General features: G+C 51.3%; 1 protein-coding gene across 8 annotated transcripts; it reads right to left on the minus strand.

The window, feature by feature from the left end:
- Positions 1–807: 807 nt before the first annotated feature.
- Positions 808–107,333, minus strand: TJP1 (tight junction protein 1; the record flags this gene model as incomplete). Of its 8 annotated transcripts, none has more annotated exons than XM_080651619.1 (29): positions 808–2,312; positions 3,642–3,785; positions 4,804–5,021; positions 5,971–6,436; positions 6,790–6,947; positions 8,730–8,957; positions 10,377–10,474; positions 10,568–11,425; positions 12,018–12,251; positions 12,797–13,147; positions 16,216–16,316; positions 16,592–16,802; positions 17,694–17,776; positions 18,791–18,886; positions 18,984–19,168; positions 19,336–19,555; positions 20,458–20,566; positions 22,396–22,546; positions 23,619–23,724; positions 24,567–24,706; positions 26,154–26,301; positions 26,851–27,019; positions 27,598–27,701; positions 29,670–29,946; positions 31,414–31,516; positions 32,382–32,506; positions 41,119–41,175; positions 103,481–103,607; positions 107,161–107,333. In XM_080651619.1, 29 exons carry the CDS (start codon positions 107,331–107,333, stop codon positions 2,218–2,220), a joined length of 5,535 nt encoding a protein of 1,844 aa, XP_080507745.1. In that variant the 3' UTR covers positions 808–2,217. The 8 variants fall into 8 exon arrangements, with proteins under 8 accessions (XP_080507745.1, XP_080507749.1, XP_080507748.1 ...); XM_080651621.1 differs by having other exon boundaries at positions 821–2,312; positions 3,702–3,785; XM_080651620.1 differs by having other exon boundaries at positions 842–2,312; positions 3,681–3,785.
- Between the last annotated feature and the right edge of the window lie 12,090 nt (positions 107,334–119,423).

Below are 119,423 nucleotides of genomic sequence, written 5' to 3' on the forward strand. Positions count from 1 at the left end.
AGCCTGGTGCTGGGGTGGGGGGCACAGCCTGAAGTCCCCTGTCAAGCCCCACGGGGGCTGGGGACGGCGTAGCCTCAGGTCCCTGCTGATTGCTTCTTAAGGCTCCTTATGGGAACTTGGCCTCAGCTGTGGGTGCAGCCATCTTTGTGCCAGAGTGATGGTCAATTAGCATATTCCCTCTTTATTAGATAGGATACATCGCCACAATTAGACTAAGCATTTATTCACGTCCACACACACTGACTCATACATAATTATACATGGAAAAAAAAACAACTATTATGCCTTTAGGGAAAGTGAATCAAAATTGTGAGTCAAGGTACACGGGAGTTGATAATTCTCATCCATCAACGGAACAGAAAGTAATGGAGTAAAATTCATCATTTGGTTTGGAGGAGGAGGGTCACCTTGAACCGGAAGTCCTTGAATCGTTTCTTTAGATAAGAATCAACATGCCTGGCTGGGGCGGCTCAGTCGTTGAGTGTCAACCCACGGACCAGGTCACGGTTGTACTTCTGGTCAGGGCACATGTCCGAGCTGTGGCCTCCATCCCCAGGACGGGGCCTGCAGGAGGCTCCGGGGAACACAGACACACACCCCAGCACACGCACGCGCATGGACGGACGCGTGGGACGGTCTCCGGGTCCCAGGCTTCTCCTCTTGCTCCGTCTCCAGGCCTCAGTGACGGCGCTGCTCATCCCACAGGACCGTCTGGCCACGGGGACACGCGCCGCACCCACCCACCCAGCAGGCCTCCTGCGGGCAGGACTTCAAAACAGGCTCACAAAGCTGCACGAAACCACAAACAGCGGGCCAACACACCAAGCCAGCAGTTTATTTTAAAAGTTTTATTCTGCAGATTTAGAAATTTGAGACTTTTTTTAATAACCGCAAAAGAAATCCAGTCACACCTAATGGTTAACAGAATGTAGTGGTGTATTATCCAAACGGAAGTCGTGCTGATGTGCCGTAATAAATCGTCTATTAGTACAAAAATACACTTTAGGGCACAGCAGTGTATCACAAATTACAGGAGGGGTATTTTGCAAGAGTTTAATCAAACTAGAGAATTCTGAGTAACTGTATCTTTTAAATGCAACACTTAAAAATGTAACAACTCTGTGCATTTCTTTTTCTTTAAAAAAATGACCTTGTGTGTGTCATAAAAATGCTGCTTTATTGCTGCAGAGGTCAAAGTTCAAGGCTCAAGAGGTACAGGAGAGAATACAAAGGTAGCCTTAAGAAACTTGGTTTATGTATAAAAAAAGGGAAAGTTTATAAAAGTGAATGTACAAACCAAGAACAAAAGTGGTGTGCACGCGCTATGTACAAGCATCCTTAAAACATCAGAATTTCCGAATGCATAGCCAGAGAGAAAAAACAAAAATCAAGAAACAAAGCTACCGCTGCCCCGTGCCCCCAAAACCCCCAAATCACACCATCATTCCCTTCTGGGTGACCGTGCTCCTGGAACCACCAGCCACAGTCTGCTCAACCTGCTTCATGATTCAGCGTCCGGATGTGCACAGAAGCCATAGAGACCTAGCCTACACAGAGACGACCTAAGGATTAAGAACAGGAGGTAAGGCATTCCTGCTGGTTAGTGTGTCTGGTGACGTGGTTAATTCGAGATCCAGAGGCCCCGGCACAGGCACGTGCTTTGGTGCCCTTCCCCAAGAAGCATGTTTTCATGGACAGTCAGTCAGCGCCTTCGCTGGACCCCCCGCCCCAAGGCGATCAGTCCGCTGGCTGCCATTTGTTCAGTCCACCACACGGGTTCTATCCCGGGTGCATTTAGGTGTGCGTGTTACCCCATGCATAATAACATAACATGTGTGCGCCAGGCCAGGGCCACCGTCAAGTGGGAAACCGTGTACTTTGAAAAGAACAGAACTCAGATGCACCCCTTTCCTGGCTGGTATTTTAACGGAAATCAGTGTGTGAAGTGAAGCAGTGACCACAGGAAGTACAATCATCATTACGGAGCCAACGTCTGTGAACCCCTCGCCGAGGCCACGTTCTTCCGGCACAGCCCACAACTGGTGGTGTCTTCTGCCCGCGGCGCGGGAGGGCGCTCTCGAAGCATCAGTGCAGACAAAGCGCTTGGCGCTCCCCACGCAGCATCAACTCGGGGACGGGTAATACTTGAGAGAGGGGCTGTTTCGATGGAGGAGTCCAGCCCAGGCTCACGGGACGCAGCCAGGTCCTATTCCGGAATCAGAAGTGGTCGATCAGGACAGACACGCAGTTGGCTCCCACCAGGTAGTTGGGATCTCCAGGAAGACACTTGTTCTGCCAGGTCTTAGGGTCACCTGTGAGGGAAGCAAGCTCACGTCATCTGTAGTCACCAGCCATGACGCTTTGCAACCACAGGCCAACAGACATACATATGTTTACATACAATTTCCTTCTATGTCCTTATCATGCTGCATTTATACCCCAACTAGGCGATGACTTGAGTCAGTGGGGTGATCACACGGTAAGGCAGAGAAATGCTGACCCACTAGCTTATAACCTGAAACTATGATAATTAACACATTGTGGACGGATCACGAGAATTCTCGCTTCATATTACACAGTGTTTTACAAAGCATCATACTTTAAAAAGATATTAGCTTGTAGGAACATGTAATAAGTAACTTCAAAATGCAGTGGGTATTTAATTTTAAAGCATGCCTTTAATATTTATGTAAAACATTTACTTGTTCATTGGAAACTTACCTGGCCACTGGGTAAAGCTAGCAATAAAACTACTTTAATATAATACTGCATAATGTTCACCAGATTTACCAAAAATTCAGAGGCAAGACTATATGTTCTTATTTTTCTAGATCAGGATCAAGTAAAGTGACCTAAACCCCAAATACACCAAGTTCCAACTGGTAACTGACCAGTCGCCCAAGGACGTGAGAAACGTGAAAATACAATGGAAGCTTTGCAATTAGGACCGTAACACAAATCCACTTAAAAGCAGTGTGTGCAGCAGAAGTGACAAAGCCACAGCCAAGTGTGATCCCAGCGGAAGGTCTTCTGTCTTTCTAGTTCCTGTTACACATGCGTTAAGGATTGAAAAACTAAAGAACAGTGACCCAAAATAGAAATCATATAAAAGGAGTCAAATCATTTCAGAAGGTGCAAATGCCTGCATATGTAGGATAGCATCAATTCTCCCACTGCACCTTAAAAAAATTACTTATTTACGTATGTAAATATTTATGTACGTATTTATTTACTTTTTAGAGAGGAATGGGGGAGAGGGAGAGAAAGTGAGAGAGAGAGAGAGAGAGAGAGAGAGACATTGATTTGTTGTTCCACTTAGTCAAGCTTCAGTGGTGGATTCCTGCATGTGCCCTGACCAGGATCCAACCTGCAACCTCGGTGTCACCAGGACGACGCTCCAACCGAGCGGCCCGGCCAGGCCTCCCATCTTGAGAATTCTGACCGGAGACATCATTCCATTGCACGCCCAGAAACAGCCACCCTTTGGCCCATCCTCAGTGGCTAAAAGGCAGACACCGCTCCGCCTTCCCTGTTCCTTCAGTCAATGCAGCACAAAGGTTCGCTAACAGCCCGGAGCTCCCTCAGCCCAAGGTCAATCAACGACAGTCCCAAAGCCCCAAAGGACAGAGGAAGGAGCATACCCGACGAGGAGTCGGATGATTTTAGAGCAAAAGACCAACCGTCAGGAGTCATGGACGCACAGTGTGGCAGGCGCAGCTCCACCGGCTTCAGGAACTTGAGGCCATGGGGCCCACACATCACCAACGGGCTCAGCAGGGTCTCACCTGGAGGTGGGGAGAGGGGAGATGGCTGTCTTCCTCTGCACCCGGTTCTCCTCGCCTTCTAGTAATATTAATGATAAGCTAACGGCTTAGCTCTCTACAGCAGCACTAAGGAAAACGTGACGGAAGCCACACAGGGAGTTCTACATGTTCTAGCAGCGACTTTAACCCAGTGTATCCCCAAATCACGTCGACATGTCATCAATACACTAAACCTTGGAAACCCGTGTGTGTGGCACTTCCCGCACACTTTAACTCCAAGTAGCCACATTTCCAGGGATAATGGCTCCTGGCTCCTGCAGGCGGGCACAGGTTCTTTAGTGTAAGGTACATGCACACGTACTTCTTATACGTGACCTACATCCCGCGTTTTCAATGCCAGGGACTTGGTGTGGGGCTCATGCAGGGCCAGATGCTGGGAAGGGAGGGACAGCAATGTGTGCCCAGCAGGGAAGCGCCACTCAAAGGCTCTAGAGGAGCCATAGCACTGATCCTCACGGCACCCTGACAGATCCGGGAAGACAGGGAGAACGGCAGCACCCCGATTCCTTAAGGAGCCCCCAAACATGGACTGTAACGCCTGACAGGGTACTCCCTCCCTGCTGAGTGTTTGCTAGTGCTGGGCCCGGGGTGGGAGCCAGACCTGTCCCACGAGGCTTATGTTCTCCAAGCAGGTGACAGGCACAGAGCAAAGCCCGGCTAAGTGGGTGTTCCCTCCCCGTCTCTAGAGATGGAAGAGGGCATGACTCCAGGACAAACGTGGAGAAGCTGGCTAAGGCCGCCCAGCAGACAGGAGGAGGGACGCCCAATGGCCGGTCACGCAGGAAGTGAGCACGCCGAGTGGAAGCCCAGCCCCGGGCCTCGCCGCGGGACAACGCTGCGTGCCCGGGACACCAGCCGGGCACTCTCTGATGAAGCAGCAGCTCTGCTCGGCCAGTGGGGCAGGAGAGGGTCTGACAGTCCTCTCACCGGAGCTCCGGCCGCCGAGGTAGGGACACTGAGCAGAGAAAGTCGCCGTTACCTTTCTCCTTGTCGAGGGGCGGGAGGATGCTGTTGTCGCGGCAGACCTTGAAGTAGATCTCCTGCTCCACGCCCTCCGGGATGGCTCCCTGGGGGATGATGATGCTGACGCCCGTCTCGATGGAGCTCAGCACCCCGCCATTGCTGCTGAACACGCCCCGGGCCGTGGCCACCACGGTGTGGCCGTCCTCGTCATTGTCCTCCTCCACTGCCGACGGGCTGAGTTCAGAAACGCGCGTGAGTCCACTCCCGCCCTACGTGGGCTTTGCCCTGTTTCCCTTCCCCGCCACCAGGGAGTGCTCTACTGGACCAGCTAACGTTTTCAGTAGCCGATGTGACTGCCAGGGCTAACTGAGCAGGATCCCCCTGGAGAAATCCACTTCCTTTTTGAAGGCAACTCATCCCACGCGAGCCCTGAGCAGGGCTGGGGATCGAGCCTGCAACCGAGGTGCATGCCCTTGACTGGAATCGAACCCGGGACCCTTCAGTCCACGGGCTGATGCTCTATCCACTGAGCCAGACCAACCAGGGCCACCTTTGTTTCTTTTAACATCACTGCTGAGCGAACAGTGGCCGAGGAACATGGATGCCGCTGTTTCTGGGGTCGCAGGAAGCCATGGCTGGTAAGAGAATGGGCTGGATCTATGCTCCCCGCACCCCAGCTGTGCGACCTTGGCCACACAGTAATGTCACTCGACTCAGTCGCAGATAAAAGGGGGCTAAGGAAAAGGCCGACGGGCCACAGGAGACCATCAGCTTCATTATTTCTTGTGCCTCTTGCATGACAGCGTTCATGGCTACGTTTTGGTCGACAGTGCTCAGGCCCTAGCCGGTGTGGCTCAGTGGATAGAGCATCGGCCTGTGGACTGGAAGGGTCCCAGGTTTGAGTCTGGTCAAGGCCACGTGCCCAGGTTGCAGGCTTGATCCCCAGTGGGGGGCCTGCAGGAGGCAGCCAATCCATGATTCTCTCTCATCATTGATGTTTCTATCTCTCTCTCCCTGTTGCTTCCTCTCTGAAATTAATAGAATTATATTAAAAAACAAACAAAAACAAAAAACAGTACTTAGGTTCAAGTTTGAACTAAAACGATCATGTCAAGTCCCAAATCAGCTAAGCACCGTTGACTCCTGCCTGACAGATGACGAGGCCGGAGGAGGGCGCTCTTACCTCCCGGGAACGGCTCTGGGCCCGGCGCTGAGGCTGTTCACTTGGTACCGGGGCTTCTCCGCGTGGATGGAGAAGGTCTCCACTCCACTGTCAAACTCGGGAGGCTGGGCCTTCACCAGGGTCTTGGGAGAAGTCGGGACTTTTGAAGACACGTCAGGCTTGTGTGCAGTTTCACTCGGCAGAAGGTTGTGGCTGAATTTAGGGCTTTCAAACTTGCGCTCAAACGGCCGCGCGGCGCTGGTGTACGGCTTGGGGGTGAAGCGGTTGTAGGCTGGGGCGGCTGTTTTCTGAGGCTGCTCAGCGCCGTTCACGGGCGTTTTATCTGGGAAACTTTTCTGGGGGTAGAAGGTAGACTGAGCGGGGTCCTCGCGGCTCATCGTTCTGAAAGTGACTGGCTTGTTCTGAGATGGAGGTGGTTCTGGTTTGGACACTAAGGAATTCTGAAAATCCAATGACACCGAATTACCTGGAAAAAAATACACAACTATTTTTAAAACTTTAAAACAATGTATTTTATTGATTTCAGAGAGGAAGGAAGAGGGAGAGAGAGATAGAAGCATCAATGATGAGGGAGAATCATGGATCAGCTGCCTCCTGCAAGCCCCACACTGGGGATCGAGCCCGCAACCCAGGTGTGTACCCTGACCGGGAATCGAGCCGTGACCTCCTGGGTTCATAGGGCGACGCTCAACCACTGAGCCACACCGGCCAGGGCTATGTAATATTTCTTACATGAAAAACGATGTGCTTAGAAGCGAGAATTTAATTTTATGAGAATTACTCTATTACAGTGGTGCTGCCAACTTCTGGATGTCCTACCTTCCCCGTGGGCTCCCTTAGCGTGGGCGTGGAGCGAAGAGCTGGAGCTGGGCTGGGGAGGCTGGGAGTACTGGGCGGGCAGCGGGGGTGGGGGTGGCGTGGGCTGGACTGAGTCATAGCGTCTGTCGCCGAAGGCATCAGCGTCAGCAGACTTGCCCCTGTGAAGAAACGAAGACAATGCCAACACCTGAAAATGGACTCACACAGACAAAACACGTTCTCCTTCTCCAAGCATCGCTAAGCTGTTTTTTATCTAGAAATTTCACAATGTGCTCTTATGAGTATAGTAGCTCCTCTAGCAAAATAGGCAAACAGATCCCACCGTTCACCAGCACAAGGAATGCAGAGACACACAGGCACTGCAGGGAAACACCCAGGCGATGGCAACCAGAGGCAAAGGGAATTCTGGGTACACTTGGACTATCTCACTCCGCTGTTTACAATTTTAAAATGTCTTGCAAATGTTTTAAAAAATATTCACAGGCCACAATCTTCCTTAGGCTCACTTCTAATTTCGTGTCTGAGATCCAAGGCCACTCCGGGGCGCCCAGGAACGGCGCACGCATGGAGCCAGCCCCTCCTTCCGCGAGGACTGGGCAGTGAATGCTTTTGGCTTTGGGCCACAGGTCTCAGGGACAGCTACGCAAACTCCGCCTGCGAGGGCAGAGACACCAGGTACACCAGCGAGCGTGGCCGCTCCCGTGGCCCGAGGGAACCGTCATCGTTCACTTGAAACCTGGCCCTGGATCTCCCGGGTCCATCTTTTGTTAACAGCTGGAGCAGCAGATCCTGCCCCATGCAGCTCACTGGTCAGAGTGCGCGGCGCACGCTTATTTCCTCAGGCTGCCATGGCTCACCTGGGACACAGAAATGCACACACAAGAGACCCTGCAAACAGACCCCTCGCCGGCACGCCGCCACCTACACCTTCCCAGAGCCGGCGGCACTGGCGTTATGTGCACCCACAACACGGACACGTCGAGTGACTCTCACAGACTCCCGTGGGATCGTTAGCTTTGAAACTGTGCCGCTAGCTGGCTTTCCACATTGACACGAGTGTTGGAAGATGGCGTTCGAATCTGCGAGTGCACATAACGCCAAGGACGGGGGAGGCACACCTGATGGAACAGCCTCACGGGGACGCCAGTCTTACCACTTGACGCTCCTTCTCAAGTAGTCATAGCTAGGGTAAGAGCCAAGAAATCTAGGGGAGGGCCAAGCAAGCGCAATGGAAAAACGAAAGAAAATGGTCAATCGAACTCAGCAACTCGCAGCAAAGGGAACTCAAACGTCATTAAAAATGTCCACCAAGGCGCCTCCTTCCGGGCGCCAGCCTTCCCCTCCCCTTCCCCGACCCGGCACGCTACCATTGGCTTCCTCACTCCCACGGCCCTCCCTTCGCCTCCGTAACGTGTTCCCTAAGCCCATTTCCTCCAGGAATTACTTCTTCTACCTCCGTGATTGTACCAGATAAAGGTTCTCTTACAAAAAAAGTTGAGCGTCAACCTAGGAACCAGGAGGTTCGATTCCCAGTCAGGGCACCTGCCCGAGTTGCGGGCTCGATCCCCAGTAGAGGGCGTGCAGGAGGCAGTCGATCCATGATTCTCTCTTCATGATTTCTCTCTCTCTCTCTCTCCCCCTCTCCCTTCCTCTCTGAAACTCTTATGGTCCAGTCATCCTTTCTGACCTTTGATGTTAACACCTCTCCTAATGCAAAAGCTGTCTGCATCTGTTCTGAGAGTTTACGAACCAAGGCAAACGCAGTGCCTCCAGCTGGAAGGCACGCCCGGGCTGACCCGCTGGAGGCTGCTGAGAGCATGTCCCTCACACTCAACCATCGCCTTCAAGATGCACGGAGCTTCCTGATGGCTCCGCTACACAATTGAGCCTTTATGTGGCATCTCACTCTCAAAAGGTAAGTCTCGGGCTAAATGACTTACTTCGCAGCATAACTAGAAAGGCCTGGCGGGTGCTGGGGGTGAGCCGGCTTGGCCGGCTCTGGGAGGTGGCCTGCGGGAATGTGTGCGGAAGGCTTGTTCTCGAAACTCCTCCGGTCGAAGTAGGAGAGCTGTTTCCGGTAGTACTCTTCATCCTCCTCGGGGTCGTAGTGGTTTGACCGGACAATATCTTCCGGGGGCTTCGGCTGAGGCTTTTGCGGTTCTGGGATCCTGACAACGAACAGCAAACGGGACAACCTTGTAGGTGGTGATGTCACCCGGACACTGGGGCCTGGAAGTGGCTGACCGCGACCCTTCGGTGACTGCTGAGCAGCCCCAGTCAACATGGATGTTTTACCTCCCACGTCGTCACACACGAGGCTCAAAAGGCACCGCTTCCGGCCCACGGGTTCAATACCATCTATTAAGCTTGACAATGACCTGGTTAGAGGCCTCACAGCAGTTAAAAGCAGTTATTTGGAGAAAAGGAAATGGAACCAACCCAGTGGAGAACTCTCAGAGTACACAGGCCAATGTCAGCAACAAGCAGTGACTGGGAGAGGCTTAAAGGCTTTAAAAGATGTGTAAAATTTTAATCCAGCACCAAGCAATGGTCCTCAGACAAGGAAACAGCTCTGTAAAGTGCACAGTGCTCGGGGGCACAGGAAGCAGATGGGGAAGAAGGTAAGTTTTTATTTCTTTATTATTTTTTTAAAATATATTTTATGGATTTTTTACAGAGAGGAAGGGAGAGGGAGAGAGAGTTAGAAACATCGATGTGAGAGAAACATCGATCAGCTGCCTCCTGCACACCCCCTACTGGGGATGTGCCCGCAACCAAGGTACATGCCCTTGACTGGAGTCGAACCCGGGACCCTTGAGTCCACAGGCCGACGCTCTATCCACTGAGCCAAACCAGTCAGGGCAGAAGGTAAGTTTTTAGGCAAATTAATGCACCGCGGCTCACACTCTGCTCAGTGCGTTTGGAAACTCGGCATCAAAATGAAAAACTTAAGCAGGGCTAAGCCTCCGTTCTTATTTTTCGTAACACAGCTCATCTGCTAACTATTCTGCTAAGGAGACCCCACATAGTTCATACGTTCGTGAAGAGCACCCAACATTATTAAAGTAGAGGAGAATGTATACGACAGACAGGTCCTCTAGTACAAGCCCAGCTGTGAGCACGTTGAACACAGCCGTCAGGCAGAGGCCGTGTGCAGATCCAGCCTGTCCCGCAGCAGCACCAGGAGGTCCGGTGAGGGCCCGCTGGCCAGGTTTCTCTCGAGGCTGCGCCAGGACCTGAGCTCCCCCGCGCAGCCCCGGGGCCTCCCACTGCACTGCACACTCACTACCGACCGCTATTCTAGCCAATGTGCAGCCACACTGCCGACGTCAGGGCTTTAAACCTCTTACTTCAATCATTGGCTAGAAAAATGCATTTTCAACATGTTTCCTGCTAGAGAGGTATAATGAACATCTTTACTTTCTGTCCGGGGCCACCGTTTTAGTTAGAAAGGGTGCAGTCCACTCAAGGACAGACAGACGGCCTCCCTCCCTCCCTCCCTTTCTCCCTCACACTAAGGCTGGCTCACTGCCCCAGGGGGCCCAGTGCCGGGCCCGCTCCACTCCCACCCCAGCACGTGCACCCACCTGTACAGGGTCTTGTCGTGCTCACTGAACTGACTCTGAAGAGTGGCTTTCGGTCCGACGACGGGAGCCCCTGGTGGTTTAGGCGCTGCCTCTGGAGGCTGCAAAAGCAAGACAGACACGCCCGGAACAGATCACGACAAAGCAGGCTGCAAAGGGGGGTGGGCGGGGGGGAGAGACAGTCCCGTCTTTACCTTGAAGCCGGTGTGGTTCTCATCCTTCTTGTTCTCCAAGGACGCAGACCTCTTGTTCTCAAACATCTTCACCCTGGTGAGCACGGACTGGGGCTTCATGGCTGGGTCCTCCTCCTCGGCGGGAGCTGGGGGTGCAGGCAGGGGCTTGGCGCTGGGCGGCGGCACATCCGGCTTGTGCTGAGAGGCAGGCACGAGAGGAGGGACGAGCGCAGCACCGTGGAGCGGCTCGTAGCGGCCTGCCTTGGAGGGAAAGCCCTGCGCGGGGACTTGCTCGTAGCCCCGTGGGTACTGCTCGTAACACTGCTTGGGCTCAGGGGCCTGGGGGCCCACGGGGGGCGGCGCCTCGGGCCTGTACCTGCCGTGCACCTCATACCCGGGAGCCGGGGGCTCCTCGTGCCGCAGGGTGGAGGTCCTGGGCGGCTGGTCATAGCGGGCTCTGCCTTCATAGGGCAGAGGGGCCGGCTCCTCGAACCGCGGGAAGTAGCCCCGCTCCGAGGGCTCTTCGGGGTGCTGCCGGGGGTCCAGGTCCCGGGGGTGCTGGCTGTCCGAGGGCCGCGGCTGGTAGGGCTGCTTGTCCTCGTAGTAGGCCCAGTGCTCCTCGTAGGCAGGGATGCGCTCCTCACAGCGCAGGCGGTGGTCCACGTGCCGCGAGAACTGGTCTGCGTAGCCCGAGGCGTCGTATCGGTACGTGGGCTGCTCCAGGTCCCTGCTGGCTGGCTTCTCCACGTACGGGGCATGGGGCTCGTAGCTCGGTTTGGGGTCCCTGTCGGGCCTCAGCGCGGGGTGCCCCCCTGCCGGCTGCTTCACCACGTGATTCTGCCGGATCACGTCCTCGGGGTAGGGGTCCTTTCGGTACACCTGCACACAAGAGCCGGGGTGAGTGCACAGGCTTGTCTCTCCTCCTCACCGACTGTAACACAACTACGGCTTCCTGCAGCTCCATAAGCGGGTGCCCCACTGGTTGTGACCAGGGCGGAGAGATTAGTGGAGAAGCCAGTTCCCGCGAGAGCTCAACATGTGCAGTGCAGGGGGCTCTACGTGCCCCCCTGAGCTCTTGAACAAACGCTGCGCTAATTATTCCATTTAGCAGGAAGTTAATCAGCGCCCCGAACCATTCATTCCCCTTGATTGGACACTGAAAATAAAAATCACAAAGAAAATGTGCACACACCATGATTTATAAGACAGAAAAATGTCTAGGAGGGGTCTCCATTATATAGTAAGGAGTTCTGGAAGACACGGAAAACCCCAAAATAAGATTAAAAAAAATATAAAGCAAAAAACCGCAATGACAAGGCCTATTCCGCAATGACCCATGGGCACCGGAAGCCATGCACACCACAGACGGAACGCTGCTGCTGCTGCTGCCGCCGGAAGCGCTCTGGGTGGCCCGGGGAAAAAGCCAAGGGACCGGGAGAGGAGCGAGGCGTGGGCACCACGGCCCGGGTACCTGTGGTGGGTCTACATGCGACGGCAGTGCGGCTCCATGGTCCCTGAGCGGGGAGTGGGCGGCCTCGGCCCTGGGTGCTGGCAAAGAGTCAGCTGGTGGGGAGTGAGAGGCGGGAGGGGTGGGCGCCTCCATTCTGACATGAGTGAACTTGACGCTGTGATTGACAGCAGAGGTGGGTGGTGCTGGGTTTGTTTCGGGCGAAAGGTAAGGGCGTGGAGATGAGGCGTCTGCTTTCTGCGAAGGGTGTGAAATACTTTAATAGGGCTTCTGGTCACTGCTAACCTCCTACCTCCATGGCCGTGGCTGGAAGACATACAACTGCTAACGTGCAAAATAACAAAGCCATGACGCTAGGTCCTATGCTAAAAGGAAACTCAGCATACTGCTATGTGAGACGAGCACACACAGTTAGAATTAAGTCCTTGGTATTCTCAACTCGAAGTTAAAAATTAATCTGGAAAAATGACAGAATGTATATATATTTTAAAATATATATTTCTATTGATCTCAGAGAGGAAGGGAGAGGGAGAGAGAGATAAACATCAATGATGAGAGAGAATCATGGATCGGCTGCCTCCTGCACGCCACCTACTGGGGATAGAGCCCGCAACCTGGGCATGTGCCCTGACTGGGAATCGAACCGTGACCTCCTGGTTCACAGGTTGATGCTCAAACCCTGAGCCACGCCGGCTGGGACAGAATGTATTCTTTAACACAACCACCATCCTCACATCCAACAATGCACCCTATCTGCGCACCGTAGAATGCGTGCCGCTTACCTGTTGAGAGGCTGTTTTAAATCCCGGGGAGTCTATTCTATGGACGGGCTGTGGCTGCGCTTGTGGTGAGTAAGGAGGAAATGTCTGGTTTTCGTGATGCATCCCGGAGGAATCCTCTCTTACGGGCTCAGAGGACCGGGTAATGGCGGACTCCGGGGGGGTCCCCACCTCATCATTAAGAGTCTCATCTAGTTCTTGATCAGTGTAGGCCCCGCCTTCTGTGTCTGTGTCTTCATAGTCAGAAGTGTGTCTACTGTCCGTGCTATACATTGAGTACTCACTACCTGGGGCTGACAGGTAGGACAGGCGATCGTCATGCAAGTCAAGGTCATCACTGGTAGCACCATCCGCCTGGGTCAAATGAAAGTAAATTACAAGTTTTATTCAGTATCCTGTGAGGGAGGCCTTTCGTTCACCAGGGAGGCTGAAAGGGATCGGCTTTGAAGAAATCACACCGAGTTCTCGACACTTCCGCTGTGGACAGGTCAGGAAGCCTGCACACGCGCACATGCAGACACACAGCACCTGGGAGACCCGAGGGCTCGGATGAAGGGAATGTCGCTGGCCAATGAGGACGGAGCTGGCCTCTGGGGCCCAGCCCGGAAGACAAGGAAGGGATGCTGGCACCTCTCGGGTTCCTGAGCCCAGCCAGTCACTAGCGTGTCAGCCCAAAGCAAGGTGGAGGGGGAGGGTGCTGCCACACCACGCTCACAGCAGGCACACGCCGACAGGACAGCACGTGAGGACAGCCATGAAAATAAACTGAGGGGAGGAAGAGCTTAAGCCTCTTTCATTATTTTTTATTATGTCTATTGATCTCAGAGAGGAACGGAGAGGGAGGAATAGAAATGACAGAAAGGAGAATCATGGATCAGCTGCCTCCTGCACGCCCCCTACTGGGGATCGAGCCCACAACTCAGGGCATGTGCCCTGACCGGGAATTGAACCGTGACCTCCTGGTTCATAGGCTGACGCTCAACCACTGGGCCACACTGGCCGGGCAGAGCTTAAGCTCCTATACAACACCAGGGAAAAGCATCAATCACTAAGGACGGGCTGCCCCCTAAACGTTTTCCTGTTATGGCTCAAAGAGGAGCACCCAGCGGATGGCACGGGAGGAACACAGCTGGACTCCCTTTAACAAGTAACCAAGCGTCGAGGGCGCTGTCGTCTGAGAGGATGAGCCGTGCCTGAGGGAAGGCGGTGAGAGCGGCACCGACAGGCTGCCACTGGACAAGACCTCCCCCGGGACTGACTCAACGGAACAGTCCGTAACGGTCTTTCCTGCCTGGACAGGTGCGCAGTTAGCACGAGCGCCGAAGGGTATGGAACCCAGACGTCAGACAATCTTTTGTCCACGCCCAGGACCAACGTGAGGCGGAGCCACCTGAAGGCTCTCCCCGCGGCCGCACGTGCTGAGAAGAGCCGGGCCCTGCATGCCTTCTCGTGGGAAGACGAGGGTGCTGGGCCTCCTGGAGGCTCAGGAAGGAGGAGTCATGTCCCGGCAGGGTCTGCCCCCCCCGAACCTCCGTGGCCTCCTCACTCTCTATGCTGCTGAAGAAGAGCAGTCTCCCTGCCCTCTGCTGTGACCTTGACCCTGCAGGGCTGAGGACTGCACCCCAGCACCGGCCGGGAGAGCGGGAAGGCCTGGGGAAGGGCAGCTGGGACTCACGATCACCTCGCTGCCGCCCCGCTGCCAGGCAGGAAGCGCACAGTGAGCCCGACGCGGGGCCGCGGGGACCCGAGAGGACAGACGCCGGCTCCGCCTCAGGATGACCTTGTCGGTGAGGAGGGGACAAGACTGCGTGGGGCGCGCACAGCTCTGCACCGCAGTCAGCGCCGCAGCGGGCGCAGGGGAGGCCGTGCGAAGGGAGTGCGGTGAGGATCGTCCAGGTAAATGCACTTGGACGGAAAAGGGAAGGGGTGGGATAAATCGAGCTTGATCTAAACTGTAACCACTCTCTGACTTACTGAATGCAGCAATCCATCCTGATAACCAATAGCCTGCTTTCCTCACCTACGAAGTTGGGGGAGTTAGACCTTTACTCTGAAATCCAAGCAAAGACAGGAAACGAAGAGGAAGGACAGAAAAGAAGGGGAGATCTGAGGGTTTAACCCCTCAGGTAGGTAGACAGTGCAGTGCGCTCTGCATTGCCAAGCTAATCTCATCCGAGAACCACCAGTGCGATCAGCCGTCTGGCCGACAGAGGGCGCTAACGGCGTGCTGTGCCAGAGCAGCAGGCAGAGGAGGTGAGTGAGGCGGTGGCTGCCAGCTGGTGGCTGTTCTCCCCCGTCCTGTGGCTCAGGGGTCCCAGCTGCGTGTCAGGTCTTCAGAGTGACAGGGCTCACCGAGAGCCTGGCCCGAGCGGTGCTGAGGGGGAGGGTCCTGACAGGCTCTCCGCATCGGGCAGTGGGAGCAGCAGCACCGCCCCCCACGGGAGCGTGTTAGCCTCTGCACTACGGGCTGGGTGTCCTGGGTGGGGGCCGGGCCCGGAGCATGCAGCATGCACGGCCGAGCATCTGCATCACAGCCAGGAGGGGGAGGGGCCATGCAGGGGCAGACACAACACAGCCCAAGCCAATGGAGAATATGGAGAACAAAATAAAAAAACAGACGTTCACAACCTCCCCTAGCAACCAGAACGGATGATTCAGGTGGCACTCATCTGAAGGTGAAAGACACTGAAATCAAAAAGTTCTCTGAACTGTCCACTTAGAGCAAACGTTAGCTCTCCCAACAGACCTCTCCCGTGAAAGATGGCCACACCAGCAAGAGTGACGGCAGAAACGGGTGCTTTAAAGCCTGCCATTGGGATGTGGATAAATCAGACCTTAAAGCCAAAAAGCAAGTCTCACTTTGAGGGACACTCCCGGGTGTGTTGTGAGAATGTGAACAGGTGCTGAGTGAGGGAAGACAAACCCCTGGGCATGGATTGGGCAGCGCACCTGTCAGTCCAGCAGGCCCTGGAGACGGTGCCCTCCCTGCGGGGCAACGGGTAGCAGGGGGCCCGCCCTGGGCCTCAGACGGACCTCTGTCCTCACAGCGAGTCCTGAATGTCCTGTGCTGAGGGCAGCGTTTGGGGGACGCTCTTGTCACCCACCCGGCTCCCTGCTTTTTCACAGGAGGAAACTGAAGCCAGGTTCAAAGTCATTCCCCAGCGAGACAGGGACAGAGACAGGATCCAGCCCTGCCCCGTTAGTTATCATTTAAGAGGTCTTTTGAGGAAACACCGTTGAAGTGTAAGTCAATAGTTGAGAGAATTCCGGAATATCTTTCCACCAAAAGCAACTCGCATAACCCCCCCACACAAACGGTAAAAACCAGACCCATCGGAAAACAACGGAACTCGAAGGCATCCCCGATTGGCTCCGTCGTTTGGAAAGCAGGCTAGAAGGTGAAACAACAGGAGACGTCTTACCTTTCCCTCCGAGACCCACACCAGCTGGTTCTGCTGCTGCTGGATGGCTTCCTTCAGCGCGCCGTACCAGCCGTCATTCATCGAATTCAAGTTGATTGTGGCTGAAAATAAATGGATGACATCAGTTCACAGCTAGGCCACTGCCCGCGGTCGGAGTCACTGGACCTGCCAGCCCCACACGTCATCGCTGAGCCATTTGAAAGATGGGGCTTGAGGACCCAGACCCTTGCCCCAGGGTCGTCCTCTTTCCCCTCGGCGCCTGCACTGCCCTGGGCACCTTACAGGCCAAGGTGACACAGGTTCTAGTGCGGACGACACGGCGTTTGGCCCACACGCTGCTGCCCACTCGGGCTGAAAGAGGCCTTACGACACTCACTGGTGAAAAGGTGGTGGTTATTTTTTCGCAGTTTGTGAGACCGCTCGTATAACTTCCTGGCACTTTTCCGAGATTCTGGGCACAACCGCATCCTCATCGTTTTCACGCCTTGCTTAGAATCGGGGTTAAGGAAGACCACGATCGGGTACCACTGGGCGTAGTTCAGGCGATCGACTGCATTTGGTGTGACGTCTAATAAAGCATGTTTGTCCTGGAAACACACACAAAAAGGAGTGAGGAACAAGACGGGGAATTGGAATCAGCACAGAAGAAGGCGCCGCCTAGACTCTCCAATCGGGATGGACGTTGCATGTGCTCCGATGTCTCAGGAGCACGTTACCAGGAAACTGTCATTAGAAATTAACTCAATACCATTTCTAGCCCAATCTAACAACAAATGAACAGCTTCAAGCAGCTCACTTTCAAGCTGGCCCCAATACTCGCAAGCTGACGACACTGCCTGTGTTCGGTTAGATTAGCAATTTTCAACCTTTCTTCATCTCATAGCTAAGTAGCTCATGAACTAAGTACTGAATTCTGTGGCACACCGAAAAATACACTGTAATTTTCTGCTGTTGTGACCAAAAAAAAGGTATAATTCTGATTCACTCACTCCGGATGGTTATTGTTGGGCTGGTCATTTATATTTGACAATCTCAGGGGAAAAGATCAGTACCCTGACTAAATAATCAGGAACTGCATGTTTTAAGAATCCTTGCGGCACACCAGCTGAAAATCACAGCGTTAGTGATTACACGTATGACAACTTAAAGCTCCTGACATGGTCTGCAGAGTAGAAGCAGACTCCCTGGCATAAGGATGGCAGTTAAACGAGAGCCGTGCTAGTGCAATGTGAACAGTCCACTGATGTATCTCACTGTTGTTGTGGCAATCAAACACAGTGCAGTACAGTTTGTTCAGAACATCCTCTCTAGATGCACGTAACGCTATTCCCGTCAACGTGACCCTTACCACGCCTTCCACATGGTGCACCGGCAGTAACTGTAGAAAAGCGACTTTGTGCTTTCAGATGAACCAAACTGCATACCACTCAGAACCACCACACGCGCAGCTGAGCATGAAGCAGGCCCTGCGAGCTCACCTGGTCTATTATCTGCTTTATCGTGTGGAGGCGGATGATGCCGGAGCTACGCTGGTCAGTCCCCGCATCTCGAGGCTCGCTTTCTGCTCATGGAGTCAGGACAAGACAAAACGTCAAGTTGCCGCCGGTTAGATAAGAACTCCGCAGCCACCGGCCTTGCAGACACGCCGGGCACTGGGGCCCGGAGCTGGGTGTCCTGTGCCACGGCCTCCATCCACCACGTGCCAGAAGCACCCCCACCTCCCTCGCTCCCATTATGACAACAAAAATGGCTCCGGATGGCCAATGGGGAGGATCTGCCCTGAATGGGAACCATGAGGCTGGGCTGAGGAGAGGCCTCCTTGCCTCAGGTGCGAGGTTTAATGGGGCGCCCCCAAACCTCTGTATGTTGCAATACTGGGACACAGTAGGTTCAAAACGACAAAACTCATACTCCACAACAAACAACACACCAACGTCTCAGAGAGAATCAGGAAGTGGAACGTGAGCGAAAATTAAGATTGTCACTTGCCCAAGAGAAATTGTCACATATGGCAATTCTCTCAGTTTAGCCTGGCCGTTGTGGCTCAGTGGTTGAGTGTCAACCTATGAATCAGGAGGTCATGGTTCGATCCCCAGTCAGGGCACCTGCCCAGGTTGTGGGCTCGATCCCCAGTGGGACGTGCAGGAGACAGTCGATCAGTGATTCTTTCTCATCACTGATGTTTCTCTCTCTCTCTCTCCCTTCCTCTCTGAAATCAGTAAAAATGTATTTTGAAAAAAACAAAAGCAAATTGTTGCTTCTCTTAGGTCAGTGGTCGGCAAACTCATTAGTCAACAGAGCCAAATATCAACAGTACAACGATTGAAATTTCTTTTGAGAGCCAAATTTTTTAAACTTAAACTTCTTCTAACGCCGCTTCTTCAAAATAGACTCGCCCAGGCCGTGGTATTTTGTGGAAGAGCCACACTCAAGGGGCCAAAGAGCCGCATGTGGCTCGCGAGCCGCAGTTTGCCGACCACTGTCTTAGGTGAAGGGACCAGCCCAGCCCTTGGAGGGGCACCGAGTGACGAACACCTCAGCCCCCCCACCCCCCGGCAGTGCGGAGGCGACCTACTTGCAATCTGGTAAACATCCGGTTCCTCTCTCGCCAGCTTCTCTCTGGCCACGTCCGCGATTGGTCCAAAGATGGTGACCGGCCGCAGGAATCCGGCTGCGGAGAAATCCAGGAAGAGCGGCACAGTTTATACCCGTCTTCTGTAAGCACGTGGACACTAAGGGGACAGGCCAGAGTGCGGAGGAGAAACTACCTTCCCGGAGGACCACTCTCTCGTAGGCTGGGAACTTGGTCTGCACCGGCTGGGCCGACAAGTCCTCCCGGCTTTTGCGGAGATTCCTCTTGGAGCTGCGAAGGCCCCGGAACCTCCAGAAGTCAGCGCGGTCCCCGCCCGCCGTCTTAGGAAGCGTGTACTGCACACTGGCCAACTGCTCAGCCCTGCGCGAGAGGAGACACCAGTCACTAAAATCACGGGGGTTGTACCACTGGGTCCATCAGACACGATGAGGACAATGAAGATGAATCTTCACGTTGCCGGCATCCGCCAGGGGACTGACCTCGGTCCTCGTTGCTCACTTGGTAGAGAAGCAGCCGAACAGTCTTACCTGTTCTTATTGGGGATGATGCCTCGCTCCACCTCCTTGTGATTTTTGCCAATTCGAATAGCGAGCCAGGAGCCCAGTTTCCCGTTGTACAAGGTGTCCACGACCCGGAACACCTCTCCTTTGTTAAAACTGAGTCCATACGGAGATTCCTTCTCGTATTCAAAGTGGGTTCTGATATAGAAAGAATCTCCCACATCTGACTCTACGATGCGGCGGTAAACTAAAAAGAATCAAGACAGAAACACCATCAATGGCGAGCGGGAAAAGAAATGAAGCTGATGAAATTCACGATGCTGATAATACTAACAACAAATACAATAGTGTCAACAGACGCTGACCCTGACCGTGACGGGCACTTGGCCACGTACACGTCACCATTCCCTCACGAGATGGAAACACCAGCACCTCCACTTTGCAGGCGAGGTGCGGGGAGGAGGGTGTGGGTGCTCTGGCACTAGTGGGTGGGGGCCAGGGATGCTCCCTAATGCCCTACATGGCACAGAACAGCCCCCACCGCAAAGAAGGCCTGAGCCCACACGTCGGGTGCCGAGGCTGGGAGCCCTGTCCTACATGGACAGAGAGAGCCAGGCATTCCGGGGCGTGGACCCTAACGAACACCAGAGCACTGCCTAGCTCAGTGGTCGGCAAACTCATTAGTCAACAGAGCCAAACATCAACAGCACGATGACTGAAATTTCTTTTGAGAGCCGAAACCGACCTCTGCGCATGGGCCACGAAGTTTCAATCTCACTGTACGTGCGTGCCCGCACACGGTATTTTGTAGAAGAGCCACACTCAAGGGGCCAAAGAGCCGCATGTGGCTCGCGAGCCACGGTTGGCTGACCACTGGCCTAGACAACGTCGGCCCCGAATTCAGAAGCTGCCCTTGGCGCTTCTGCCGCTAACACACAAACGGGATTTTCCTGAGCCTGCCCTGGGCTGGCCGGCATCCTCCCTAAGCTAGAACGCCCTAAGGCTGGTTGGCCCTATCACGGCGCTGTGAGATGAACCCATTCCTTCACCCCCGACTCTGAGCGCCTCAGTTAAAAGGAAATGAGCTCCTCTCTCAGCCCTCCGCTGCCCACAGCCTGCGTCCCGTTCCCGCCTCCCGCCGGCGCTCACCGTCCTTCTTCTGCTGCGCCAGGATGGTCACCTCCTCCCCGCGGGGCAGGTCGAGCAGGAAGAGCACGGCTTCCTCTCGGATGATGTTGGTGAAGTCGACGTTGTTGACCTGTCAAAAGGCCATTCACAAGTCACGCGTGGCCGTACTTAAGGGTCACAAAACACTTATCTACACAGGAAGCAACTACTCTCGCTTTCCTAACTTAGAAAGATCACATCTGTCAGATGGAAACATTTACTTTGGAGAAAGAATTTAAAACAAGCATAAAACCAAGTAAAGTGAGTGAAGGTGTACATTCATTTAAAGAACAGTCATGCCCTGGCCGGTGTGGCTCAGTGGATAGAGCATCAGCCAGCAGAGTAAAGGGTCCCAGGTTCGATTCCGGGCAAGGGCACATGCCTGGGTCACGGGTTCGATCCCCTGTGTGGGGCATGCAAGAGGCAGCCAATCAATGATTCTCTCTCATCATTAATGTTTCCATCTCTCTCCCTCTCCCTTCCTCTCTGAAATCAATAAAAATATATTTATAAAATAAGTAAATTGCAGTCCCCGTGCATCCTGACTTTAAAGACTATTCAGTGCAAAATCGAACCACTTTAGACCAAAGACTACTTCTAATTCTAAATATCTATTATTACTGAAAAATCTCTGGCTTTAAAATTTTAAATTATAAGTTCTGTAAATGTGCAAAGAGCCCTATTTTACTAGACTCTGCAAAAGAAATAAGCAGGAAACGAGATGGAAAAGAAACAACGGATGCGCTGAGGCATCGCTGTGAGAACATCTGTAGGGCTGGTGTACGCTCAGCGGCTGCCAGGCAACAGTTACTTGCATCAGCCGCTCCTAAGGACCCACAGGGCCTCGTCCAGATGTCAGTGTGACTGTGCTTTGGGTGACCAAAAACAGCAGCATGCACTACTGGTACAATCCCAACAGAGAGACACTTGTAAGAGAGAGTTTTAAAAGGGTGTACTCCCTAGCACGGTGGCCAGTAACGTGGGGACATGGTTACTGTCTCTCCCTTTTTAAACACCCACGCTCCCAAGTTCAGAAGAGTCACTGAGGAAGGCAGGAAAGGAGCATCCAAGATCAGAGGACAGAGGGCAGTGCTGCGGAGCCCAAGGGAGGGGTTCACCAAGGGTAACGAGAGCTCCGAGCACAGCGAGGACTTCAAGGAGAGCGCAGGCTGACGACGCCACGTGGCCTGATGGCTTATGAACGTCAGAGGCGCAGTGGGGACGGAGGAAGCCAGACTACTCACCTCCACGGCAGCACAGACTGAAAGGGAAGCCGAGAGAAATGCGACAGAGGAGGGCTGACGAGCAGGGGGGGAAGAGAGGAACATGGCCCACGGGACTGCGGGTCGGAGTGAGTCAGGACATGGGAGGAGGGGGCCTACAGGCAGGGAGCCGCCAGGACCGAGGGGCACTGACGGCCGGAGGGTGAGACTAGAGCACGTGCGAACGCACACTCGGGAGACAGGCCTGCTGATGACAAGGGCGCACCAGCGGGAGCGTGGGTGTTTAAAAAGGGAGAGACAGTAACCATGTCCCCAAGAGCAGCACCCGATGCTGGCCACCGCTGCGTTGTGGCTCACGGCAGAGCCTTGGCGCCTGGCCTGCAGTTGAACTAACAAGGTGCCCGTTACAGGGATCTCGGACTTGCTCTGTCTTGCGGTTCTACGAACACCAAGGATGAAAACGAGACCAGAGCACCACACTTTGTAGCCACACGGCGCAGCCCTCGACCAGAGCAAACGCAGGCACCGGTGACAGGCCCGGCACAGCCGGACCTCATGGATTCCTGGTCTGCATGTTTAGGCGGCTCAAGAGACTGTGGCGAAGGTTATTCTGTGTCGTATGGTGGGTCTGCCATGTTGACGTCTCTCCCCGAGCTCTACGTGCTTCAACCCCACATGCCTGAGTGCGTGGACGTACCCTGAGAATTTGATCGCCCTCTTCCAAGCCTTCTTTGGCCGCAGGGCTATCTTCCAGAACACCAGCGACAAATATTCCAACATCATTGCCACCAGCCAGTCGCAAACCCACGCTATCTCCTTTTCTGAATTTTACCAATTTCATGCTGGGCCTGTTGAAACAAATATCTCGTTTGAAACGGTGAAGAGAGGATTGAGAAGTTACAGCAAACTGCTACCAGGAAACCATATCCAGAATGAAATAAAGGACCATCATGTCTGAAATGTGGCCCACACCACACCAGTGCGGGAGGACAGCCTTCGGTCAGTCTCAGTGCCGCGTCGCATCACGTCACCTCAGAGGCAGCAGGAAACTAACACCATCAGCAAGAAGGCGGGAACCTGGTTATAAAATATACATCTCAATCCCACCCACTGAGGAATATACAGCGATAGAAGGCGTAGGATACAAAAAACTTAGAGACGCTAATCCAGAGCAGGTTCTCAACCAGGGGTGCGTCTGGAACCATTTCTGGTTGGCACACCTGGGGGAGGACTGGGGAACCATTTCTGGTTGGCACACCTGGGGGAGGACTGGGGAACCATTTCTGGTTGGCACACCTGGGGGAGGACTGGGGAACCATTTCTGGTTGGCACACCTGGGGGAGGACTGGGGAACCATTTCTGGTTGGCACACCTGGGGGAGGACTGGGGAACCATTTCTGGTTGGCACACCTGGGGGAGGACTGGGGAACCATTTCTGGTTGGCACACCTGGGGGAGGACTGGGGAACCATTTCTGGTTGGCACACCTGGGGGAGGACTGGGGAAGGAGGGATGTGTACTGTCAGCTAGTGGCCAGTGATGCTACTAAACAGGCCACTAAGAAACAGAGATTTGGCCTGAAGGTCAATAATGCTGAAATGGAGAAACACTGATTAAAAAAAAAAGGCTAGGGCATTACAAAGTTTGTCAAAAATCTGGTGTCTAAATGAGGAACAATTTTTTAATTCATAACCTAAAAACTAGGTGGGAGACAATGACGAGAAAAAAGTACACATCCAGAAAGTTCCTTTGTTGTTCTCTAATCTCTGGTTCTATCATATAAATGATTTTTAAACACAATCACAGCATTAATGGTATGCGGTGTTTGTAAATATACGCCATATGGCCGGAAAGTGACCTCTCATGTTCAATGGCACTTAGTAACGGACAGAGAGGACAGCACAAGTCAAAGCCGCATTACCGAAGGATGCCGTCTTCATGCGTGGAATTGGGCAGGACACCATCAGACGGGCTGACAGGTAAATCCACATCGGGCTGTCCAACCTGAGCATACACAGGCTTTGGTTCTAAAAGAGAGAACATTTAAATGGTGCAGAAATCACTTATTAAAAAATAGAATAATAATGTAAGAAACCAGTCTGCAAAACATGTAAGTTCAGGGAACCTGGTAAGGCACATGTACTACATGTGAAGAGTGTGGGTTGGTAATAAACTCTAACGTCTCTGTACAGGCACGGTGTGGCACGATCGCCAGTGCCTTCCACAGGACCAGCTGGGAGGGCCCGAGACATCCAGGCTAAGGAAGCGCCACCGAAGACGAAGGATGTAGGAGAGCCCACATTTCTGCTATGGCCATCCAAGCAGCCTCCGTCTTCCCTGCGGGAAAGCTGTGTTTACGTTATCCACGTTCCCACAACAAACCAGCAGAGCCGAAGATCTGAGAAAAGGAGCTCCGAGACAGCTGAACCGCAACCTCCAGGCCTTTCAAGCAAGCAGGTCGCAAAACCTTGCAGATTCCTATGTCTGATCGCACCCACAGCTCTACAGGGCACTCTTACTAGTGTTTATGAAAACACTTCCATAAGCAGGTAACTTAAACTTTCTCCTTCAGCCAATCTAATGGTTCTTTTCAGGGAACCGCTGGAGAGCAGCCTTCCTCACTGTGAGTAGCTGTTAACCATGAGGACTTCCTATCCAGAAAAACCATCCATGCATGCCTACTGATCCATGCCAACCCTCCACCATAGAGAAAATGCTGGAAGTTACATACAGACAGATTCAGCGCAGGAAGCAGTAGCTGTAACAGTAACAACACCACCACCACCACCAGCCGCACCTCTGAGTCCCCCGGAACCCCACAGACCTGCAGCCTGAGGGCATGTCCGCCGGCCGCGGGGCCGAGCCTCACCTGGAAGAGCGGCCGCTGCCTTCTCGTTTCTCTCCGCAGCGACCTCATCCGCTGCCTTCGGGGCACGATCGTCCGCGGGCTTCACGGGGGGCGGGACAGTCCCAGGTTTGGACGCTCTCTCCTCCTCTCTGCTCCGGTGACTACACAAGGATCAAACGACAAGTCACGAGAGAGAAGAAGGCTGCGGACGCCATGTGTAAGAACAACTTTAAAGAACGAAGACAGGGCTTCCTCTCACAGCTCTCAAACTGTTATAAAAAGCCAGCAGCTGCCCGGCCGGCGTGGCTCCGTGGTTGAGCGCGGACCTATAAACCAGGAGGTCATGGTTCGATTCCCAGTCAGGGCACGTGCCCGGGTTGCGGGCTCCATCCCCAGTAGGGGGCGTGCAGGAGGCAGCCGATGAAAATACTGTATTATGATTATAGTACAATTATTACGTAATACAATTATTATGATTTCAATAACATTTCAGATGGGACTCACATAATTCCATTACATTTTCCCTAATATGTGAAAAATCAATGCTCTCTTTAGTGCCTTTCTGTTATGTACCGAGAGATGGAGGCGTTATTCAATAACACACGCAGACCTAGAGCTGTGCTGTTTAACGCATCCTAGACCTCCCGTTAAAACTGTGTTTTCACACAGGCCCCGAGGGAGCTGTGAAACAAGACTGACGAAAACACAGAGCGAACCGAGCAGCGAACAACAAGTCCGAGGAAAATCAGTGTGACCCTCCTCTCTACCCATGTATTGTTTTTAGCTTAAACACACAACTGTTGTAACGTCCTAGACCAGGGATTGGCTAACTTTTTCTGCTGTGGGCCACGCAGCCTCTGTTGCATCCTCTTAACTCTGTCATTGCAGAATGGGTGGTAATAAAGCTTTATTTGTAACACCGAGCAGCAGGCTGGCTTTGGTCGCAGGCTGCACTTTGGAACCCGTGTTCTGTACAACAGTCTCATGGAGGACCCCTACTACGGTTACCTTCCCTGAGCAGTGGATTACGGAAGCTTGCCGGCCTCCGCAAAGTGCAGCTGTGGGCCAACTGTCTTTATAAATAAAGTTTTATTGGAACACAGCCAGGCATATTCATTTACATATTATCTGCGGTTCCTTCAGTGATACAAAGACAACTGAGTAGTGACAATCACATGCCTAATATATTTTACTATTTGGCCCTTTAAGGAGAAGTTTGACCTCTGATTTTCTAGATAAGAAATACCTAAATTGATTAAGAAAAACAGACAATCTTGAATAGTCAAAAGAAAACCTACCTTCTGGATTTATCTGTAGGTAATGCTAGAAACACAGACCTCGCCCACATAACCATTCTATTTTGGACAAGAGTGTGATTACCGCCTGGCTGGTGGGGCTCAGTGGTTGAGTGGTGAGTTATGAACCAGGTCACAGTTCAATTCCACGTCAGGGCACAGGCCCGGGCTGCAGGCTTGATCCCCAGTAGGGGGCATGCAGGAGGCAGCCGACCCACGATTCTCTCTCAACACTCATGTTTCTCGCTCTCTCTCTCTCTCCCCCTTCCTCTCTGAAGTCAATAAAAATATATATATTTAAAAAACTGATTACCTGCCACTGCTGGGCTGCTGTGGCGAATGTCTGGAATGGTCAGAAGGCTCTGACCGCTGGTCAGGAGATCGCGACCGGCTGTGGCGGGGAGCCCTGTCATGTGACCGACCAGAATGATCCGATGCCAGCGAGTGAATTTCTGAAATGTCTGTTAAATAAAAGGGGGCCATTTAATTTCCCATGAAATGAGCTCGGTGAAATATAAGAAACTCCAATGATAATGGAGATAAGCACTAAACCTAATTTCACGTAAAATGGTTGCTTTAAGCAGTGACTTCAGCGGCCACTGATGAGCATGGTGTGCTGTCCACAGGAAAACATATATAGAGTGACAGCATGCATGGGCCTGGAAGGCATCACGCTAAGTGGAAGTCAGACAAGGACAAATACTGCATGGCCTCACTTGCATGTGGACGCTTAAAAACAAAAACAGCCAACCCCACCGTCACTGTGGCAATCACTTCAGCATGCATGCAAATCAAATCATCAGCGTAGACCTTAAGCTTACACACTGATGCATGTTAATTACTTCTCTGTGAAACGGGGGAATAAAATGAACCATGCATCTACATCTGTAATTCTTAGATTCTGAAGGTGGCTGGCTTGTAGGAAATTATTTCGCTCCAACACGTCGAGTGTCCCTAGCACTTTAAGAACCGGGTCACGCAAAGGGAGCCCGGATAAGGTCCGCCCTCACCGTCCCTCTCCGAGGCGTTGGCAGAGTGGATGCTGTCCGAGAGGTCGGGCACGTTCAGCAGCGTGGCCCGCTCGTCTCTCTGCACCACCATCTTCAGCTTGCCCTTAGACCTCTCTATCAGCGTCTTCGCATCCGTCAGGGACATGTTTTCCGTCACGGTTCCATTGATCTGCAACAGAAAAGCAGCTGTGGGTGGGAAGCAAATGGCACAGACACCAACAGGAACTCACGGCCACTAGGAACAGGAATAGCTACACTGCTCCCTGGCTCGCTGTACAACCCAAAACATTCTTCACCCTTCGCTGTATGACCAAGCCCTCCTCCTTCCCGGAATAATAAAACCTTTACTACACGGTTACTCTGACAGAAAACCCAAACTAGCATGCCCTGGCCCCTCTCCCAACGCAGCCACTTCCTATTACTTACACAGCAAAAGAACAGAACAAACATCTCAATAATGTCCAAAGCAGTTGTCAGAACCACTTGTGGTATAGAAAGGAACATAGCTTCCTACACTGTGGCTCTCTAGTGAGCGATATAAACTCAGAGCGATGCATTCTCTCAGGATGACTCTGCCTAACGAAGGGCATCGGTGTGGACATACAAAAAAGACAGTGGCAAAGTAGCCAGCCCCCCAAACCCTGACCTTCAATTCTTTTGGGAAAATTGCTTCAAACGTGGGCAGAAGCCATGTGGTCCCACCAGAACTCGCTTTCTGTTTCCGTTCACTAAAACGTAAGAGTGTACCTTTAAGACAACATCGCCTTCTTGAATATTGCCATCTCTCGCTGCCAAGCTATCTTGTGAAATTTCCTTCACAAATATATGGCTGGCCAGTCGGAGACCATATTCTGAAATAACATATTGAAATGTCTTTAGTGTAAAATCCTAAACACTTAAAGTTTAAAAGTATCAGACTTTTATTTTTTATTTATTTATTTATTTATTTTTATATATTTTATTGATTCTTTACAGAGAGGAAGGGAGAGGGATAGAGAGCTAGAAACATCGATGAGAGAGAAACATCGATCAGCTGCCTCCTACACACCCCCCACTGGGGACGTCCCCGCAACCAAGGTACATGCCCTTGACCGGAATCGAACCTGGGACCTTTCAGTCCACAGGCCGACACTCCATCCACTGAGCCAAACCGGTTTCGGCAAAAGTATCAGACTTTTAGAAGTATCACTGCATAAGGAGTTTTAAAATAGCCCGGCTGGTGTGGCTCAGTGGTTGAGCGTCGACCAAGAACCAGAGGTCACAGTTCAATTCCCGGTCAGGGCACACGCCCTGGCTGTCCCAGTGGGGGGTGTGCAGGAGCGGCTGATCAATGATTTTCTCTCATCGTTGATGTTTCTCTCTCTCTTTCTCTCTCTCCCTTCCTCTCTGAAATCAATAAAAATGTATGTATTTTTTAAAGTTTTAAAACAGAATCAGTACCGAGAACTTACTCTTGGCCCCTCTGTAAGACAGCGTTTCCTTTCATCCTCGGGGAGCCCGCACTCGGTGTGCAAGCAGAGGCAAGTGCGCGGTGCAGACTCAAGATGGCACGCACACCGCACTCCCACTTTCCTGAAGGAGGCCACGCCCCGAGGAGAAGACCGGTTCTCTCTGGCCATGGGGCATGGCACCCTAGCCTCCCAAGCTCGAGTGAATACAATTCCAAGAAGCAGGGCGGGTGAGGTGGAGAACTCTGGAAAGGGACAATTCCAGGGATGGCCTGCCCTACCACGCCCGTTCTGCTTTTGTTTTCCCAGGTTTCTAGAGCAGAAGTCTTTCTATCTGATCCCAGGTGCCTGTGCCCTGGAGAGCCATGCCCCGGGCCTTCATGAGCACACACTCCTGGGTGTCAGTGCAGACAAAGGCTGACAGCTGGCCAGGTGGGTATGGGCCGTCCTGTCCTTTCACACCAACCAAGGAGCCAGGAGTGAGGCAACAGTAACTGCCTCCGTGGGCGACCTCCGTGGGCGAGGAGTCGGTCAGAGTTGAGGAAACCTCCAGCCGAGGCCAGAGGTCTGCAAAGCTGTACATTTCGTCTTTCACCACAACAGTGACTACAACACCGGCCCACAGAAGAAGGGCTGCTGCTAGTGCTCCTAGCGGGAGGAAAGGGCTCTCAGGGCCGCTGCGTTAAAGGAAGAAGAAGGAAGATGGGAAAGAGAACTTTTTAATAGGAGGTGAGTTAACAGAACTGCTCCTCCAACTTCCACAAGCCACACGGTCACAGTCTGACTGAAGGCGAACATGCGGAGTGCCCACAGCAGGCACACACTCGGGGGGAAAAGGAGAAGGACTCGAGGGCAGCGGTCGCCAGCCTTTCGGACCTCACGGGCCGCCAGGGTCCACGGACGACCTGCTGGCGGCCGCCGGGCTAGGGGAGCTAGGCCACCCACGTGTGGTTCACAAACGGTGGCTGTGCCACAGAGAAGTACAGTGGCTGTGCCACAGAGAAGTACGGTGGCTGTGCCACAGAGAAGTACGGGAAAACCGTCCTTACTCAAACTTTAAAAGTAACAAATGACCAGAACAGAGACGACTCCAAAATATTCCTTATACTAACTGATTCATTTACCGGAAGGGCGTGCAGGAGGCAGCTGACCAATGATTCTCTCTCTCCCCCGCCCTTCCTCTCTGACATCAATGAAAACGTGTTTAAAAAGAAGAGCAAACAGGTAATGTCTGAAGCTGTCCCAGCAGCAGCAGGACACAAGAACGGAGAGACCAGGGAACAATAGCAAAGACAGGAAGAGACGCACGTTCCCTTTGTTAAAATCCGTGTGAAATGCTTCCGTGGAAACGACAACCGAGTAGATGGATACCTTCGTTTTTCCGGGACTTGACCAACGTGACTTTGGTGGGTCTGGCAGGCTGGCTGGAGGCCACCGAGCGCCTGTCGGATCGCGGGGACAGACTCCGCTCCCGGCTCGCGCTCCTGTCCCGGGCCCAGCTCTTCTCACTCCGCCTGCTGACCGTGCCCCCACGGCCGCCTCTGTGATCATGCACGTCCTCGTCGTAACTATCCTCCTCGTTCTCGGACACGGGCTCCGGGTCGGGACGGCTCACCGGAATCTGAACTTTCTTCTTCCTGCGAATGGTCTACAGAGAAAAGACTGGAAAGTGAGTGACTGCTTTCAAGCACAGGAGGCTTCTGCTCCTGAGAGAGGAAAATTACACTATTCCGGTGCCACGTTAATTAAGTTCATTATGAATCAGGGAGATATAAGGAACAATTATAACACATTACCAAGGAAAACATTCCCACAATGGCTGGGTTTTCTGCTCTCCTGATAAAGAGATCTGCTTAAGAACCAAATTTGGGAGAGTGGGCCTCAGAAAGCCCTTGCTTTAATTCAGAAAGACCTTCTGGGTGCAATAATCACAAGCCTAAAGGAAAACTAATAATTATTGGTGGTTTAAATAAATAAATGGTGCACTCTACTCCAATAACAAAAATATACTATAGGCCCGGCCGGCGTGGCTCAGTGCTTGAGCACCAACCTATGAACCAGGAGGTCACGGTTCGATTGGCTTTCAGGCTTGATCCCCAGTAGGGAGCGTGCAGGAGGCAGTCGATCAATGATTCTCTCTCATCACTGATGTTCTTTCCCTCTCTCCCTCTCCCTCTCTCTCTGAGATCAATAAAAATGTATTTTAAAAATATGACTGTAGCTGTTACCAAACTATAGGCAACTTGCAAGCCCAACTTGACTCCTTAGGAACTTCAGAACCGTCAGTATCGAGGCCCATGACGGTCCTGCTGGACCTCCGGGAGAGAAACTTACTCCCCTCCACACTAACGTTCCGCTCAGTGTCAGAGCTCAGACTCGGCTCCACATCACCAGCACTCTGCCTGCAGTGTCTCTCTCCCCAGGATGTGATTTCTGGTCTCTGTGTGAGTTACTTCTCCAGGTTCTCTTCCCTCAATGACTCTGGTCACTGGTCCAACTTCCCGGGTCCACTTATTTCCTTCGCTCCCTGGCGGTCAAGGTCTATAGGCACTACTTCCTGGTCAAGTGGCCTGAGGCCTGGCCTGCCCTTGGCCTTCTCACCTGGTACTCACCTGGTCTCATCCGAGGGCTGTAGCATCTTGGGTACCACACCCTGTCTTTTACTTCTGACCCCTTTTCCATACCTATCTTACTTGCGATTCTCCTTCATCCTCTCCTATTCTCTCAGTCCATCCGTTCTCCCACGTTTGCATGAGAGATCATGTGCGATATGTAAATGACTTCCTCTGGACCCTCAATCATCTGCCATGACAACTCCAGTCCTGAATTATCTTCCCCTCAGCTGGCTGCAGGTCCACGCTTTGCTGATGAGGGCCTCTACAACTCACTTTACTGGACAGAAATATTTTGTTTGTTCGGCAATGCTTCCGTCCGCCTCTTCCCTTCCTATGGAACTGCTAACACATCGATAGAGATCAGTGCCACTTCACCTCCCCTACTTCTCAATATTTCCCAGATTTCATTTTCTTAAAGAGGAAGGACACAGTCAAACACCAAAAATGCTATCGACAATAAAGCTGGTATCTTTACTCGATTAAAGGTAAAAGAGACTCACAATTTTTGCATTCTTCCCACTTTTCCTTAGTTGCTGAACAGCAAAAGCATGTTCAACATTATCCATCGAAACTCCATTAACCATGGCAACACGGTCATTTTCCCTAAGAAGAAAGCCACCAAAATAGCACGTTAAGAAAAACATACGGATAAGCTTGTGAAGGTATCTTCAAGATGAGCATTTCTGAAAATACTGTAACCATGGACTGGGTCATCTCTTTGTCTTCCGATCAGTGATGAAATGTCAAACTATTTACTTTCAGATCTCTCACCCACACGCTTATTGGCACGTACCCACAGATCATTCATTTTTTTAAATCCCATTAACACATGGCCCAGCCGGTGTGGCTCGGTTGTTTAGCATCGACCTCTGAACCAGAAGGTCACAGTTCCATTCCCAGTCATTCCCAGTCAGGGCACATGCCCGGGGTGCGGGCTCCATCCCCAGTGTGGGGTGTGCAGGAGGCAGCTGATCCATGATTCTCTCCTCATGGATGTTTCTATCTCTCTCTCCCTCTTTCTTCCTCTCTGAAATCAATACAAATATATTAAAAAACAAAAACAAAACAAAGCCATTAACACTTGTTTCCTAAAGGACTGAGCAGGTACCACAACACACAGAGTAACTCCGCTGGTACAAGTACAGGGCATAAATGATTCCATTTATATAGCTGGGGAAAGTTATCCTACCTTTCAAAAAATAAACACTCCTTCTCTTTTGATTTTCTTTTAATCCTTCTGATTACACTCTTACTTTTTTGCTAGTGTATCTTCGGCCTCTTTCTCTTGATGATCTTACGGAACAAACCAGCAAGGCTAGGTTCTACCTAAAGCTGAGTAAACGCTGTTTGTCCCACTATTTTCACAGTGACCTTCTGTTTGAGGTTCACACACTTACTTTCCATTCAGGATCGAGTAAGGAAAACCATACATTCACTCAGAGAACGGCTTCCCAGGGGACACACTTACTGTAGCTGCCCTTCAGCGGGCCCTCCCTTCAGCACATCCGAAATGACGATCGAGGTCTCCCCGCTCTGAAAGTGGGGGTTATCTCTCCCACCAGAGATGGCAATTCCAAATCCAAATCCCGGAGCCTAGGGTAATGATCACAGTGAAATGTCACTAATTCAGAAGAACAGCTGTTCATCATGCCGCACTCCACAAACTGAAAACACTGAAATGCAAAAATGACAACAGTATTTCCTCTGTGGTCCCCACCCCCTCGCCCGGATGGTTACTCACCGAATGATCTACCCTGGAATGGGCATGCACGCTCTAACGCATTAAACGGCATAAGAGAACAGTAAAAACTGCCAATTACTGGAATGTTCTTTAAGAGCTAAGATAATCTCAAAGAAATCCACACCATCGCTTTTCTGAAGAGGAACTGAAATAAGCGGAGTGGTGTGAGGAAAGCTCAGTTCTCCGAGGGGTCCGGAATCATAAGCCGGAGCAGCGTCTCCCCGCACGTTTCCACAGCCCTCTGCATGCAAACCACGAGACCATGTCCACCAGGGTCTGGGTGTACGCCACGACCTTCGCTCCCACCCCACAGCCTACTCAAGTGGCAAAAAAGAAAAAACCCTTAAAAAAAGAATAAACCACCTGCAACTCCATGCCCATAGGCCCGAGAAAAACGAAAGCCTCTACCTGCACGAAGACTTACACCCACGTGTTCCTAACAGCAGCATTGACTGAGCCACGGCAGAGAAACCACCCAAATGCCCACCAGCTGGAGAACCGACAAAAATGTGGCACACGCTTACAATGGAGTCTTATCTGCTCTAACAAAGAAATGAAGTACTGGCATATGCTATGAAATAGATGAACCACCTTGAAAACATCATGCCGAGTGAAGAAGCCAATCATAAAAGACCATCTATGGTATAATTCAATTCACGGGAAATGTTCAGAAAAGACAAATCTACAGACAGAGAGCAGAATGAGACTACCCCACTGTCTTACACCACACACACCAATTAACTGAAAAGGGATTAAAGACTTGAAACCACAGAGCGCACAGAACAACACATCGGTGCTAAGCTACCTGGGAGGAAAGCCACAGGTGTGTGACACACCCAGGACCTGAGAACCCAAATAACAACAGGCATTCGCTGGGAAGAATGGCAAAACAACGTGGGAACGGCAGCTGACACGGGAGGGACTGCCTACTCCAAGCGCAGGAGGGAGCAGGACCTGCCACGGAGCCTGAAGCCCGGAGCTGGGTCACCCGGAGCTGGGTCACCCTGGGCCCTGCACACTGGGCGCCAGGCCCTCGGCCCAGCGCTCCACACAGGAGGGCTGCTGGCAGGGACCGGCCTCGAGCAGGACGGGAACAGCAGAGAGAAAGCGGAGAACGGCCAGGCCAACGTGTCCAAAGGGCGCAGAGATAAAATGTAAGTGTCAGCCCTGGCTGGTGTGGCTCAATGGATAGAGCGTCAGCCTGCGGACCGAAAGGTCCCGGGTTCGATGCCAGCCAAGAGCACATGCCTGGGTTGCGGGCTTGATCCCCAGTAGGGGGCGTGCAAGAGGCAGCCAATCAATGATTCTCTCTCATCATTGATGTTTCTATCTCTCTCCCTCTTCCTTCCTCTCTAAAATCAATAAAAACTATATATATAAAAAAAGTATGACAAGACTGTTGCTTAAAAATAAAAAAAAGATGTGTCAGAAAGCAGCAGGTATGTTCTATAGCACATGCATCACACACACACACACACACACACACACACACACACACACGTGCGAGGAAACTAAGCCAATTTCTAAAACCTCAAAGAAGCCCTGACTAGTTTGGCTCAGTGGATAGAGCGTTGGCCTGCGGACTGAAGGGTCCCAGGTTCGATTCCGGTCAGGGGCATGTACCTTGGTTGCGGGCACATCCCCAGTAGGAGGTGTGCAGGAGGCAGCTGATCGATGTTTCTAGCTCTCTCTCCCTCTCTCTTCCTCTCTGTAAAAAATCAATAAAATATATTTTAAAAAAATAAATAAAACCTCAAAGAAACTAATTTCGAATAAAAATAAGCAAACGGAGTGTCAGGATGGAATCCCTTACAACATTACGATGAAGGTAAGGAGCAGCAGAGTAACGTCCCTACAGGACACGAAAGCATGAGCTGAGCTGACAGAATTCAAGAGCTACCTGGGAGCTTTAAAAAGAGCTCGTAACTTACACAGAAAAGAAACTTGGATCATCATCACAGTTGGCGAGCACCGTGATATGCCGACGAGAACATAGTGACTCCGGAGAAGCAGCGAGCCGAGTTCAGAGCCAGTAAAACCGACCTCCAGGTGAGCCAGGGCACCGGGAAGCCGGCGAACGTGCAGGGGACGGGGGTGCTGTCCCCACGCCCGGCCTCGGACGCTAACCGAGGTGACATCCTGGCATCAACGCGACAAGAGACCCCGAGAGCATTGGCGACAGCGCTGACGTCCACGGACTGGTGGTGATAAGGTTCCACGCGGACGAGGGGAAGAACTGCGTTAGCAGCCGCTGCAGGAGACATGGGAAAGCCCTTTCTTACAGGGGACGAGGGACAGCACGTGTGAAACGTGTTAATCCTGTTCTCAGTCGTCAACACCGACAGCGGTAGAACTATTATTTCTCCGAGGCAATCGCAGGCTCGGGGCTGGACTCACTGAAAGACTACGGCAGAATTCTCAATAGAAATGCAAAATATTCTATTTTCTCATATCTCTTTACCACACCAATTTTTAGGTGTGTCAGAAGGTAGTTGGTTTTTACATGAGAAAATGTCCAAGATAATGTTTATTATTTGGGGGGGGGGGAGGGTTAAAGCAGTATAATATGATCTCACTTATGTGCATGTGCACACACATTTATGTTGTAGCTTTTGAATGGAAGAAAAGCATCCAAGAATTTTCCTCTCACCATAGTTCGTCTTTTTGAGACCATTAGCAGCCATGAGCAGCAATAGCTTTTGTGTTCACACCTTTGCCTGGTAGGGAAACTAAATTTATATAAACGAAAGACATGTAACCACTGAGTGCTGAAAATGTGGCTAGTCTTACCAGAGATGGGCTGAAATTGTAAAATGTGCACTGGTTTTGTGAGACTCTATGGAAAAACAAAAGTAAAGTACATCCATTTTTAAATATTGCTCACATGTTGAAAATGGTATTATTTTGGATATACTGAGCTAAATAAATAAGATCTCCTATAAAATTAATTTCACCTGCGTCTTACACTCTTTAATAAGAAGGCTAGAAAATCTTAAGTTATATACGTCTTCGCATTATGTGGCTGTTGGACAAGGCTGCTCTATGGACTTCCTGAGAGCGACTTTGTTGACGAGGGTGGTCTCCTAGGAAATTAACTTTTATTGGGCTTTTAACTAAGTGCCGAGCACTACGGGGACGTAAAACCGACGAACACTTCCTCCCTTAAGGAAATCAGGATGCGGGGAGACAGGGTCGCCAACTACCTGAGGCCACATTCACGGTCACTCAGGGCCGGTGGCCGAGCAGAGCCCCCGAGGCCAGGGCTGTGACAGTGCGTGGCACAGCGCGGAGCACCAACCCCCTCAGCCTTGCAGCGAGCGAACAGGATGCCTTAAAGAGGACGGGCTGGCTGCAGGCCGGCGAGCGCCTGGGAGGTGGGCCCCGGAGCACCTGATACTCTCAGGTGAGGAACGTCTCCCGTGGGAATGCCACAGAAGCACATCGTACGCTATTCTTGATAGCTAACAGCAGGCACTACTGTGTTTCATCTACAGAGTCTTTATTCCTCTAAAAGACAGTTACCTCCGCCTTCCATGTAACTGCCCATCAGAGGTCAAAGAACATGGTTTGTCCTTCCTTGGCCACACATGGCTGGAGCCAAAATGACACAGCCTCCAACCACCTCCCTCACTTACCGCTCTTCTCATCCCTCCAGCAACGTTTCTCAGAAATGGAAGCCGGAGGCCGTGGCCCTGCGTTTTAACCGGGAGCATTTAGGAAGAGGCAGACGAAGCGACTCAGAATCTCACAGGGGGATGGCCCAGTGGACTTCTCTTCACAAGAAGAAAACGGAAGTCACCGCTCTACGCCAGTGGTCAGACACCTCGGCCTGCTGGCCAGATCTGGGAAGCTGCCCAGTTTTGTAAGTGAAGTTTTACTGGAACCCGGCCACACCCCCTTGTCCATCTACTGTTTATGGCTGCTTTTGCAATGCCAGCGCAGAGCTGAGAAGTCGGGAGAGATTTACGGCCTGCAAAGCCTAAAACGTCACCTGGCTCTTGACGGGAAAAGCTAGGCGACAATATTCTAGCAGAGCCAGATTTTATTCCGGACCAACTCACAACAGCCAGGGACGGTGCGACCTGAACGGCCCCTTCTGCGGCGGCGGAGAGCGAGTCGAGGGGACCATGGCTGGTGTAAGTCAGCTCGCACTGACAGGGCTACTGGCAAGATCCTTCAGAACACAACTCCCGCCGGAGGGGGCTGAGGACTCCCATTCGGTCGGGGACTCGCTCTGAGGAGGCCTAGCCCCAGCGGCAGCAGCTCTGTGAGCGGCATCCCCATCTCATCGCCACGTGACTTCCGGGGACAGCTTTCTGGGCTGGTCCCCTTCTCCTGGCAGAAGGACACGGAAGCACGGAAGAGGCGGCTACCGAAGAGAAGGACCCTCGCCGTCCGGCCAGGCGCTCTCAGACGTGCCAGGATCGTGCCCACTGTGCGGAGTAGGCACTGAGCACATTCAGAAAATCCGTTTCTGATTTCCCAACGTTCAGGAGCTTTTCCTGCACCACCTCAGCGAGTGACCTGTAGCAAACACAGTGTTTCCCCACACGTGCATTCCTACCGAAACGAGGCACCACAGTAGGAAGGAGAAACATAATTTAGCTAATGGGTCTTATCTCATTCTGTTTATTTAAAAACTAAAAGGTACTAGGGAAAAACAGATGGAATGTGATAATGCCAAAGTACACCGATGGTCTCAAAAGAAGGATCTAGCTTCTACACCGTAAGAAGTTATTAAGAGAACAATTCAAACCCAACATCAGCCGAAAAAAGGAAATACAAAAATAAGAGCAGAAATCAATCAAGTAAAAAACAATGAAAACAAACACTGGTATTTTGAAAAGATCAATCAAAATTGCTAAACCTCTAGCCAGCCAGACCAAGAAATAAAAGACACAAATTGCGATATCAAAAATAAGAACGGGGCCTCATTACAGATCCTATAGCAATAAGAGACCACTGTTAACAATTTGAGGTTCACAAATTAGGTGAAAGGGACAAATACTCTGAAAGATGCAGATTACCAAAGCTACGAAAAAGAAGAGCTAACGAAGAAGAGATACAGGGCAGTCCTGCATCGCATCCAAACACGGGATTCGGATTAGAAGCCCTCCCAGGAGGAAGACTCCAGGACCAGGCGGCTGCGTCCCAGATGAATCCCACCCAACAGGGAAGGAAGAAGTAACATCAACTGCACAGGAATTGCTCCGAGGCGCGTAGCTTCTCCCGACACCAAAACCAGGTAAGAACAACACACACACAAGTGCTGACCAGTATTTTATGAACACAGAAACTCATACCTTCAAAAAATATGAGCAAATCAATCCAATATAGAAAATGGATGCTATATCGCCATCAAGTGAAATGTACCGTGGGAATGCAAGACTGCTCAACATTCAAAAGGCAAGAAATAGACCACACCAACAGACTAAGAAGAAAACAGTGTTTTTAAAGCTATGACAGTCAGGGCAGAAGTAACTGCAGGAAGACAGACCCTTGGATCAATAGAAGAGACCAAGGAAAGACCGCACGCCAATGGGCACTGACTTCTGACAAAGACAGGAAGAAATTCAACTTGTATCCTGAATACAGAAAGAACTCTCAAAACTCAGTAACAACTTTTGTGCACCAAGGGACACACTCAACAGAATGGAAAGACAACCCATAGAATAGGAAAAAATATTTGCAAGTCATATATCTGGATAAGGGGTTAATATCTAAAATAGGTAAAGAATTCCTACAACTCAACAATTAAAAAACAAATAAGCCAATTAAAAAATGGGCAAAGGACTTGAACAGATGGTAAATTTTATGTTTGGTGTATTTTCCCGCAATTATAAGAAAACACTCAATAATAAGAAAACAAATAACCCAATTAAAAATGGGCAAGAGAGCCCTAACCGGTTTGGCTCAGTGGATAGAGCATCGGCCTGCGGACTGAAGGGTCCCAGGTTCGATTCCGGTCAAGGACATGTACCTGGGTTGCGGGCACATCCCCAGTAGGGGGTGTGCAGGAGGCAGCTGATCAATGTCTCTCTCTCATCGATGTTTCTAACTCTCTATCCCTCTCTCTTCCTCTCTGTAAAAAATCAATAAAATATGTTAAAAAAAAATGGGCAAGAGATGTGAACACATTTTACCAAAGTAGATATATGGATGACAAGTTAGCACATAAGCAGATACTCAACATCATTGGTCTTAAGAGAACTAGAAACTAAAACCACAACCACATACCACTACACACCTATCTGTGTGGCTAAAATTAAGAAAACAAAAAAACCCGTCCTAACAGGTTTGGCTCAGTGGATAGAGCGTCGGCCTGCGGACTGAAGGGTCCCGGGTTCGATTCCGGTCAAGGGCGTGTACCTTGGTTGCGGGCACATCCCCAGTAGGAGGTGTGCAGGAGGCAGCTGATGGATGTTTCTCTCTCATCAATGTTTCTAACTCTCTATCCCTCTCCCTTCCTCTCTGTAAAATATCAATAAAATATATTTAATAAAATAAAAAAACACAAACAGCCCTGATGACATCGCGTGCTGGTGAAGATACACAGCAACTGGAGCTCGTGCATTCTGGCAGCGAGGATGCTAAATGGTGCGGACAGTTAGGCAGCGTCTTATCAGATAGACATTCATTTACCATAAGACACACAGCAATTCCATTCCTAAGTATTTACCCAAGAGAAATGACAAGTTAGGTTCATACAAAAACCTGTATACTAGAGCAGACTGATTCATAATCACCCCAAACCGAAAACAGGCCCAATGCATCAAAACCGGAGAGTGAGTGAGTAAATCTCTCCACCTTCACATGCGGGGATATGACCGGGCAGTAAGAAGAAACTAACAACGAAAGAAAATAAAACGAAGAATTACTGATACAGGGAATCTCAAATCCGTCAGAAGAAACCAGCCTCAAAGGCTGCATGTACACAGTGTGAGCTCGCTGCCACGGCGTTCTGGAAGAGGTAGACATTTCTGTGTGAGAACAGGACGCACCAGCGGTTGCTATGTGCTGGGCGAGGGGCGGAGCTGACGATAAAGGGGCTGCTCTGTGTTTTACGGTAGGGGTGGTTACACGACTACGTGTATTTGCCAAATGCGGGACTGTTTAAGCTGTACAGTTGAATTTTACTGTATGTCAGTCACACCAATGAAAACAATAAAGGCATTCAGAAAATAAATGTAATGCGATAAAATAGTACCAGCTAATTAAATAATTTTAAGGTATGAAGTTATTTTATATGTTTAATCTGGGTGAACTATTTTACCTATCAGTACATTTCAAACAAACAGAAGCCATACTTTAGCCTTATAAATTAACAGTTAACGTTAGTATTATTTAGTGATTTCTTTTATCATCCTTTAGGGAGGCATAAGAAAAATCCACTACATCTTACCGGAAATGGCTGTTTTTAATAATTAATTCACCCGTTATCTATCATGTGCAGATCAAACATCCTGAGATAACCAGGGCTGAGTTCAGAACATGCTTTCCCGCCCACTTTCCCAGTGAGGACACGGCTGCTGAGTGCCAAGTATGCTCTCTAATCTCCTCCTGTTCGCTCTCTACAGGGCAGGGTGACAGTCACTCTCCTCAGGGGGGTCATGGGAGAGACTTACTTCATGTCCAGCATAAATAGGTGCCATTAGCCCAATTTAAACCTGTGGACCCGGGCCGGGTAGCTCAGGAGGTTAGAGCATCGTCCCAATACACCAAGGCTGCAGGTTTGATCCCCGGTCAGTGCGCATACAAGAAGCAACCGATGCATGCATAAGTAAGTGCAACAACAAATCAACGTTTCTCTCTCTCTCTCTCTCTCTCTCTCTCTCTCTCTCTCTCTCTCTCTCGTGTCAATAAGTTAAAAAAAACACCACCTGTGGAGACCACAACTTTGGAAGGGAAGGGACCGCTTGCCCATTTCTAAAGGGGAAGAGGCAGCGTAGGATGCACGTGCAGGGCAGACAAGCTCTTACTCTTACTCTGACCCCGCTTCCCGCTGCTTGCTCTGGGCCCATCTGCAACCGCTTAAGCGATGGCTTGGGGTCTACGTGTTTCAAATCCACAAGCATCCTTTAAGGTTTTACTGCCCACACGACCTGGTTCATGTAAAACCCCAAGCCTACAACACATGCATCCGTCCTCGGCAATGTTGCAGCAGTTCACCATGTATACAGGGCACAGCGTCTTTTATCTGATCCCTCCAAACTGACCAAGTCAGTGATTTCTTCCGTCAGGAGTGAAACGGCAAACATACAAATGCCCACGGAGAGGATGTTTGGAAAGCAGCCGGGGTCGGTGCTGACCTTGGTGGAGCGTTTACTGCGATTCTAATCTTAAACAGGGCACAGGAAAGCGTGCCCCTTTCTTCGGGCTTCCTGACATCTGCTCTCCCCCATTGTGTCCCGCAGCTGCCGATATCCTGAGCTGCACACGGAGGCTCACGGCAGCAGAAACTCACCCTGTGAAGCGTCACCGTGTGCTGTTCCCAGATCGCCGCTTCCTCCATGGCTGTGCTCTGGGGAGAAAAGAAAAACGAGGCATTTGTCTTTAAGAAAACGTCTTCCACAAAGGGAGCGAGAACACCCAGCGAACCGGTTAGCACGTTGGAAGTCATACTGTTAATACCAGCAACTCCGAAAAGAGCTGCATGACGACGGGAGGTTTTTCTGCTTGCTTTTGTTGGAAGGGACAGGAAACCACTCACAGGCACTTCCTGTGTTCTTAACTTAATTTGGACAGAGGCCGGTCTCCGTTCCTTTTCTTGCCAGATCCAGCTCACGCTGCAACTTTCTACTTAACATGAGGCAGGGAAGAATCAAAGCTGGGACGGACTGTTGTAATGTATCTACTGACACATGCGACAGTCTGAAGCATTCCGTAGGCTACGCGAAGAGGAGGAGGAGTCAGACACCTCCGGCCTCCAGGGTGACCAGGACTCAGGCTGCGGGAGATGAGATGGGACATCTGACAGGTTGCTCCCTGCTTGCTTTACTGCACCGTGAACACTCCGCCCGCCTAGTTAAGATTTTGCAACAGATGTGTCTTCTGGGCTTTGTTTCCACGGAAAAAAAGCGGCTTTTCTGGGCTGCCACCGCGCACACACACCCACACCCACCCACACAATGAAGGAAAGCTCCACGAACACCTCCCCAAGAACCATCATAAAACCAGGCGAGGCACGCGCCCAGGAAGGCACTACTCAAACCACTGCGCACGGAGGGCCATCTACTACAAAGGACGCTTACGAGGGAGGGGAATGCGTCACCATCCACCGGAGAGCACTGAGAATTCAAAATAAATGTCCTATAAACTGGGCTAATGGCTCTTGGAAGCTTAAAGTGATTCCGTCTTTTACTGCGACCACTTTAGAGACTAGGGTTCCTGAATAGAATACATCGGTAAATAAACCTTGGTGGTTTTTCTGTCAATCCTCACCCGAGCATATTTTCCCATTCATTTTTAGAGAGTGGAAGGGAAAGGGAAAGAGAGAAACATCAATGTGAGAGACACATCCATCGGTTGCCTCCTGCACAGGCTGGGAATGGGAGACTGCAAATGAGGTGTGAGCCCTCGATCAGAATCGAACCCGGGGCCCTTCAATCCTCAGGCCGACGCTCTACCCACTGAGCCACACCAGCGAGGGCTATAAATGAGTTTTTTTCAAGCCTCTGCAGAGTTAACCGAGGGGGTGGGAGGGAGAATGCTGAGCATGGCATTCTCAGAGTGTCACTCCTTACCTCTGCTGTGCCTGCCTGTGTCACATGTGAGTCTGTTTCCATTTGCTGCACCGCTGTCATCAACATCACTACCACCACTAACACCACTAACACCACTAACACTAACATCGCTACCACCGCTACCACCACTAACATCACAGCAGATGCCCATCGAGCGGAGAGGCCCAGCGAGGTGCCCGGGGCCCATTTCTCCTTCCCCACAGCAACGTGGATGGAAGCCTGACGCTGCTTTAGAAAATGAATCCGTAGGAAGCCTGCTTCCCTAAGTTCACAGCAGCTCGATTCGCCTTCCTGCCGGATGAATGAGGCAGAGAAAGGCTCTCTGTTCGCTCCCACAGATAAAACTGCCAGCCTTCCCAGCGTTTTGTTTCAATCTTCCCATCGAGTGCAGCCAAACCTCCCTTTAATGAGACCTCTGCTGGAAACAAATCTATTTTGTGGTTTTAACGAAAACTGACCAGGATTTAATGTACTAAAAGAAAATTCCTCCGCCAATGTGAAGCAATGATGGTATCAGTAATTCTGCTAAGCATTAAAAATTCTACTCAAGCCCTAACCGGTGTGGCTCAGTGGATAGAGCGTCGGCCTGCGGACTCAAGGGTCCCAGGTTCGATTCCGGTCAAGGGCATATGTCCAGGTTGTGGGCTCAGTCCCCAGTAGGGGCCGTGCAGGAGGCAGCTGAGCAATGATTCTCCTCATCATTGATGTTTCTCTTCTCTCCCCCTCTCCCTTCCTCTCTGAAATCAGTAAAAATGTATTTTTTAAAGAGAGTTCCACTAAAATATACATGATCAAGACAGTGCAGTAATTTCCAGGCTGCCTCACCCTAGCTGATGTACAGAAATGAGAAGTGCCTGGGTAGCTCGAGCTCGGCTCCTGCCGGCCCCTCCTCTCCCAGTGGCATGGCGTCCCTGCCTCCTCATCCCTTCCCCATCGTGCCAACTGACAGGGACCTGGTAAGAGCAAACGCCGGGACAAGGTCTCTGGTACGAAAGGGTTTACCGTCCTCCGTGTGGCTGTGATGACCACAGTTTTCCATCTTGTGAGAGAAGGTTAATCCAATGGGAAATGCATTCACTGTTTCCTCTACGAAGCAGCTTATCCACTGTCAGCCTCGTCTGTTTAAACAGGAGGAGGAGGAGAGGCTGCAGGACAGACACAATGCTGACATCGCTCATCTTCCGGTGAAGGGATTATGGGATTATTTGAGTTTTCACCTTTCCTTCCTCCATTCCCAAAGTCTCTGAAACCACATTTACCAAATCCCATTTGAAACTTCAAATATCTGTTTTTCACTTAGCTTTGAGGAAAACCAAATAATATTTAAGAAGATTATTTTGTTTCATTGTTAACTATGAAAGGTATTTATTTTACTGTTACTAAGGGATTTATATCAAGAAGCATTCGGTAAGAGAAACTGAAGTTATTTTATTTGTGTAAGATAAGGGGGGAAATAAAAATACTAAAACAATTCTCAGCATTCCAATCCAAGTATGTTTCTTCTCTGGAGGGATTAGAAAAGTACACCTCTCAACTAGCTCAATGGCTTCCCTGAGAAGGGTGATAATATAACTAGAGGCCCGGTGCACAACATTTGTGCACAGGTGGGGTCCATAGGCCTGGCCAGCAATCAGGGCCGACTGGGGCCTGCCGGCCAGGGGGAGGGACCGCGGGAGATTGGCTGGCCGTGGGAGGGACCAGGGAAGGTTGGCCGGCCATGGGAGGTTGGCTGTGGGAGCACAATGACCACCAGGGGGCAGCTCCTGCACTGAGCATCTGCCCCCTGGTGGTCAGTGCGCGTCATAGCGACCGGGTGTTCCGGTCCCTTAGGCTTTTATATACATAGATACCGCGCTTCTCCAGGAAAGCCAAGCGGAGCCTTGTCAGCATGACTTACCAGACGGGAGGCCTCTGCACAAAGCAACAGTGAAACAGCAGAAAGGGTAGGTAGCTGTTAGCTCTTGAGCAGCAAGCACACTAAACCAATTTAATCCAAAATATGTGAGTTATGCCTTGCAATCCTATCACATAAAACAGAGAGAGAGGGAGAAAGAGAGAGAGAGTTGCACTCCCAGTTCAGTCAGTGAACCCTGTCACCTCTTCTCTCCAGCCCCTGGGCTCCTTCAGTGGCAAAAGCAGCACCATTCCCCCCGGGCTGCTGTGTGACCAGGCAGACCCCACAGAGTTCCCAATGCACCGAGGGGAGCAGATCGATGAAGACACAGACTTGGGGTGTGCAAATGAGGTACAACAGAACGAAAGCCTGGCTGCCAGGCCCCTGGTTCCCCAGCGCAGAATTCTTTCCACTCCGCTACGGTGAAAAACAACCCTATCACCTGCGGAGGGGCAGGGGGCCAGGGGGGCAGGGGCCTGCAGTGAGTCGTTCAGACTCCGAAGGCTCACATCCTGTGAAACGTCGGCACTGGGAACGCACCAGCACTCCTCGTGAGCGCTCCATAAGGCAGGAGCGGGCGGGCGGGCTTCCTCTGGAGACCGTGTGAGCAGCAAGTGGCCCAGGGGCAGGAATGGAGGGGGAGGCGGGAGGAGCCCTCCGGCCCGCCTTCACTAGGAGCCCTCTGGCCGTGCTCCACCCGGCCCACCTGTTACCTGGTCAAACACACGATCTCTAAAACCCAACATCCTGATTGCAAACGGGCTTGTCATTTTTCTTATTTAAAAAAAAAAGCCCGGCGGCGTGGCTCAGGGGTTGAGTGTCGGCCTGTAACCCAGGAGGTCACGGTTTGATTCCCGGTCAGGACCCATGCCCAGGTTTCGGGCTCCATCCCCAGCGTGGGGCTGCAGGAGGCAGCTGACCAGTGCTTCTCTCTCATCGCTGATGTTTCTATCTCTCTCTCCCTCTCCCTTCCTTTCTGAAATCAATAAAAATAGATTTAAATAAAAATAAAGCAGAAAGCAGCATTGTGTAACCTGGACAAAGACCTTCTGATTATCTAGTCTCATTCCCAAAGCATTTGGGTTTGTGGGAAACCATGGACAAGGTGCTGCTCCTACTGCACGATCCCAGCACTGTCACTCCTCGGGAACCGAAACAATGCTGTTAAACAGCAAACGAACTGGAGCAGAAACAGCGAGGTCAGAGCCCAAATCTGCTGTTACCGAGAGGGGTGACCTTAGCTGTCCTCCCAAAGTTAGGGGACTGGAGGAGATTTGCTCACGTAAAAAGTCCTCCCTGGCCCCCAATGCCATGAGACTGTAATTCCAGTTCCAAACAGACTGCAAGTTCAGATTCGATGCCGCACTCCGGCAGGGACACGGCATTGCGCGGCTGCTGGCTCTGAACTCTCCGCACACCCCTAAGTCAGCATCGCCGACTAGAATGGCAATTTCTGAAGAAGCAAAAAGCTGCATTTCAGAATCCACCAAGAGTTTGTTTGGGTTCTTTGTTCTGCTCCAGCTGGCAAAGACACCGCTCAGATCACCACCTCTGAAGGGCTTCCGGCCAAAACTGCAGATCCCGAGTCTAGGCAGGTTCACGTCCTCCGGGGTGACAATAAAGCAAAGGGGAAAAGGCCGGAGGACAGAACTGAAGACACAGGCGGACCTGTCCCTGGAAGACGGCCAAGTGCAAAGTAATAAATACAGCAAGTGCTCTCCAGATAAAGAAATATCCCTCCCTAACAGTCTACGCACACGGGCACAGGCAGCCAGTTAAATGTCACCACCCTGTGGCTACTTAGTAAGAGGTTCATTCACTCATTCGACAAACACTGACCAATATACTCAGTGCTGTGCAGGCAAATGAGGCCCCTCCTCCTCCCTAGGGCTCCAGGGGAAGGCTGGCCACACCACATAAACGGTGTAAACGAGAGGTGACCACGGAGGATGGCGAGGACCCTGCCTGCTATGAGACAGACCGGGTCCCCGAGAAAGCACTTGGGCTCGAGCTAGAAGGATGGCCAGGAAAAGGGGGAGTTGTTTCGGGGGCAGAAACGGCATGTCAGCAAGGCTTCTGATGCTGTGATGAAGCTGCACGTGAAGCCGGCTTTGATATGGCCGGAAAGTACAATGTGTGGAGTGAAGAGAGAAGCTGCACGCACCATCGCAACAGGTCTCTAATGCCACCATCGTAAGCTCAAGGGGAAACACGAGGGCGCTTTAGGCAATCGAAGGGGAAGGGCAGTGGAACTCTTCCTGAAGGCTGCGTGTGGGAGGTGGATCTGAGGGAGGGAGACCAATCAGAAAGCTAAGGGGGAGGAGTCAAGGATGACAGGTTTCTGTGTTAGGTGACAGAGTGAAAAAGCAGGAGGAGTATTGTAAGTACTAGTTTAAAACCCTCAATTTAAGGTTCTGTGGACGATCGGCACAGAGATAGGGACAGTGGGCAGTTCGTGTGAAGGTCAAGACTGAGATGTGGAGGAGATAAGGGCTCAGGAGTAATCAGCGAAGTAGTATTAAACCCGAGAGAAGAGATCCAGTTACCTAGGACCAAGATGACCTGGGGACCACAAATGTTTTAGAAGAAAAGAGGAAGAACTGAACCACCTGAGGAGAAGCCAGGGAGGGTACAGGCAAAGCCAACAGCCAGAAGTCAGTGGTACAAGCTGTCGTAAGTCTCTAGGGGGAGTAAGGGGAGCTAAGGCAGAGCGCTAGCCCCCTTTCTGGTTCAGGGCAAGGTTCCAGAGGAAAGGAACTGGACAGGTGCGGGGTGACGGAGGGGTGGGGGTGACAGAGGGGTGGGGGTGACAGAGGAGTGGGGGTGACAGAGGAGTGGGGGTGACGGAGGGGTGGGGGTGATGGAGGATGGGGGTGACGGAGGGGTGGGGGTGACGGAGGGTGGGGGTGACGGAGGGGTGGGGGTGATGGAGGGTGGGGGTGACGGAGGGGTGGGGGTGACGGGGGGTGGGGGTGACGGAGGGTGGGGGTGACGGAGGGGTGGGGGTGATGGAGGGTGGGGGTGACGGAGGGGTGGGGGTGACGGGGGGTGGGGGTGATGGAGGATGGGGGTGACGGAGGGTGGGGGTGACGGAGGGTGGGGGTGACGGAGGGGTGGGGGTGATGGAGGGTGGGGGTGACGGAGGGGTGGGGGTGACGGGGGGTGGGGGTGATGGAGGGTGGGGGTGACGGAGGGTGGGGGTGACGGAGGGGTGGGGGTGACGGAGGGTGGGGGTGACGGAGGGGTGGGGGTGACGGAGGGGTGGGGGTGACGGGGGGTGGGGGTGACGGAGGGTGGGGGTGACGGAGGGTGGGGGTGGGAGACTTTCCAGGTAGAGAAAACAGCTCATGCCAGAGCCCTAGGGCAGGAGCACGCTCTCTCACTCGCTCCCACAGCATGTGAGAGTGGTACGTGCCAGACACTGTCACACAATCAGCATGACCTTTGATCTCATGGGGCACACAGTCTAGTGGGAGAACTAGAGGACCAAAACAATTCCACGATTAGAAAGTAATCACAGGCGTCTATACACACAAAGAAAGGAAAGCAGTGCCACGAGTGGACTCCAGAGGAACCTGGCAGGGTTCGCACACCCGGAGGACCGAGGGGGCCGGCAGTTTGAGATCAGCGAGCACGAAGGAGAAAGATGCAGGTGAGGCCAGCGGTGGAGGCAGGGCCAGGCGATCCCGTGGGAGCCTAGTGACCATCGGGTGGAGTGTGGTCTTGCACTCCTGGAGGCAGTAAGAAGCCTTCGAGTTGTAGAACGAACGTGTGCCCTGGAGCACGGGGCGGGGGGGGGGGGGGGGCGCTACTAAAGAAACTGAGATTTTGAAAAGATCCTTTTAGAAAAACAGATTGTAAGGGGGGGGCATGATACTGCTCAGGAGGCTATCACAGCACAGGAACAGAGATTATAACAGATGACAGTGTATGTATGTGTGCTGGGGAAGGAGTGTAAATGTAAAAAGTACAGATGGAACAGTGGGAAGAGACGAGGTCTCAGGAGTAAAAACTGAGCAGAATGTGCTGTCACTCAGCCACCCGCCGGACACCTCCCAGCTGAGCCAGGGGCACTGGTTTGGGAAGTCCGTCATCTCCATCCCCAAATCCATCCGACTAAAGCCTGCATCTCTTCTTCCATGTGAGCGCAATTTTTAAAAAGGATCTCGGGAGCTCAAGGGTCATTTTTTGGGACTCCTAACCTTCAGGCTGACATTTGTCCAGTATCAAAAATATAAACACACACACACATTAAGTGTCGATACAAGTGCACGCACAGACATGATTCCTACGTGCCTCTTCTCTGGCACAAGATGGGCTTCACTCAGACGTTTCAAACTGACCTCGGGGCTTCCGGTGTGCGGCCCTGTGCTGAGGGAGCCCACAGTCACCCTGGGCGGATGCTGGTATTACAGCCGCCGCATTTCACCGATAAGCAATCAGCTCCTTCCTTAGTGGCAGACCCAGGACTCAGAGTCCAGAGCCCGGAGCCATAAAGCCATAAAGACTTAGGGTGACTGTACCCGAGTCCTCTCTGCAAGATCACGCCTGCTGACAGGTCGCCCTCTGGAAACGCCTCCCTGGCTGGCCTTTCTCGGGCCACATTCAAATTAAGAACTTCCGGTCATGAAAACACCATTAAGATGTTACTACCAGGTTGAAAACTGTATCTACAGTACATAAATCTAGTTTTGAACCCCCAAAAATGAGACAAATCAAGAAAAGATAATCCTAAATAAAAGTGGACAAAAGACTTGATCAGGCCATAAACATAAAAAGGTGTTCATTGTCTGGCCGGTGTGGCTCAGTGGTTGAGCACTGACCTATGAGCCAGGAGGTCACGGTTCAATTCCAGGTCAGGGCACACGCCTGGGTTGTGGGCTCCATCCCCAGTGGGGCCGTGCAGGAGGCAGATCTACGATTCTCCCTCATCAATGATGTTTCTCTCTCTCTCACTCTAGCTTCCTTTCTGAAATAAATTTTTCTTAAGTTGCTCATCTAGTCAGACAAACGTCGATGAAAACTACACTGAGATGACACTAAAGACCCACTGGAAGGGCTCACCTTAAAGGACCTGGCACCAAGCGTGCTGGACACGCAGAGCACAGAAACTCCCAGCCACGGAGAAGCAGAGTGTGAGTGGTACAACCGCTTTGGAAAAGACGTCACCTCCTAAAACTGAAGACACTGAATAATCCAGTGGCAGTGCCTACGTGCATAAATATGTGCAATGTTCACCAAGAGACACAGTCACGTGTTCATGGAAGCATGATTCTTAGCAGCCAAAATCAGGAGATAACCAGATGTCCATCAATCATGGTCTAGTCACACAACAGAATCCTGGACAGCTGTCTGTCAATCGTGGTCTAGTCACACAACAGAATCCTGGACAGCTGTCTGTCAATCGTGGTCTAGTCATACAATAGAATCCTGGACAGATGTCTGTCAGTCATGGTCTAGTGACTAGTCACACAACAGAATCCTGGACAGCTCTCTGTCGATCATGGTCTAGTCATACAACAGAATCCTGGACAGCTGTCTGTCAGTCATGGTGCAGTCATACAATAGAATCCTGGACAGATGTCCATCAATCATGGTCTAGTCACACAACAGAATCCTGGACAGCTGTCTGTCAATCGTGGTCTAGTCACACAACAGAATCCTGGACAGCTGTCTGTCAATCATGGTCTAGTCACACAACAGAATCCTGGACAGCTGTCTGTCAGTCATGGTGCAGTCATACAATAGAATCCTGGACAGATGTCCATCAATCATGGTCTAGTCACACAACAGAATCCTGGACAGCTGTCTGTCAATCGTGGTCTAGTCACACAACAGAATCCTGGACAGCTGTCTGTCAATCATGGTCTAGTCACACAACAGAATCCTGGACAGCTGTCTGTCAATCGTGGTCTAGTCACACAACAGAATCCTGGACAGCCGTCTGTCAATCATAGTCTAGTCATACAATAGAATCCTGGACAGATGTCCATCAATCATGGTCTAGTCATACAACAGAATCCTGGACAGCTGTCTGTCAGTCATTGTGTAGTCATACAACAGAATCCTGGACAGCTGTCTGTCAGTCATGGTGTAGTCACACAACAGAATCCTGGACAGCTGTCAGTCAGTCATGGTGTAGTCACACAACAGAGTCCTGGACAGCTGTCTGTCAGTCATGGTCTAGTCATACAACAGAATCCTGGACAGCTGTCTGTCAGTCATGGTGTAGTCATACAACAGAATCCTAGACAGCTGTCTGTCAGTCATTGTGTAGTCATACAACAGAATCCTGGACAGCTGTCTGTCAGTCACGGTGTAGTCATACAACAGAATCCTGGACTGCAGTGAAGATGAATGGATGCATCTGCAACCACACCTGAATCGTAAAGCGAGGTGAGCACAGTGGCTGCCTTGGGGGAGGAAGGTGTGAACAGGAAGGCCACCACATATGGAGCTTGTGGTCGGGACAGTGCGACCTTACATTTCATAGGGTGACGTCACAGGAAGAGGCAAGCAGTGGGTGGGGCGTCTGAGCAACTGGCACTAGTCCAGTCTCTGATCTGGATGGTTTCCGTGGGGTTACTATATAGTAATTTTTACTCGGGTAATGCATTTCCAAGTGGAGAGAGAAGAGAACGCCATCAGCTGGCAGCACCTACGTGGGTGAGTTACACAAACATGTGGGTTCACCACCTGCGTTAAGAAACTGGAAGAGCTGGCCTGGTTGGGCAACAGCCACTTCCCTCAGCCCAGCCGCGCTCTCTGACCCCACACTCTCTCCCGGCCTCATGACTCATGAGACTCACCCAACGCCATCCCAGGCGGCTCCAGACACTCCGCCAGAGCGAGAACCTCTAGCATCTGCACGTAGGAATCATAAAGCGTACACGCAGGGGTGCGATTAGCCACCTGAGCCGTCACCCATCAACAGAAACAGGACCTACCAGCGGTAAGAGGACGTGAAATGTGCACACAAAACACTCAGCTTAGCGCTTGTCACCGAGTCGGTGTTCAGTACTACGGGCCGGCCTTTCTCAGCGACACACACCCTCAAATTCACAACCAGAAGGCAAATCTCCTTGCCATGGCCCTGCCTGCTGACTGCAGAGGCACCGCAGCCTCCAAACGGAGCTGGGATATGTCTGTTTGTTTCACTCTTCCAACACTTATCACTGGGAAAGACAAAATCCACCAGGAAGTAAATCTTCCAGTGCCTCTAGGTGCCACGTGGGCAAATCCCCTACAAGCATGCTCTGAAAAGTAACTTGTTTTTAGTTGTTTCTGTCCAAAACACGTATTTTGCCTGATTCTGGCTTTTACTGGTCTGATCAGTCAAATAAATGGATATCTATAAAAATGTACTTTAAGATGATGGATTTTAAGACCGTAGCCATAAAATGCCCTCGAAACTAAAACTAGCTTCTTTTTATTTTTTCAATATATTTTTATTGATTTCAGAGAGGGAGAAGGAGAGAGAGAGAGAGAGAGAGAGAAACATCAATGATGCGCCAGAGTCATTGATCAGCTGCCTCCTCCACACCTCACACTGGAAATCGAGTCCACAACCGGCATGTGTCCTGATGGGGAATCGATCCGTGACCTCCTGGTGCAGAGGTGGAAGCGCAACTGAGCCACCTCGGCTGGGCTGACCCTGGCTTTGAAGGTGAACACCGAAAGCAGCTGGCTCTCGCTCCCGTGGTGTGGCACTCCGGTGACTAGTAAGCACACTCACCTACCTCTTGCCCCTGACGGAGGTATACACTATTTTTCTCCAAGAAACCGCCCAAGTCTAATTCAAAGCCCTTTTCCCAGCCAATGTGGCAGCGAGCCCTCACACAATGGGTTGCTAGGAGTGTCATACGTGAATACAATGAAAACTAATGAACTACCGGTACCCACAACATCCATCATCTGACACAATGCTGAGCAGCAGCAGCCACACACAACAGACTGCGCCAAGTTCACAGGCAAAACTGCAGTGTGCATGGCACCCACGATTAAGTGGTGAAATTATAAAGGAAAGCCACAAAATGGGCCCCCCAGAAAGCACGCTAGGGACTCTAGCGGTCACCATCACGCACAGCATCTCACTTGTCGCTATCTGCCCGCACCATGAAAACACTGCCTGCGTGCCGACAATGCTCTGCGCACGGCTGTCTCCCATCTGAAACGGTGCCTGGGAGGGACATGCCAGGTTCGCAGTATCTGTTCAAAACAATCCACTGTTACGTATTTCACAGCGCGTCCGACCCTTAATAAGCAGTACAGCCAGCAGCATACGGTGCGTTTTCCACAGCAGTACATACAGTCAAGGAGTCATAAGTAAGTAAATTCGAATTACTTTCTAGTTCTTAACCTTTTCCCCTAGGGAAATACTTTTACTAAATGCATGAATGTATCCAGATTTAATTAAAGCTTTTAAAAAAAATAAACAAAGAATGCAAAAAATCAACTGTTTCAGCAAGCCTGGGGTTTAGATATAATTCCATCACTTTCCCCCACCAAAAAAGTACACCAGAATGCTGTGTTATTATAAGATGACCACAATTGTGCTCACACTTACTTTTTCATGAGTCAGCAATGTGTATTCTTTGGATTTTAAAAATGAGTTATGCATTTCACAACCGATGATTACAGTATACAGTTGGAAACCATAAGCTTCTAAAGAACAGGGATCCCAAACCAAGTGTGCTCAGCTAACGTTTGGTGACCTAAGCAAAAAAGTCAGTCATTACGGACGCCCTCCTAGGTTTGATAACCACGTCCTACGTTAAGAGAGCTAACCATAAGTTAAGGGCCATCTGAGATTCAGTAGCTAACTCTACACGCACAATGGTCAGGGCCTTGTTCTTCAATCGCAAATGGTGTTTTAGGGTATAAATTCTGGCAACATTGGTTTTCTGGTTTTGGGGGGTGTTTTTTTCTCACCTGAGAATATTTTTTACTTTTTCCCATGGGTTTTTAGAGAGAGGGAGGGAGGGAGGGAGGGGGGAGGGGGGAGGGAGGGAAGGAGGGAGGGAGGGACATGGATGTGAGAGAGACACATGGGTTGGTTGCTTCCCACACAGGGCCTGGGGGACCAAAACCTGCAACCCAGTAGTTGCCCTTGACCGGGAATCGGGAGACCCTCAGGGCCAAAGCTCTATCCACTGAGCAACCGGCCGGGCGGTTTTCAGATGCCTTCAAGCAGTGCCTCTGTGGTCTAGCTCAGTGGTCGGCAAACTCATTAGTCAACAGAGCCAAATATCAACAGGACAACGACTGAAATTTCTTTTGAGCCAAATTTTTTAAACTTAAACTTCTTCTAACACCACTTCTTCAAAATAGACTCACCCAGGCCGTGGTATTTTGTGGAAGAGCCACACTCAAGGGGCCAAAGAGCCGCAGGTGGCTCGCGAGCCGCAGTTTGCCGACCACGGGTCTGGCTGATCAGAGCCAGTCACTGTCATCCATTCCTCGGGTGTAAAACGAAATTCCCTGCGCATGTGCTCGGCACACACGCTCACGATTAAGAATGTACTGCTTGAGGAGGAGTGGAAATAAAGCACCTGGCTCCCCCATAAAGGAGGAACCTGAAGCCACCCTTCTCTGCAATGAATAAATCAGGAGGCACTCAGGTCGGAGACAGCGCAAGGCCTATTTTTACTGCTACCTTACCCTCAAAATCCCGCTCTGAAACGCACACGCCAATTTTAAATTCCATTTAAAACTCTCCCTCAAAGATTGTCTTTCAAACTCAGAGATGCAAAGCAAGTTCCAGTCAAGTATTTCAGAAATACCCTCTTAGACAGCAACTATCTTTTCACCTTATTTAACATTTGATTTTAAAGAATAACTCTAGTAATAAAAAATAGCTTTGCTCGACCCACTAACTTGTCTTCAGCCACTGCCATGTGCACCAGCACCCCCACTGAGGGGTGACCGAGAGCCGGGCATGGGTGGCAGGCACTACCCTTGAACTTACAGCCAGGTTCATGGTCTTTCAGTAGAAAAGGAGTTTTTATCACGGTAGGATCACACCCAAAACTGAATTACATTTCCAAGTTTTTCACCAAAATGATTCTTTGTAAAGCCACCTTCCTCAGCAGCACAGTGATCTGACTGTCTTATTTACACTCCGTTTTATTCTTAGAACTGTGGTGAGTTTACATTTGGTCTCTAAATAGACAAAAGATGAAAGAGCAAGTAAAAGTCGGAGCCAGCACATTGTTTCCAGGACTGAAAAAGCGGAGTGAAACTTCTGTCACCCCCTGCTCCAAAGCCAACAGGAAACCGCGCTCTGTCCGTGGCATTACCGCCCTCAGCCTCCCGGGTCTCAGCCTCAGTATTTGCGGGGGCGAGGGCTGACCCCTTATCACCTGCTGATAGCCATCATTGGTCAGCAGGAGCCTTTCTTGAATATGAAACAAGTCTGCAAGCCCCTAACATGAAAACATCAGCGAGAGAGAGAGAGAGAGAGAGAGAGAGAGAGAGAGAGAGAGAGACCGACCTAAAAGTGCAGGATAATTTGTGCTACTACACCACCTGGGAGAAAGGGCAGTATGATTTGAAAAGTAGCTAACAGGGCCCTAGCCAATGTGGCTCAGTGGACAGAGCGCAGGCCTGCAGACTGAAGGGTCCCGCGTTCAATTCCCGTCAAGAGCATGTACCTCGGTCACAGGCTCCTCCCCAGCCCAGGGCCTTGGTCAGGGCGTGTTTCTCTGACATCGATGTTTCTCTCTTTCTCTCTCTCTCTCTCTCCCACTCTCTCTGAAAATCAATGGGAAAATATCCTCGGGTGAGGATTTTAAGGAAAAAGGTAGCTAGCAGACCTGTCCTAAAACAAACCTAAGAGTTGCAGCTGGAGGCAGGATTACCCGCTAAGCACATAAATTAAAGTTCGACCAGGAATGTCTAAAATGCCAAACACGCTAACATAAAAAATTAAAAGCCTTTTGCCTTAAATACTATCAAAATATTTCTAGTGAGTAATGATTACTGTATAAACTGAACAGGGCCAGGAAAATTTACTACACAACCAAGTGAATCCTCAGAAAGGACAGTGCCTTTTTCGTTCACCTTTAAAGCAATCTGAAACAAATACGCATTGATCAGTGAGTATCAACATTAGAACTGCATTGTGACCGCCATTCCGGACATAATTCCTGTCTGAAAAGGCTAATTTTCAATTGGTTTGGTTCACTAACTTGGCTAACTTCTACAGTTCTTAACTTTCAAGTGTTCGTCTATTAAGAAAAGTCCACTGTGCCTCACTTGATACAAGGAACTGATTCCTGAGAAGTGGTGTACATAATTTTCATACCAAACCACACTACACTTTTAGAGATAACCTGGGGAAAAGGTGCTGTCCCTGTGACATAATGAAAATGTGCAAGCGGGAAGATCTAGCAAGCATATAGATAACAGCACAATTTTAAGTGTTATAACTTCTCCACAAAGTGACAGCTTGAAAATGCAGAAGCCACTGCAACTTCCGTGACTCAACCAATGGAAATGATTCTAATAATTATTCATACCGTTTCCTTGCATGATTAACAATGCTTTGGTGAGACCGAGAGCCACCCTCCAATTCCTCATTTCAACATCTGAGTCAGATACACTAGCAATTGTGTTCACAAATCCAGGGGTGTATCACACATATCAAAACCTTTTCCTTTATTACTTCTAAAGTCAATATTAGTACAGAGAAGCCATTTGTAACTCAGGTATGTATTTTTTACAAGTATCCTACACTTTCTTCTAGTGTTCTATGATTTGCTTTATTTGCTCTTTTACAAAAACAAACAAACAAAAAAAAAAGCACTTTTTTTATTCGCCTATGGACTGAGGAAGAAAACTCAGACTTACATGAAAAGAAAAAAAAAATTAACCAACAGTCCCAGCACTATTTACTGAATAATCCATCCTCTCTCCAATAATCTACAATGTTATTTTAATCATATATTCTAATTTTCCCTCTTGCTGCCAATTTACCAATGATTATTATATGTATTCCTGGGTACAACCTTTTTGGAGAAAAAATTACTGGTATTTATCAGAAATTTAAGTGCACATACCCTTTGACCCAAAAATTACCTTTTTAAAAATTTGACATATGGTAATACTACGTAAGTACATAAATATATAAAAATATAACGCTGCTTACTACAATAGCAAAATCCTGGGAACAAGTTAAGCCAGTGGTTGGCAAACTCATTAGCCAACAGAGCCAAATATCAACAGTACAACAATTGAAATTTCTTTTGAGAGCCAAATTTTTTAAGCTTAAACTTCTTCTAACGCCACTTCTTCCAAATAGACTCGCCCAGGCCGTGGTATTTTGTGGAAGAGCCACACTCAAGGGGCCAAAGAGCCGCAGGTGGCTCGAGAGCCGCAGTTTGCCGACCACTGAGTTAGGCAATGATGATCCATAGCAGGTTTCCGGGACGGAAAACCATTCAACCATTACAAAGAACATCCAATCAAAGGTATTAGAGTTCTACAAACTATTATGCTAAAAATAAAAAAGCAAGCTGCCAAATTAATGTCTTCATTTCCTTTTTAAACTGGGGGGGGGGGGGGGGACAAGAGTATGATATGAGAGATTGAGTACAGAGCCTACCTTCTAGTAAGCGCTTTAATCCCCTTAAAGAAATAAATGTGACTTGAAAACAGATGGCTGAGTATTATTTCACTTCAGAATACAGCATTTAATAAAGTAAGTTTTCAGCCCTAGTCCGCCTGCAGAACAAAGGGTCCTGGGTTCGATTCCGGTCAAGGGCACCCAGGCGGGGCCCTGGTCAGGGCATGTGCAGGAGGCAACCAATCAATGTGTTTCTCTCACATGGCTATTTCTCTCCAGTCTTTCCCTCTCTCTCTAAAAAATCAATGGAAAAATACTCTTGGGTGAGGATTAAAAAAAAACAAAAAAAACCCACAAACAAACAAAAATAAGCTGTCAACTCACATTCTACTCTCAAGAATGTAAGAATGCACACTCCCTGCAATGCAGTATGTCACCTGTGATGCTTTTCATTACGGCCTAAAATCTCAATGCCGAAATTTGGGGGGAAAAGTGTGACGCCTTCTGAACCATCTTCCTGGGCGACCCGCGGGAAGCTTCACTTCTCCCCAGCCTCCAGAAAACCTCTGAAGAGTGTGCTGTCTTGGCTGTCCAGCGGGAGAGATCACACTCGGGGAACAAAGTGACATTCTCCGTAATCTGGAAGCAAAGCCTTCCTCCCCGGAAAGCAAGCCCCATCAGCGGTACATACTGTGTGTTTATTTTAAAATCAAAGCAAAAAAAATTCCCTTTTTTTTTTTTTTAAGTCATTGGATCAAGTTTTTTATCTTTAGGTTGTTCTTCATCGCTATCAAGTCAAAAAAACCCGATTAAAGTCTTTTTTTTTTCCTTTTTTTTGATTAAAGTCTTCTTAAAAAAAGAATACTACATTTCTTAAAAGAATTTACTCAGGACTAAAGGTAACCACTCTCCAGGCCTTATTATGTACCTGGCTCCCAGATACTCTGAATAAACATGTCAAATAGAAAAAAAACAAAAAGAAAAAAAAAACACAAATACCCAAAACCACAAACTGCTCAAGAACTCCCAAACTGTGTCAAGTGGTGAATTTATCTTCTAAGGGGGAGACTTTTTACTCTTCACACCTCTGTATTCCTGAAGAACAAGTAACTTCTTTCCGATGGGAGAGAGCACAATGTACAAAAGGAGAGGATTTCTCACTGATTCTTCGAAACAAGGTCTCGAGGCACCCAGAAAACAGCAGACTTCAAAACGCAGGGAAAAAACCAATGGGAGAGATAACCATTCCTTTTTTTTTTTCCTTTCCTTTTTTTTTTGCTGAGACCCACAGATCTTTGTTTTCACTTTTAAGAGTTTCATCTCATTGTCCACTCGGTAGGAGGGTATTTGGTGTTAACTTTTTTGAAAGTTTTAAATTCAAACGAAACTATTAAAAAGTGGTTTTTTTAAAAAAAATTTTCAATGTTGCCTTCGATAAATAATACAGGATGGGAAGAATAAAAAAAAAGAAAAGAAAAAAAAGACTGCCTACTACACATCTGAGTGTTTTACAGCCTCAATGCCTTATCGCCGGGGCGCGCATTCCACCGCCAGTGACATCAGATCGAAACTGCACGGTTTCGCCGGGACCGAACCACCCATCCCTCCAAACGCACGGCTACCGGGCTCGCTGGCGGGGGACCCCCCCCCCTCCTTCCCCCGTCAACCCCGACCTCCGTCCCACCGCAGGAGGCCCGCACCCCCCGCTCCCGACGCCCAGTTCCCCGGCGCGGGACCTGTTGCGCGTCCCCGCCCCGCCCGCCGTGAGCCGGAGCCTGGCACCGACGCCCGCGGCGATGCACCTGCCCGACGGCGGCCCCGCGCGCCCGCCGCCGCCCCCGCCCGGTGTGCCCGCCGTCGCCCCCGGGCCGCCGCCTGCGGGGAGGAGAAAGGCGGGGCGCGGGCCCGACACCGGCGGCGGCCGCACTCGCGCTCGGGACGGACCCCAGCGGCCCTGGGAGGCGCTCGCTCACCTTGGCGGCCGCGGCCCTGGCCGACATCTTGTCTCCCTCCGGCGCCGCGCGAGGCTCCCCGGACCTGAAACTCCGCGCCACCGGCCCGCCGGCTCCTCACGCCACAGTCCAGATAAACATCTCCCGGGAGCGAGCGGGGCTGAGGGCGGGGGTGGGGGGGAGGCCCGAGAGGCCCGGCCCACGGGGAGGGGACTCAACTCGGACAAAAGTCCGGGGAACGCCCGCCCGTCCGGCCCGCCCCGCCCGGGTCCTCTCCACGGGGCGCGCCCGGCCGGCGCCTCCCTCCCTCCGAGTGTGGCCGCCCGCGCGGCCTCCCCAAGCTCGGGCTGCCCGGCCACGTCCGCCTCGCCCGCTCGTCCCTCCGCAGCCTCCGGGGACCTCCTTGCCGTCCCCGCTGCCCGCCCGAAAGGTTCCTCGGAAACCGGCTTCGGCGCAACTTCGCTGGAACAACGCGCGGGGAAGACACCGCGGCGTCGGCGAGCTGAGCCGGCGCCGGCAACTGCGGGCGGCCACGCAAACCAGCCGGCGCGGCGCGGCCCACTGAGCATGCTCAGCTGGGCGGGGGCGGGGCCACGCTGGGAGGGGAGGCAGGGGCGCGTTTGGGGGCGTGGTTAGATGGGGCGGGGCGTGGTGGGCGGGGCCGTAGTTGTGGGCGGGGCCGGCGCCCCCGGCCCGCTTCCTGCTGCAGGCCGCCCCCCCCGTCGCGGAAGGAAAAGGCCAGTTTCCGAAGTAACTTGGAGGCCTGGTTTCCGCTGGCGCGAGAGTCTTCCTGTTTGTTTTTTACGGAGGGTCCGGCGGAAATCGCCCCCCAAGCAGCAAGCCCCTGAGCCCAATCCTTTTTTTTTTTTTAAACTTCTAAAGATACTTATGCATTTTGTCCTAAAACAGCCACAGCCCCTGCACCTCCTACCTGCGCATCCTTCCTTAAACCTGGGAAATAACGGTGCTCACAGCTGCACCACGTGTGCGGGGCCTGCTGCTCCATGGGAGGCAACATGCCTGTGGTGTGCGGTGGTTTTGTTTTTTTGTGTGTGTATGTGTTTTTCTTTCTGTAAAGTGCATCCTGGCTCTCATCTCTGATGAGCTCCTAACCAGGTCAAAATAATTACACTGATTCTTGACAACCCGACTGACCTAAGTAAAACCGGTAATGAGGTCACACGGGCATTCCGGGCAAGCAGGCTGGTTCACTCCCATTAGGCCCTCGAGGTAGAGAGCCCAAGTCTTTTTCTCCCAAGTGCAACGAGCCAGATCTTAAAAATACATGTTGCCATCAAAAAATGCTGGCATTCTTGCCCGGCTGGTGTGGCTCAGGGGTTGAGCGTTAACCTACGAACCAGGAGGTCACGGTTGGACTCCCAGTTAGGGCACATGCCCCTCACCCCACCCCCCGGGGGCTGCAGGATGGATCCCCAGGGTGGGTGTGCAGGAGGCAGCCGATCTATGATTCTTTGTCATCATGGATGTTTCTCTCTCTATCCCTCTCCCTTCCTCTCTGAAATCAATAAAAAAAAATATATTTTTTAATATATTTTATTGATTTTTTTTACAGAGAGGAAGGGAGAGGGATAGAGAGTTAGAAACATCGATCAGCTGCCTCCTGCACACCTCCAACTGATGTGCCCGCAACCAAGGTACGTGCCCTTGACCGGAATCGAACCTGGGACCCTTGAGTCCGCAGGCCGACGCTCTATCTATCCACAGAGCCAAACCAGTCAGGGCAAAATATATATATATTATTTTAAATGATGAAATTCTTAAGTCGGGAGTGGAGAGGGGTCTGGCTGCCTTGCAATTCTAAACCCAGTTCTTCCAGCTCAGTCTGTGCAAAGACATGCAGTCTACCATCCGGTTTACTGGGCCATTACTCAAACTGCCCACCGCGCTGGCTGGCGGCCTTGATAAACACCAAGGAACCGGCAAGAAGCGTTATCCTACACTGTCTCTCTCTTTTTTTTAAAATATATTTTATTGATTTTTTTACAGAGAGGAAGGGAGAGGGAGAGAGAGTTAGAAACATCGATGAGAAACATCGATCAGCTGCCTCCTGCACACTCCCTACTGGGGATGTGCCCGCAACCAAGGTACATGCCCTTGACCGGAATCGAACCTGGGACCCTTGAGTCCGCAGGCCAAACCGGCGAGGGCTATCCTACACTCTCTAAAATGCAAAGCTCCTCACACATGCCAGGAATCCTTAGTAACCTTCAATGATAACATCCTTCCGGTACCCATGATACAGCCACGAAAGGTACACGAGAGCTGGATACAAGCATAAACACCAAGTTCTATAGGATGGCTCTCTCTTTCGAATTCAGCAGTACGAAAAGATCACACTTCTCTTAACCAGTAAGTATCTGTAGGTCATACATCGACGATTAAGATTTTCAATATAAAGTACCATCTAGTCTGCAATCCGAAGCTACCTGAACCAGGAAAAATGGCATGCTTCAAAGCAAAGCCTTATCACCCTCTATGCCCCCTTGCCTAGAAATGGTTAAAGACACTTTTTTAAAAAGTCATGTGTGTGTTTTTCTTTGTTTTTATTTTTTTTAAAATATGTTTTATTGATTTTTTTACAGGGAGGAAGGGAGAGGGATAGAGAGTTAGAAACATCGATGAGAGAGAAACATCGATCAGCTGCCTTCTGCACACTCCCCTCCTGGGGATGGGCCCGCAACCAAGGTACATGCCCTTGACCGGAATCGAACCCGGGACCCTTCAGTCCGCAGGCCGAAGCTCTATCCACGGAGCCAAACCGGTTACGGCTATTTTTTCTTTGTTTTTAGGCAAAGTGTTATTTCTTCTTATAAGAACTGTAATTAACATGTCCTTATGAGCAAACGCTATTTCTTATGAAGGTGGGAGACATTTTATTTTAAAAGGTAGTTGGTGGGAGACTGGGAATCGAACCGTGACCTCCTGGTTCACAGGTCGACACTCAACCACTGAGACACCCCGGCTGGGCTCCTTGTTTTTTTCACTTGTCACTTTCCATCCAGTCTCCTGTGTATCATTTAAGTGCTGGACGACAACCATTTGCCAAAGATCTAATACATCAGATTACAGTTTTAGTATATTTTACTTTTGCCATGGTTTAATAAATAATAAAATGAGGCCAAAAAAAAATTCCACTTTGAGAATACTATGATTTAAAAATTGCATTAATAAAAATACTTCCGCCCTAACTGGTGTGGCTCAGTGGATAGAGCGTCGGCCTGCAGACCGAAGGGTCCCAGGTTCGATTCCGATCAAGGGCATGTACCTTGGTTGCGGGCACATCCCCAGTAGGGGGGTGTGCAGGAGGCAGCTGATGGATGTTTCTCTCTCATCGATGTTTCTCACTCTCTATCCCTCTCCCTTCTTCCTCTCTGTAAAAAAATCAATATATGTATATTTAAAAACACTTCCTTTAATTATAGTGTCCTTTTTAAATTGTTCCATGGTATTTATATCTAAATTAAACTGACGGATGTATATTTCATGTATCACCTTTGCTCCAAAAACGCAGAGGAAGTTTGTATCCTTTGTAAAAATAATGGTAGCCCTAGCCGCTGGTTTGGCTCAGTGGGTACAGCGTTGGCCTGCAGACTGAAGGGTCGCGGGTTCGATCCCAGTCAAGGGCACGTAGTACCTCGGAGGCAGGCTGGATCCCCGGCCCCAGCGAGGGCCCATTGGGGAAGCAACCAATCTATGTGTCTCTCTCACATCGATGTTTCTTTCTCCGTGTCTCTCCCCTTCCCTTCCACGCTCTCTAAAAATCAATGGAAAAATATCCTCGGGTGAGGATTAATAAAAAATAATAATAATGATAAGACACTGTTGTCAAACACTAAAAAGACAGCCCCCTCGCTATGGTTTATTTTTTGGGGGAGATGCTTTCACTAAGAAGTGGAAAGCAGAATTCTGTCGCCCCTTTAGCAACGAAGCGTTTACCCACGAAACACCAAAACAACGTGGACATCCTACCACAAGCTGAAGGCTGAGGTAGGAGAGTGGTTAGCGCTCCTGCAGACGTCTGGTTGGGAAGAAAGACAGGCACGTTTGAGATTCTCACCCAAAGTAACGCTTCCCCCAAGAATCCCTTTCGGTTCCGCAGTTTTATCTCATTTCTGATCTTCTCATGCACGCTGAACAGGAAGCGAAACAACCACAGCACTTACAAAGACAACTTCCTGTGGGATTTTTGGTGTCTGCGGCTCCGAATGAAGAAAGAAAAAAAAAAAACCACAGTGCATGCAAAATCTTTGTGAGTCTTAGCATGAGCCACGTAGCAAAACAGCCGTGACCCCAAGGAGGAACCATGGGCACACGCACCTGTTACAGGTTTATGTTTTCTATGTATATATTTCCATTACAAAAAGAAAATATATCCTTAGAAAGAAATATTTATGTTATTTCAGGACCGAGCTAGGAGTGTGTGTATGAAATGCAAAGGGAAAGTATCAGAACACTGTGATAGAACAGGAGGGGCTTGATCAGGTCCCAGGAGAGATTCTACAACATACAAAATACTACAGGTAGGAGAACGTTATCAAAGCATTGTAAAAATAATAATAATACTCCTGATGCCGTAACTCAGTGTGGGGGGGGGGAGTTAAAAATTCTATAAATTGATTCAGAGTTCTCCTCTGCCGATGAAGTCATTATAACATTAAATAAAGAAGATCTTTTTAGGTACAAATACACAGAGAGTATACTTCCAGATCAACTTCTGTGTATTTATTTACACATATATATGGAGAGAGAGAGAGAGATGGATTCCTTAAAAGAAGCTGGATGGTCCAGTCCCTCTGAGTGTAATGTTTGCGTTTTATTTTTACAGTGTTTGTGATAAAGCATCCTATCTGATAAAAGAGTAATATGCAGCCGAAAGCGGTTTGGCTCAGTGGATAGAGCATCCGCCAGCGGACTGAAGGGTCGCGGGTTCAATTCCAGTCAAGGGCATGTACCTTGGTTGCGGGCACATCCCCAGTGGGAGGTGTGCAGGAGGCAGCTGATGGATGTTTCTCTCTCATCGATGTTTCTAACTCTCTATCCCTCTCCTTTCCTCTCTGTAAAAAATCAATAAAATATATATTTTTTAAAAAAGAGATGCATCTTATTTAAAAAAATAAATAAAAATAAATAAATAAATAAATGTTCTCTTTGGATGACAAAGGGTGGACACCGATGGTGAAAGCATCGAAAACAGCAGGAGGGGTGTGGCTCATGCCCGGGTGCAGGCTCCATCCGCAGTGTGGGGCGTGCAGGAGGCAGCCGATCCGTGATTCTCTCTCCTCATCGTTGATGTTTCTCTCTCTCTCCCTCTCCCTTCCTCTCTCCAATCAATAATTTTTTTTTTTTTAAGAAGAGCATGATGCCCTAACTGGTTTGGCTCTCGATAGAGCATCGGCCTGCGGACTCAAGGTCCCAGGTTCGGTTCCGGTCAAGGGCATGTACCTTGGTTGCGGGCACATCCCCAGTGGGAGGTGTGCAGGAGGCAGCTGATGGAGGTTTCTCTCTCGTGGATGTTTCTAACTCTATCCCTCTCCCTTCCTCTCTGTAAAAAATCAATAAAATATATATATATTTTTTTAAGAAGAGCATGAGTTGGATAATCTGGGAAAGATCTTCTGGTGCGAAAGTTGTCTCAAGCGCAAAACAGAAGTGGGGTCCCACGGGGGGCTGGTGGGTCTGTGTGAGGGGGGACGCCGAGGCAGACTGATCCTAAGGCCCTTGCTAGCCATCACGTTCAGGGCTCTGAAGAGTCCCAAGCCGAAGCTCTTGTTCACCCCTGACACTCTGAGGCCAGCGTGGGATGTGGTTCTCTGTGGATCCTACCCATTGTGGAAAGATAACATGTTATCACGCTCCATACTCTGTCTCTGGGACAAGCGCTAATTTTAAACGTGATTAATACTTCCACTGGCGAGCGCGTATTCCATGGAAATGAAAAGCTGTATGAAAGCTGGGCGCGTTATAAAAACAACAACACACACACACACACACACACACACACACAAACCCAGCTGAGCTTCAACGTGTGTGTGTGTGAGAGAGAGAGAGAGAGAGAGAGAGCGAGGGTTGTGTTTTGAAAGGGTGTGGTTTCCTGACTCTCGGGGTTGAGTGAAAACATTCTTGAGCCAAATTCATTTCTCTGATATCTCCAAGGCAGGAAGAAACGGGCGCCTAAAATAGCATAAAACCCTTCTTGCACATATAATCAATGCAAGTCAACTAAGACGTGTGGGCAACACCCCACAGTTCTCGTCTTAATTCCTTTCTTAGAGATAGTCCAGGCAGTTGGACTGGAACATTCAGCAACGCAGCATACTTTTGACTCATTCATTCATTTTTTCCCTGTTCAACGCATATTTGTATTATCTCTTCCTACGACGTGCCCGTCTTTTAGATTTTTTTTCTCAGGTTTTTTTCCTTTTTTAATCCTCACCCGAGGGCATGCTTTGGTTGATTTTAGAGAGAGAGGGAGGGAGAGGAAGAGAGGGAGGCACACCCATCTTCTCTCCCCTCCCCCCACCCCCAATCCCTAACCCCTGGCCACCACAAATCCACTCTCCACCTCTATAATTATATTACTTCACGAATATGACATAACTGGAATCACACCTTCTTTGAACTGGCTTTTTCAACTCAGCACAATTTCTTGGAGGTTTATACACGTTGTTGCATGTATCACAGATTCCTTCCTTTTTAAAAAAAAAAAAATGTATTTATTGATTTCAGAGAGGAAGAAAGAGGGAGAGGGAGAGAGAGAAAAACACCCATGATGAGAGAGAATCATGGATCGGCTGCCTCCTGCATGCCCCTTACTGGGGATCCAGCCCACAACCTGGACGTGTGCCCTGACCGGGAACTGAACCGTGACCTCCCGGTTCAGAGGTTGACGCTCCACCGCTGAGCCACGTTCCTTCCTTTTTATTGCTCAGTAGTATTCCACTGTGTGGATGTTCTGAAGTCACCATTCCCCACTGGAAGACACCTGAGTAGGTTCCAGCTGTTGGCTCTCAGGACTAAACCTTCTATGCATATTTGTTTGTTTGTTTCTATATATCTATATACTAGAGGCCCATTGCACGAAGATCCGTGCAAGAATAGGCCTTCCTTGCCCTGGCTTTGCTCCGGGCCACCCGGGAGCCTGCAGTCCTCGCTCCCGGCCAGAGCGCCGCTTCTGTAGCTCCCTCCGCCCCCCTGCCCTCCCCCTCATAGCAGGCATCCCGCCCAGCCGCTCCGTGCCTGCCTATGCAAATTCACTCGCCATCTTTGGTGGGTTAATTTGCATACTCACTCCTGATTGGCTGGTGGGTTTAGGCGGAGGTACTGTCAATTTGCATATTTCTCTTGTATTCGTGTCGATTTTATTGCTTTTTACAGAGAGGAAGGAAGAGGGATAAAGAGTTAGAAACAGCCCTGACCGGTTTGGCTCAGTGGATAGAGCATCAGCCTGCGGACTGAAGGGTCCCGGGTTCAATTCCGGTCAAGGGCATGTACCTTGGTTGCAGGCACATCCCCAGTAGGAGGTGTGTAGGAGGCAGCTGATCGATGTTTCTCTCTCATCAATGTTTCTAGCTCTCTATCCCTCTCCCTTCCTCTCTGTAAAATATCAATAAAATATATTAAAAAAAAAAAAAAAGAGTTAGAAACATCGATCAGCTGCCTCCTGCACACCCCCCCCCCCCCACTGGGGATGTGCCCGCAACCAAGGTACATGCCCCCGACCGGCCAGAATCGAACCCGGGACCTCTTCGTCCGCAGGCCAATGCTCCATCCTCTGAGCCACACCCGCCAGGGCCTTCTGTGAATATTTGCGTGCGAATCCTTGCATGCAAAGAGCTCCTCACTTCTCTGGGATACGTGCCTGAGAATCCAAATGCTCAGTCCTGTCGTAAATCCATTTTTAGTTTCCAAAGGAACTGCCAAGCTCTTTTCCGGACTGGCCATGCCATCCTACACTCCTACCAGCGACGCACGCGGGGTCCAGTTTCTCCACGCCCCGGTCGGCGCCGGCTGTGGCCGCCGTGTCTCGTCTTAGCCGTCCTGACAGGTGTGTGAGGGTATCTCCTGGCTTGATTTCGCATCTCTCTAATGGCTAGGGATGTGAAACAGCTTTTCACATGCTTATTCGCCACCTGCACAGCCCTTTCCACGTCAATGTCTTTTGTCTGTTTTTTAAATATATTTTTATTGATGTCAGGGAGGAAGGGAGAGGGAGAGAGAGAGATAGAAACAGCAATGATGAGAGAAAGTCATGGATCGGCTGCCTCCTGCACGCCCCCTACTGGGGATCGAGCCCGCAACCCGGGCCTGTGTCCTGACGGGGAATCGAACCCTGACCTCCTGGTTCATGGGTAGATGCTCAACCACCGAGCCACGCTAGCTGGGCAAGACTTTTTTTTTTTAAATATAATTTTATTGATCTCAGAGGAAGGGAGAGGGAGAGAGAGAAAGAAACATCCATGATGAGAGAGAATCATGGATCGGCTGCCTCCTGCATGCCTCCCCACTGGGGATCAAGCCCGCAAACCAGGCACGTGCCCTTGACTGGGACTCAAACCCGGGACCCTTCAGTTCACAGGCCGACACTCTATCCACTGAGCCAAACTGGCCAGGGCTTTTTTTTTTTTTTTTTTTTTTTACTACTGAGTCTTGAGAATTCTTTATATAGCCTAGATCAGTGGTTGGCAAACTCATTAGTCAACAGAGCCAAATATCAACAGTACGATTGAAATTTCTTTTGAGAGCCAAATTTTTTAAACTTAAACTTCTTCTAACGCCACTTCTTCAAAACAGACTCGCCCAGGCCATGGTATTTTGTGGAAGAGCCACACTCAAGGGGCCAAAGAGCCGCATGTGGCTCGCGAGCTGCAGTTTGCCGACCACTGGCCTAGATACAAGGACTGGTTGAATATGTGGTGTGCAAATATTTTCTTCCCAATGTATAGCTGGTTTTTTTCATCCTTTCACAGGATTTTTCCAGGAAAAGCTTGTTAATTTTTGTCATACTTTTTAAAAACTGACTTCAGCCGAAACCGGTTTGGCTCAGTGGATAGAGCGTCGGCCTGTGGACTGAGGGGTCCCGGGTTTGATTCCGGTCAGGGGCACGTACCTTGGTTGCGGGCGCGTCCCCGGTGGGAGGTGTGCAGGAGGCAGCTGATCGATGTTTCTGGCTCTCTATCCCTCTCCTCTCTCTTCCTCTCTGTAAAAAATTAATAAAATATATTTAAAAAAAAAATAAAAACTGACTTCAAAGCAAGGAAGGAAGAAGGAGAGAGAGAGATAGAAACATCAATGATGAGAGAGAATCATGGATCGGCTGCCTCCTGCACGCCCCCTCCTGGGGATCCAGCCCGAAACGTGGGCATGTGCCCTCCCTGGGAATCGACCCGTGACCTCCTAGTTCAAACTTTTTAAACAGGGGGCCAGTTCACTGTCCCTCAGACTGTTGGAGGGTCGGACTATAGTTTTAAAAAAAACTATGAACAAATTCCTATGCGCACTGCGGGCCCGGGACGAGTCGGCTGCTAAGCAGGACAGGCAGCGGCACCCGGCAGGCCGGATACATGTCCTCGGCGGGCCGAATGTGGCCCGCGGGCCGTAGTTTGAGGATACCTGTACCTAGTTTATAGGTTAATGCTCAACCACTGAGCCACTCCAGCCGGGCGAACATCTGGACTGTAACTTTTTGAGAGTTCTTGACCATCGGCCTGCAGACCAAAGGGTCCCGGGGTTGGATTCCGGTCAAGGGCATGGACCTTGGTTGCAGACACATCCCCAGTAGGAGGTGTGCAGGAGGCAGCTGATCAACGTTTCTCTCTTATCGATGTTTCTAGCTCTCTATCCCTCTCCCTTCCTCTCTGTAAAAAATCAAATATATTTTTTAAAAAATCAATGGGAAATTATCCTCCGGTGAGGATTAAAAACAAAGAAAACAAAAACTGGAGATGTTACGGGTCCTGCTCCCTCTGGCTGTAAAGCCGAGAGACGTATCAGTACTTGACAGCTTATCCGCGACAGAACGCCCCTCGGTCAGACTCCCGGTCAGACTCCGGCGCGCAGAGCAAGCTGGAATTAGCCACAAAGTAAAATTACAGCAGCATCCAGGGACGTGCACACGTTTCAGATTCTGCTGATCCGGGAGCTCCAATTACAGGGTAACTAAGGGTTGTTGCAAAGTAGACAACGCGGAGGGTGGGTCTCCTTTTTAATGAGTAGCTAAGAACCATGTTCCATCGGCAGGCCCTTTGTACACAAGCATCCATTATTTTCCCTGGGATCTATATTTGGGCTGAAACGTCCCCCTCTCCTCTCCCGTCCTGCCCTTCTGCTGCTTGGTCAGCTTTCTGGCTTGAACGAGCCAGACTCGACCTCCCCCCGGTGCAGACGACATCGGAAGCGCCGGGCTCAGCGCCTGACGGCCACGTTTAGGGTCCGGCCTTCCAGGCACGTGGGGTGGGGTCGGGCTTGTACCCCTTCTGGTCAAACTTAGGCAGGCACATTCCCCCTTTGTGGGCTGCCCTTCTTCTTCTTCTTTCTTCTTCTCCTTTCTCCTTCTTCTTCTTCTTCTTCTTCTTCTTCAACATTTTTATTGGGCCCTGGGCCTGTGTGGCTCAGTGGATAGAGCGTCGGCCTGCGGACTGAAGGGTCCCAGGTTCGATTCTCAGTCAGGGCACATGCCCGGGTTGTGGGCTCAGTCCCAGTAGGGGGCGTGCAGAAGGCAGCCGATCCATGATTCTCTCTCATGGTTGATGTTTCTAGCTCTCTCTCTCCCTCTCCCTTCCTCTCTGAAATCAATTTTAAAAAGTATATTTTAAAAACATATGTAAATAAATAAATGTTTTTATTGGGGATCAAGCCCACAACCAAGGAATCAAACTGGTGACCTCCTGGTTCATAGGTCGACGTTCAACCAGTGAGCCATGCGGGCCAGGCTCTTTGTAGCTTTTTGATACTTACATATATTATTATTTTTTAAAATATATTTTATTGATTTTTTACAGACAGGAAGGGAGAGGGATAGAGAGTTAGAAACATCGATGAGAGAGAAACATCGATCAGCTGCCTCCTGCACACCCCCTACTGGGGATGTGCCCGCAACCAAGGTCCATGCCCTTGACCGGAATCGAACTCGGGACCCTTCAGTACGCAGGCCGATGCTCTATCCACTGAGCCAACCCGGTCAGGGCCTTATATATTATTTTTTGTTTCTATATTGTCTTTTTTTAAAAAAAATATAAGTTTTTATTGATTTCAGAGAAGGGAAGGGAGAGGAAGAGAGAGAAGCATCAATGATGAGACAGAATCATCCATCGGCTGCCTCCTGCACGCCCCCTACTGGGGATCGGGCCGCAACTCGGTAATCAAACCAGTGACCTCCTGGTTCATAGGTCGACGACACTCAACCAGTAAGCCACTTCAGCTGCACACAACATTTTTATTTATTTTTTATTTTTTTAAAATATATTTTATTGATTTTTTACAGAGAGGAAGGGAGAGGGATAGAGAGTGAGAAACATCGATGAGAGAGAAACATCCATCAGCTGCCTCCTGCACACCCCTTACTGGGGATGTGCCCGCAACCAAGGTACATGCCCTTGACCGGAATCGAACCTGGGACCCTTCAGTCCGCAGACCGACGCTCTATCCACTGAGCCACACCAGTTAGGGCAACATTTTTAATTGTTATAAGTATTTATAAAGGTTAGATAAAGAGAAATACACCCTTTAGAGGGGCTCTATTTCCTCTCTCACACACACACACCAGCTTCATATTGAACACAATGGCTGTGCCATAAAAGCTGAATCAGAGGAACCGATCCCCCGTGGTGACTTACCCACGAAGCGAAACGAAAATAAACACCAGTACCTCTAAAAAGAAAAAAAATAATAAGACACCTCCAAGTTCTATAAAATGTACTTTTACAAGGGGAGCGAAGGCGCTTGCCTTCAGGAACATGAAAGCGATTTCCGTAGATCCACACCCAAATCTGCGGGAAGAATGGTCTCCTGTGAGAGCAACTTACACCATATTATCCCGAGTTACAGGATAAGGTGGCCCTAGCCGGTGTGGCTCAGTGGATAGAGTTGTTAACCTGCAGACTGAAGGGTCCCGGGTTCAACTCCGGTCAAGGGCACATGCCCGGGTTGCGGGCTCGATCCCCAGGGTAGGGCGTGCAGGAGGCAGCCGATGAATGATTCTCTCTCATCATGGATGTTTCTATCTCTCTCCCTCTCCCTTCCTCTCTGAGCTCAATAAAGATATATTTTTTAAAAACACACACACACACACACACACACACACAGAAATGCCACGGTGTGTTTCTCACAAGAGAGACCCGCCACACGTGGGAGCAGCAACATGCACCTGCATGTCTAGCAGATGGTCGCCGGGCGCGCACCACGCCGTGGCTGGGCGCTCATGAATCATGTATGAGGAACCTGATCTGTCCCGGGCTCCCACTCGGCTTATAACACGTGGAAAAACGGCAGGACTGTTGGGCGGCGCTGCTCGCTTAGAAGAGATTACAGTTTGCCAAACTCTAAATCCATGTACAAAATGTCATGTGTTGGCCCTGGCCTGTGTGGCTCAGTGGAGAGCGCGTCGGCCTGCGGATCGATGGGTCCCGGGCTCAATTCTGGTCCAGGGCATGTACTTGCATTGCAGGCTCAGGTCCCGATAGGGGCTCGTGCAGGAGGCAGCCCATCGATGTGTCTCTCTCCCTTCGATATTTCTCTCTGTCTCTCCCTCTCTCTTCCATTCTCCCTAAACATGAATGGAAAAATATCCTCGGGCGAGGATTAAAAAAAATAAATTTTTTTTATTTTTATTTTTTTTTTTTTTTTAAATATATTTTATTGATATTTCGCAGAGAGGAAGGGAGAGGGACAGAAAGCTAGAAACATCGATGAGAGAGAAACATCGATCAGCTGCCTCCTGCACACCTCCCACTGGGGATGTGCCCACAACCAAGGTACATGCCCCTGACCGGAATCGAACCCGGGACCCTTCAGTCCGCAGGCTGACGCTCTATCCACTGAGCCAAACCGGTTTCGGCGATTTTTTTTAATATAATGTTCTTTATATGTAGAAAATATATGCCCAGACTGGTGTGGCTCAGTGATTGAGAGTGGACCTATGAACCAGGAGGTCAGGGTTCGATTCCCGGTCAGGACACATGCTTGATCCCCAGGTAGGAGGCGTGCAGGAGGCAGCCGGTCAAATGTCTCTCTCTCTCTCTCTCTCTCTCTCTCTCTCTCTCTCTCTCTCTCTCGCATCGCTGTTTCTCTCTCTGTCCCTCCCCCTCCCTTCCACTCTCCCTAAAAATCCACGGGGCAGATAGCCTCCTGTGAGAACAACAGCAACAGCAAGCGAATGGGTGCATTTCACATTGAATGTGAACTCTTAACTTCAGCGACTTTTGCAAGCGGCTTCCCTGTTCATCACGATTCATTTCCTGGTGACTTCGAAGGACCCAGATGGTAAGTGTCCACCGTCTGTCTGCAACGACACCGTGTCTCCAACCGTTATCTTTTCCATCTTTTCTCTTCTCGGAGGCGTTTGAAGCTCGAAACACACGTCGACGTTGGAGAGTCCAGGGGGAAACAGAACCAGAGGTGAACGGACTCACCCAGAGTCTCGGTGAGAAAGACGAGACTGGAAACCAGCATCCTTTGGCTTCCCTGGTCCGTTACTTTTTAAAAAATTGATTTGAGAGAGAGAGAGCAAAGAAGGGAGGGAGGGAGAGAGAGAGAGCAAAGAAGGGAGGGAGGGAGAGAGAGAGAGCAAAGAAGGGAGGGAGAGAGGGAGGGAGAGAGGGAGGGAACAAAGAAGGGAGGGAGGGAGGGAGGGAGAGAGAGCAAGGAAGGAAGGGAGGGAGGGAGAGAGAGAAAAAAACATCGATGTGCTGTTCCACTCATGGATGCGTTCATTGGTTGATTCTTGTACGTGCCCTGACTCGAGACAGAACCTGCAACCTTGGCATATTGGGACGATGCTCTAACCCACTGAGGTACCGGGCCAGGGTGCCACATTATAATTTCTTTAAATATATTTGTATTGATTTCAGAGAGAGGAAGGGAGAAGGAGAGAGATAGCAACATCCATGATGAGAGAGAATCATCGATCCACTGCCTCCTGCACACCCCCACCTGGGGATCGAGCCCCCAACCCGGGCATGTGCCCTGACCGGGAATCGAACTGTGACCTCGTGGTTCTGAGGTCAATGTCTAACCACGGAGCCACGCCGGCTGCCCCCCGCCCCCCATTTCGGATCAGGGAGATATGCAAGCTGCTTTCTCCCCTGCAAATCCTTTGTACTTGACATCCTTTTTCCTTTGCCTTAGGGCAGTGGTCGGCAAACTCATTAGTCAACAGAGCGGCAAACCGCGGCTCGCGAGCCGCATGTGGCTCCTGAGCTGCAGTTTGCCGACCACTGCCTTAGTGGGTCCCAAGCGTCAACTTTTATGTGCTTTTTATTATTCCTTTCAATGTTTTCTTTGTAAACACTTCTATGTTGTTTGTACATCTCTTTTCTAGAATAAAAGATATATATGTACATATATATATATACATTTCTTTTTAGAATAAAAGATATATATACATATATATACATACATATATACATATACACACACACACACACACATATATATTATCATAAGTCAATAGTAAGCTAAATCTAGAAGGCTTAATTTAAGCCAGGTCACAGTTCGATTCCCAGTCAGGGCACATGCCAGGTTGTGGGCTCGATCCCCAGGTGGGGGTGTGCAGGAGGCAGCCGATCCACGATTCTCTCTCCTCATGGATGTTTCTCTCTCTCCCTTCCTCTCTGACATCAATAAAAAAGACATAGAATAAAATAAATAAAAGGAGCTTTCTGCCCACGATTGGTCCGCAGACAGCAATCAACGTCCAAGTCCCAACTGCAAAGGCACGCTCCCTCCCTTGGCAACTGGAAGAGAGGAAATACAGAACTGCCAGAGACCTGGATGTCAATGTAGCTTTAAGCTTTCTTTTTCTTTTCCTTTCGGTGACCAGACGCCTTCTCCCTTTCAAAAATAGCAGCGTATGAATTCTCTGCTAGAGCTTCCCGTGGAGACTTGCATGAAGGTCTGGCATGATGTACCCCCCATGTCCCTGAGTCCTGCCCCCCCCTCCCCACACACACACACACACTCCTGCTCCTGACGACACCCACCTAAACACCAACACACTTCCCCTCACAGCTTCAGCACGGGCTGACGTCACGAACTATATTGAGAGCTCGCCTTCCACCTTTCGAGAAATAGAAAGGTTGCTGTGATATGGGTGTGTTTTATTGATGAAGGAAAAGCGTCCACTGTGTCTAAACCAGTGGTTCCCAACGTGGGGCACACGCCCCCAGGGGGGCAGTTTGATGTTGAAGGGGGGCGATTCGAGAAGGCGTTATTCACAGTGAATGTTTTGCATGTCTTACGGTTCGAGGGGCCTCGTAGACAGTCTATAAATATAGACGGCAACGTATTTATGCATCTCCGTTCTCGATGGTATGTTTTGAAACTTTATTTGCTATTTTTTTCATATCCCTTCATATTATTATTTGTGGGTTTTTTTTAAAACAATTCCTTAGTGGTTTCTTCCTCAGGACGTCCACTGTTCTTGCATCCTTGTTTTTCTCTCTCATGGATGCCATGTTCTTGGGAAGCTTGTTTAGACCAAGTTCATGGCCTTTGAGGCTTCCTCCATGTGAATAGGAGTTCACTTTTTGAATAATAAGAATTCTATGTCACCGGGGAGGGCGGGGGAGGGGGGGTGTGTGTCAGGATTTTAGCGATGCTTAGGTGGGGCGTGGCCAAAAAAAGGTTGGGAGCCACTGGTCTAAACACATCATTTCTGTATTTTTTTAAAATATATTTTATTGATTTTTTACAGAGAGGAAGGGAGAGGGATAGAGAGTTAGAAACATCGATGAGAGAGAAACATCCATCAGCTGCCTCCTGCACACCCCCTGCTGGGGATATGCCCACAACCAAGGTACATGCCCTTAACCGGAATCGAACCCGGGACCCTTGAGTCCGCGGGCCGATGCTCTATCCACTGAGCCACACCGGTGAGGGCCATTTCTGTATATTTTTTTAAATATGTTTTATTGATTTTTTACAGAGAGGAAGGGAGAGGGAGAGAGAGTTAGAAACATCGATGAGAGAGAAACATCCATCAGCTGCCTCCTGCACACCTCCTACTAGGGATGTGCCCACAACCAAGGTCCATGCCCTTGACCGGAATCGAACCTGGGACCCTTGAGTCCGCAGGCCGACGCTCTATCCACTGAGCCACACTGGTGAGGGCCATTTCTGTATATTTTTAAAATTGATTTCAGAGAAGAAGGGGGAGAGAGAGAAGGAGAGAGAGACACACATCAATGACGAGAGAGAATCAGGGATCGGCTGCCTCCTGCATGCCGCCTACCGGGGGGTCAAGCCCGCAACCCAGGCCTGTGCCCTGACCCAGAATCAAACCGTGACCTCCTGGTTCCTAGGTCGATGCTTGACCTCGGAGCCAGCTGGCCGGGCCGTGTCTGTACTTGAACGTGGCTCGGGGGGGGTGGGGGGGTGGAGGATGCAGGGTGCACACTCCACTCTGGTTCGCAAACAAACGGACGGCATTCTTCGTCTTATTATGTGCACTCCCCACGCAGTGTGTCCGCGGAATGTGTGTGGGAGCTTCAGCCACCGCAGGACAAAGCCATCCCGAGGTTGGCACATTTTATTCACGGGCAAAAAAAAAACACCAAAATAAAAATAGCCAACACAAACAGCCGCTTTCATGGAACTCAAATGTCAGGTCGGAAAACAGGACACGGGAATGTGCGGAGAGGCCTGTACGGGGCCTGATCTGTTGAAAAAGAGAATTCGCCTTTCGCGAGAACAAGCGAGGGGTGAGGGGGGTTTAATAAAAATAGGGAAGGGCCCTAGCCGGTGTGGCTCAGTGGATAGAGCGTCGGCCTGCGGACTGAAGGGTCCCGGGTTCGATTCCGGTCAAGGGCATGTACCTTGGTGGCGGGCACATCCCCAGTGGGAGGTGTGCAGGAGGCAGCTGATGGATGTTTCTCTCTCATCGATGTTTCTAACTCTCTATCTCTCTCCCTTCCTCTCTGTAAAAAATCAATAAAATATATTTTTTAAAAAATAGGGAAGCCTTGCCATAGCTGATTTTGCTCAGTGGTTAGAGCACTGGCCCAAAAGGTTGCCGGTTCGATTCCCGGTCGAGGGCACGTACCTGGGTCGCAGGTTTGATTCCCGGCCCAGGTCAGGGCACGTGTGGGAGGCAGCCAATTGATGTGTCTCTCTCACATTGATGTCTCTCTTTCTCTCTGTCTCTCTTCCACTCTCTCTAAAAATCACTGGAAGAAAAAAACATCCTGGGGTGAGGGTTAACAAAAAAAAAACAACAACAAACACCCAGTTTGGAATCGGAGAAGCAATACTAGACAGATCAGTGGATCGCGATGAAGGGTTCAAAATGCTTACGGGAATGTAACGTCCCATAAAGGCATACGGTACAGGCGTGTGATGTTACCATAAAGGCAGCGTGCGAAGGGAAGAGGTCACTGCTCACAGCGTGTTCAATGCCGCCAGGGAAGGCAGCCAGCTGGGAAAAGACAAAGCCGGACTCCTCTCCTTCCTCATACCCACCTCAACTTCAAAGTCTCTACATGTCAGAGGATCCAAGTTTCTAAATGAAAAAACCAAGTCCTAAGAGGAAGCCTGGGAGAAGAGTGGATATGGGCGGGGGGGGGGGGGCGGGGATCTCAAAGATGGGAAGGACAGTCACTTTCTCTGCAGGACATGACACTCAACATCAAACCATTCGTCGGGGAAATATTCGCAACCGGGACACGACTAACTTCCTTCCTTTAGAACGTGCTCGTACGAACCGATAAAAAATAAACCAGCAGCCCGTCCGGTGCGGCTCCGTGGTTGAGCATCAACCCCTGAACCAGGAGGTCAGGGCACAGGCCCGGGGTGCAGGCTCGATCCCCAGTAAGGGGCGTGCAGGAGGCAGCCGATCCATGATTCTCTCTCATCATGGATGTTTCTATCTCCCTCTCCCTTCTTCTTCTCTGAGATCAATAAAATAATAATAATAATAATAATAATAATAATAATAAACCAACAGAATGGGGAAAGCACACAGGAAATTCCCAGGAAGAGAAATACAAACCTCAAAACAAAAACCCTAAGAAGAGGTTCAACTTCACACGTCCTTCAAGAAGTAACAGCAAAGCCACGGCGCCCTGGCCGGGGTGGCTCAGCGGACAGAGCGTCGGCCTGCGGACGGAAGGGTCCGGGGTTCAATTCCCGGTCAAGGGCACATGCCCGGGTTGTGGGCTCGATCCCCAGTAAGGGGTGTGCAGGAGGCAGCCCATCCATGATTCCCTCTCATCAATGAAGTTTCTCTCTCTCCCTCCCTTCCTGTCTGAAAACAATCAACATATTCTTTAAAAAATTAGATGCACTTCATACAAATTTTTAAAACACACACACACACATGCACCATGATGATGCTGTTTGATTTCCCCATCCCCATGCAAATCGCTGGACAGGGCCTGGGGTGACGGCGCGAGAGGCTGGGGAGGGGCCCCTGTGTAAGATGTCACGTTTCTGGGGGATTTGGCAGCGTTTATCCGACGTCAGAAAGCACGCGTCTCCGCATTCTCTGGCCCCACAAAGAATGTACCCTGTAAATATACTCCCAGGGCCCAGGCCTCCGCTCGGAGGTCAAGGTCGCTGAAGGAGGGGCAGGGCCACTCAGGATAGAATCAGGTTCAACCCGCCTCCCACGGACCCTGCTCGGGCCACGCCCCCAGGGCCCCCCTCGATGCCACACCAGCTGGGCACTGGACAGACATCACACCGTTATTAAGCTCCCTGCATGGCCCTGTGGACATGGATGGCTCCTCACTAGGCTGGAGCATCCTTTTATTCAAATCTTTTATTTTTATTTTTTAAATATATGTTATTGATTGTTTACAGAGAGGAAGGGAGAGGCATAGAGAGTGAGAAACATCGATGAGAGAGAAACATCCATCAGCTGCCTCCTGCACACCTCCTACTGGGGATGTGCCCGCAACCAAGGTACATGTCCTCGACTGGAATCGAACCCGGGACCCCTCAGTCCGCAGAGAGACGCTCCATCCACCGAGCCAAACCAGCCAGGGCAGGCGAGAGATCTTTTTAAAAAAATGTATGTTTTTATTGATTTTAGAGAGAGGGGAAGGGAGAAGGAGAGATAGAAACATCGATGAGAGAAAAACATCCATCAGCTGCCTCCTGCACACCTCCTACTGGGGATGTGCCCGCAACCAAGGTACATGCCCTTGACCGGAATCGAACCTGGGACCTTTCAGTCCGCAGGCCGACGCTCTATCCACTGAGCCACACCGGTGAGGGCCAAATCTCTCTTTTTTTTTTTTTTAATTTTTATTGATTCCAGAGAGGAAGGGAGAGGGAGAGAGAGAGAAACATCCATGATGCGAGAGAATCATGGACCGGCTGCCTCCTGCACACCCCACACTGGGGATCGAGCCCGCAACCCCGGCATGTGCCCTTGACCACAAGCTGGCCAGGAGTGCTTTCCCCATTCTGTTGGTTTATTATTATTATTATTATTATTGGAACCCGGGAGCCTTGGGTCTGCAGGCCGACGCTCTATCCACTGAGCCACACCGGCCAGGGCCGGGCTATGTTTACAGAAAGCGTGCGGGAGGGTGTTCGTACCCCCACAGGTGTAGCGGGCTGGCTGAGACGGGGCGGGGTGGGGGGGGGAAGCGGCTCGTTGGGAGACGGGCCTGTCAGTCCCCTGTCCCCGGGAACAGCCGGGCTGGGTGTCGCGGGCCCCCAGGGCGGCCTCTGGAACGGGCGCACGCGGAACATGCTTCTGCGGAAGAGGCCTTTCCCTGGCCACCGCCGCCGCCGCCGAGCGGTGACCCGAGCGGAGAGCCGAGCCCTGTGGGCTTCACATGACGCGTCTTATCAGGTCCCGTCAGGGACGCCCTGTCCCTCGCAGGGCTGGGAGCGAGAGGCAGAGATGCTGCTGCTGCCGAGACGCCTGGGGAGGGTGGGGGGGAGGGGAGAAAGGAGGAGGGGAGAGAGAGAGAGAGAGAGAGAGAGAGAGAGAGAGAGAACAATCTTTATTTTTCCCAAGGGAAGGGGGAGAGAGAGTGAGAGAATGAGAGAGAGAAAGAGAGAGAGAGAGAGAGAGAGAGAGCAATCTTTATTTTTCCCAAGGGAGGAGGAAGAGAGAAAAAGAGAGGGGGAGAGAGAGAGAGAGAACAATCTTTTTTTCCCCCAAGGGAGTTGGGGGGGAGAGAGAGACAGAGAGAGAGAATGAGACAGAGAGAGAGAATGAGAGAGAGAGAGAGAGAGAGAGACAGAGACAGAGACAGAGACAGAGAATAATCTTTTTTTCCCCCAAGGGAGAGGGGGAGAGAGAGCGCGAGAGGGAGAGAGAAACATCAATGTGCGAGAGACCCCTCGACTGGCTGCCTCCTGCCTGCAGCCAGGCCCGGGAATCGAGCCTGCAACCCAGGTACATGCCCTCAGACCGGAATTGAACCCGGAACCCGTCCACCCTCGGGCCGAGGCTCTCTCCACTGAGCCCAACGAGCCAGGGCAAGAGAACCATCTAGAATGGAGGGCCAGAGCAGCGGGAAGGCTGAGGAAAGGACGGGCAGTGCCTACGACGATGCACGTCTAGCCCTGGCCGGTGTGGCTCAGTGGATGGAGCGTCGGCCTGCGGACTGAAGGGTCCTGGGTTCGATTCCGGTCAAGGGCATGTACCTTGGTTGCGGGCACATCCCCAGTGGGAGGTGTGCAGGAGGCAGCGGATCGATGTTTCTCTCTCATCGATGTTTCTGACTCTCTGTCCCTCTCCCTTCCTCTCTGTAAAAAACCAATAAAATATATATTTAAAAAAAAAAAAAAAAGATGCACGTCTACTGACCGATGCCTGCAGACAATGGGAGGAAGCCAAGGCCATGTGCGCCTGATAACCCGCCCGAGGTCACGGGGATGGGCCTCCCGGCTTCCCTCCCCCGCGCTGGGCCGCTGGGCCACCCCTGCCAGGCGGGCTGGGACGCAGGGCGGAGGCGAGCCCCAGGGCTCGGGGCTCTGAATGCCCACAGTGTCCCCGCCGGACAGAGGGGAGCCAAGGTCCTCCTCTTGGGAGGCACGGAGCACGGAGCACGCGCTGAGGGCTGGTGACCACGGCCCGGCCGCCCGGCGCTCCCGGCCCGCTCGTGGGCGGCTCCCCGCAGGCACAGCGCGAAGAAAGTGTGCAAAACAGGAAGTGAGGTCAGCGCGAGAGCCCTCCGGTGCGGCGGGAGGAGGAACGGCAACGTGAGGGTACAGTCTGTCATGTGTTCACTGGTTTCGGAAAGGCAGGGAGAGGCAGAGATAGAAATATCAATGATGAGCCCTAACCGGTGTGGCTCAGTGGATAGAGCGCCGGCCTATGAACCAGGAGGTCACGGTCCGATTCCCGGTCAGGGCACAGGCCCGGGATGCGGGCTCGATCCTCAGTAGGGTGTGTGCAGGAGGCAGCCGATCCATGATTCTCTCTCATCATGGATGTTTCCATCTCTCTCTCCTACTCTTTCTTCCTCTCTGACATCAATGAAGATATATATGGATCTATATATTTTAATAGATTTTTATTGATTTCGGAGAGGAAGGGAGAGGAAGAGAGATAGAAACATCCATGATAAGAGGGAATCATGGATTGGCTGCCTCCTGGGAATCAAGGCCGCAACCCGGGCACGTGCCCTTGACCGGAATCAAACCTGGGACCCCTCAGTCCGCAGGCCGATGCTCTATCCACTGAGCCAAACCAGCTAGGGCAAGATTATATATATATATATATATATATTTTTTTTTTTTTTAATATATTTTATTGATATTTCACAGAGAGGAAGGGAGAGGGATAGAGAGTTAGAAACATCGATGAGAGAGAAACATTGATCAGCTGCCTCCTGCACACCCGCCATTGGGGATGTGAACCGCAACCAAGGTACATGCCCTTGACCGGAATCGAACCCAGGACCTTTCAGTCTGCAGGCCGACGCTCTATCCACCGAGCCAAACCGGTTTCGGCAAGATACATTTTTTAAAAAAAAATTAAAAACACCAGGATGACAGAGAATGATTATCAGCTGCCTCTGGCACGCCCCCTACTGGGGATGGAGCCTGCAACCCGGGCCTGTGCCCTTGACTGGGAATCGAACCGTGACCTCCTGGTTCATGGTTTGGCGCTCACCCCACTGAGCCACGCCGGCCGGGCCCTGCTGTTTATTTCTCCTACGAACTCTAGAACGCTCCCGGGCGAGGCTGGAGAGATAATCACACTGTGAGCACAAATGTGGAATGGCTTGGACCAGGCGTCCTCAAACTACGGCCCACGGGCCACATGCGGCCCGCCGAGGACATGTATCCGACCCTCCGGGTGCCGCTGCCTGTCCTGCTTAGCAGCCGACGCGTCCCGGGCCCGCAGTGCGCATAGGAATTTGTTCATAGTTTTTTGGTTTTTTTTTAAACGATAGTCCGGCCCTCCAACGGTCTGAGGGACAGTGAACTGGCCCCCCGTTTAAAAAGTTTGAGGACCCCTGGCTTGGACTGTCCCTCACTTATACAACAGCCTCTCGTGTGCCTTCGGTTCTCCGGATCGAAGTCTTTTTCTTGGAGATGTAAGTCCTACTGCATTCCAATCCGAGAGGACTCGGAAGGGCCTTGAAGTGCAAATTCAAATGCAAAATATAAAACAGAGATGAAAGCACAGGCTGGAACAGAAAGTAAAAAAAAAAAAAAAACCAAAAAACAACAAACAGAGCCCAATTCCAAGAGACCTGAACAAAAACATACTTTCAGACACCAGAGAGCGCGGGGACTTGGCGGTGAGGAGGTCAGGGTCTCCTCCGGCCTGCCTCGCCCTGAACAAGCCGAGGGGGACCCCAGTCAGAACCACAAAAGGGATTTGTGAGGTTCAAAGCTGCATTTGAAAGTGGCCTCGCAGGGTGAGTGGCATTGCACAGAACAGCACCCACACGGGGTGGGGCGGCCCCCTGACAGCTCGGGGAATGCGAGCAGCTCTGAGCTTTCTTTCTTTTTTGAAAAAAATTTTTTTTATTGATGTCAGAGAGGAAGGGAGAGGGAGGAGAGAGAGAGAGAAATATCCACGGTGAGAGAGAATCATCCATCGGCTGCCTCCTGCACGCCCGCCACTGGGAATGAGCCCGCCACCCGGGCCTGTGCCCTTGACCGGGAATCGAACCGTGACCTCCTGGTTCCTAGGTCGACGCTCAACCACGGAGCCACGCCGGCCTGGCTCCCATCTGGTGGATTTCCTTTCGGCCAGGGTGTGAAGCCTACTCCTTGCCTAGACCAGGCTTTGTGGCTTTCAGGATCTCACAGGGGATGGGCCAAAGGGATGTTTCTCTCTAGGTCCCAGTAAATCTAGAGATCTTTCTGGTGTCAACAGATCTCCAGATTACCTTATGTTTTGCTGAGAATTCGAGGTACCGCGCCAAGTACCGCATCAGACGTCGCTCTGGACCATAGGCTCAAAGAATCTAAATTAAAATCAAACGAAGGAGCCCCGGCCGAAGTTGCTCAGTGGTTAGAGCGCCCACCTATGACCCAGGAGGTCAGGGCACACGCCCGGGGTTGCGGGCTCGATCCCCAGTCGGGGGTGTGCAGGAGGCAGCCAATCCGTGATTCTCTCTCTCATCATGGATGTTTCTCTCTCTCTCTCCCACCCTCTTTCTCCCTCCCCCTTCCTCTCTGACATCCATAGAAATATATATATATATATTTTAATATATATTTTATTGATTTTTTTACAAGGAGAAGAAAGGGAGAGGAATAGAGTTAGAAACATTGATGGGAGAGAAACATCAATCAGCTGCCTCTTGCACACCTCCTACTGGGGATGTGCCCGCAACCAAGGTACATGCCCTTGACCGGAATCGAACCTGGGACCCTTCAGTCCCAGGCCGACGCTCTATCCACTGAGCCAAACCAGTCAGGGCTATATATATTTTTAATATATTTTATTGATATTTCACAGAGAGGAAGGGAGAGGGATAGAGAGTTAGAAACGTCGATGAGAGAGAAACATCAATCAGCTGCCTCTTGCACACCTCCCACTGGGGACATGCCCGCAACCAAGGTACATGCCCTTGAACGGAATCGAACCCGGGACCTTTCAGTCCGCAGGCCGACGCTCTATCCACTGAGCCAAACCGGTTTCGGCATAGAAATATATTTTAAAAAGAAAAGAAGTCGCCGACTGGGTGAGTAAGGCCTGCAGGGCGGGACAGCAGAGAGCATGGCAGGGAGGGGGCCGCAGACCCCGCAAAGCCCCCACTGGGCGCTGTCGGAATGAATCAGGCCCTCGGCTCATGGGAACCTGGTCCCCGCAGCGGTGGGGGGAGGAGAGCCAGCCTCACCCACAGCGCATCTCGGTCACGGGACTCGATGGGGACTGGTGTGGTCAACCGTGAGACAAGCCTGCGGCAGACAGCCGTCCGAGACAATGCCCCGGTTGGAACGCGGAATGCGCCCTGTTAGGAACGAGGAGAAACCTCAGCAAATCTCAGCAAATCGCTGCCCCGGTCCGTCCTGAGCTGATAAACCAGCAACACAATAAACTAGACTCTGCAGGGGTCCTCAGACTTTTTAAACAGGGGGCCAGTTCCCTGTCCCTCAGACCGCTGGAGGGCCGGACTATAGTTTAAAAAAAAAAAACTATGAACAAATTCCTAGGCGCACTGCGGGCCTGGGACGCCTCGGCTGCTAAGCAGGACAGGCAGCAGCACCCGGCGGGCCGGATCCATGTCCTCGGCGGGCCGCATGTGGCCCGCGGGCCGTAGTTTGAGGACACCTGAAGGACTGCTGGTCCCTTGGAATCCGTGATCATGAAATTTTCTAAATCGAGGGGAAACTAGCAAAATCATCGTGCCAAACGATTTTAGGATGTAACATTTTTCACTTGTTTGCAAACTTGATGCCCCGCTTTTGAGACAAAAAAAGGGGCTGATTTCTTATTACATCAGGAAAGGCTTTATTTATTCATTATTTTTTTAAAATATATTTTATTGATATTTCACAGAGAGGAAGGGAGAGGGACAGAGAGCTAGAAACATCGACGAGAGAGAAACATCGATCAGCTGCCTCCTCCACACCTCTCACTGGGGATGTGCCCGCAACCAAGGTACATGCCCTTGACCAGAATCGAACCCGGGACCTTTCAATCTGCAGGCCGACGCTCTGTCCACTGAGCCAAACCGGTTAGGGCACTTTATTTATTTTTTACATATATTTTTATTGGTTTCAGAGAAGAAGGGAGAGGGAGAGAGAGAGAGAGAGAGAAAAAAAAATCACTGATGCGAGAGAATCATGGATCGGCCGCCTCCTGCACCGCCCGCCCCACACCGGGGATGAAGCCGGCAACCCGGGCGTGTGCCCTGATCGGGAATGGAGCCCTGACCTCCTGACTCATAGGTTGATGCTCAACCACGGAGCCACCCTGTCCGGGCTCGGGCCAGGGGGCGGGGGGGGGGGGGGCCCTTTTGACCCTCCCATTCCTAGGACATCTAGAAGGAAGGAGGACAAGGATGCCTACAGCGCTCTGATTCCTTCAATTGGTTGTTTGAAAGCACTGGTCTCGTTCACGTAAAAATGAAAAATGCGCCCCCACTTGTGTGTCAGGACTACGGCGCTTGACAGAAAGGAATGCCTAACACATACCCTTTCCTGCTCACGGAGAGACCTCTGCCGGGCCGTGGGCAGCGCGGGGGCGGGGGGGGGGGGGGGGCCTGGAGATCTGTCTGTTTCCTCCGGCTGCTGGCAAAGAGATAGAATTCGGAATCTAATAAAGAGAGAGATTTCTCCCAAGCTCTAGGCTGGCCTTGGGACTTAGAGCAAGCCTGGGGCCCCGTCCTGTGGGGGACCGGGGCGGGGGGGTGGGGGCGCGGTTTGCGGGGAGGATGCACAGAAAGGACCCGGTGACGGTCGGGTACAGAATGCTCAGGGAATTCACGGAATGCAAAAGGTTCTTTTTTCCACTGATGTTTTTATTAAGTTTTAATATTCTTTTATTGATGTCAGAGAGGAAGGGAGGCGGGGGAGAGAGCGAGACATCCATGATGAGACAGAATCACGGATCGGCTGCCTCCTGCACGCCCCCACCTGGGGATGGAGCCCGCAACCCGGGCGTGTGCCCTTGACCGGGAAATCGAATCCGGGACCCTTCAGTCTGCAGGCGGACGCTCTATCCACTGAGCCAGACCAGCTAGGGCCCCATTGATTTTTAGAGAGAGTGGAAGGGAGGAAGGGGGAGAGAGAGAGGGTTGTGGGTTCCTTTCCGGTCAAGGGCACATATCTCGCTTACGGGCTCGATCCCAGCCCGAGTTGGGGGCGCATATAGGAGGCAACCCATTGGTGTGTCTCTCTTACATAGGTGTTTCTCTCTCTCTCTCTCTCCTCCTTCCTCCCGTGCACTCTCTAAAAATCAATGGAAAAATATCCTTGGGTGATGATTTAAAAAAATATTTTGCGGTGAAAAAAAATCTCAGAAAGGTCCAATACATAAACCTTGAGTTTGCCAGACACCAAGCACTGAGCTGAATCTACAGGAATAAAGGGACTGTGTAAGCACACTCTGCTGTAGCCTCTTCGCAAATACGCATTATATGCAAATATGCAAATATGCATTATATGCAAATGTGCATCATATGCAAATACACCTTCTATGCAAATACGCATTGTATGCAAATACGCGTTATATGCAAAATCGAGGCCCGATGCATGAAATTCGTGTGTGTGGGGGGGGGGGTACCCCTCAGCCCAACCTGCACCCTCTCCAATCTGGGACCCCTCGGGGGATGTCCGACTGCCAGTTTAGGCCCGATCCACAGGACATGCCCCCCACAATCCGGGACCACTGGCTCCTAACTACTCACCTGCCTGCCTGCCTGATCGCACCTAACTGCCCCCCACCACACCAGCCTGGTCGCCCCCAACTGCCCCCCCCCACCGGCCTAGTCGCCCCTTAGTGCCCCCCCCGCTGGCCTGGTCGCCCCTCACTGCCCCCCCCCGCCAGCTTGGTTGCCCCCAACTGCCCCTCCTGCAGGCCTGGTAGCCCCATGCAGCCTGCTGCTCGATCGTCTGGTCGCCCCTCACTAACACCCCTGCCAGCCTGGTCGCCCCACACCTATTCGGTCGTTTCGGATGCGACGGTTGCTTAGTCTTTTATATACTGTATATAGATACGTGGCATATGTAAATGTGGTATATGCAAATGTATATTATATGCAAATACATGCTATATGCAAATATACATCACATGCAAATATGTGTTATATGCAAATACTATGGCCACTTCCTATAAGGGACTTGAGCATCATTCATGGACTGTGGTACCCACAGGGGCTTGGAACCAGCCCCCCACCCCGCCCCCCGTCTCCGCGGATACCGAGGAACCGCTGTCCTTCACCACGACTTCAGGCTGCGGGGCGGCACCTATTGCTCAGGGTCGGAGACAACAGGGAAAGAAGGCGCGAGAAGAGCAGAGGAAAGGGCTTTCCCAGGACAGTTCAACAGGCACGGATCCCGCCGGGTAATTGCCGGCGTGAAAACCCCTTATCATCTGTAATCCAGGCTGGGCCGCTCCCTGAGCCAACGGAGCCCAGCTGGGGGAGACGCCAACTTCAGCTCCTCTGGGCGCGACTGAAGGGAAACGTCAGAGCGTCGGGACACCAGCTGATGTCCACGGTGAAGGTTTCAGGAAGGTTCTCTGGCAAGTCCCTGCGAGACTCGGAGCGAATCGAGCCACGGTCACCGTGCCTCAGTACATTTTTTAAAAGCTATATTTGTATTGATATCAGAGAGGAAGAGAGAGGGAGGGAGAGAGAGAAACATCCATGATGAGAGAGAATCATGGATTGGCTGCCTCCTGCACGCCCTACACTGGGGATGGAGCCCACAACCCGGGCATGTGCCCTGACCAGGTATGGAACCGCGCCCCCAACTGCCCCCCACCCCCCGCTGGCCATCTCGCCCCCAACTGCCCCCACCGCTGGCCTGCTCGCCTCAAACTGCCACCCCTGCTGGCCTGATCGCCCCCAACTGGCCCCCCATCAGCCTGCTCACCCCCAACTGCCCCTGCCTGCCAGCCTGATGGCCCCCAACTGCCCCCAGGCTGGCCTGCTCGTCCCCAACTGTCCCCCCCTGCTGGCCTGATCGCCCCCAACTGCCCCCCCTTCTGGCCTGCTCGCCCCCAACTGCCCCCCCTGCCAGCCTGCTTGCCCCCAACTGCCCCCTCTGCTGGCCTGCGCTCCCCTAACCGCCTCTGCCTCAGCCTCGCCACCATGGCTTTGTCCGGAAGGAGGTCTGGAAGGTCTCCTGGTCTAATTAGCATATTACCCTTCTATTAGTATAGATATCTTGCTACTAGCCTCTTGACTAGGACAAACTTTTGGGAAGACAATTTAACAACATATGTAACTGCGATCTTAAATCTATCCAGGGCCGTGACCCAGTAATTCCACCGGTGGGAGCTTAGCCTAAGGAAACAGTCACACATCATAAATACTGCCCGTGCACAGAGATGCTCGTCACAGTGGGGGAAATGCAGTCAATCTGAACACGCGTTCAAGAACCATTCAAGAGCCCTAACCGGTGTGGCTCAGTGGATAGAGCATCGGCCTGAGGATTGAAAGGTCCCAGGTTCGATTCCGGTCAAGGGCATGTACCTTGGTTGCAGGCACATCCCCAGTGGGAGGTGTGCAGGAGGCAGCTGATGGATGTTTCTCTCCCATCGATGTTTCTAACTCTCTCTCCCTCTCCCTTCCTCTCTGTAAAAAATCAATAAAATATATTTAAAAAAAAAAAAAAAAGAACGGTTCAAGAAACTGCGGTCTTTTCAATTGAGACTTAGACACAATGTGTCATAGGGTTCAAGTTTTTTTTTTTAAATCTATTTTATTGATATTTCACAGAGAGGAAGGGAGAGGGATAGAGAGCTAGAAACATCGATGAGAGAGAGACATCGATCAGCTGCCTCCTGCAGGCCCCCCATTGGGGATGTGCCCGCAACCAAGGTACATGCCCCTGACCGGAATCGAACCTGGGACCCTTCAGTCCGCAGGCCGACACTCTATCCACTGAGCTAAACCAGTTAGGGCGGGTTCAAGTTTTTATATCAGCCTGTCAAAGGGAAAACATCAAGATACTAATGGCATAATCAACGAGGAATGTCACTTTCTTTTTCCCATGTAGATTCATGTGTAAAATCTTAAAGATATTTCATTGAAACAGTTATTAAGACACTAAATATACCCACTGTCTATGTATGGTTTATATACACCATTGTCTTTGTATGGCTCGAGCCCTGATCAGAGCACATGGAAGAATCAAGCAGCCCCGGATGGTTTGGCTCAGTGGATAGAGCGTCAGCCTGAGGAGGACTGAAGGGTCCCAGGTTCGATTCCGGTCAAGGGCACATGCCTGGGTTGCGGGCTTGAGCCCCAGTAGGGGTTGTGCAGGAGGCAGATGATCAATGATTCTCTCTCACCATTGATGTTTCTATCTTTCCCTTCCTCTCTGAAATCAATAAAGATATATTTTTAAAAAAAGAATCAACCATTGAATCCTATATAATAAAGAGGTGATATGCAAATTGACCCTCACGCCCTCACGCAAGATGGCCGCCCCCATGTGGTCAATGATGGCCACCATAAGATGGCCGGCAGGGGAGGGCAGTTGGGGGCGATCAGGCTGGCAGGGGAGTGGTTAGGGGTGATCAGGCTGGCAGGCAGGTGAGCAGTTGGGAGCCAGCAGTCCCGGATTGCAAGAGGCCCACAGGGATTGGGGCCTAAACCGGCAGTCGGACATCCCCCGAGGGGTCCCAGATTGGAGAGGGTGCAGGCTGGGCTGAGGGACACCACCCCCAGTGCATGAATTTCGTGCACCGGGCCTTTAGCACATAAATAAATGGAAGGATACACCCAGCTGGTGCAGCTCAGGGGTTAAGCATCAACCTTCCAACCTGTGAACCAAGAGGTCACAGCTCGATTCCCGGTCAGAGCACATGCCCGTGTTGCAGGCTCGATCCCCAGTGGGAGGCGTGCAGGAGGCAGGGGATCCATGATTCTCTCTCACCATGGATGTTTCTCTCTGTCTCCCTCATCCTTCCTCTCCGTCAGAGCCATTTCTACAGCGATCCAGATTCGTGCTCTACAAAAGGCTGGAGTGTCCGCACGGAAACCAGAAAACACTAAAAAGGCGACGTGCTGTATGTTTATTTGTCCTCGGGGAGAAAAAAAAAAAAAATCCCTCCCGGGAGACCACGCCTCATCTGGAAGAACCATTTGAACTTACCCTCACCTCCCCAGATCGGAGTCGATATTCAACACCCGCTTTCCTCGAGGAACAACGGGAGGGGGGGGACCCAGCGCCTTTCCTCCTCGGACGCGGGGTGAAGCCGCAGAAACCCGAGAAGGAAGAACGGCGGGGCGTGTTCTCGGTGCACGCTCCCTCGCCCGGTAACATCAAAGCCTGCTCACGGTTGGAAAGCCCTGGCGTGCAAACACTGACCTGACACGGCTGACCCCACCCATGTTCATGGCTATGATAGCCGAGTCTTTGCCAAAGTGCCTGGCCTATCGCTGGGAGGTCCTAACCACAGCCCCGTGTGTGTGTGTGTGTGTGTGTGTGTGTGTGTGTGTGTGTGTGTGTTAGTTTTGCTGTGTGGTGTGTTTTTTTTAAATATATCTTTATTGATTTCAGAGAGGAAGGGAGAGGGATAGAGAGCTAGAAACATCGATGAGAGAGAAACATCCATCAGCTGCCTCCTGCACACCCCCCACTGGGGATGTGCCCGCAACCAAGGTCCATGCCCTTGACCAGAATCGAACCCGGGACCCTTCAGTCTGCAGGCTGACGCTCTATCCACTGAGCCACACCGGCCAGGGCAGTTTTGTTTTGTTTTAAAGTATATGTTTTTTATTGATGTCAGAGAGGAAGGGAGAGAGAGAGAGAGAGAGAGAGAGAGAGAGAGAGAGAGAGAAACATCCATGATGAGAGAGTATCATGGATCGCCTGCCTCCTGTACACCCGCTACCGGGGATGGAGCCCACCACCCGGGCATGTGTCCTGACCGGGAATCGAACCCCGACCTCCTGGTTCCTAGGTGGATGCTCAACCGCGGAGCCACGCCGGCCGGGCCACAGCCCTGTTTTTGAACACTTTCATTCCTCCCTTAACCTTCCCATTTGTAAAATATTTTCTGATATCATATTTACATGCTCTTTGTAGAAAGAAACATTTTATCTGTTTCTTGTTGTTGTTGTTAATCCTCACCAGAGGATATTTTTCCACTGATTTTTTTAAAGAGAGAGTAGAAGGGAGGGGGCAGGGGAAGAGACGGAGAGAGAGAAACATCGATGTGAGAGAGACACATTGCTTGGCTATCTCCCTACCTGCCCCCACCCCCACCGGGGCCAGGGATGGAACCTGCAACCGAGGTGCACGCCCTTGACGGGAATCAAACCTGTGACCTTTCAGTCCCCAGGCCGACGCTCTATCCACTGAGCCAAACCGGTTAGAGCAGTGGTCGGCAAACTCATTCGTCTGCAGAGCCAAATATCCACAGGACAACGATGGACATTTCTTTGGAGAGCCCAATTTTTTAAACTTCAACTTCTTCCGACGCCACTTCTTCCACATAGACTCGCCCAGGCCGTGGTGGTATTTTGTGGAAGAGCCACACTCCAGGGGCCCAAGAGCCGCATGTGGCTCGCGAGCCGCGGTTTGCCGACCACGGGGCGAGGGTGAGAGAGGGGGGCCTTTAAAGATGACAGTAAAGCCGAAACCGGTGTGGCTCAGTGGATAGAGCGTCGGCCTGCGGACTGAAGGGTCCCGGGTTCGATTCCGGTCAAGGGCATGTGCCTTGGTTGTGGGCATATCCCCAGTGGGCGGTGTACAGGAGGCAGCTGATCGATGTTTCTCTCTCGTCGATGTTTCTAGCTCTCTATCCCTCTCCCTTCCTCTCTGTAAAAAATCAATAAAATATATTTTAAAAAAATAAAAATAAAATAAAGATGACAGTAAAGATGCTAGCTGGTGACCTGGGAAGTGGAGGGAGGAGGGGAAGAAGAGAGGAACTCAGGAGGTCTCACTCCACTAACAAATAAAAAAAATAAAAAAAGGATTTCACTTCAAAGCGCCGAGTGCATCACCTCTCCCGCCACGCCACCCTTAGCGGGAGACTCTTCTCCGTGTGTAGGAGCCAAAAAATTTCTGGCGAAAGACAGAGATAAGCTGTCCCGCAGGGCCCCCCGCCCCCCCGCCCCCCCCCCCGCTTGCGAGGAAAAATAGAGAACAGATGAGAAAACAATCTTCAAAGTCCTTCTCAGACCGACGTCTCCACACCCAGGCCTGCTTCCCATACTCTCCAGGCCTTAGGGGCCCCGGGGAGAGGGGGCCGGCCCCGGTCACACAAGGCAATGCACTTCATATGGGTGCGGAAAGGGCGCGCAAGAGGGCGATCGGAGAGTGTACATCGTTTTTAAAACGTAGAAAATATTTCAGCCCGGCTGGCGCGGCTCCCTGGTTGAGCGTTGACCTCTGATCCAGGAGGATACATTTATTTTTATTTATTTATGTTTTTTGTATTGATTTCAGAGAGGAAGGGAGAGGGGGAGAGAGAGAGAGAGAGAGAAACATCCATGATGAGAGAGAGAGAATCATGGATCGGCTCCCTCCTGCACGCCCCACACTGGGGATCCAGCCCGCAACCTGGACCTGTGCCCTTTGACCGGGAATCGAACGGAGACCTCCTGGTTCATGGATCAACACTCAGCTACTGAGCCACACCAGCCACGCTGCATTTCCCTCTTGACATCCATGTTGGTATGTTCTTTATGTCAGTGAGAGCCCTGGCTGGAGAAGATAGATCATTTATTAGCTGATGGAGGGGGGGGGCAGTCAGGTCATCAGTAATAAAAAGGACAAATCAAAGCAAATCAAGCAAAGCAAATCAATCCAATCAAATCAAGCAAAGCAACCTATCAATCAGATCTAATCAGTTCAGTCAAATCAAGTAAAATCAACCCTACAAACCAATCAAATCAATCAAATCAAATTTCAGAGAGGAAGGGAGAGGGATAGAGAGATAGAAACATCAAGGATGAGAGAGAATCATGGATCGGCTGCCTCCTGCACGTCCACTACTGGGGATCGAGCCCGCAACCCAGGCATGTGCCCTTGACCAGAATCGAACCCGGGACCTTTCAGTCCAAAGGCTGACGCTCTATCCACTGAGCAACACCAGCTAGGGCAAAAAATCCTATCTAATGAAAGAGTAATATGCAGATTGACCATCACTCCAACACACAAGATGGCTGCCCCCATGTGGTCAAAGATCCTGCCCCCATGTGGACACAAGATGGCCACCACAAGATGGCCAGCAGGGGAGGGCAGTTAGGGGGGTCCAGGCTGGCAGAGGACAGAAGTTGGGGGCGACCGGGCCTGCAGGGAAGGGCAGTTGTGGGGGGACCCAGGCCTGCAGGAGAGAGCAGTTGGGAGGGACCAGGCCTGCAGGGGAGGGCAGTTAGGGGTGACCAGGCCTGCAGGGGAGGGCAGTTAGGGGCAATCAGGCTGGCAGGGGAGCAGTTAGGCATCAATCAGGCTGGCAGGGGAGTGGTTAGGGGGTGATCAGGCTGGCAGGCAGAAGCGGTTAGGGGCAATCAGAAAGGCAGGCAGGTGAGCAGTTAGGAGCCAGCAGTCCTGGATTGTGAGAGGGATGTCTGATTGCCCATTTAGGCCCTACCTGGATCAGGCCTAAACAGGCAACCGGACATCCCTCGAGGGGTCCCAGATTGGAGAGGGTGCAGGCTGGGCTGAGGGACACCCTCCCACCCGTGCACGAATTTCGTGCACCGGGCCTCTAGTATCTTAATAACAGCATAAACCTTCTACATACCTCATTTTACGAACATTAATGTCCAAACAGATTCAAAGGTGATACTGAAATTTTCCAGCCTTTAAAATATATCTAGGTAGACTTACTCCTGAAGCAATGAAGTGTTGACCAGGGACAAACACAAAATTAACAAAGAAGCAGGAAAGAAAGAATACAGGTCGCAGGCTCGATCCCCAGTAGGGGGCGTGCAGGAGGCAGCCGATCCATGATTCTCTCTCATCATGGATGTTTCTCTCGCTCCCGCTCCCTCTCCCTTCTTCTCTGAAATCAATAAAGATACATTTAAAATAAAATAAAATAAAATAAAATAAAATAAAATAAAATAAAATAAAATAAAAACAAGAAAGAAGCATGCCAGTGAGACCATGAGATGCAACCTGGCTCCCCCCTGCCCCGCAGCCCTCGAACCCCAGGCCCTGTGCGCCGGGCTCTCTCGCAGTCGGGAGTTATCTGAGGAATGTAGCCTGGGTGCAGGCCTCCCCTCCCCGCCCCCCCAGGGCGGCCCTGGCTCCTCGTTGAAGCTGAAATTCCATCCCCCAGTTCCTCTGAGCTCCCTCCCCTGGAATGCAGAGGCAGACACCTCCCCGCTCACCCCAGCCGCCAAGGGCAGCCCTCATCCCTTGGGGGACATGGCTGGCTGGGGTGGCCCGGCGCCAGCGGCTCCCTGGAGCACCTCGTGCAACCTGCTCCGGCCACAGCGCAGCGCGTCATCCAAGAGCTGTCACGGCCGCCACGCACCCCGTGAGCCGGTCCGGATGTCTCATCGCTTGTCTAAAGCGTGATGCCTAGGCGTGGCTGCGGGCCCCACGGGCACCGGTTCCTGCGGGCTGAGGGGATGGGGCCCACTCCCGCCCAGGGTGTGCCCCGCAGGCCCTCCTCATTCCAGGGCTGAGCCCTGCTCTCCCTTGGGCCTCTTCCGACTGGGAACAGAGTTGGCCCCACTGCGGGAACAGCAAGAAGGGCTGGGCCCCAGCCGGTATGGCTCAGCGGATAGAGTGTCGGCCTGTGGACTGAAGGGTCCCGGGTTCGATTCCCGTCAAGGGCATGCACCTCGGTTGCGGGTCCGGGTCCAGGTCGGGGCGTGTGTGGGAGGCAACCAATCGATGTGTCTCTCTCCCATCGATGTTTCTTTTTTTTCTTTAATATCCTCAGGTGAGGTTTTTTTTAAAAAATATATTTATTGATTTCAGAGAGGAAGGGAGAAGGAGAGAGAGATTGAAACATCCATGATGAGAGAGAATCATTGATTAGCTGCCTCCTGCACGCCCCCCACTGGGGATTGAGCCAGCAACCCAGGCATGTGCCCTTGGCTGGAATCGAACCCGTGACCCTTGAGTCTGCAGGCTGACGCTCTATCCACTCAGCCAAGCCGGCTAGGGCCGATGTTTCTCTCTTCCTCTCTCTCCTCATCCCTCCCTCCCTCCCTCTTCCCTCACTTCCATTCTCTCTAGAAATCAACAGAAAAAATATCCTCAGGTGAGAATTTTTTTTATATATATTTTTTATTGATTTTTTACAAAGAGGAAGGGAGAGGGATAGAGAGTTAGAAACATCGATGGGAGAGAAACATCAATCAGCTGCCTCCTGCACACTCCCCACTGGGGATGTGCCCGCAACCAAGGTCCATGCCCTTGACCAGAATCGAACCCGGGACCCTTCCGTCCGCAGGCCGACGCTCTATCCACGGAGCCACACCGGTGAGGGCGAGAATTTTTTTTTTTTAAATGGCATTTAAAAACAAAAGATGCCCATCGATCGGCTGCTGTGGTCATGATAATTCCAAGCTCTAAGCATGGCACGTTATTACCAAGAGCCCAGGAGAGCATGCCTACACACACACACACACACACACACACACACACACACACACACTTCTCCTTGGGGGCGATGTCATGGACTTGGAAGTAGCTGTCACGCGGAGCCAGCAGGCTTCCGGACTCCGTGTGCAGGACAGCTTCCTACACGTTCACCTCTAACTCTTCTGACAGGCGGCCCTGCCCTTTTTTTTTTTTTTTTTTTATCACTTTATTGAGGTCGGTTCCCCAGGCCATAAAACTGACACGTGGAAAGGGTAGAGTTCAGTGGTTTCTGTGAGGGACAGGCAGACCTTAAACAGGCTGGGAAAGAAGGTCCAACCGTAAAGCAGCGTTCTCTGTTCTCCCCACATCTTTCTCCCCCCCACCCCCAACCCCCGCCTCCTCTGCTGTGTTTTCTTGGGGACCCCATCAAAGCCAGGGCCGCCCTCAGCGCCTCATCGGCACCTCCTGGTGGCCGGGAGGGGGCCATACACCAGCACAGACGACTTAACCTCACCAGGCCATGACCCCAAAACTCTCCCCGGGAAACAAGCTCTAGGAATAGAATACATGATCTTTTTAAAAAATATATATTTTATTGATTTTTTACAGAGAGGAAGGGAGAGGGAGAGAGAGTCAGAAACATCAATGATGAAAGGGAATCATGGATCAGCTGCCTCCTACTGGGGATCGAGCCTGCAACCCGGGCATGTGCCCTTGATCAGAATTGAACCCGGAACCCTTCAGTCCGCAGGCCAATGCTCTATCCACTGAGCCAAACTGGTTAGGGCTTAATATATTTTATTGATTTTTTTACAGAGAGGAAGGGAGAGGGAGAGAGAGTTAGAAACATCGATGAGAGAGAAACATCGATCAGCTGCCTCCTGCACACCTCCCACTGGGGATGTGCCCACAACCAAGGTACATGCCCTTGACCGGAATCCAACCTGGGACCCTTCAGTCCGCAGACCGACGCTCTATCCACTGAGCCAAACCAGTCAGGGCAATAAAATATTTTTTTTTTAAATAAAAATAAAAACCACTTCACCGCCCTGGCCGGTGTTGCTCAGTGGATAGAGCGTCGGCCTGCGGACTGAAGGGTCCCGGGTTCGATTCCGGTCAAGGGCATGTACCTTGGTTTCGGGCACATCCCCAGTAGGAGGTGTGCAGGAGGCAGCTGATCGATGTTTCTCATCGATGTTTCTAACTCTCTATCCCTCTCCCTTCCTCTCTGTAAAATATCATTAAAATATATTAAAAAAGAGGGGAGAAATTGTGTACATAGGTTAATATCTAACCTTAAAACTTTTTTTTTAAAAAAAAAGAAAACCAGTTGGCCACCGACATCCATGACTGACAAGCCCTGACTTCCCCAGGGAAGGGACACGTACGGACTTCCTTTTCTGTTAGGTTTGGAGAGTGCCAACGTCTGTCCGTGCTCTTGGCCACGAACGTCTCCCAGCTCCGCCGTGAGTTACGTAAGCGCTATTTTTAAGATCCAGGATGGAAAGCAAAACAATGCAAGGTGAAGCCGCCCAACCCACGTCTTCCTGAACATCTGCGATGAAACGAGGGACGTGATGATTCACGGGGCCTGGACTCCGTGGTATGGAGGCTGCTCCTCTGTGACCAAGCAGGGAGGGCCGGGCTGTCCATGGGGGATCTTTCTAGCTCTTTCCACCACTAAGCCCCACGCTTCCCCCTCCCGCCAGCCGAGAGTCAGCCCCGCCTCGGGCGACGCCAGGTTCAAACCCTAACCCGGACATCCTCCGACCGTCCGCCCAGAAAACGGGAGGAGCGAGACGGCCCTCGGAGCTTTGTCCTGACTCCTCAGAGAGAGATCTGAAAGGTATATGAGTCACAGAAACTGGAAAAAGATCGCCGGCCTTCAAGGCATGTACCTAATGAGAGGCCACAACTCCCATATCTGGGGCATCTAACCTGGTTTCCAACGTCAACTACAAAACGTTTACTGGAGGCAAAAGGTCATTAGCTCTGTTTGTCGGAAGCGGTGCGTGAAGAATTGATGGGCGGGTGTGGCTCAGTGGTGGAGCATCAACCTGTGAATCAGGAGGTCATGGTTCGAGTCCCGGTCAGGGCACATGCCCGGGTTGCGGGCTCCTTCCCCAGTGTGGGGCGTGCAGGAGGCAGCTGATCCACGATTCTCTCTCATCATGGATGTTTCTATCTCTCTCTCCCCTTCCATTCCCCTCTCTCTCTAAGAATAAATAAAAAAATATACATGTTTTGTTTTTTTTTAAAAAGAGTTCATGGGTTTGAAGGAAATAAATAAAGCTTGCAAAGATCTGCGTTTGGCCGTGGCTTTACAGAAATGTTCAACGCAGACTGTCCAGCCTCAGAGGGAGGGCGGGGGAGGGCGGGCGGGTGGGAAGAAAGCGATTAACCAATGAACGTGTAGGCACAGATGCATAACCCCTGGACACAGACAATAGGGGGTGAAGGCCTGGGGTGGGGGGCAGGGGCGGGCTAGAAGGGGTTCATGGGGGGAAAAATGTGAACTATGTAGTATTTTCAACAATAAAGATTTTTTTAAAAAATAGCCCTCGCCCTAGCCGGTTTGGCTCAGTGGATAGAGCGTCGGCCTGCGGACTGAAAGGTCCCAGGTTCGATTCCGGTCAAGGGCACGTACCTTGGTTGCGGGCACATCCCCAGTAGGAGGTGTGCAGGAGGCAGCTGATCGATGTTTCTCTCTCATCGATGTTTCTAACTCTCTCTCCCTCTCCCTTCCTCTCTGTAAAAAATCAATAAAACATATTTTAAAAAAAATAGCCCTCACTCGTTTGGCTCAGTGGATAGAGCATTGGCCTGAGGACTGAAGGGTCCCAGGTTCGATTCCGGTCAAGGGCATGTACCTGGGTTGCGGGCACATCCCCAGTGGGAGGTGTGCAGGAGGCAGCTGATGGATGTTTCTCCCTCATCAATGTTTCTAACTCTCTATCCCTCCCCCTTCCTCTCTGTAAAAAAATCAATAAAATATAAAACATAAATAAATAAAAACAAATAAACAAACAATCCACTATTGATGGACATCACAGTTAATAAAAATAAAAATGTTCAACAATTCAAGTATCCAAAAGAGCCGCCATCTCCGTGTAGGTTAAGATAAACCAGGAAGTGGCCCTGACCGGTGTGGCTCAGTGGATAGAGCGTCGGCCTGCGGACTCAAGGGTCCCGGGTTCGATTCCGGTCAAGGGCATGGACCTTGGTTGCGGGCACATCCCCAGTGGGGGGCGTGCAGGAGGCAGCTGATGGATGTTTCTCTCTCAGCGATGTTTCTGACTCTCTGTCCCTCTCCCTTCCTCTCTGTAGAAAAATCAATAATATATATATATATTTTTAAAAAAAGATAAACCAGGAAGTGAAGCGTGGGAAGGCAGCCAGGTGATACCCACGCCACGCCACGAGGGAAACTGAGACGTCCCCCTCCTGGGAATTTTCTGGAGAAATGACGTCACAGTGAAGGTACCCGACCGCCCTTCTTCCTCATTCCACGGGTGTCTCTCGCATTTGCTCACGGGAACCCCGTGTGCTCTCTGGCACACACCCCGGCAGCCCTGGGGACCGCCCAGGCGGCGTCACCCTGGCATTCACCTCCCCAGGGCGTTCACAAGGCCTCCACGCACCATTTCTCTCCTCTTCCTTCAACAGGGAACTTCCTCTCAAGGGTCTCCTGAAGTTCATTCGATGTTTTTTTTTGTTTGTTTGTTTTTTAATATATTTTTATTGATTTTTTACAGAGAGGAAGGGAGAGGGATAGATAGTCAGAAACATCGATGAGAGAGAAACATCGATCAGCTGCCTCCTGCACACCTCCTACTGGGGATGTGCCCGCAACCAAGGTACATGCCCTTGACCGGAATCGAACCTGGGACCCTTCAGTCCGCAGGCCGACGCTCTATCCACTGAGCCAAACCGGTTTTGGCAGTTCATTCGATGTTAATGGCTTTCGGCCCTAGCTGGTGTGGCTCCGTGGATAGAGCGCTGGCCTGCGGACTGAAGATCAGTCCCGGGTTCGATTCCGGTCAGGGGCACATGCCTGGGTTGGGGGCTCGATCCCCAGTGTGGGACGTGCAGGAGGCAGCCGATCCATGATGCTCTCTCATCATGGATGTTTCTCTCTCCCTCTCCCTCCCTCTCCAAAATCAATAAAAATATTTTTTATTTTTTATTTTTTGTAATATATTTTACTGATTTTTTACAGAGAGGAAGGGAGAGGGATAGAGAGTTAGAAACATCGATGAGAGAGAAACATCCATCAGCTGCCACCTGCACACCCCCTACTGGGGATGTGCCCACAACCCAGGTACATGCCCTTGACCGGAATCGAACCTGGGACCCTTCAGTCCCCAGGCCGACGCTCCATCCACTGAGCCAAACCGGTTTCGGCCAATAAAAATATTTTAATAAATAAATAAATAAAGGCTTTCTATTTGACTTCTGAACTTGTTATTAGCAATGACTCTCTCTGTGTTTTTTTCTTCCTCATTTTAAAAAAATATATATATTTACATTGATTTCAGAGAGGAAGGGAAAGGGAGAGAGAGAAACATCCTTGATGAGAGAGAATCATGAATGGGCTGCCTCCTGCACGCCCCCTACTGGGGATGGAGTCCTGACATGTGCCCTGACAGTGACCTTCTAGTCCAGCCGTGGGCAAACTACGGCCCGCGGGCCGGATCCGGCTGTTCTATCCGGTTCTCTTGCTCTCCCCTCCGCTCCTTTACTTTGAATTTATATTAGTTCACACAAACACTCCATCCATGCTCTTGTTCCGGCCCTCCGGTCCAGTTTAAGAACCCATGGTGGCCCTCGAGTCAAAAAGTTTGCCCACCCCTGTCTAGTTCATAGGTCAACGCTCAACCACTGAGCCACACCGGCTGGGCCGTAAATCGTGTTTAAATCAGCACAGGGTGGCTGGAAATTCCACTCTGCCTGAAATAGCATCTCTCCAAAGATCAACTGCTTCCAGCCATTCAAACAACCCAAATCATTTCAAATTAGAAAGGACTTTCCATTTTCATTTGCACATGAAAATCCAGGAATCAATTTAGATAGCGATTCGACGGGTGAGAAGCAGCAAGAATGAAGTTTTCTAACCCAGAAGGACCCGGCGGAACACCTCGCCAGGCTGTCGGCGTCAGGGGCTGGGACGTCCTGCCCCCGTGTGGCCGCTGACCTGCTCCATAGCCTGACACCTGCCTTGGGCCCAGAGAGAAGATTTCAGGGGTCCTCAAACTACGGCCCGCGGGCCACATGCGGCCCGCCGGGTGCCGCTGCCTGTCCTGCTTAGCAGCCGACGCATCCCAGGCCCACAGTGCACATAGGAATTTGTTCATAGTTTGTTTGTTTTAAACTATAGTCCGGCCCTCCAGCAGTCTGAGGGACAGTGAACTGGCCCCCTGTTTAAAAAGTTTGAAGACCCCTGGTTAGGTCTAAAATCACCATGTCAGCCCGGACAGCGTGGCACCGTGGTTGAGCGTCAACCTAGGAACCAGGAGGTCACAGTTCGATTCCTGGTCAGGGCACATGCCCGGGTTGCAGGCTTGACCCCAGTGTGGGTCGTGCAGGAGGCAGCCGATCCATGATTCTCTCTCATCATGGATGTTTCGCTCTCTCTCTCCCTCTCTCTCCCTCTCTGAAATCATTAACAATCTATTTAAAAAAAAAAAAAAAAAAAAAAAAGATGTGGGCTTCCCTAAAACAGAAAATGTTCTGCAGCTTCCATTTCTCATTCGAATGCTCAGACGTCGCAGGAACACCGAACGAGTCACAACGCTTTCGTTTGCACCAACAGGGACACGTGCGCATCAGTCCCAAAGACCTCAACAATCCAGGCCCTCCATATACTGGAACGTCCCTGCACACAGACGCCGACATACCACCTCATTTATTGCATTTCCCGGAGACTGTTCATCTGTTCAATAACAACGTGGAACTCAAACCATTCGGTTCAATGAGTGCAAAGTCATGGAACAATATAAGGTCCTCTCTGAAAAGCCACAGCCGACCCACTCTGTTTATTTACTTATCTTACACATATTCTTATTGATCTCAGAGAAGAAGGGAGAGGGGCGGAGAGAGAGAGAGAGAAACATCCATGATGAGAAAGAACCATTGATCGGCTGCCTCCTGCACACCCCCCCTCCCCACACTGGGGATCGAGCCTGCAACCCAACCCGGGCATGTACCCTGACCAGGAATCGGAACATGATCTCCTGGTTCAGAGGTCGATGCTCAACCACTGAGCCACGCTGGCTGGGCCAGCCGGGCCGCTTTAGCTACAAAATAATTCTCTCCCTAAATGTACTCATTCAGCACACAGGGAAGAAATTCTATCTTTGTATTTCTATATTTGCAGCCGCCTCTGGCCGGCGTGCCCGTCCCTCTGCCCTTGGCCAATGTCACCAACTACCTCCAAAAGTCCCTCCCCACCCCCACGCCGCCCCAGCTCATCACCATGAGCACGGCACCCCGGGGGGCATTCCGCTGTCGTGGGCCCTGTTCACAGACTGGGGGGGGGGGGGAGGGGGAGGCCGTAACTGTCATAGAAATGTGATAGAACTGTCAGACCCGTGACATCAGCTCGGTAGATTTGGAAGCGGTCATGGCTCTCCTTGTTCTGTGACTGCATGAAAAATTACATTATTCCTCCCCTGGAGAGTAAAAAAGGAAAGGAAAAGACACAGCCGGCGTGGCTCAGTGGCTGAGCGTCGACCTATGAACTAGGAGGTCACGTGCGGATTCCTGGTCGGGTCACATGCCCGGGTTGCGGGCTCCATCCCCATGGGGGGCGGGGAGGCGGGTGCAGGAGGCAGCTAATCCATGATCATCTCTCATCATTGATGTTCTATCTCTCTCTCCCTCTCCCTTCCTCTCTGAAATCAATAAAAATATATTTTATTTTTTTAAATATATTTCTTTATTGATTTCAGCGAGGAAGGGAGAGGGAGAGGGAGATAGAAACATCAATGATGAGAGAGAATCATGGATCGGCTGCCTCCTGCACGCCCCCGACTGGGGATCAAGCCCGCAACCTGGACGTGTGCCCCTGGCCAGAATTGAACCCGGGGACCCTTCAGTCCACAGGCCAACGCTCTATCCACTGAGCCAAACTGGCTAGGGCAATAAAAACATATATATTTTTTAAATCTTTTAAAAGAATGAAACCTCACAGCAAAGAAAGTTCTAGTAGTCTCTTTATGGCCCTGAGCTCTCTTATGGACTAGGACAGTGGTCGGCAAACTCATTAGTCAACAGAGCCAAATATCAACAATACAACGATTGAAATTTCTTTGGAGAGCCAAATTTTTTAAACTTAAACTTCTTCTAACGCCACTTCTTCAAAATAGACTCGCCCAGGCCGTGGTATTTTATGGAAGAGCCACACTCAAGGAGCCAAAGAGCCGCCGCATGTGGCTCGCGAGCCGCAGTTTGCCGACCACGGGACTAGGACAATACAATTCTTAGGGAAAAAAAAATGCATGAATTTATCACATATCCGCTTGAAAACCTGTCGCTTAGCTTGGAAAAAAATAAGACCCTTCACGTCAATCACTTAGAATGGAAAACACCATCATTAAGCACACTGAGATCTGTCCTAATAATATTAGAATAACTATCTTCTAAGTCAAAAAACATGACTCGGCAAAAAAAAATGCAAAACCATGACTCAGCAAGAAATCAAATGCATGACAGCAAACAGTCAAAACCATGAATAAGGTGTTTGAGGTTTATCAAATAGTTAGGTCTCTACTTACATTAATATGTGGATTTGTCATTTACTTTTTTTTAAAATATATTTTATTGATATTTTACAGAGAGGAAGGGAGAGGGATAGAGAGTTAGAAACATCGATGAGAGAGAAACATCCATCAGCTGCCTCCTGCACACCTCCCACTGGGGATGTGCCCGCAACCCAGGTACATGTCCTTGACCGGAATCGAACCTGGGACCCTTCAGTCCGCAGGCTGACGCTCTATCCACTGAGCCAAACCGGTTTTGGCGGATTTGTCATTTTCTGAGATATGTATATTACATTGCATTACATTACATTAAATTACATTACATTACATTATATTATATTATATTTTTGCATTATATTATACACTAGAGGCCTGGTGCACGAATTCATGCACCAGTGGGGTTCCTGGGCCTGGCCTGCGGGATCTGGCCGAAACCAGCTCTCCGACATCCCCCAAAGGGTCCCAGATTGCGAGAGGGCGCAGGCCAGGCCTAGGGACCCCACTGGTGCAGATCGGGGCCGGGGAGGGACATGGGAGGTTGGCCAGCCAGGAAGGAACCGCGGGAGGGCTCCAGGGCGTATCCGGCCCGCCTTGTTCAGTCCCTATCGGCCAGACCCCAGCAGCAAGCTCACCTACCGGTCAGAGAATCTACCCCCTGGTGGTCAGTGCACATCATAGAAAGCGGTTGAGCGGCCTTAACCTATCATTCGCATATTACGCTTTGATCAGTTGAACGGCAGACCGGACAACCGGACACTTAGCATATTGGGCTTTTATTACATAGGATTACATTACACTACATTACACATTGACTCTGCCCAACTTAATGCCATTTCTGTCGTATTCAAGAAGCATTCCTTTATCGCGGTATTTGAATCAGAACCCATCATCATGAACCATGTATTATACATGGAACCCTGTGGCTACCAGTTAAGAAAGCATGCTGGTTGGTAACGTGCTTACACCAACATAAGCCTGTTGCAGTTTCATGAAAAAAAATTTAAAAAAAAAAAAAAAAGAAATGAAAATTGCTCATGTCCTCTGAAAGGTGAGAAAAGCACGGAACCATCTACTCACAGTGAGTTCGCAGAAATCCACACTGTCGAGGCTTTTGCTTCTGTGCAGTCTCCCTTTGATTCGTCTCAGGGAAGGCTTTCCTTGGCTGTTACTAGAAGTAGCACCATTCTCAGAAGATGGCGTTACCCTGCAAGAAAGGGGAACGTTGTTTGTTTTGTTGGTTTTTTTTTTTTTAATTTTTTAAAGGCATATTGTCAGAAATGATGTTTCTATGGATTTCAGAGAGAGGACAGGAGAGGGAGAGAGAGAGAGAGCAACACAGATGAGAGGGAAACATCCATCGGCTGCCTCCTGCGTGCCCCCTACTGGGCCACACGCTGCAAAAAAAACCTGGCAACGTGACTCAGCAAAAATCAATACCATGACTCAGCAGAGAATCAATACTTGACTTTTTGCTGAGCCACGCTTTACATTTTTTGCCGAGTTGAGCTTTCAGTTAGATTAGCCCAATAGATCTGGTTGATTGAATCAGTGGATGGGATCAGCTATATTGGATTGGTTTGCTTAAATCCATTTATTCGCTAAGCCAGCTTGTATCGGGCTGATTAAATTAGTATATGTGATGTTAGCTAGATTGGACTAGCATGCTTACATTAGGTTGATTTTATATATACTAGAGACCTGGTGCACAGATTTGTGCATCATTGGGGTCCGTTGGCCTGGCCTGCGGGGATCGAGCCAAAACCAGCTCTCCGACATCCCCCGAGGGGGTCCCGGATTGTGAGAAGGCAGTTCTCTTGTGATGCACCCCGGAATTAGGCTCTCTTCTCTCTGGTCCGAGGTGCGTCACCCGAGAACCACAGCTGCCACGTCATAGCAGCTCGGCAGCTCCTGCGTTGAGCGTCTGCCCCCTGGTGGTCAGTGTGCGTCATAGCCACCGGTCAGACGGTCGCTTAGGCCTTTATGTATAGATATATACACATATATAAAGAATTGGGCAAAAATAATCCAGATGGTAAAAAAAAAAAAAAGTTAGCTATACAAGAACAAAAGGAAGACTTAATAAACCTTCCACAACTGATTTCTTTTTTAATATCAGCAACGGACAGTGATGACCACCTCAAGAGAATGAAGCATCCTTCCCTCAATGGAGGGGGATTCCAAACAAGGGCGTGAGCACAGGAGCCTGGAGATACGGATAAATATACAACGCAGTTGACGTCACACTAATCCGGACGCTTTCTGAAGAATGCTTCAGCAGAATCCAGTAAAATGCTAATTTTCCTTTATAAGTATAAGGCTTCAGAAACCTTAAGGGCTCACTTAATAGGTTAATATTAAAATGGCCTTGAGTCGCTATACTTATGATGATGTGTTCAACTGCCTATAATTTGCTCATTAAAGAAACCAAGCTACAACTTGGATACTATAGCCATTTCCTTTTATTTTCTTTCTTTTTTAAAAAATACTAGAGGCCTGGTGCACGAATCCGTGCATGGGTGGGGTCCAGCCAGCCCACCCCAATCGGGACAATTGGGCTGGGTTGGCCGGGGGGAGGGGCCGCGGGCTGTTGGCCGGCCGCCCCACCCCCTGGTTGAACTCCCGGTCAAGGGCACAATTTGCATATTAGCCTTTTATTATATAGGATACTTTCATAGAGGAGAGGGAGAGAAAGATAGAAACATCAATGACGAGAGAGAGTCATGGATCGGCTGCCTCCTGCACGCCCTGGGGATCGAGCCCCCCAACCCAGGCATGTGCCCTTGACTGGATTCCAACCTGGGACCCTTCAGTCTGCAGGCCGACGCCCTATCCACTGAGCCAAACCAGCCAGGGCATGTGCATCCCATCCCAGGAGTAGGCCACTGCTGGGAAAACAACATTCTGTAAGACACTTGCCAGGCATTCTGTACCTGTTTTCAGCTCTCGGCTTCTAGACCGTCATGTCCCTGCTCAACTGTGTTTTTAACCCTAACGAACGGGCTTAAAACCGGATGTGTGACCCTGGGTAAGTGCTGGCTCATTTGTAAAACTGGAGGAATACAGCGCCCCCTAGGGGCTGTAGGTTAAATGAGAGGATGCTTGCAAAGCGCTTACAGAGACCCGCAGGGAAGCAGTTCAATGTCTGGAAGCTCTCACTAGTTTCAGAATCTGATTACTGGATGACTACTTGAATGAATGAATGGCTACTCGAATGAATGAATGAATGAATTCATGGCTTACAATCATTACGGAATCAACTATGCCCGGCTGATCAGGGCACGTGCCCTGGGTGTGGGCTTGATCCCCAGGAGGGGGCGTGCAGGAGGCAGCCAGATCCATGATTCTCTCTCATCAATCGATGTTTCTGTCCCCCTCGCCCTCTCCCTTCCTCTCTCTCTCTTTTTTTTAATATATATATTTTTATTGATTTTTTACAGAGAAGACGAGAGAGGGATAGAAAGAGTTAGAAACATCGATGAGCGAGAAACATCCATCAGCTGCCTCCTGCACGCCCCCTACTGGGGATGTGCCCGCAACCCAGGTACATGCCCTTGACCGGAATCGAACCTGGGACCCTTCAGTCCGCAGGCCAACGCTCTATCCACTGAGCCACACCAGTTAGGGCTCCCTTCCTCTCTCTTAAAAAAAAAAATCAATAAAAACATATTTAAAAAAATAATAACCCGGAGGAATATATTTACAAGCATGAAGAGAATGAGATGGCACCCCGTTTCCCCCCACCCCCACCCCCACCCCCAAGATCGGTACAAACACTCCTAAAAACACTCGTTGCAATAATCAGGACTCATGACAACAATAAAATCATTATGAAAACATACTTCACATAAAAGAGACAAGAGTAACTATTGTTTGGGCTTCACACCCGCTGAACAGCAGGCAGTTGAATTGGCCTTGGGGGTCTGTCCAGGGTTGAAGGGGGGACCCTCCTCCCCACACGTCCTAACCCCAGGGGCAGGAGCATGTGACCTTGCAGGTGTACCGAACTTCAGGAGCTCGGGATGAGGTTATCCTGGTTTACAGAGGTGGCCCTCGGCCCAATCACAAGTGTCCTTATAAGAGACAGAACCAGGAGGTCCGGGTTCCAGTCCCGGTCAGGGCACATGCCCAGGGTTGCGGGCTCCATCCCCAGTAGGGGGCGTGCAGGAGGCGGCCGATCCATGATGCTCTCTCATCCTTGGTGTTTCTATGCCGCCCTCTCCCTCTCCCTTCCTCTCTGACATCGATACACATACATGTTTTCAAAATGCAATGCCATCCGAGAGAAAACCCAAATGTGGGCACCAGACCTGGCCACCTCCCAGGCATGGTGCTTTCAGGGCATCTTTTCGGGGTCCCCGCGATCGCCGTGTCCAGGTCGGAGGAACGAGGGGGGGGCGCGCATGCAGAGTCCCCGATCGTGCAACTCCAACCCAGCCACCTGTCCCCGGGCTGTGGGAGCGGCTGGTCCTCTCCTCCGCCCTCCCGGCAGCCGGCGATAGAGAAATCACGGAGAGCGCATGCGGGGAGCGGACAGGGTCCGCGGTGCCCCAGCCAGCCTGGGGCGGGACAGGGTGCCCGGGGCGGGGAGGAGGGGGCCTCCCTCTCTCTCTCTAGGTGTCGCCAGGCACCGCCAGGGTCGCGGCGGCGGATGCTGGAGAGAGAGCGCCCGGCCCCCGGGGGCCGAGGCGGCTGCAGCGCCCCGCGCCCCCTCGCGCGCTAGGGTCCCCGCGCCACCCCCGCGCGCGCCCCGCGCTCACCACAGCCGCCTCTTGAGCGGCAGGAGGCTGCCGCGGTTGGAGGGGGTGACGCCGATGGCCATCTGCAGCACCGTCAGGTATTTCTGGTACTTCATCTTGTCCCCGCCGCGCTCGCGGGCCGGGCCCCGCCGCCGCCGCCGGCGCCGCAGACACAGCCCCTCCAGGCGCCGCATAGGTCAGCCCGGGCCCTGCGCCGCCGCCGCCGCCGCCGCCGCCGCCGCCGCCGCCGCCGCCGCCGCCGCGCCCCGCGCCCCGCGCCCGCCGCCGCGGCCCTGCGTGGCCGAGGCGCCCGCGCCCGCCGCCGCCGTCGTCGTCGCCGTCGTCGCCGTGCGTGCGGGGCGCTCCCGCCGTCGCCGTGCGTGGCCGTGGGCCCACCCCCACTCCCCCCGCACCGCCCCCTCCGCCGCCCTCGCGGGGCGCACCTGGCGCACCCGGCGCGCTTGCGAGGCGCCAGCCCCGCCCCTCGGGCCTCAGTTTCCCCACCGCCTCCAGCCCTTTGTCCCCCGAGAGACCCCACGACAGGCTTCCCGAGCGAGAAGGGGTGGCTTTACCCTCCTCATGGCCATGCGAAGGCTTCCCACCGTCATGTATGTTTTCAGCCCAGAGTGGCTGGAGATGTTATGTGTATTTAAATTGCATCGACATACATATATATGTATGTGTATACACTGTATATGTATATGCTAGAGGCCCGGTGCACGAAATTTGTACACTGGTTTTGGGGGGGGGGGGCCCTCAGCCTGGCCTGGACCTTCTTGCAATCCAGGACCCCTCGGGGGATGTCTGACTGCTGGTTCAGGCCCGATCCCACAGGCAGCTGGACGTCCCTCTCGCAATCCGGGACCGCTGGCTCCTAACCGCCTCTGCCTGCCTTTCTGATCACCCCTAACCGCTCGCCTGCCTGCCTGATCGCCCCTAACCGCCTCTGCCTCGGCCCCCACCACGGCTTCCTCCGGAAGGTCGCCTGGAAGGAGGTCCAAAAGGTCGTTCCGCTGTTGGGTCTAATTAGCATATGACGTTTTCAGTATTATAGATGTATATATAATGTGTGTATATGTATGCACACATACACACATATATGTATGTACACATGTACACTTAATTATACACATGCATACACACGTGTATACACATCTATACACACCTATACACACATATATACATCAATGTATACACACACACGTACTAGTACATGCAGTCCTGACTGGCACGGTAGCTTGGGACAGTGACCATGAACCAAACCAAACTATCTTGTTAATCAACGGGGAAAGCTAGGATAGTTTTGGGCTCTTTAAGAAATGTACCCACATATTCCACACTCTCTTCATTGATGGTTATCAATGTCAAGGGAAATGAAAAATAAATAAATAAAACTAATCACTGAATACACTGTGGTTTAACAGGTTACAAACATTGAGAATTTCCAGTGTCTTATTTCTTTTTTATTTTTTTTTTTTTTAATATATCATTATTGATTTCAGAGAGGAAGGGAGAGGGGAAGAGAGATAGAAACATCAATAATGAGAGAGAATCATGGACCGGCTACCTCCTGCACATCCCCTACTGGGGATCAAGCCTGCAATCCAGGCATGTGCCCTTGACTGGAATCGAACCCGGGACCCTTCAGTCCGCAGGCCGACACTCTATCCACTGAGCCAAACTAGCTAGAGCTCTTTTTAAAAAAATATATATTTTATTGATTTTTTTTACAGAGAGGAAGGGAGAGGGAGAGAGAGTCAGAAACATCGATGAGAGAGAAACATCGATCAGCTGCCTCCTGCACACCCACTACTGGGGATGTGCCCGCAACCAAGGTACATGCCCTTGACCGGAATGGAACCCGGGACCCTTCAGTCCGCAGGCCGATGCTCTATCCACTGAGCCACACCGGTCAGGGCAAGTGTCATTTCTTTGTCAAGCATGTCAAACTCGCAGCCGGCGGGCCTCATGCTTCATTTATTCCTAGTCAAGGGCACATGCCCGGGTTGTGAGCTTGATCCCCAGTAGGGGGCGTGCAGGAGGCAGCCGATTAAAGTTTCTCTTTCCTCATGGATGTCTCTCTCTCTCTCTCTCCCTCTCCTTTCCGCTCTGAAATCAATAAAAGCCTTAAAAACAAAACACAGGGAGCATGAATGGCTGAACCATCCTTTCTTCCTGTGGCTGGTCCTTCTGTAAGCAGGGGCCTCAGACCCCACATTTCGGCCGACGTTTTTACTAGTCGGGGAGGGTGGCTATAAAAAGATAAGACTAAGGAAGAGCTATGACCAATAAAAAGAATGAGGACTTAATCACAGCCTTCTCCACCCACAACAAGGAGCCGCCAACAGCCTTAATCAGTCTGATATGATTAAGACAACAAACCCCCAATTTTCCCGACAACAGTGTTTTGGTGGCGCCAGTATTTTGGACTCTTGCCTCCAAGGAGCCAGCATCCTAATGGTCCGAAAGTTTTAAACGGTGAGTGTGTTTGCTTTCTGTATTCGAATGCATTGGAGGAGCCCTCACCGGTGTGGCTCAGTGGATAGAGCGTCGGCCTGCAGACTCAAGGGTCCCAGGTTCGATTCCGGTCAAGGGCATGTACCTTGGTTGCGGGCACATCCCCAGTAAAGGGCGTGCAGGAGGCAGCTGATCGATGTTTCTAACTCTCTCCCTCTCCCTTCCTCTCTGTAAAAAAATCAATAACATATATTTTTTTAAAAAAATACATTGGAGGATACATGAAGGGGGCAATGTGTTTATCCCACCAGGCAGTAAAGAACTTTAAAAAACATTCATGGCTGTGCCGTGTTTTTTAAAACATTAGAAGAAGTGAGACAGTTGCTTTGAATTTAGGAAGAATAGCACCTATATAATTAGCGACTTCCCTCTTCTATTGGGGTTGTAACTTGTTTAGATTTTTCCAGCTTAGGCTATATATAGGGGTGGGGTGGGGCGATGTGTATAAGTAAGAATTAAAAAATAATAATAATGTAGACTATTCATGAATCGAAAATAGTCCTTGCCCTGACCGGTTTGGCTCAGTGGATAGAGCATCGACCCATGGACTGAAGGGTCCCGGTTCGATTCTGGTCAAGGGCATGCGCCTGGGTTGCAGGCTCGATCCCTGGCCCTGGTCAGGGTGCGTGCGGTAGGCAACCCATCGATGTGTCTCTCTCTCTCACATCTATGTTTCTCTCCCTCTCTCTGTCTCTCCCCCTCCCTTCCACTCTCTGTAAAAATCAATGGGAAAATGTCCTCGGATGAGGATGAACACACACACACACACACACACACACACACACACACAAAATAGTCCTTTGCATACCTTTAGTCAGAAGAAAGTTCCAGATATTTATCTACATTCACCGCTTGTCTTTAGTACAAAAAAACAGCATGAGAAGATCTTTGAGAGGGCTTGGATCAAATGGGTCCTGGTGGAACAACAAAAAAAGGAAGAAAAACAAAATTTCCCTAACTTCACATAAAAGAGGAGAGAAGATCGTTGGCAGTACAGAAGTCTTTTCAAAATTGATTCTGGCCCCGGCCAGTGTGGGCCAGTGGTTAGAGCGTGGCCTGTATCCCAAAGGGTCTCCGGTTCGATTTCCCAGTCAAGGGCACATACCTGGGTTTCAGGTTTGATTCCCCAGCCCCTGTTGGGGCGTGTGCATGAGGCAACCAGTTGATGTGTCTTTCTCACATCGATATTTCTCTCTCTCTCTCCCTCCTTTCCTCCCTCCCTTCCACCCTTTTCTAAAAATCAATGTGTGGGGGGCAGGGGGGCGCTAACCGGTGTGGCTCAGTGGATAGAGCGTCGGCCTGCGGACTGAAGGCTCCCAGGTTCGATTCCGGTCAAGGGCATGTACCTGGGTTGCGGGCACATCCCCAGTAGGGGGTGTGCAGGAGGCAGCTGATCGATGTTTCTCTCTCATCAATGTTTCTAACTCTCGATCCCTCGCCCTTCCTCTCTGTAAAAAAAAAATCAATAAAATATATTTTTTAAAAATAAAATAAAATAAATAAAAATCAATGGGAGGGAAAATATCCCCGGGTGAGGAGTGACAAGAAATTATTCTTTTTTTAAAAAAAAAAACAACTTGAGAGGTTTCTTTATTTTTTTTCCAGCAAAACAGAATAACATATAAGTTTATTTTTCTTACAAATAAAGTGACATGTTTTTCTTAAAAGAACACCATATTTTAACTAGGTAACACCTATTTTGTCAGAATGTAATTTGCTACTAACCCAACTTAAAAAAATCTTCATAGTTGAAAGTATTCCATATATTCCCCCTTTCCCCCCATGGACCCCTTCTAACCCGCCCCCACCACCTAATTTTTTTTAATAAGAGGAATATTCATCAATAAGCATTAACTCAGCAAAGTACAGAGACTTTAAGGAATGGCATCTCAACCAGCCGGCGTGGCTCAGGGGTGGAGCATTGACCTATGAACCAAGAGGTCATGGTTCAATTCCCCGATCAGGGCACATGCCCAGGTTGGGGGCCTGACCACCAATGTGGGGCACACAGGAGGCAGCCAAACAGTGAATGACTCTCTCCCATCATCAATGCCTCTCTCCCTCCCTTCCTCCCCCCTCTCTCCCCTCCTCTCTGAAATCAATAAAAAATATATATATATATATATATTTTAATAAAACAGATGGCATCTCTTCCTAGTGAGTCAAATCTCAGAAATGCAAAAGACTCTCTCATCAACCATGGTCTTAGGCAGGCGTCCTCAAACTACAGCCCGCAGGCCACATGCGGCCCGCCGAGGACATGGATCCGGCCCACCGGGTGCCGCTGCCTGTCCTGCTTAGCAGCCGACGCGTCCCGGGCCCGCAGTGCGCATGGGAATTTGTTCATAGTTTTTTTTTTTTAAACTATAGTCCGGCCCTCCAATGGTCTGAGGGACAGTGAACTGGCCCCCTGTTTAAAAAGTTTGAGGACCCCTGGTTAGGTATGGAAACTCAGAGATTGATAGGCTGCCTTCTTTCTCTCTCTTTTTTTTAAATATATTTTATTGCTTTTTTACAGAGAGGAAGGGAGAGGGACAGAGAGTCAGAAACATCGATGAGAGAGACACATCCACCAGCCGCCTCCTGCACACCTCCTACTGGGGATGTGCCTGCAACCCAGGTACATGCCCTTGACCGGAATCGAACCCGGGACCCTTCAGTCCGCAGGCCGACGCTCTATCCACTGAGCCACACCGGTCAGGGCAGCATTTACAACTCTAACGGCACACGCTCTTCCAACTCGAGAGGAAGCACCGTGTGACTCCCATTTCATCACAGGCACGGTGGACACGTAACACCCACACGGGTTACATGCCACCACCACTGTGTCCGATAACGGCATCCTCATTCGCCTCGTTTTCGCCAGGAGGGCGGTTCCTGCCAGGATCGATCGTGCTTGTCGGTGACCGGCTTCGTTCGGCGGCGGGCGCGCGCCGTGCCGATCGCTGTCCTTCGGACATTTCCTGCCGCCGCCGCCGTCTTCTTTCACGCTGTGCCCATCGCTGTTCTTCGGACATTTTCTGCCGATGACGCCGGACTCTTTCGACGGCAGAGGCGCGCTGTGCCAGTCGCTGTTCTTCGGACATGTTCTGCCAACGCCGCCGGCTCCGTTCGGCCTCACAGATGCGCCGTGCCCGTCGTTGGTCTTCAGACAGTTTCTGTCGATACCGCCGGCTCCTTTCGGTGGCAGCGGCGCGCTGTGCCAGTCGCTGTTCTTCGGACATATTCCGCCGACGCCACCGGCTCCTTTCGGCCTCAGTGGCGCGCTGCGCCCGGCGTTCCTCTTCGGACATATTCTGTAGACGACGGCGCTTTCTCTCGGCGGCAGCGGCACGCTGTGCCAATCGTTCCTCTTCGGACATTTTCTGTAGACGACGGCGCTTTCTCTCGGCGGCCGCGGCACTCTGTGCCCATCGCTGTTCTTCGGACATGTTCTGCCGACGCCGCCGGCTCCTTTCGGCTTCGGAGGCGCGCTGTGCCGATCGCTGTTCTTCGGACATGTTCTGTCGCCGCCGCCGGCTCCTTTCGGTGGCAGAGGTGCGCTGTGCCAATCGTTGGTCTTCAGACGTGTTCCGTCCACGCCGCTTTCTTTCGGCATTGCCGTCAGCGATGAGTCCGACAGGAGCCCCCGTGGTGCTGTGGCTGTTCTGTGCCCCACGGCGACGAACGGAGGCGTAGAGGGTGATGGGCACTGGAGCGGAGGCCGGCTGCTGGCTCCCAGCAGCTGGAGTGGCGTTATCCACCGAGTTATAATCTTCAGCTACAGAATCCTCAATGACATCCCTGATCTCCTGCCACGGCGCCAGCTCCCCCTCCTCACATTCCATCAACAGGTCGGTGTCCGCCATGCTCCAGGTGTCCGCCATGCTCCAGGTGGTCTGACCGGGAGAAGGAGATGGAGAAGGCGCCGTCGCCTTCAAGGGACCTTATGTTGAAATGGTAAACACCCTTCCGCCAGGCCCAGTGAGAGTTGCCAAAGAGCAATGAGGTGCTGTTGGCACGAGCCTGATAATCTCTACGGTAAAGAGCCAGGGTGTAACAACGTCACGACCGAAGCTCTGACCGGACCGGAAGTCAGTGCTGGGTTGCCGTGGTAACCCAGCGGCTGCCGGCTTCCCCTGCAGGCGCAGTGCCCCAGCACAGACTGCTAAAGAGGGCTGCCAATCAGAGGCCTGAACAGAGAAGCAGGGACTGATCCTCTGTGGCAGCTTTTGACCAGCGCTTGCCTCTCTCTTTCTCTCCCAGTCTGGCCGGCAGCCCTGCCTCCATTTCTCTCCAGGACTCCACCCGGGCTGCTTGCTGATCAGCCCCGCCTTTCTGATCAGGCCCCTGTTGATAGGCCCAGAGACACTGACTGGCATAGAAACTGACCAATCAGAACCACGTCTGGGTGAAGCGTGAGGAACCAATGGCCACCTAGGAGGCGGAGCTTTTGACGCTGACTGGCATAGAAACTGGCCAATCAGAACCAAAGCTGGGGGCTTAGAGGTGTTTCTGTCCAGGGAGAGCATTGGATCCCCAGGCCGGCTCCAGCAATGGCCTTCGCAAATCTACCGAGAGTGCTCATCGGTGACAGCCTGGCTGCCGGAGGAGCCTGCAAGATGGAGGGCTGCAGGTGGTGGAGATGCAGAACCTGAGCAAAGAGGAGCTGACAGCCGAGATGCAGGATGGCCAAGGCCTTATCGTCCGCTCGGATGTCATCAACGCAGCAGAGAAGCTCCAGGTGGCGGGCAGGGCCGGCACCGGCGTGGACAACGTGGATCTGGAGGCCGCCGCAAGGAAGGGCATCCCGGTCATGAACACTCCACCAACTTCGTGCCGCGGAACAGTCTTCTGACCTTGGGGCTCCCCAGGACCAGCCTTGGGGGCTTTGTGATCACACCTGGGGGATGATCAGGTGTCTGGCCGGGCAGATTCCCCCAGGCCACGGCTTCGATGAAGGATGGGCACGTGGGACCGAAAGAAGGTCACGGGAACCGCGTTGAATGGAAAGTTCACCTGGGAATTCGTGGCCTGGGGAGGATGGGGAGAGAGGTGGCCATCCGGAAGCAGTCCTTTGGGATGGAGACTGTAGGGTACGACCCCGCCGTCTCACCAGAGGTCTCGGCCTCCTTTGGCGCTCAGCAGCTGCCCCTGGAGGAGATCAGGCCCCTCTGTGACTTCATCGTTGTGGACACCCCTCTCCTGCCCTCCACGACAGGCCTGCTGAAGGACAGCACCTTCGCCCTGTGCAAGAAGGGCGTGTGCGGTGACCTGCGCCCGCGGAGGGATCGTGGACGAGGGCGCCCTGCTCCCGGCCCTGCAGTCGGGGCAGTGCGCGGGCACAGCGCTGGATGTGTTCACGGAAGAGCCGCCTCGGGACCGCGCCTTGGTGGGCCACGAGAATGTCATCAGCTGCCCCACCTGGGCGCCAGCACCAAGGAGGCCCCGAGCTGCTGCGGGGAGGAGATCGCTGTCCAGTTCGTGGACATGGTGAAGGGGAGAGTCCTCGCCGGGGTCGTGAATGCCCAGGCCCTTACCAGCGCCTTCTCTCCGCACACCAAACCTTGGATGGGTCTGGCAGAAGCTCTGGAGCAGGGGTCCTCAAACTATGGCCCGCGGGCCACATGCGGCCCGCCGAGGACATTTATCTGGCCAGCCGGGTGCCGCTGCCTGTCCTGCTTAGCAGCCAACTCGTCCCGGCCCGCAGTGCGCATAGGAATTTGTTCATAGTTGTTTTTTTTTAAACTATAGTCCGGCCCTCCAACGGTCTGAGGGACAGTGAGCTGGCCCCGTTTAAAAAGTTTGAGGACCCCTGCTCTGGAGACTCTGATGCGAGCCTGGGCAGGGTCCCCCAGAGGGACCATCCAGGTGGTAACGCAGGACTTATCCCTGAAGAATGCTGCGAACTGCCTGAGCCCCACAGTCATGGTCGGCCTCCTCAAAGACGCTTCTAATCATGCGGATGTGAACGTGGTGAACGCCAGGCTGGTGGTGAAGGAGGCCGGCCTCAGTGTAACCACCTCCCATAACCCCACTGTGCCAGGAGAGCAAGGATGCGGGGAAGGCCTCCTGAGCGTGGCCCTGGCAGGTGCCCCCTACCTGGCTGTGGGCTTTGTCCAGGGCACCACACCTGTGCTGCAGGCACTCCATGGAGCTGCCTTCAGACCAGAAGTGCCTCTCCGCAGGGGTCTGCCCCTGCTCCTCTTCCGGGCTCAGCCCTCCAACCCTGCCATGCTGCCTACCATGATTGGGCTCCTGGCAGAGGCAGGCGTGTAGCTGCTGTCCTACCAGACCTCGGGGGTGTCCGATGGGGAGACCTGGCATGTCGTGGGCATCTCCTCCCTGCTGCCCAGCCTGGACGCCCGGAATCAGCATGTGACCGAGGCCTTTCAGTTTCATTTCTGACCTTGGGGCTCACCAGGACCAGCCTTGAGGGCTTTGTGATCAACATTGACAGGTCGCATTCCTGGGGCTGACACCACTTATGTGGTCTGACCCCTGTAAGAAACAGCCCCCCACACCCAAAAAAAATAACCAAATCTGGGTCAATTTTAAGGAGCCAATGGCTGCCTAGGAGGCGGAGCTTTTGATGCTGACTGACATAGAAACTAACCAATCAGAACCAAATTGGCCAGCAGAGGCGGGCAGTTGGGGGTGAGATCAGGCTGGCAGGGGAGAGCCATTGGGGTAAAAATCAGGTCAGCAGGGGAGGGCAGTTGAGGGCAAGATCAGGCCGGCAGGGGAGGGTAGTTGGGGGCAACAGTTGGGGGTGAGATCAGGCCAGCAGGGGAGGGTAGTTGGGGGCGAGATCAGGCCAGCAGGGGAGGGCAGTTAGGGGCGATCAGGCAGGCAGGCAGAGGCAGTTAGGGGCAATCAGGCAGGCAGGCAGAGGGGTTAGGGGCAATCAGGCAGGTGAGTGGTTAGGAGCCAGCGGTCCCAGATTGCGAGAGGGATGTCAGACGGCCAGTTTAGGCCCGATCCCACACTAGTAACCAAATAATCCTGTTCATTTACTTCCTAAACCTCCACACAACTTTCCCACAAGAAATGATTCTGAAACTAGATGGTGGTGGTGGTTATATAACAACACGTGTGGGCTAAATGCCTCTGACTTCTATACTTTCAGAGAGCGAAAATGGTCAATGCTGTTGTACGCATTTACCACAATTTCATTAGCTCCCACTGCTTCTCGGCTTTTTGGCTAAGATCAAGTGCAAAAAAAAAAATGAGCTTCTCTCCCCTCCCTCCCCCGTCAAATCCCATACTTCATCTCAATATGCCTGCAAAATCTGCTTTGCAAGGAACCGGCGCTCTGAGATTTAAAGGGAAAACGGATAAATCCGGGTTGCATTTGCAGAAGGGCCCATGGTTTCCCGCACAACGTTTGCTACCTTCTGGGCAAGCTGGAGTTGGGCCAGAGTCACCAACCAAGGAGGGATGGGCCCTTGCCTGGGCAGACTTGCTTGTAGGGTGTCTGCACGTTTGATTGGTCTGGGTTCCCTGCTGAGCCAATTGCAGACAAAGCCGGTGGGGGTGGGGGGGGGTTGGTTGGTGCAGGTTCAAGGAGTGGCTGGGTTCACAGTGTCCGGCAGAGTCAGCTGATCAGGAAGCCGCCTGACACAAGAGGCCCTTTATGCTTTGATGCTGGGGCCCTGCTGGCCGCCCCGAGGCACAATCCCCCATTCATTTGTTCCCTTTGGATGTTTGTGCTTTGCGGGGGAGGGGGGCCTTTGAGATTCGTGTTGCTGCAAATGACAGCAGATAGGGGTGGCTGCATATTAGAGGAGGGTTTTCTTGCTTATTTTTATTTATCAATTATTATTATATTTTAAAATATATTTTATTGATTTTTTTACAGAGAGGAAGGGAGAGGGATAGAGAGTTAGAAACATGAATGAGAGAGAAACATCGATCAGCTGCCTCCAGCACATCCCTGATGTGCCTACAACTCAGGTACATGCCCTTGACGGGAATCGAACCCGGGACCTTTCAGTCTGCAGGCCGACGCTCTATCCACTGAGCCAAACCAGTTAGGGCCAATTATTATTTTTTAAAATATTTTTATTGATTTCAGAGCAGAAGGGAGAGGGAGAGAGATAGAAACAACAATGATGAGAGAGAATTATTGACTGGCTGCCTCCTGCTTGAGCCCTGACCAGACTCCTGGCCAGGGAGGAGCCTATAACCGAGGTACATGCCCTCGACCGGAATCGAACCCGGGACCCTGCGGTCCGCAGGCCGACGCTCTATCCACTGAGCCATGCCAGCTCGGGCTTCTTTGGCAATATTTTGTACTGGACACTAAAGAGGATCATTTACCCGGAGCTGTTAGTGTCACAAACTCGGCAAACAATCTAAGCCTTTTTAGAAGACGTTTTCATCCCACAGGCAGAGCAAGACTAAGCGCAGGACGAACGTTACTCTGTGACCTGTGGTCTGTACACACGATGGACTGTTCTACAGCCTTGAAAAAGGGAGGAGCTGTGGCTGGTGAGCTCAGTCGTTAGAGCGTTGGCCTGAGGACCAAAAGGTTGTGGGTTCCATTCCCGGTCAAGGGTACGTACCTGGGTTGCAGGTTCCCCAGCCCCAGTAGGGGCAACTGGGAGAGGCAGCCAATTCCTCTCTCTCTCTCTCTCCTTCCTCCCTTTCTTTCACTCTCCCTAGAAATCAATGTTTAGAGAGAGTGGACGGAATGGAGGGAGGGGGGAGAGGAGAGGCAGGAGAGAGAGAGAGAGAGGAACATCAATGTGAGAGAGACACATTGATCAGGTTTGCTGTCCGCACTTGCGCCGGGGCCGGGGTTCGAACCTGCCACCCAGGTACATGCCCTTGAACGGGAATCAAACCTGCAAACCCCTCGGTCCAGGGGGCCGGCGCTCTAACTGTTGAGCCGCCCGGCCAGGGCTGAGCTCTACTTCTGAACCGAGGAGAGAGGGTCCCAGCGTTCACAGAGACTGAGCATCCACTCGGCGGAGGTCAGGTTCGCCTGCGGAGGCTCATGTCCAAAGGGCTGCGCCTCTGGAGGCTCCTGGCGCAGGCAGTGCGTTGCCGTGGCGACAGTGACGGTTAGCACTTTGTATAGATGCGAGTGTTACACCCTGGAGTCTCTTCTTGTAAATGAATAAACCTGGATGTCGAGATTTTTATGGCTCAGAGCCAGACGGAAGCCATCGACAGGGATGACCATGTTCAGCATTTATGTGTGATGTGCACAGGCGTGGATACCGGAAACAGAACACTTTCACCACAAGTTTGTTTTTTTTTGTTTACAAAACACAAATGGACCCCTTTTATCCGGGGAAATGCATCCATCATCAATAAACTGGCAGAAACGTGTCTGTTGGGAGTTTCCACCCATTGCTTTGTTTTCTACCTGAGGGCCAATCCCCCTTTCCTCCCCCTGACCCCCCGTTATTGAGGGGAACCCAACGACCGTGTCTCATGATCGAATGGGGGCGATGACACTGGGGTCTGTGGGTTGAAGGAGCATATGGCCTGGGTCTGGGTACTGGCTCTGCCCTTTAGCTGTATAGCCTTTTTTTTTTTTTTTTTTAATGTTTTTAAAATTGGATTTTAGACAGAGAAAAGGAGAGGGAGAGAAAGAGAGAAGCATCAATGATGAGAGAAAAATCATTGCTCAGCTGCCTCCTGCATGCCCCCTACTGGGGATCAACCCCACAACCCGGGCATGTGCCCTTGATCAGCATCGAACCCAGGACCCTTTGGTCCGCAGGCCGATGCGCTATCCACTGAGCCAAACCGGCTAGGGCCCGAGGACATTTTTT

Source organism: Plecotus auritus, assembly GCF_963455305.1.
Source record: "Plecotus auritus genome assembly, chromosome: 15".
In the NCBI taxonomy this organism is placed as follows: Eukaryota; Metazoa; Chordata; class Mammalia; order Chiroptera; family Vespertilionidae; genus Plecotus; species Plecotus auritus.